This window comes from Sturnira hondurensis, unplaced genomic scaffold (genome assembly GCF_014824575.4).
Source record: "Sturnira hondurensis isolate 20B ecotype Veracruz unplaced genomic scaffold, ASM1482457v3 Scaffold0004474, whole genome shotgun sequence".
Classification (NCBI taxonomy): domain Eukaryota; kingdom Metazoa; phylum Chordata; class Mammalia; order Chiroptera; family Phyllostomidae; genus Sturnira; species Sturnira hondurensis.
In genome coordinates this window covers 6,788,828-6,910,723 of record NW_028077105.1, presented here as the reverse complement: position 1 = coordinate 6,910,723, position 121,896 = coordinate 6,788,828, and the positions used below count along the sequence as shown (strand labels likewise).

Here is a 121,896-nt window from a genome sequence, read left to right as displayed (position 1 = left end):
GCTTTGAAGGAATTCTTGTTCGTTTCTACGCGGGAGAAATAGCAGGTCGCAGCCCAAGCTCGGCCCTACAGTGTGTTTGCCGCGCATCCAGAAACCCGCGCCGTCCCGGCTCCGCTCTTCCACCTTGCAGCCAGCCGCTGCACCCTTCTGCTCCCGCTCTATTTCGGGGCCCCATGAGCTCATGCCCTCTGCAGACCACACTGCAATTCCAGTCCAGTCCAGCCGCGAGGCCACGCAGGGCGATTCCTGCAATGTTCGAAAGGTGGCCGGGGCGCGGGGAGGGGAAGGCATTGGAGGAAGTTGAAGACACGCCCACGTGAAGGACCCAAAATAACCGACACGCTGTGTGCCCGAAATCAGACAGGAAGCCAAATAATCAAGGGCGTTGAGTTGCTTTCCCCTCACTCCGAGCGCAGGGCGAAGGGCGAGGAGCCAAGGCTCCGGGGCGAGGGGCGGTCGCCCGGCGGGCGGGGCGGGGCGGGGCCGCTGCGGAGCCTATTAAAGGAGCGGCCGGGTGGCGGGGCCGGAGCGCCCGGGCCACGATGGAGCGCGATGGCTGTGCGGGGGGCGGGAGCCGCGGCGAGGGAGGCCACGGCCGCCGGGAGGGTCCGGCGGGCAACGGCCGCGACCAGAGCCGCGGCCCGGGTGCCCAGGCGCCCGGGGACCCGCAGACGGCCGAGTCTTTGCTGGCCCCCATGGACTTGGGGGAGGAGCCGCCGGAAAAAGCGGCGCGCGCCCGCCCCGCCAAGGACCCCAACACCTATAAAGTGCTCTCGCTGGTAGGTGCGCGGCCCGGGGTCCCGGGCGGGGAGGGCGGGGCCCGGGTCTCGCGCTGCGATCGCGATCTGCACCCGGTGCCCGGACAGAGGCGCTCTGCTTGCCGCCAGTCTCTTTCAGGCTCCGCCGGCGGCGATACTTGTTCATCATTCCTGTGCCTGCACTTTACCCCGGGGGAATAACAGTTCATGCTCACTGGCAGTACCTGATGCTTAAAAAAGCGCCTGTTGATAAAAGCAGGCTGTTAGAAAAATTGTGATCTTTAGAAATGCCACCTGTAACCCTCAGAGAGTACAAGGTTCTTAGAGGAAAAAATGACCAACCAGAAAGCTATTGGTCTTGGGAACCGCCGATAATGTGTCACCCCAGCTGGGTAGCGTTTGGGTGGCTCTGGGGGCAGTGTCGCGGACTTCCCTGATCCCATTAGCTGATTCCACTTGGAAAGATTTAGCGGAACTCAAATTTTATCAGAACTTTAGAAAACACATTTCCCTTTGGTTCTCTTTCAGTAAATTTCCTTGCAGCTGTTCAAAATGTGTGTGTAAAATGTTTATGGTTCTACGTCCACGTCCACTCTTTTCACCATAAGCTATGTGGTTTTTGTTGCTAACAAAAGTCTTCATTATTCCTCTACTGTTTTGTTATGACAGTTGCAGGATCCACAGTCAAGTTTATGAAATGGGGGGGGGGTGCAGTTGTTTTTCATTCTCGGTCCGTGGTGAGGAGAGCTGGACTGAGTGAGGGTCAGAAGCAGGTGTTCTTGGTTTCGTGCCGGAAATTGCTGAGGCCTCGGACAATCTGTCCTTGAACCCCCTTGCATGTTGTTAAATGAAGGCAACATGTGTTAAAATGAGGACATCAACCCCCTTGCATGTTGCATAGGATTATTGTGAGGATCACATGGAACAATGTATGTAGGGAAGTCAATTGCAATCTGTGTGGAGATGCAATTATTCTTACTGTGTTATTTGGAAAGAACAGATTTCTATGTGCAGGGTACCCTAAAATATATCCTCAGTTACATATTATGATTGAACAATACTGTATAGAGAAAATCTTTTCTGATTTTGAAAATCTTTTGAGTTTGAAATCTTTTTTTCTTTCATAAGAATTTCTATTTTCACCATATTTTGGGTATCATGGAGATGTTAGAGTGCTTTGAGGAACCAATCACGTTTTTACCTGAAGATATTTGTTGCATTATATGTCACTATTGATGGGAACTTAGTTTTGTCTAGAGTCACATTTTTTGTTTTTGTTATGATGGGAGACCTTAGCTTTTATATCCTGATCACTTAAATTATTTAGTATCAGTACTTCCATGTATTTAGCACATTACAAGGTATTCAGTAAGTATACATTGAGTCTGTACGTGAACTCCAGTGTGAAATCCTGTCTACCGTATTTTTCAGACTATAAGATGCAGTTTCCCCCCCAAATTTGGGAGGAAAGGGGGTGTGTGTCATATAATCAGAATGTAGCTTACCTGGCTCTCTAGGGATGGGGTGGGGGGGACAGTAGCCTATGTTATTTATGTTATTAAATATTTTACCACATATTTTGCTTCAAAAATCTTTTTCCTATTTCCCTCCTCTAAAACCTAGTTGCATCTTATGGTCTATTGTGCCTTAGAGTCCAAAAAGTTTGGTAAATATTCATAGTCTTGAATAGTTGTGAGATTTCTAACTGCTAAATTTAGTGTTTGAATCTTTCCTGCTCATTTACTTAGAGACCCACAATCAGTGTCAGTTAAACACTGACCCTGTTCTACCTGTGGAACGTATATTCCGATCTATGACCTTTGCAATCCGCTGGCGGGACAGCATTCTGTTCTGCTCTGATGACAACTCTGGGCATCTGACCCAGAAGATCCTATGACTTACTTCCACAAGTAGGAGGATGCTGAATATTTTTTTTTATCTCATTAGATGGGGTCTTCTGCTCTTACATGAATTGAATTGGAAAGAACCTTTGCCTCATGTCTTTTGATGAAATTCTGTGGAACATTACTATACACCAAAACCTATTGCTGTATTTTTAAAACTCTTTAATATGTCCAGTTTTCTTTTTGTTCCATATGTCAATACCCTTCTTCCCCCAGACCTTTTCCAAATGATGCACATCCAAAGGGCAAAGTTTCCAAAAGAAATGTGACAGTTGTCATCAAAGAGCCCTGAGTCATGTCTTCTAGAAATGGGCTGCAAATATGTAATTCCTTTTTCAGTTTAAATATGAACATACTTTTCATAAAACTAAAGAAATGGATTGACTCAGTGCATCTGGGGTTGAGGTTATGAGAGGCTAGCCACATCGGAGGTCCATGTGCACACAGTTTATATCTAGTAGGATAAATATAAGAGGTGCCCTGCAGGAGAGAATCAGTGGCAACCTGACTGTTGCATTTTTATGAAGATATTTCAGATAAACTTAAATGGTGTAGGTATGTGAGTGGCTGCAGGGGTGGAGGGGTGGGGGGAGATTGTGCCCTACCCGTGTTTCTCCCTAGTGTGGTATTTGATCCCAAGGGAAGACCATCTGGCTCTACTCTGCAGAAAACTCTCAAGAGTTTTCTGCTTGTGTAGAAAGTAGTATTCTCTTTATGTTCATGGGCTTGTTAAATGCTAGACACCTATCCTTGGTTCCAGATTAACTTTTGAACTGAAATGTCCATTTCCACTGCAGTTGGACTTGAAGATTTATCTGAAATGTCCTTGTCCCCTGGTGCAATTTTTGAAAGATCAGGTAACTTTCAACCACATGGCAGTACATTTCTTCCATTCTCCAGTGAGCTGGTCTACAGCATTATTTTTTTCTGTGTGTGACCTTCTGCTGTACTTACGAATACATAGACCTCTGTATGTGTAAAGGGCCTGTGTGTCGGTGGTGGTGAGTGAAGACTACTTTCACCTTTTAATGAAAGAGTTCTTTCTAAGTGGCAGAAGTAGCCTTGTTTATCAGAAATTCAGACATGAATGTTATGAATTCTGTTAGCTTCTCTCTTCTTCCTCTTGCAACACATTATGTTATTTCTAGAGTTCAGCATGTAGAATATTTGAGGTAGTTCTCTGCTCCTAATCTGAATTGGAATTGACATTGCTCTTTGGTTTATAGAATTTAACATCTGTCCAGCCATAGTTTCACATTTTATTTCAAATGACCAGAGCATCTTAAAGACCAGAGGCCTCCTGTTTGCCCCTTATGGTATTTGTTTCACATGTTCTAATAAAATGTGCCAAATGTTTCTTGGAATCCAACAAGAATGCTGTGTTTGCTGCCAGGCCTAGCATACGGCCTCGCTCTCCACGTCAGCTTTTGGTTGAATGAGCGAATGAATGCACTGCATTTTCACTTACAACTAGTGACACTTTGACTTGGAAAAGGGCTAGGTGGAAAGACAAAATATGCCACCACTTACTCCTATGGCCAGTTGAAGGTCAGGAACCCAAATGTAGGTATACTAAGAGAAATGAAACTTGGGTATAAATTTAGGGAGATCAAACATTTCATTAGCATATAATGATAACTAGCACTATCATATATAATTGTATATAATTATTGCTATAGAATGGAGATGGAAAAGGCAATGAATGAACTATAAACAAAAGTTACAACAAAGGCCAGTGTACTTCAGAAGCCAAATGGGGCCTCTGTGATAATTTGCATTCACACCTGGGATCTGGCCACTGGGCATTCGGTCAGGTACAAACAACCCAAGTGTGACCATGTGGCAGGCACAAGGAAGGCCATCCTACAGATGCAAAAGTGAGGCTCCTTCACTTATACCAATGTCTCTTCTGTTTTGGCGACTTTGCTGTCTCACCCCAAATTCAGTCTTTGTGGCTATTGTAGGGAACTGTGTTCTCCACACTTGTTTTCTCTTCCTGTCTTGTGCTTTGAGTAAAATTCTAGTCTTTTTCTGTCTCAGCCGTTTCTACTTCACGCAGCCTCTCTCATGGATACACAGCCACCCTTTCAATATCTTTTTTCTTCCTTTCTATTCTACAGCACTTTTTCAGTTAACTCTGGACACTCAGTTTTGCTGTCTCCTGCCTTATCATGTCTTAATTTTGTTTTTGATGAGTCCATTGCTAAATATTTGTGACTTCTAAGATATGGCAAGTATATTTTTATCGATAACATGGCTTGTTGGACAATAAGCCAGAGAACTTAATTGTGATTCATAATTTTTTTTTTTTGTCCTGGGGAAGAGCATTTCAAGTTCCAAACAATTTAGGAACAAATAAGCTTTTGGGGTACAACTTGTAATTAGAGATCTGCATGTCTTTGTTTAAAATAAACATGCCTCTGTCAACTATGAAATGTCCTCCAAACAACAAGAAACAAACAAAGATGCGTCTGGCAGAACAGGGATGACTCTGTTAAGCCTAAATCCTGTGCAGCCACGACTGATGATTAGACCGCTGACCCAACATGAAAAGCCTTTGGCATCAGATAAGAGCTAAATTATGCATTTATCAATAAAAGAAAATTTAATAATACATTTAAGAGAGAATTTAAAAAAAATGTCCTGAAAGTTTAGCTAAATATTAACTGGATAGAGCATCCTATTTCCTGAGTGCTTTAGTTATCTGAGATTGAATTACAAGAATTAGGATAGCATCTGTAGTATTTTTCATTTTCTCTTTCATTCACTTTTAGTTTTAGAATGAGATTTGGCAATATAGTAGTGAGAACTTAGATGATTGTGATTATTCACATAGCACTTGGCAGTTTTAGAAAGCATTTCCATATATTCTTTTTTTAAAAAGATTTTATTTATTAAAAAGTTTTAAAAGACTTTATTAATTCATTTTTAGACAGAGGGGACGAGAAGGAGAAGGAGAGGGAGAGAAATATCAATGTGTAGTTGCCCCTCATGTGCCCCGTACCGGGGACCTGGCCCGCCACCCCAGCATGTGCCCTGACCAGGAATCAGACTGGCAACCCCTTAGCTCACAGGCCCGCACTCAACCCACTGAGCCATGCTAGCCAGGGCAGATTTTATTTATTTTTAGAGAGAGGGGAAGAGGGGGAGAGAAAGAAACATTGGTGTTCGNAGCATTTCCATATATTCTTTTTTTAAAAAGATTTTATTTATTAAAAAGTTTTAAAAGACTTTATTAATTCATTTTTAGACAGAGGGGACGAGAAGGAGAAGGAGAGGGAGAGAAATATCAATTTGTAGTTGCCCCTCATGTGCCCCGTACCGGGGACCTGGCCCGCCACCCTGGCATGTGCCCTGACCAGGAATCAGACTGGCAACCCCTTAGCTCACAGGCCCACACTCAACCCACTGAGCCATGCTAGCCAGGGCAGATTTTATTTATTTTTAGAGAGAGGGGAAGAGGGGGAGAGAAAGAAACATTGGTGTTCGAGGGAAACACTGGTCAGTTTCCTCTTGCGTACCCCCAGCTGGGGATCTGGGCAGCAACCAAGGCTTGTACCCTGACCTGGAATTGAACCGATGACATTTTGATGTCAAGCCACTGAGCGACACCAGTCAGGGTCCATATATTCTTACTTGATCCTCAACACCTCAACACCTTTGAAATAGGAAAGTGTGACAATCCCACCTTACCAATATGGAAACTTACCTGGCCCACAATAATACAGTGGGAATTTTCAATTTGTATAGAAACTACTTGGGAACTTAAACAGGTGGATTCCTGGGCTTCAATCCCAGAGACTGTGATTTGGGATATTTGAAATTGTAATGGACTAAATGTATGTTTACCCCCCCCCCCCCCATTCATGTGTTGAAGCCCTACTCCCAATGCCATAGTATTTGGTGGTAGGTCCTTTGGGAGGTATAATTACGTCTACAGGAGATCGCAAGAGTGGGACTCTCCTGGTGGGATTAGTGGCTTTATAAGAAGAGGAAGAGGAGAGAAAGATCTTCCCCTTTCTCTCCACGTACTCACTGAGGAAGGCCATGTTAGGACACAAGAAGGTGGCCGTCTGTAAGCCGGGAAAGAGAGCTCTCACCAGGAAGTGGATTGGTCAGCATCTTCATCTTGGACTCCCCAATCTCCAGAACTGGGAGAAAATAAGTTCTATTGTTTAAGCCACCCAGTCTGTGGTATTTTGTTATAGCAGCTGAGGAGACTAAGGCAGGCATGGACCCAAGGAATCTGCGTTTTTAAACAAGTGCCCAAGTGATTTAGATGTAGGTGGTTCATTTACTCTACTGTAGAAACAGAGTTAAATTTATAGAAAGGACTCACACTATTAGTAAGTAGGAGACTATGAAAAATGAAAGGACTCAACTCAAATTCTGGACTAAAGGCTATTACCATCTCGTCCATTTGCTGTTTGCATTGTGTGAAGTCAATAATCCTGTGTTACTGTGAGTTCCCAGTGTGTACAGACTTGGGAACGTGGCTTTCTTTTTATTTTGAGTTTTCTTTTTAACATATTGAGAAATCTACCAGAACAGGAAAGTAGTTATAATAGAAAGTCATTTTGGAGGGAGTTTTCCAAGCATATCTATCTCATTTGTGGACTGATCACTTTCTCATCATATCTTTTGGCTTTATACACGTTTAGATGGCAAACGTGTTATCACAGGTGTGATTTGGGGCCCTTAAAGGTCATTTTATCTTGGTTTCCAGGAGCATAATCCTGAGAGTATCACTTGTTCTAAAGCTGGTGCTTTCTGTTGAAGAGCTTTTTGACAATAGCAAGCATCTGGAACTTGTATTCTCTTGTGGAGAGAGAGAACTGAAAAGAAACTCAAGTGGTTCTTTTTAAGATTTTATTTATTTATTTTTAGAGAGGTGAGAGAGGGAGGAGGCAAAGAAGAGAAACATTGATGTGTGGTTGCCTCTTGAGTACCTCCTACTGGGCACGTGGGTGGCAACCCAAGCAGGGCCCTAGACTGGGAATCAAACCAGCAACCCTTTGGTTTTCAGGCCAACACTCAATCCACTGAGCCACACCAGCGAGGACTCAAGTGGTGCTATTATGCAGCAAAATAGATACAACTGCTGTGAGACTTTTCTCAAACAGAGCCTCATATTCTCCGGAATACCTTTATATGATTTTGGATAAATGTGTTTGTAAATAAGATAACTCAGATAGAGAACTTTAGCCAAAATACAGGGTCCGGCAGAAGTAACTCCAGCTTGAGTGTGGTTGGTAGGGTAAGAGTTTATAGTTTTACTTGGATCATTTCTCCTAAAATGTCATACGGTGTTCCTGGCTGTGATCGTTGTTACAGAATTACATGCTTGTGATTTTGTAATAAAAGATTTCGTAATAAAAGTGGGGCTTTATTTGTGCCGCACCCTGTATTTCAGCTGAGTGTGGTCTGTGGATCCCAGTGGGCAGGGGCGTGGTCTTTCAGGGGAACCGTGACGTCCACAGTATTTTACAGCAACAGTAGATGTTCTTTGCTCTCTTCCCACGTTGACGTTTGCACTTACGGTATCAAACACTTTGGTGCCAGTGCGCCTGCTGGGCCCTCAGTGGAAATCAAGGCCGTGGCACCCTAGTACCAGCAGTCACGCACTTGCAGACAAAGCGTTTTACCGATCCATGCTTCTATCTCGCATCAGTGTTTCTCTCTTCCTCGTTCTAAAAGTAGTGAAAAAAATGTCCTTAAGTAAAGGTAAAATTTTTAAAAATGTTTTGCTTAAAAGAATGTACTAGGCAAAGCAGTAAAATGTTCCCGACGGAGCCGATTTTATTAAATTTCAACCCTAAAGTATCTGTCTTTACTGTTACGTGGGGAAAAACTGGAAGGATGCATATAGCCCCCTGCTGCGAACCGAGGTGCAATCCCATTGTTTTCTGGAGGAAAAGAGGCTGTCCGATTGTTTGAGTTTTAGCTGAACTAGCTGCTTCTTTTTGTGGGTCATCACTTTTGGTAGAAAGAAGAACTGACAAACCGTGGTTATTCAGACTTGGGTATTTGGAACATGTATTCTCAAAAATGACTAGTGTTAGTGTGTCACTTCAAGGAAAACGTATGAAAGTACGTTGCCTCTGATAAAATTTGAGCTTTCAAGCAAAATTTAGAATTCTGAGAAAGTTGTATCTGCCATTGTCAGCTTCCCCCGCCCTTAAAGGCTTTTCTGATGAAATTGGTGGAGATAGGAATGTGGTTTTTTAAAAATGGGATAATGACATCTGTCAGCATTTGGAAGAACTTCGTGACTCAGTGAACCGATATTTTGCAAAGGACCAATGGATGATTTACAAAACTATGCATGGGTTTAAGGGCCATTCAAAGTGTGAAATAGACTAATGGATTTTAATGTTACAGTATGGAAAGTCCATTAATATAGTTCCAGCTTTCATGTTGCGTTTTGCCTTTAAAAAATTACCACTCGTAGAATTTGATATACTCTCAAAGAAGAATGTCCCCAATTATCTCAAAAGGCTCTTTAACATCCTCAGTAATTTTTAAGAATATACAGAAATTCTGAGAGCAAAAGTTTAGAGAATATCTGCTTTAAGAAGAGGTGTACATTCATTACTGTTTAAGAACTAGGAAGGGGGGGAAAGGAGATTAGGAGGTAAAAGGAGTCAGCAAGTTACAACTGTATCTTTGAGTTAGGTCCTTTACCGATTTCAAAATAATCCTACATTTAGTACCTCCTTTGGCCCCACCCACAGGTCCGCCATTATTCCCATGCTAGAGATGAAAAAATGATGGCTCAGAGGAATTTGGGGGGCTTTCCAAAATCATAGAACTAATAAACTTCTTAATCTCATCGCTGTAGCTTAATGATGAATGTTGTTGAAGTCAGACAGCTGGGTTTAAATCCTGGTACTGTTCTTAACTTTCAGCTTAGGCAACCATGAAAGAGAGACGATAAAACCATGTTGCGTCTTGTTAGGAGAATTAAATACATATCATATATAAAGTGGCACCTAGTGTGGCCCTACTAAATGGTTGTTTTTCTTGTTTTTATTGCTAAAATTCAGTGTGACTGGATTTTTCATTTTTTCCTTACTCAGAAGCAACTTTATATCCTTGCTACCCAAAAGTGTGGCCTGCAGCCTAGCATGTCGGTATCAGCTCCTTGGAACTTACAAGAAATGCAGAGTCTTGGGCCTCATCCCAGACCTACTGAAACCAGAATCTCCGTTTCCACAGATTCCTAGGGATTTGCTTGCACATTAAAGTGTGAGGAGCAGCATGTTAGAGGCTGTGAGGGGTACACAAGGCACAGCAACTAGAATTCCTTCCGCTGTGGTTGCTAATGGACCCTGTTCAGCCATGGACTTCATACATGATGCTACAATAAAAAAGTTAAAACGTTATTCACTGTTCCTACACGACCTCAACCATGTTGGCATTGTGGGTTGAAATGCCTCTGCTGCTTCTGATTGCATTTTGCCCCTTTCCCTCCGTGGACCTCAGAGATGCACTGAGAAAAGTTGGCCTTTGGATGCACTGGATGCGCAGTCTGCCACTCCCTACTCTGTGCCGTCTCCCTCTCCCGGGAGCCTGCCCATGCTCTCATTAGTTTTCACGTAGTGTAGCTGACTTTTCCTTACTCTGTCCTGGCTTGTCCTTTAATTGCTCTGTATTGCTTTTACCTCTGCCAGTCTTCTGCCAGTGTTGTGATTCGATAACATTCAGAGGTTTTTTCCAGTTCCACCATCCACCTATCAGGATATCAGGTAGATTTCACTTTGTGTCTTACCACCAATAGGGTTCTTCAAAGTTTCCATGGCAGTACCTTCTCCTTAATCAACAATATACTTGACTCAAAATCAAAACAAGGAAATATTTTACCAGGGCTTTTTCAGGTGGAATTGATCAGGTTAAATGTCCTTGGCACAAAGATTGTTCCATAATACTTGGCCAAACACGCTGGCTTTCTATAAAGTGCCACCCAGCATCATTTAGATTAGAACCTTCTGGAGAGTAGGAAACAGGTGAATGAAGTCTATTCAAGTGGAAAGGGTGTGGATCAGGAGCGTTATGAATAGACTGTGTTGGGCTTTTCTGTTTTGGGATTAACCAGAGAAATAAGTACAAAAACACCTCTATAGCTATACACTATTAATTTAAGTATCTTACTGATAGCTCAAAGGGAGTAAATGTGAAGTATGTTGGCATGTAAAAACGGTTTACATTTGTCATCTCTTGGAAGCTTCAAAGAAAAAAAGAATATTGATGTGTCAGGGATGATTCAGACAAAAGCTTTGAGAGACAGGGGTGGGGTAAAGACTCCTAAACTTGAGGTCACAATCATTATTTCCCATGTGACCTTTGAACAATTGCTTCCTTCTCTGACTCTCAGTTTCCATAACTGTAGTGAGAGGGTTTAGATTATGTGGGTTCCTTCTAGGTGTAAAATCTTTGTATAGAGAGCTTACAGTATTTTCCCTTTGTTATAAAAACATTACATATTGCAGAAAGTGTAGAAAATGCAGAAAAAGTATACAGAAGAATATAAAAATCACTCTTATTATATGCTATTTATATTTTGATTTATTCCCAGAGGGTCTTTTTTGTGTGTATGGGTCACTTTTTTTTATCTTTACAAAAGTGGCATCATACTGCATATACTGTACATTTTCTTTCCCCCCTTATGTTCAGTTGTGGACTTATCATTGCTACAAAGCTTCTCATTGTGTCCTTCAGGAATAGGATTTGAGACTTTTATGTTATTAGCCTTAGTTCATGGTGTAATTTTTGGAGTTATCCCTGCCAGTAACTCAGAGGTAATCAGTCCCCAAGAATTCATTTTTAGTACACATTTTTAAAATTCACTTCTCAACTTTATGGCCATTGCGCTGTCTCTTTTTTGGGTTTGATTATTAGTTTTCCCAATGGTTTCCGTGCATTATGATTTTGCTCACAGTTTCCTGGAGACTGCCACAACATATGTGGGGGAATGTGTACTCCTAAACTCAGTGATCCTTTTAGCCTTATCACTTGAGCAGCGCTTGGGTGCTCAGCGTGAGCAGTTTCATATGTTCTCGACACCCCTAAAGGGCTGGGACACATGTGTAGTCACTTATTAGTCAATATTTGTCTAGCTCTTAAAGCAGGCCCTTGTACAGTGTTTCGTAGGTGTTTGTTGAGTTTATAAGTACCTTCATGGAGTTCCCTCTTTGTCAGACCCTATGTTAAGTTAAGCACTTGATCTCTTTTAATTGACACAAATGTGTGAGGGAGGAGCAAACCTGTCGGCCGGTGAGTGAGTCTGGTCTGGGACACACACATCAGTGAAACTCTGTGTCCTTCGTCGTAAATGGGACATGTGTATTATGTGCATAACTTGGAATTAGGAGTTGAAATGGCTGTTTTTCAGCCAACTTTACCATTTTTGCACTTTGTTGGTTTAGAGAGGCAGGGGCTCGAGGTGTGCGTCTCAGGTGCTCCAATTCTGCTAACACACACCTTTCATTCCCATCAGCTCAGACTTGTGCTCTTCCCCAAACATGCTTGTGTAGGTTATTTCTGTCTCTACCCCAGGAGTGACCTTTTCACGTCCCTTTATTATGCAACACACTGGGATCCAACTCAATTTATCCTCCCACAGAAAGCATTCCTTAGCTGCTCTTTGGTCAGCTCTCCTGTGCCTGAACTAATCAGTTGTCACTTAAGCGTATCGAGGCCACAGAGTTGAGTCGTTAAGGGCCAGACACTGGACTCAGACTGCTGGAGTGTGACTCCCATCTCTGCCAATAACTGCTGTCTGTCTTTGTTTGGGCAAGTCCCTTAGCTTCTCTGTGCCTAGTTTCCTCACCTGTAAAATGGCCATAATAATAGGAGCTACCTCACAAATTTATGTTGAGGGTTAAATGAATAATTGCATGTAAAGTAATTAATAAAAGTGCCTGAGAGATAGTAGATGCTAGATTAGGGTTTATTGTTATGGTTAGTGACTAATTCAACAGATGTTTATGGTCACTGCTGTGTGAGCAGCTTTGTGGAAGAGGTTGGGGCTAAATGGTGACAGGGGAGGGGGAAGACTTACACCCTGGTCCTGTGGTCCATCCCACAGGCCCAGACGTTTATGTGTTTGTTTGTTTATTTATATTAAAGTATATTTGATATACAACATCATATCAGTTTCAGGTGTACAACATAGTGATTCAATATTTGGATCCTTCAGGATGTGATCACGACAATAAGTCTAGCAACATGTCACGGTACAAAGTTACTACAATATTATTGGATGTATTTCTAGGATCAGATATTTATCAAAGAATCCCAAAAGCTTTCTCATGCTGCAGCTGTGGTATGTGCTGCCTAGAAGCTGGACAGAGGGCTTAGTCATAGAGGTCTGAGGAAGTGACAGGTGAGCAGAAGAGGATGCTGGGAGTAGGCAGCAGCATGTGCAAAGGCCCTGGGGTAGCAGGGAGCCTGGGCCTTCCCAGAAAGGGAGGAGGCGAGGGGGGCCAGTGTACAGAGAGGTGTGTGGTGGGTGACGAGACCTGAAAGGTGGTCAGGGGCCAGGTCCAGGCAGGCCTTGCAGGCCAGTTTAGGGATTTTGGTTTTTGTTTTAAGGCCGATTGGAAATTACTAAAGTGTTTTTCTGTTTGTTTTCATTTTCAGCTCTAGTCATTCATTATGCTCCAAAAATTATTTCATAATAAAAAGAAAGAAATCACAGAAACTGAGTGTAGTGTCTTTTCTTCTACTCTTTGTGTTTCAACTCTGACCTACTATCAAGAGTTTCTGCTTCTACAAGAAACCTGCCTAAACAAGAAGAACAAGGTCTTGTATATAGAATCCAGGGTGCTCATACTTTTAGTCTCTTTTATCTTCTGCCTGAGGGTAGGAAGGGCTGTCCTTTGTCATAAATAAACCAGTTTCCCTTCTTTTTTATCTCATAAGCTTAACTAGACTTAAACCATTTTTTTCTAAATCGGTTAATACTACTTTTATTTAATGAGTCATCTTTCTAGATCATTGCTTTAAAGAAACAAACTGTTTTTAGGATTATCTTGGTCATGCTGTTTTTCTTTTTCCTTCCTTGAAATTCTACCAGAGCAAGATGTGGTTAAAATAATTTTTGCGTTTAAGAGATTGAGAATTAAAAACAAATGAACTCTCAAAATGGAAAGTTTTTTTGTGCCCATATTAAATTTAGCTTAGAGTATGCCCTGGGGTGTGTGTGTGTGTGTGTGTGTGTGTGTCTATCACATCCTAAGAAGTGATAACTTCTTCAGGAGAACTTAACGTAAGAGACAGTTACAAAGGTGCTCAGAGAGCTAAAGCTGGACAAAAGGTAGTGCGGAGATGAGGCAGCCCCTAGTCATTTCCTTTCCTCCGATGAAATGATAAAGAACCAGGTGGTGACCTCTGAGTCAGGCTGGACCGCTGTGCACTTCCAGCAGAGTCAGTCCTTAGATTCCTTCACTGATCACTTCACTTGGGAATGATTTAGGCACAGAACTGTGAGAAGGAGAGAAGCAAGCCCGTGCTCTCTTGTGGTCAGAGAGCCATGTTGGTTAGGTCTACCAAGTCGATAAGTTCATCTCTCTTCAGCACCTGGCCACCCGCTCTCTAACTCCTGAACCTCTCACAGTTTTTGATTGGTTAGGAGTTCAGGGAAGGCATGGCTGGGCCCATGCAGTTGGGACGCCTGCCATTGTAGTCAGACAGATGGAGGCCGGGCTGGGCATATAAGCAGCAGGGGATGGAACATGTAGGAGCTGGCCAGATGTCACTCTCCCACTTTCTGTAGTTTTTGAACTTGCCCAGTGGTCTCTAGTTTGGGGATAGGTTGGGCTTATTTACAGCACGATAGCCTCAGGGTAGACTTCCAGACGGGGTGGCTGAAGGTTTTAAGAGCAAGTATTCCAAAGTAATTCCAGTGATCTACATAATTGGAACGAATCAATTTTATATTGTTTGGGTTACCATATGTATTAGATTTACTCAATTTTTATTAACAGAAATTTAGGTTTTTTTGTACGTTTTTGCTATCCTAAATACACTACAATAAATAAATGTCTCTGCATATTTTTGTGTGTTCATGTGAGAATTTGTATCAGATGGTGGAATAGAGTTGGGAATGGAGGATATGCACATGTTAAATTTAGGTCGTGTCATCTAAATGACCTTTTAGAAAGGAGCTTGTACTTCTCTGAAGACAGCGAAAATGTCTGTTTCACCTCACATTCTTGTCAGCATTGCAATAGTAATTTCTAAAACATTTTTCAATTTTATTGGGTAAAAAGGAAACTCTTTGATTTATAGTTCTTTGGATTTTAGTGAAGGAAAAAATACCTTGTATTTTTTTTTCATCTCCAGTTTCTTTAAACATCTGGGTTACTCTGTTTGGTATTACAAAGCTGTGGGCTACCTTTTCCTTCTTGATTTTTGTGCACTTTTAATCTATCACGGGCATAACCTTTGTCCTATGTTGAACATATTTTATCCTAGTTCCCTCCACTCCAATTTTGACTGCAAATGTTTTTTTTTTAAGGTTTACAGAAATTTCTATGGATTTTTATGGATGCAAATCTGTCCAATTTTCCATTATAGTTTCTGAATTCTGCACAATGTTGGTAAAGGTACTTACCATCCTAAAAGTATAAAAAATAATTGCCCTTTTTTTCTCTTCATGATTCCCTGGTAAACCTTTAAATATTAACTCCATCTGTCATTTTATTTTGTTATAAGGTATGAGATAGAAATGCATATTACTATACACTTGCCTCACGATCTTTACTTTCTGAACAGTTTTCCTTAAGAAGCTTAAGGAAATTGGAAGATTATATAAAGTTCACAAAAAAGTATTTGCTATGCTAACAGCCCTACTGAAGACAGAAAACAATTATGGAACCAGCAGGCCCAAACCAGAGCGCTGGTATTTAATAATCCTGCCGTTCCCTGTGGCCCATTGGTGGAAGTGAAGAGGAGCTCGTGGCACAGGCTGTGTGTGAGGAGCTTTCCCAGCCTTCCTCTGTGGTTCGCTTTGTCCCGGGGTGTTTTTTGTTATTGACCTTGTTGACTGGGCGCTCTCACCTCAAGATTTAGGAGGGTCCACAAGTGATGGGCTGGATGAGTTTCTACTGCAACCATTAATTACTGTCAACGATGTTTTATTCTTTGACCTTTAACTTCGCAGAGGAATGATTTTTGCAAGTACCCGGTGAGATCTGGGAGAAGGGATTTATTTGCTCACGCAGGCAGACGTTCCAAGTGCTGATATTCTTCCCTTTGAAAATGCTTGGTACTTTTTGAAACCAAAACACATCAACATGATGGGAAAGAAGAATCCCTGCCGTAGAGAAATGAATTCTCTGGAGCTTAGCAGGGCCTCAGGAAGAAGTTCTAATGTGAAGGTTTATGTAGGATGTCGGTCAGGAGTGACCCACAGAAAGGGCTGGTCAGTTGCCAGGGAGAAGTAGAGTCACAGATATCTTAGATTTACTGGGGACCAGGGCGACTGTCCGGGCCAGTCCACTGAAGGGGCTGCAGGTGACGCCACTCTCTCGGTATCGCAGAGCTCCAAATGTAACGCACATCTTAATTTGGACATAAGGGCATGAGAATTCTTGGTCTCTTTGTGATTAGGGCCACAATTTTGCTATAGTTATATTTTTAATTTAAAAAATTGCTAGAATTTTAGCCCTGGCTGGTATGGCTCTGTGGCTTGAACACTGGCCTGTAGACAGAAATGTTGCTGGTTCCGTTTCTGGTCAAAGCACATGACTGGGTTGCCAGCCAGGCCCCTGTTTGGGGACCTGCGAGAGGCAACAATCGGTATTTCTTTCCTTCTCATTCTCCCTCCTTTCTCCTCTGTCTAAAAAATAAATAAATAGGGTCTTTTAAAAATTGCTAGAATTTTAACAATGTCCTTACAGTTTATGGTAAAGTACTAGCATTGTTAGTTTTCTTAAGCCAGCCTTTTAATTAGATACTTAATTTTAACCTATTCTCCTAAAAAATATTTTTCAATGATCGTTACCAGCTTCCATGGACTACTGATATACGCTTTCTTTGAGACTTCTCTTCAAATGCTTATTTACCAGGATAATTCATTAAAAATCAGGAGAATGATGAAATGGCTATTTGCTTAAATATCAAAAGTGCCAAAATACCTCGATTATTAATTTTAGTTTAGAGGAGAATGTCGTAGTTTTATGTTCCCAAGAAACTAGTTCAACCAAATGTGCACTGCCTGTGTTTATTCAAAACAGTTGTTTTCAACTGTACTTTCTTTTATCAGCAACTCCTGACAGATTTATATTAGATTGGGGACGTTGTCTTCTCTGTCTTTCATGTACATAGTGCCACACCTGAATTTTAAAAAGCATGGACCAGCTATTATCTTTCCCTCTCACTTAGGAAAGGGTTATGGGCCCAGAGCCCCTGAATGACACATGGGAGCATTTAAGAGGATCAGTATTTAAAATAGTAATAATTTAAAGATTTGTTTGGTGCCTTACAGAATTGCTGTACCTGCTTCCAACTTTACTTTTCTTATGTTCTTTTTTTTAAGGTATGAGAAAAAGAACATAATGATACCAAAGAAAAGTGTGTGTTAAACAAAATTTTTTTATTGATTTAGAGAGAGGGAAAGGGAAGGAGAGAGAGGGAGAGAAACATCCATGTGAGAGAGAAATGTTGATGGGTTGCTTCTTGCACATGCCCCAACTGGGGACCAAACCCATAACCCAGGCATGTGCCCTGACTGGGAACAAGCAACCTTTTGGTTTGCAGGACAGCACCCAACCAACTGAGCCACACTGGCAAGGGTGAACATGTGTTTTTCTTAATGTGAATATAGTTCTCTTGACTCATAACTAGAATCCATTTGGTAAAGTCTTTTAAACTCAGCCTGTTGCTGATTTTCCCACTTACTAAATATGAGAAGTATTTGCCATTTGAAAAAAGGCACCAGATTCATGGCACTATTTCTGACATAAATTAGAAGCAAGTACTGTTTGAAATGATGGCACACATCCAGCGATTCTGTTGATCATTCCTGTAAAAAAAAGTGTTGATGGTGGTGGATTCTTGGAAAGACAAACAATTTCTGTGATAGGTCTGTGAAGCTTCTTCTTGTGGATTTCCTGTCTCTCACTCTTCCCCTTTCATGTTTGTGGAAATCGTGCTGGTATCCATAGAGCAGAGATTCTTTCTATCCACAGAAATAGGAGTCTCTCTGAGAGAAGGTTGTATGGCTTGCGGTCTTAGCATTTTTGTAATACAAGGTCCTGGAAGTGCTTTGGCAACTGGGTTTCATCATGTAGTGACAGTTTCTACCCACATGTCTGAATCTGTGCAAAGCCAAAGCAACCACCACAGAGTTACCCTCTGTTATGTTGTCCTTAGCCTGCTGGTCGGCTCTTCAGTTATTCTCACAAGCAGTGGTTCGGTAATAAACGGCCTTGTCCGCCAAGACCCTGATGTTTTGGGAGTGTGTTGTCATTGTGTGTGTGCATGTGTGGTGTGTGCAGCTTAATGAATTGCTACTTGTTGATTATAATTTTATAAAATGACTCATATTACTTTTAGTGCCTTTTCTTCCTTCTGTCATTGTAGTCTCCAGCCTATGTTATCCATAAGTTGATAGATACTGCTATAATAATGATTTCTATTGATTTTTAATTGAGACTTGTAATGAGGTAATAAACAATATCACTATTGCCTCCTTTGTCAAAGCTGACATAATTGTGAGGATAAAGGACATTCTGCTTAAGAAAGTTATCATATTAGATGTTTCCCCTGGCACAGTACAAGTAGGCATTAATATTTATTTTTTTAATTATATTGTATTGACTATGCTTTTATAGTTGTCCTGACTTTTCTGCCTTTGTCACCCCTCCACCCAGCACCCTTCTTTCCCTCAAGTAATTCCCCCCACCATTGTTCAGGTCCATAGGGGTTATGCATACAGGTTCTTTGGCTACTCCATTGCCATACTTACTTTACATCCCCATGGCTATTCTGTAGCTACTTGTTTGTACTTCTTAATCCCCTTACCTCTTCCCCCATGTCCCCCTTCCAACTGGCAACCATCAAAATACTTTCTGCATTCAGATTTTTTAATCTCTGTTCTTCTTGTTTGCTTAGTTTGTTTTTTTTAGATTCAATTGTTGATAGATTTATTTTTTTGCCATTTTATTTTTCATAGTTTAGATTTTTCTTTTTCTTAAATAAGTCCCTTTAACATTTCATATAATAATGTTTTTGTAATGATGAACTTCTTTAGTTTTTTCTTGTCTGGGAAATTCTTTATCTGCCCTTCAATTCTAAATGATAGTTTTGCTGGGTAGAGCCATCTTGGCTGTAGGTCCCTGCTTTTCATGACTTTGAATATTTCTTGCCAAATGTTTTCTAGCCTGCAAAATTTCTTTTTGAGAAATTGGCTGACCGTCTTCTAGGAACTCCCCTGTAGGTAACTAACTTATTTCCTCTTGCTGCTTTTTAGATTCTCTTTTTATCTTTACCTTTAGCATTTTAAAAAAACCAATTTTATTTATTTATTTATTTGTATAGAGAGGGGAAGGGAAGGAGAACGAGAGGGAGAGAAACATCAATGTGTGCTTGTCTCTCTCACACCGCCTACTGGGGACTGGCCCAAAACCCAGGCATGTGCCCTGACTGGGAATCGAACCAGCGACCCTTTGGTTTGCATGCTGGTGCTCAATCCACTGAGCTACACCAGCCAGGGCTACCTTTGGCATTGTAATTATGATGTGTCTTAGAGTGGACCTCTTTTGCATCCGTCATAATTGGGACTCCGCACTTCTTGGACTTGCATGTGTATTTCCTTTACCAAATTAGGAAAATTTTCTTTCATTACTTTTTCAAATAGATTTCCAATTTCTTCTCTCTCTGGCACCCCAAAATGTGAACATTGGACCTCTTGAAATTGTCCCAGAGGCTGCTTACACTACTCTCAATTTTTTTATTCTTTTTCCTTCTTGTTGTTCTGATTTTTTTTTTGCTTCCTTATATTCCACATCATTGATTTGATTCTTGGCTTCCCTCTACTATTATTTCCCTGTAAATTGTTCTTGATTTCAATTAGTGTATCCTTCATTTCTGACTAGATCTTTTTTATGCTGCTGAGGTCCTCACTAAGTTCCTTGAACATCCTTATAACCAGTGTTTTGTATTCTGCACCTGATAGAGTGCTTATCTCCATTTTGTTTAGCTGTTTTTGTGGAGTTTGGGTCATGTTTCTTTGTCCCCTTGTTTTGGCTGCCACCCTGTGTTTGATTCTATTAGGTAGGGCTGCTTTGACTCCCTCTCTTGGTAATGTGGCCTAATGTAGTAGGTATCTGGTAGGGTCCAGTGGCACAGCCTCCCCTGGCACCCAAGTTGTGTACTTGAGGTGTGCCCTTCGTGTGAGTTGAATACACCCTCCTCTTGTAGTTGAGCCTGGCTTGCTGTTGGCAAAGGAATGGGAGGAACTTACCCAGGCCAGTCAGCTGCAAGAACTGGCTGTGACCATTGACCACCAACATCCACCCTTCATGGAGGATCAGCTATGCAGGGGCAGGGTGGTGGGTCTCCAGCATGGACTGTAGCTGTCCACTGGGTGAGCTGGTCCTGGGGTTTGCGGGGTGGAGCAGACAAGGTCAGCTCCCACCTGTGTTTTGCCCCAGGCCACCCTGTATGAGCTGTAAAGCCATCTGAGATGGCTGCTAATTGTCCTGGACTTGGAGGTTCTCAGGCCAAGTCAAGCTGTGAATCTAGGCTGGCTGCTGCCAGTGCCAGTCCTGTGGCTCACTGAGGCCAGCTCTTGCTTGTTCGATAGGATTTAGGAATTTGTGAAGCATGAGCCCACTCCAGCCGTTCCTATGAAAAAGCAGCTTGGATGGGCCCATGAGTTGGGTGGGTCAGAGTCTCTGGGGATGTCCACAATGGGTCAAACGGTATTAGCCAGGTTGATGGAGTCTCAGATATGGCACCAGCTTGCTGGCTGTATAGTTCTGTTGGGGGGAGGGTTTAGAAAAGGTACAATGACCTCTGCTCGCCTTGATGCCAGGCAATTCAGGTCCTTCCTTTATGCCACTGGTGCCTCTCAAGCTACTAACCCAGTGCTGGAACTCAAAGGGAGTGAGTCTGAGTAGGTGAGTCTGTGTGTGGGTTCTTTAAGAGGAACTGCTTGTCCAATTGTTTCTTCCACTGACTCAATCCTTACTGGTTTTGGCAGCCAGAAGTTGTGGGGACTTATCTTCCTGGCACTGGAACCCTAGACTGAGGGAGCCTGGTGTGGGGCTGGGACTCCTTGCTTCTGAGATAGCCCTCCCAAATTTTTATCCATGTGGGTAAGGGACTAGCCTGTTCCATGTCTGGCCCCTCTTACCAGTCTGGATGGATATGGTTTCTTTAATTCTGTAGTTGTCAGAATTCCATTCAACTTGATGTCGGATGGTTTTGAATGATGGTTGTTTTATATTTTAGTTGCAATTTTTGGTTCGCAGGCCAGCACTCAACCCACTGAGCCACACCAGCCAGGGCATTTTAGTTGCAATTTTGATGTGGTTGTTTGAAGAGGTGAACATGTCTGCCTATATCGCCATCCTGACTAGAAGTCCAGGCATTAATATTTCTTAATTTAATTTAAAGAGGTTGAACATGGGTTGGAAATACAGAGATATAAAGTATATATTTTGAAGGCTATCATAAATTAGAAATGGAGATAGTTTTGAAGTTATACTTTTATTCTATAAAGAAATTGTGCTATTATGTTGTAGAATTAAACTAATTTAAGAAGAAAATTCAAATGGACTTAGATTTTGCAGCTCTCAAAATTGTTGATGAGAAATTTCCTACTGGAAACTATTCAGATTGGGTGTTGTATAGTGTAGTAGTAGGTAATCTAAATTTCATCTTTTATGGGTGGGAATATAGGTGAGAAATGATTGCTTCTGTTGTTGTATTTCTATTTCAAGTACATGCTATACATTATCTTATAAAAGGTATGTCTAAGGAATATTTAGCAAAGAGGTGACTCAAAAAATCAGTGTATGTCTTCTGTAGCTTAACACGAGGGTAAAGGTCTATATATACCATATATGTTTTAAGCCAGTGGTTAAAAAATAAAAGTGATAATGCTGGAAGTGAGTTACAAATGGGATGTAGATGAGGGCATGGAAGAAATAGCTAACTGCGGAATGTTAACACTGCCACTGTTTACTAGACTCTGGATATGCAGCCAGAGGAACTCACTGATGGAGAATTTACTGACATAAAGAAGGAGTGTGGTCATGATGAAAAAGATGAAGACGTCTCAGAGGAAGTGATGCTGACCCCAAAATTCATGTTAAAGGAACTCTTGAAGATATTTCTTAATATTGAAAGGGCAAAGTTTAAAGCATTGGAAACTAAGAATGTGACAATTCTCAAAGACATAGAAAAGATTCTCACTCTGTATTATAAGTTATGCGATGAGAAGATAAGCATTGTTTAAGCTATTCTTGAAGAGTTTATTACAATGAAGTTAAACTTTAATTTTCTGTGTTTTAAATTATAGTCTATTAAATACAGGTTAGTTTTACTGTTTTCTTCGTTTCTCTATAGATCTGACAGTAAGAGAGTTTTTAATATTTTTGATGGGTACCTTTAAATTATGCATCCATGTGGTTGTGACAGTTTATACTACCATCAAAGGGTTAGGAGAATCCAATAGTAATCTCTTCTGATGCCTTGTTCTGCCTCTGCAGGTTTTAGCTATTTCTTCAACCTCTTCTTCTGATGGTTCCTATTTTAATGGACATAAATACACTTATGTTTTTAATTTCCTAAAAAAGGGGAGGGGGCCTTGCCTAGACACTCTAGTGCTTTAGACCCACGACACTCTTGTTCTCCTTTCCTTCACCCCCATTTTTTGAAAATAAGTTACACCTGCTGCTTCAGTTTACTTGTCACTCACCTCCCCTTTAGCTTTTGCACTCAGCTAAGGCTAGGCACCTTGAGGACAGAGGTCATGCCTGTTTTGTTACTGAGTAGCCACTGCTGAGTCTAGAGTCTGGCATCAATACTCAATGCTTCATTTGAAGAAATGTGTTCATAAAAGCCACCACCCACCATTCATCCTGCCCAATTCACCCGTTCCTCCTGTCTCTACTATCTTTTCATCTTGGCCTTTGGGAAATGTGACTCTACCTTTCCATGCCTCCACCCTGGGTCCCTGTCCATCCTCCTCTGCAGTTTCTTTGTCCCAGCCAAAAGAGACTGCTGATTGTTCATGTGCCACCTCCCACAGGCCTTCCTTTCTCTAAGCTTTTCCTTATGCTGGTCTTCCTCGGAGATCCAAAGATTTGCTCTGCTGTGTCCTCCCTTTGCTCCCCTCCACTCTGCCTCCAGTACCAGTCCCTCATTGACCCCCAAAGGCTTTATCTATCATGCACTTTCTACACTCTCTATCCCCAACCACCTCAAATTTTCTCCTTTAAACAATCATAGAACCCTGCAATTGCTTTGCAGAGGTTTATGCTGTTATATTTGCCCCCTTTCACAAAAACAGAAGCTCCCTGAGGTACCTCTTACTCTTTCCTTCAATGCATAACGTAGTTCTTACACATAGTTGGTATTCAATGAATATTTGGTTGAATTGTCCTGCAAAGTGACCTTCCAGAGAGCTGTCAAGGAAACTCCTTCTCACTAAAAATATTACAGATTGTTTTATGGATTCTTCTTTTCTTTCTGACTCACAAATAAAAGTTTTGCCATTATTGTTCTTCAGAGTTGAATGGTGTATCCACTTATTTTAAAATGTCAAAGGCCAGAAGAGTAGCAAATGAGAAAGAACCAAGATGTTAGAACCGGAAATATTTTTAGGGATCCATGTAGTTCAACCCTTTAATTTTACAGGTGAATAAACTGCTATTTAGAATCCTTAAGTGACTTGTCCCAAATCATACAGCCAACTTGTGGTGACATTTGGACCAGAGACGTACTCACCTAACCTTGTCCAGTGCTCATTCCCACAGGCTGCCACAGTGCCTGTGAGGATACTGTGTAGGTTTGTGTAGTCCAACTGTTAAAGGAAGCATCTGATACTCGCATCGCCTTTTATGAATTAACAAATAGGGAATTGAGTCTCTAATTGGACTTTCCTTTTTTCCCTCTTAATAATCACAAGTTCTCTAATTGGATTAATTTATACCAAATGGAAAATTTCTGATATTAGCCTTGGATGCATAGATTTGTTGCTAACATATAAGTAGACTTTTTGTTGAAGTTTAACGTACATACAGAAAAGTCCATAAAATATGTGTGCAGTTTGAATTTTTGCAAAGTGAGCCTAATTGTGTGACCAGCACCCCAATCAGGAAATATGGTAACACCAGCAAATTTAGAAACATTTGAAGAAACAAAAGTGTCTTGAGGTTATATAAATTCCCTTTTTTCTCCCTACAGGTATTGTCAGTCTGTGTGTTAACAACAATCCTCGGATGTATATTTGGGTTGAAACCAAGCTGTGCCAAAGAAGGTAATTAGTACCGTGTTCGTGCGTGCGTGCGTGCGTGTGTTGACAATCGGCCTTCAGAGTGTGATGAGTTAATCCTATGGCTACTCCATAAATATTGCATATTTGATGCTGGTTCGAGCCATTTTAAAACTCTTTTATTTTAGCCATATAATATTTTATTTACTTGCAAAACTTATCCCAAAACAACAGAGAAGGCGCTATGATCAACAAACCAACCAAAGAAACAGAAAACCCTGAAAAAAACAAACAAACAGAAAACAAATTAAGAACAGAGAAACAGACCACCAGACATAGCCGACGGATTCTGGTGTCACGCTCCCGGAGGTTCCCTGGCTTCCTCCAGGCACTCCTGGGGTACTCTTTCTCCCCACGGAGTTAGTTGGGAAGCAGCCCTAGAGGTTACTAGGTGACCAGTCAGCATCCCTAGGCAACCAGAAATTGATCTTTCCCTGCTCTTAAGGCTTTTAAAATTGTGGACAGTGGTGGTTTCAAAGCAATCATGGTATTTTTAAGCTTCTACGTGTGTTTCTCTTTAACAGTGAGTGTAGAAATTATCCAGCATTGATAAGATTATTATAAATAATAAAACTGAATCACAGGATGTTGTAGTAGTCATTTTGCCTTTGAGGTACGTTTTCTTCCCCCTTGTAAAAATTATTGGTGGTCTCTCCTTAGAGAATTCAACTTTGAACATGCTTTTCCTACTCAACTACTCTGTAATTGTGATATTAGTCATTTAATTTTTTTCAGTGATTCTCAAGCTATCATTTCTTGTTGAAATGAATGAGATGTGGTAATTTCATGCATTGAGCCACCAGTCTGCAGCACACCTCAGAGACAGGGTGGGTTCCAGACCACTGCACTAGAGTCATTGTAGCAGTAAGGCAAGTTGCGATCCTTTTGCTGATTGAGGGTCTTGCCTTCAATTGGTGAAAAACTGCAGCATCTGTGAAGCACAGTAAAGTGAGGGGTGCCTATATTCAGAGCAAAAGTTAAGATGCTATAAACTTTAGTGTTTACCTGTACAGTTTTTTGATATGGAGTAATTTATTTACCTTGAGTTCAGGTTGACACAGAAAATTAGCAATTTTAATCTAAACCCAACATAGTATGCATGGCATTTTAAAAAATTGCTTGGTACATATTAATGAGCTTAAAATAATAGCTATTATTCTAATAACTTCCCTCCGATCCTGAGTCAGGAAAATAAGTACTTCTGACTCCAAAAATGATCATGTCCATTTCAAGTCTTTAAAATTGCCTAGCTTTCCAGTGTCATGAGAGTTAAATTCTGTGGCAGTGCCTCGTTGGTTCAGAAGACTATTAAAGTCAAGATTGAGGATTATTCCTTCTTCTTGTTAGACTTCCACTGTTTTCCTCATCGACCCGATTTGTTAGAAATCTAATAAAGTCCTAGGTTTTTGTAGATATCTAGTAAAGAGTTAGTGTAAAAGTATTGTTTTTATTGAAAAGTCTTTTCTTCCATATCTGTCATTTATCCATCTAATGGAAACTTAACCCATACCAATTTCTAGTCAAGCCTCTTGTGGGTATAAGGGATACGTTTGTACTGAGCAGAAATCAGGTGTGACCTTTGTTTTCAGGAAGTTTGATTCCAGTCTGAGGCTGGGATCCTAATCAAATACTGTAGTTACAAATGGAATTCAGTGACTGAGAGGAAGGAGAAGATTTTGTAAAAGCTTCAGAAAGGAAAGAGAACCTAGACTGGGGGGTTTGGGAAAGCTCCTGGGAGGGAGCCCGGCTGGGCCTGCTGGCAAAAGGGGTGTTTCCGTGACAGTGGGAGGGGCGGTTCCGCAGAACGTGTCCTGCACAATTTGCGTCACTTCTGCACCCTAAGACTGGGAGTAAGGCATGTCAGGTATTCTTTCTCTTTCTCAAAGATTCACAGATAATCACCATAAAAATCTTTTCACACATGTTGAAATTTTAGAAAAGTCCATGGCTCTTTAAGCCAACCTTCAGAAAGAGCCCCTATCCTGACTCTTTACGGTACCATAAAAGGTTTTAAGTCTTATCGGACCCAGTAGCGTTCATGATACATGAAAGAAAAAAGTTCTCTTCCCAACTGTACTTGGTCAACAATTAAAAAAAAACAAACTTCTCTTTTTTTCTATGGCAAGAGAGAGAATCATAAACCATGTACATAATGTTACCCTCTCTTTGTATCCGTTTCCATGTGTGTTTGTGGAAGATTCTTAGGTAACTTTGTTTTTCCATCTGTGTTTTCTGAAGTAGTATTTGCATTTGATCTGTACCCCCAACTTAGGTGTGTTAGTTGATGTTTGTGATTCTATAATGATTGGAAACATTTAACTCATTGTTCAATATTTTCAGTTAAAAGTTGCAAAGGTCGCTGTTTCGAAAGAACATTCGGGAACTGTCGCTGTGATGTTGCTTGCGTCGAACTGGGGAACTGCTGTCTAGACTACCAGGAGACATGTATAGAACCAGGTAAAAGTGTGCAGGGAAAAGGTGTCGTCGTGGGCATTTGTGCAAGAGCACAGGATGGCTCTGTGCCTTTAGTTTTGTGATTCACCTGACTCATCTGAGATTTAAAAAAATTTGGCTTTCATATTCCCTTAGAGACAAAATGCCACCTATTTTGCCATGAAATATTGTATGGACAGCAAAACTGTGCCTGTTTTCAATATTTGCTGAAACCTGCACAGTCTCTAATGTGCATTTGAACCAAGTTCACGTGAAAATATGTGAATATTTTCCTTATGGCTTATTAAAGCAAGAGTTCTTAGATGTCCGCTTAAACTTTAACATCAAACCTTCAGAACGTGGAAATTTTTCTCAGTCTGATGTGGAACATGGAATAATATTTCAATGGGGTTGAGCCAGATTTAAAGTTTGAGAACCCAGAAAATGGCTGGCCAAAAAAGCCCAGATCTTCATATGAATTGTGTGATGAGAATTGTTTGACCCATTTTAAAATGATGAGATTCTGGGGTTTTAGTGAAGTAATCACGATTGCTGCCTGCCTGTTTTCTATCTGTTGGTTGTAGTTGACCTTTGTGATGGCAAAGTCTGTGAGTGACTAAGAGGTAGGGACTAGCTTGTTGTCTTTTATGGGCCTTGCTCCAGAAGACCACAGCTCTGAGTTTACTCTGGATGTGTTACCTTTGGACCGTAACATTTTTGTTGATACTTCTAGAGCGCATATGGACTTGCAGCAAATTCAGGTGTGGTGAGAAAAGGTTGCCCAGAAGCCTCTGCGCCTGTTCAGACGACTGCAGGGACCACGGTGACTGCTGCATCAACTACAGCCCCGTGTGTCGAGGTCAGTCTCCCTCCACGTGCTAACCAGGCTCGACAGCAGCCTGACCTCTTCCTCGGTCTTAGCTGGGTTTTGCATAGGTTTTATTTTTTTATATTAGGAATCATATTTATTGGCCAACTATATTAGCTGAAAAAAATTTAAACATTTTGTTAAAAAACATTTCCAGCGTATATAAGTAAACAGAGAGCATGTAATGAACAGTGTACCCATTCCCAGCTTAATAATTATTATCTGCACATGGCCAACCTTGTTTTGTCTATAGTCAGTCATTCACCTGCTGCCACCCCCTCATGTTATTTTGGCATTAGCTATATATTTAATGCTGTGTTGTAGAAAGGTCATCCTAGCTGACTCCTGTGTTCCAGGATCTCCCATAAAAAATGAGGATAAAGTCTGCCATACCACCCCCACGAATCAATTAAAAAATAGTAACAGCTTAGGTGCTGAGTTTATGACATGAGTAATAGGAGGAGCTTAAATTATAGGTTCACTTTGGGGCACGCTATAGCCTGACATAGCTCAGTAAATGTGAGCGTGGTCACAAGATTCTGGACATCTGTGAGAGCGCTGACTTGTGGGTTTCAGGGACTGTGCTCCAAGGATGAGCAATATCTCTCTACGCCTCACTGAATAAAAGTAAATTTGTCCTTTATGATGGCCTCTGCCTCTCTTAGGAGTCAGGGGACTCATTTCAAATGAACATGGGACTTTTCCACAGGGTCCTGCCTCCTTATTTCCTAAAAGTGTAGGCAGGTAGCTACTGCAGATTGTTGGGGATCCCAGCACAGAGCCGGGTCAGAGGGTCACAGGAGGGGAAGTCACCACTTCCTCAAATTAAAAAATAGAGTTCAGCAAGAATACAGCATTGTATCAAATGGGTCATCATGCCTGGGGAAAAAGTGACCACACATTGACTAAAGTCTTTTCAAAAATCCTCACCTGAGGTTACGTTCATTGATTTTAGAGAGACAAGAAGGGAGAGAGAGAGAAAGAAAGGGAGAGAAACATCAGTGTGAGAGGAGAAACTTTGATTGGTTGCCTTCCGTAGATGCCCCAACCACGGATCAAAGATGCAACTAGGGGAGGCGCCCTGACCGGGTACCAAACCCGCAACCCTTTTCATGTACGAGACAACACTCCACCCAACCAAGACCCTGGCCAGGCCCATTCCCTAAATTCTTGCCAGAAATAATTTAGGCATTTAGGGTGACCTGTTTATTTTGTGAAATGTACAGTTGGAAAGTATTGAAAACTCAACTTCCTAAGGCATATTATTAAGGCTACATTTTCTTTTTTAAAAAAATTAGCTTCTTAGACTTCAGTAGGTGGTATTTTAGAGAGTTAAGAGGAAGCTTATGTTAAAACACAGAGGGAGGGGCATCCATCCTGTCTCCTTCGTTTCTGACCTGTTATCTCACATATTGCCTGTGGGACTCATTTCAAACTTAATTGCACATTCTCTCTTGTCAGTTATTGTAGTCTCTTGTGTTTACTTTCTCTTCATAGTTAGGTTATGAGTTCTTAGCCAATAGATACCATCTCACACTTTTATATTAAAAAAATGTCTGCCATGCATTGAGAGAGTGGATGTGAAATTACTGCAAAAGATTATAGGGTAGTACATGCCCTTGTGTTATTAGGATGCCTTGCCTAGAAGTTTTCGTTGGGTGGAGAGAAGGAGGGTTGTAAATTTTGGCTGAAAATATGAATAATTTGGAAAGGGTAAAGTTGTCAATTACATGCTGATGGAATGAATATGATTGGACTGTGGGTGGTAGGCACACAGTGCAATATACATCACGTGTCATAGGAATGTGCACCTGAACCCTATGAACCACTGTCACCTCGATGAGTTCACTAAAAAATCAAAATGGAAAAGATGCCTTCAGGGTCTCAAAGGTAACGTTATGTTTAGTCCTGTGATCACACATTTGCTTTTTTCTTTTTGTTATCAACTATCTCTTTGGAAACAGATTTTTATTTTGAAACAGATTACCTCCCTATTTTTCTTATTTCCCTAAAATCGTATCCCATATTATTTATATAAATGTTAACACATTTTGTTTTGGGAATCTGTCCTAATGTGTCTCACAAGCATCACAATTGTTGCTATTATCAAGTGTGTTCATGTGTTTTTTTTCTTTAAAATACTTAGGTGAGAAAAGTTGGGTAGAAGACTCCTGTGAGAGCATTAATGAGCCACAGTGCCCAGCGGGGTAAGATGATATTCTGAGATACTAATGTTTTCTTTTTTAGAAATACTGTTTTCTTTCCTAATTGAAAAGATAAAAATAATTATTATTCATTGGTTCATTAAACACGGTTTGTAGTTAGGCTTCATATTTCGCACTGGTGATGTGTGATCCCCTAATCTGGAAGGTAGTGGAAAAAAAAGAGGTGATGAGTGTGTAGTCTTTAGTATTCATAAGTACTGGGTGGAAATATTTAAATCTTCCTTCTTAGGAAGGAAGGCCCTTTTCTTTCCTTTGGAGTTTTGAGAGTTGAACTTGTCGGAGATGATAGCGTCTCTGTATTTTTTGCATTTTGGTACATGTATAAATACTGAGGAGAAGCAACGCATCTGGGAGAGGATGTTACATAATTTTTACAAATGATATTTTTCTTTTTGCCCTTAAACTATTTTGCACAGGATTTTATGTATCAAAAAGGGGTACCAAAAAAGCTTTTGTGGAATTCAAATGGTAGCAATTTTATAAAAGGTGTTAGGTACATTCGCCTTTGCTCCACTTGAGATCTACCTCATAGAATTTGAATGACTCATCTTAAGAAATATATTTTTACTTACTAAAAATGATTTTTGAAACTTAAAAATTTTATATCTGTATATTTTAGCTTATTTATGTATATAATTTATTTTTGTATAAAATATATCATTTTTTTTCTTTTGGATGGGAGAATATATTTTAGTTGTTTAAAATAATAGTAATAGAAATAGAAAAAAACTGAACTGGAATGAAAACATTCCAAAACAAGAGGCTTTTTTTCAAAGGTCACTTCTCATGTATCCCAAACTGCCTTTGAAGTACAAGGTATATCGGAAATTTTAAACTTCGTGAATTTGAACTTTTATTTTCCTTCCAAACATTGATTGTTATTTTGCAGTTTTAATGTTGACTTTTTAGAGGAAAATGTAACCTCTTTCTTTACCAGAAGATTATAATTTAAAATACATTTTATTATACTGGAACTTACTATGCCAGTATATTTACCTGGTGGTCTAGTAAACGGTTTTTCTGTTTTCTGTTGATTGAATATAGATAACTTAACACAGATATGGCCCACTGAGGCCAAATGCAGCTGGTTCTGCAGAGTCGCCCAACAGAGCTCTGCTACAAACACGAATCAGTATAAGTTACATAAGTTCTATACATGTTTTCTCCTTTTTCTGTTTGTGTTTGTATTTGAGAGTAAGCTGGGGAGGAGATAGAGTTGAAACGAGCAAGGCGAGGTAAGCATTGGCTCTCAGACTTTGAATTACTGAGCGAATTTTCACTGGAAGGTTCTCGTGGTTGTTCAGTGGTATACAACTCTCCTGCCATCTACGATACCATCGGAAGACTCACTCTTACCATGCCTGTTTGGGGGAGGCCATGGACAGTTGCCTGTAGTTATTCTCTTTGGCTGGGCATATCACTGCATGGATTTTTTTCTTTTTTGCCTCCCTGTTTAGATTTCCACACCACACACATTAACTGTGTGTTCACTCATGTGTGCACGCTGTCATTGTTCATTCATAGCAGTGGATCATTTATTGTTTATATATTTAAATGCAGTAAATACTTCTTACACTTCTCTGTTAAATATATTAAACTTAAAAAGTTAATATTGTATATAATTTATGTGACATCTAGTAATTCAAGTAGAGACAGTATCAAAAAGTGATTGTTCAGGAAAAAAATTAATAGAAGCAAAAATGTAATTTAGAAAATACTGTGTGTTAGCATTTCTCCTCCTTTGTATTGGGAAAATATTATTTTTCAGTACCGTTTGGCCAGCTTGTGGAATAGAAGAAACCATGAATGATATTCTCTGTGTGGTAACTCAGTGGTATGAGGGCTTAATAAATACTATCTGATGATATATAGAGGTATAATAAAACAATAAAAGCACCTTGTATATGGAAATGAATACTTATACAATATCCTTTATGAGGGTGCTTGCTGAGCTCGTCAGTTTAGTCTAGATCACATACCAGCCTCAGTGGAAAATCCTCACGGGACCTGTACCGAGGAGGCAGCACCTCCTCACTGGATGTGTATCTTCTTTCTTTAAACATGTTTTTTTTGTTCTTCTTTCCCTTATTGCCCAGGTTTGAAACGCCTCCTACCCTCTTATTTTCTTTGGATGGTTTCAGGGCAGAATATTTACACACTTGGGGTGGACTTCTTCCTGTTATTAGCAGACTGAGTGAGTAACTTCAGAGTTTACTGTTGGAGCATCATAATTTCAGTGCGATAGACTAGGGATGCAGTAATCTGTCTTGGAAAAGTACTGGCTGAACTTGACTATTTTAAAACTCTAATACAGAGTGGTTGACCTGATGATAAGGAACTAGTCTTTAATATTGTATTTACTCTAAAGCTGCCTTTTAAATACTTCTAAGATAATAGAGTTACCTTAGGGTTTTTTATCTCTTGGCTAATATCTGTGTGCATATTTACATATATATATATGTATGTATAAATTTTTTTCTTAGAATTTTCCATTTTTTATGGGAAAACCATTTCTTTATTTAATAAGCATTACACCCTAAAATAGAATTTCAAACAGAAGGTATTTCTGGTATGATACTAGTAGTGTAGCCGTAGAATATTTGCCTGCTAGTTATCTTGTAGTATTTTGTAGCATCCTTCCAATTTCTTTGTCTCAGTCAAGGCCTGAATTGAATGATGATTCTGTAAGTTACTAATGCAATAGAATGATCTTTCCTCAGTATTAATGCCAATGTTTTAAATCACTTTATCCACCAGCAGTATGGGTATCACTTGTATTATCATTGTTATTGAAAAAGAAATAAAATTTGTGTATGGGGATATATACTGTAGAACTCTGCTCATTTGTCGGTGATTGGTATTTAAATAGCTACACTATAATACTGGATTGAACTAGAAGTAAGTAAATACAACCAATTTAGTGTTCTGGGATTCTAAAATATTATTTGCTGGACTTGAGTATCTGAAATTGGTTTAAATATTAATATTACTCTCAGTAAATTCACATGTACATTTATTGTACTTCTCTTGTTGATGAGCCAAGATAATTTTGGAAAATTTCTAAAAATTTGAGTTTTTAATATCTACCTGGAAGAAAATGGCTTTTATAAATGATCATTTGACACAAAAACTCTTTAGTAAAGAGCTTATGTAAGCAGCGAAGGCTGCGTCCTCGTTAGCCAGGCCCATGGGCTTTGAAGGTTGAATCAGGCACATTGTTACCATTAGGAGGAGAGTTTGTCTTAATGGCAGCTGATGCGGCAGCCTGAGTTCAGGATTAAGTAGCTGTACGTGTCCCTATGTGAAGTGTAAGGGAAGCCAATACACAATGAGATTAAATCCTAGCTTTGGGTAATTGGGGAATGTGATCTGTGGTTATGAACTGTTAGGAAGGCAGTGAGAGGGACACATGCCAGCCGAAGGAACCTCATCAGGCCACGGGGTATTAAAATCCTTAAATCGTCAGTTCCATGCTCTGTCCCCAGCAGCAGGCGTAGGAGACCAGGAGCATGCCACCAGGGCTGAATCAGGAACAGTCTGACTTCTGCGCTGTCTCCGACCTAAGCCAGACCGTGCCTCTTTCCACAGCGTTGAGCCTGTCTGGTCAGCTAGTTCGGAATCTGTGGGTTGGGACCCGCACCTCAGCCACCATCTCACCCTAGTTTTAATTTTACAGATTTAGCTGTTAGTTCAGTTTTTTTGTTGTTACTGTTGCTTTGTTTTGCGCTTTGTAGTATGTGACCACTAAATGGGAACAAAGATCTAGCAAGCATCATTATTACAACTGGTTTATCAGGAACTAAGTGTTATTGTTTAGTATGGTATAATTACTTCATTGACTTAATTATTTTGTTTAATGTTTTTGACAAAGAGAAAAATAACTCTAATATTAACATTGAATTTGAATTGAAAATTTTGCTTTATAATCCCCCTGAATTTATATGTGATTACAAACTCCTGCATTATTTTTCAAATGATTTAAACTGCTGTGTCAGCAAAGCTAAATGAGGTTAACAGATAGTTGTATTTAATAACAATCTTTAATATTTTTCCTTTGTAGAAAACTGTGGAGCATATGCTAAAAACATGAGACCAGTATACCCAACGAAAACTTTCCCCAATCACTACAGCATCATCACAGTAAGCTCTGCATTTCAACCTTTACATGTTCACAGAAGTCAGATGTAAATGTAGGATTGTTTGAGAGATTAATCATATATCAGATCAGGAAAAAAAGTAACTTCTTTCCCAGTGTGTGGGTAAGCCAAAAAACCTAGATTCTGGGGTCTGCCATGCTTCTAACTAGCTCTGGCCTTGGAAGGTCACTTGACCTTCTGAGTCTCAATATCCTCATCTGTGCAAGAGGTGACTAATGACCTCAATACATGTTTTCTTGGTTTCCTTTTAGTTTTAAGATCTATGAGTTTTATATTCTGTCTTTTCTTACTAGTTTTGTAGGCTACGTTATTTGAGCCCCAAATGATCACACCCCTGTGTTCCCAGCTTGTCTTTCCAGTCATGTCGATGTGTGAGTCCGAGCAAGTCACTCTGCCTCACTCCAGATAGGATTACAGCCCTGTTTTGCTGCAAAGTTTCCAGATTTAATTTGAATCCAGAAAAATAAAAGTGGCATTCATTTGGCCTTAAAGCCAGAAAATTAATAATTTAGCTTGTATTGATTGATACAAGCTATTCTTGGACCCAACCAAAAAAAGTTTGTTCTACAGAAATGCTTCCCTCGGGAATGCAGAAAGAGTCGTTTTCTTGAAACTTGGGAGGCTGCCTCCTTACATGGACCTTCACCCCCAGCATTGCTGTCTTATTATCTCCTACATAACTTGAAACACAAATACTACATAAAATTTTGAGTGGTTCATTGTGTTTTTTGACAATACCCATTGTTTTGTTTTTCCCTCCCTAAACTGTGCTAAGTTCCTTGTAGTTTCAGTAACATGTTTCTCCTTGATGAAATTGTTGTGATTTTGACATTAAAACAAAACTTGCATAAAACTTGTATTTTATATTTTTAGGGTCTTTATCCAGAATCCCATGGCATAATTGACAATAAAATGTACGATCCGAAAATGAATGCTTCCTTTGCCCTTAAAAGTAAAGAGAAATTTAATCCCGAGTGGTACAAAGGAGAACCAGTAAGTTGTCCGTTTGTTTTAGCTACTAAAAGAGTTTCTTTTATTATTCTCATCTATTTCAATCACAGTAAAATACCAGATTTCCTGGCACTCTTATTAACCTGCTTCATTTGCTGTGTTTGTGGCCATCCTTTTGTAAATGGAGATGAATGCTGATAATCCTAAAGTCAGTTTGTGTTGTATAACGAGAGTAGTCATTTATTTCAGAACTGGCCTGGGGTTATTCTGAACTGTTTTTCTCTCAGCTGGACTCTGCCTTCTCCCACTAGTAGCATATGGCAGTAGGTGAATGGGAGGTACTATTTTCATCTACACAAAGGTAATTGTTTCTGAAGGAGACAAACTTTGACTTCTTTTGCATATGCTAATTTAGAAGATTCTGTGACTTAGATGTATCCTTTTTATTTTTAAAATTCTAACCATAATTCTCTAGGATCTGTTTGGATAGTGTTAATGCTTTTAGAAGAAAAAAGAGCATGATGTTGAATTTACAGGTTATAAATTAAAACTTTAGCTCAGACATTTAAAGCTCTGTGACATTGTGCAAACTTTTTCTGTGCCTTAGTTTTGTCGTGTCTCTTTTGTGGGTAATAGTGTTTGTACCTCACAGGCTTGTTTGAGGATTACTTAAATCCATCCTGTAGGGTACTCATAGGATTACTATTTAGAGCTGTAATTTCAATAAAAATGATTAATAAATGTTAGTTATTTAAGTTTAAATATCAATAAATTGGACACGTATGTTTGTGGATTTTTCTTTTTTCATGGAGAACCTATTAAGTAGGTGGATAGCTCTAAAAGATGCAGTAGTTGCCAACTGACTTATGTCCATATTTTTTAGGTTAAAATAATCTCTAATCGTTTGCTTTCTTTTTGCTGCTGTTCAGTCATAGTATATGATGATTATTTAATATTGCTGCTGGATCTTATTAACCTTAAGAACTTCCTAGCACTTGAGAAGAATGCATTGGTGTTGCATGAACATATCCTTTCCTAAGAGCCGAACATTTGCATAGTTTTCTAACTTTCCTTTGTTATCTTTTGCAGATTTGGCTCACAGCTAGATACCAAGGCCTGAAGACTGGCACATATTTTTGGCCAGGTTCAGATGTGGAAATTAAAGGAATTCTCCCAGACACCTATAAAATATATAATGGGTATGTGTAGATATACTTTTTCCAGCACCCATAGAACAGATTCATCTCAGCACCTCCTTTTTTTTTTCCAGTCCAAAATATATTGAGTGTATGTTGGCTGCAAAGTGAGAACTATCAAAGTAAAGACTCTATTTCAAAGAGTTTTAGGTGAATGGTACAGTAAAGCAAGTTATTTTTCTAGAGCTTTTCTAGAAAGCAATGGTATCCTGTTGGGCTTGCAGCCGGACGTTTGGGCAGGAGTGGGAAGTGAAGTCAGGGTGACAGGAGCCAGAGTGGAGACCCAGCCCCCTTGCCCCCCAGGGGGCAGAGCTGGGAGCGGGAGGTGAAAGTGTTAAAGAGGACACAGGTAGGAATGACTCTGGTGTCTGGAAATAGTAACTAAAAGAAGACACTGATGGCATCTCTGGATTAGTATTTCCAAATTACTTCAATAAATATGCCATCGAATGTGAGGACCTAATTAGAATGACCTCCCTGGGGTATTCAAATTCCTGATGTACTGAGAGAAAAACAACAGACTTTGTTGGGGGGAAGACTCCCTTTGGGTGATTTTAGTGAGACTACAAAAACAATTTTAAAAAAATGTTACATTTAGGAAATTTCTGTCACAGAATCAATACAATAGAAAATAAGTTCTAGACAAGAAATGCATAGTGGTTTTTTTGGTGATCATATGCTACTGCTAATTCCTTATGGTTCACTCTAGCACAGTGCGGTGCCTCTCCCCACCCTATTAATTGCCTTTATTTTCATTTGATGGATTGTAATTGAGATTAATTGCCATGCTTTATAGTAGGCGTGGTGGAGGATCCAAAGATCAGTGCTGTATATTCTCTGGCTTCTCACAGTCTAACAGAGAACACAACTAATTGTACTTGGGGTCGGGCAAGCACACACTCTGGCGGAGTTTCGTGAACAAAATCCTGTGCCTAGAGGGAGGTGTAATAAATTCTGCTGAGGAAATGTTGCCCACTTCCCACTTTTTCTAAGTCTTTAATAAGCAGGTTCTTCATGAGGTGCCCTTTGAAGAGTGTGTTGACACATGGGTTTTTCTCATGGTAGCAATTGCTCCCTCAGGTACAGGAAAAACATCCTCAGATGGAGTGCAGGAAGCAAACTTTGAAGGCCAAGGACAGCTTTCACACGTGCAAAACCTAACTTCTGTTCCTTCGTTGGGAAAACGAACATAAGTTTCCAAATAAAACTCTTATGTGGCTTCAGACACATAATTGATGCATTAGATTATTTTAGTGTTTCTTAATGTAATGTTTTAAAGAAAAATATTATATTTTATACCTAAAATTGTCACAGAGTTGTTTCATTTTGTTTCTTCTGAACTTTAGTTCAGTACCATTTGAAGAAAGAATTTTAGCTGTTCTTAAATGGCTCCAGCTTCCGAAGGATGAGAGGTATGTGTTGTGAATTCTTCTTTGTTTTATAGAAGTTACACAATATTTTAAAGTAGCCTACAAGAAAATTTTGGTATTGGCTGTGAGGTTTTGTGTCCAAACAAACTCCTTAGCGAGCTATTACAGTCACATTTTGAAGAATTTAAAACTTGTAAGTTATTTCTTCAGCAAATTTAGACATGTTGCCCCTGTGTTGTATAATTTTTGTTCACTATGGTTTGTTGAATGATTCTTTCCGTTCTGTTTTATAATGTGTTCATAAAATATTACATTTTGATACTGTTTGATTTAGACCACACTTTTACACTCTGTATTTAGAAGAACCAGATTCTTCAGGTCATGCCTATGGACCAGTCAGCAGTGAAGTAAGTACATTTTATCAGTGGGTACCTCATTAAACCTGTAACAGCTACTGAACCTTGATTTGAAGCAGGTTTCTAGACAGTTTTGTAAAATTGTATGGTTTCTGGAAAGAGTGAGTATGAAGTCCAAGAGTCAAGAGTGAGTTTTACTAAACCAAAGAATGCACTTTAATCAAAGTAAGAGTTGGGAGAATGTTTTGTTATATTTTTACAGTGCTGAATTGAACTGATGATGACTTAAATCCAGTATTTTCAATTCAAAAGCCTTTATCCACTCCATATCCCCCTACATTGCCCTAAAAACTAAGTGCTGTTTGAAAATTTTGTAATTGGATGAGACTCCGGTTTTCTGGGAAGACATGAGATAGTGTGTCAGACAGCAGAAGAAGCCTCCCGTGAGCTCTCCACCTCAGGAAATGCATCTCCTACCATCCGGGCCCTTGCTTACAACCTGGCTCGGGCATCAAAGGATAGGCAATTTTATTGAAAGTATAGAGAACGTCAAAGAATCAATGTTTTACTGAGTGGTTACAAGGAAATGAGGGATAGGGAAACTGCTCGTGGTCTAAGGCCCTCGGTGTAACATCCTGTGTGACCTGACTATGTTTGTAAGTGCTCTAAAACCTCAAATGCTGCCTTCCATTTCCATGTGGCGACGTCATTTTGTACCACGGAGCACAGGAAACATTTGAACAGCAAATGATATGAACTCCTTTCCTTATGCCTCTAAGTTGGCTTTCCTTATGATTTACATTCTATCTGTGACTTACAATATGAAAAGAAACAATACGTAATGACTTGTAAATATTGTTGGTCATGTTGGAAGAGAAATATATTGCCAGGATCCCTAATCTCAGGATGTTGTCTGATTATCCTTCCCCTCTATGATTCTAAGAAATAAGCACACACGTTCTTAATAACTAGAGTTTCACTCCCAGATTCTTATCAGCTCTGCCCAGGTAGCCCAGACTGGAGAGTTTGTCTGCCTCAAGGACCCTTTAGCACAGGGTTCCTAAGGCTGGGCCTGTCTTGTCTGTTGTGGGCCCTGGGTTTGAGGGTGCTATGTGCTCTAAATGCTTACCCTAGCGACAGCAGAAGGAAGAGAGAAACAACATGCTCATTTGTCTCACTTGAACATAAAGCAGCTGCCTAAACATCTTCCCCTGGGTCTACCCTAGATTTCCCCTTTTAGAGAGTAGCTTCCTGTTGGGGTACCTTCTCATCAGATAAAAGAAAGCTAGGAGACAGGGAAGGTGACCCTCATTGGGTCCTCTTTACCCTTTGTATTTTTCCACCAAAATGCATCTCTAGCAGCTCCAGTGCTGTTAGTAACCTCATCTGCTCTTGCTGTGATCCTGTTCTTGAACTATTTTTAGTGGAGGGATAAAGAAGATGTGTGGGCAACAACGTGGCCATATCATAACTGGTCAAAGGGAACAGTTTCTTGTAGCTGTTGTTCTGGTTTGAATGCTTGACCAGATGCTAGTGTAATTTTCACTAGTTAACTGACACCTAAGACCTGTGTCTAGGTTAGTTTGGCTATGAGGAAGTCTAAGGATTGTTTCGTAATTGCAGATCACACGTTTTCAAATCAGTGCTGCCTTTTCCAATTCACTGAAGATTTTGCAAGTTACCTGCTTTTCTAATTCACCTTTATTCAAGGTTGAGCCCACTGTTTTTGAATTATCTTTATCAACTTGTAAACTCTCTTTAACTCAACTATTACTGCCACATAAAAACACGTTTTAGCTTAATACTTGAAAATTCCAATTCACTTTGCTTAGATAACTTTGAGTGAATGAAAGAGTGTATTGAAAGAGCTTGTTTCAAAAAACAGTAAAATACATTGACTATAAAAGATTAGACTGATTTCAAACATAGAACATACATACAAAACTGCATGAAAGTTTTACTCAGGTGGTTTTGTAAAAAGAGAGGAAAGGAGAAATGCTAAAAACAGTTTGCCAAAACCATTGGCCTGTTCTTGTGATATTCATATGCAAAATACATGTAGTTTATAAGGAAATAATGTGTTGTGTTCCTAGGAGTTCTTATTTTAAAAATTAAGTACAAAGAAGCACTTCATGAATAATTTTAACATTTTTGAAAATGATGAAACATTGCATTTATGCAGTAAATATTTAAATAATCAGAAAGAAAAAGGAGAAATTGATTGTAGAAAATCAAGTAATAATTAAGATACATTTGTTTTTGGCCAAAACTATGCATTTGGGTTAGTATCACTTTGACCTAGATTGAGTCTGGTCTAAGGAGTAACATTCTGAACTTGAGGGGAGAGCTGATCAGTTTAGGTAATGCCATTTCCAAGACTTATGATTAAGCACGTATGGAATTTGGACCCTTCCACTGTTAATGGTCAGCAGTTATTTTGTGCCTTTTCTGTTACCTGACTTGTCGTAGGCTAATGTGAATTAGTTCATCATAGTATTTGCATCCACTGAACCCCTTCCCTTCCCTTCCCTTCCCTTCCCTTCCCTTCCCTTCCCTTCCCTTCCCTTCCCTTCCCTTCCCTTCCCTTCTTTTCTTTCTTACCCCCTCTTCTTCTCTTTCTCTCTTTCTTTCCCTTCCTTCCTTCCTTCCTTCCTTCCTTCCTTCCTTCCTTCCTTCCTTCTTTTCGCTCTCCCTCTCTCTCTCCCTTTCTCTCTCTCTTTCTTTCTCTCTCTCTCTCTCCCTCCCTCTCTCTCTCTCATTCTCTCTTCCTTCCCTCATTCCTTCCTTCTTTCCACGAAGATAGCTTTATAAAGGAATAGCCATTTCTATGGAATCGTGTAAGATGGGTTCTCTTTCTTAGGTCATCAAAGCATTGCAGAGGGTTGACGACATGGTTGGCATGCTGATGGATGGTCTAAAAGAGCTGAATTTGCATCGATGTCTGAACCTCATTCTCATTTCAGATCACGGTAATCTGAATTTGCATCTTTTACCTGTCAAGTTAAATGGTGCCCCATCCTGCCCAAACTTACTTGATCAATTAATTATTGCTTCCATATTTCCGCTGATTCTTATACTTGATTTTTTAAAACATAGTTTCTTGTAGAAAGTCTTCAGGAAAATATATTAAATACAAAGTACAAATGAAACAATTTATAGAAATCTAAGAGCCTGTCGATCAAAATGCACCTATCTCCTGATTTGGGGAAGGTTTTCACCAGGAATCTGAATAGTTAAAAACTTCTTTTCATTATTAAATTTTGGTAAATTTGACAATTTACCAAATTTTCTGCTCTAACAATTTTAGATTTAATTTGAACAGATTATTGTGTACCTTTTCTATATTTTTTAGCATGATAAGTCTGACTTAGGCAGTATATATTAATTTTGGCAATATTTTAATTTCACTTTTGCTGTGATCTTTATAACATGTGCTTCTTTATAGCCTTGAGATTATAGATGTGGTGTGTACACAAGAAAATAGAAAACAAGTTCTTTTTATTGTTTGTTTTTTTCTTGTTATTGTTTATAGTTTCAGAAATAATTACTGAAAATTATTTCTAGAAACAGTCCTAAAAGTCATATCCTACAGAAACTGTAGTCCTAGAATGAGAATAAGAATTTTAGGCTCCCAGTTAATATCCTAGGTGACTTTGGGAAAATCACTAGGCTTTCATATTTAGTCCAGAAAGGTGGTATTGCTCCTCACTTGCATAAAGATATTATAATATGTAAATAAGAAGAAACGGTAAACTAATTTTGGAAAGGAGAAAAAGAAAATATATTTTTTTAAAAAGTGAAGTGGTAGATACAGCTGAAATTCTGTGTCTTACCTGTTGGATATTTAACTAGCATAAGCACTGAGCACATTTATTGAATTGAATTCTGGAAGTAAAAGAAATTTGGTTCTACATGTTATATATTTTATTAAAGTTGCAACACGTTTGGGATTTTTCTAAACCTAGGCATGGAACAAGGCAGCTGTAAGAAATATGTATACCTGAATAAATATCTGGGGGATGTTAAAAATATTAAAGTCGTATATGGACCTGCAGCTCGACTGAGACCAATTGATGTCCCAGATAAATACTATTCATGTAAGTATAGCTCCTTGCTAACTTTGCATATGATTCTATTCAGAATATATTCCTCTAAATTACTGTATGTCTAAACTAAAGGGAAGCAATGAAAGTTCATTTCCTTTTCAAGATTAAACATCTCCAGGGCAGATGTTCTGCACCCGAAGGGACTGGGTGTTAGGACATGTCTAACCCTTTATCTATATGGTGTTCATGACTAAGAATATTGTTCAATGAGCTAGTACAGCTTTTTGTTGTATTGCGTGTTTTTCTTATATTAGGTTTTACTTGTACAAAAAAACTTTAAAGTTTAGCTACATTTATTCAACTGTAGTTAATAATATTCCATTAAAATAACTTACCAAGGTTATAGAATAATATTCTGTTGTGAGGAGGAATACTGGTAGAGATGATTAATTCCATAAGCAACTGATTTCTGTCCTCAAAAATGGGTTTCTTAAGCCATTTCAAAAAGCAATAAGAATGTATTTTGTAAACAGAGAAAAAGAAATTTTATATTCTCTTGACCACCAGGACTGCCAGAACTTTATTTGCAAGTCAAGCCTATTTCATAATTGTTTGCTGCACCTATGTTGTACCCTCTTTTTTTTAAAATATTTTATTTATTTATTTTTAGAGAGAGGGGACGGGAAGGAGATAGAGAGGGAGAGAAACATCAATGTATGGTTGCCTCTCATGTGTCCCCCACTGGGGACCTGGCCTGCAACCCAGGCATGTGCCCTGACTGGGAATCGAACCAGGAACCCTTTGCTTCACAGGCCCATGCTCAATCCACTGAGCTACACCAGCCAGGGCTGTACCCTCTTTTTTGTTTGTTTGTAAAAGTCACAAAATCTTACAATTTTAGATAGGAAAAATTTTATCAATTTTTCGAAAATTAGAAGATAATCTTTAAGACTTTGTATGTATACCCCTCTTTTTGATTACCATTCTTGGTAACTTCCAGATACTTAGGGCAGTTTTGTTCATCTTTTTGTTACAAATTAACTTTTAAAATAGAAGGAGACAAAGCTTTTCCGACAGTTACCAAAATTGTGTTAGGTTTGGGCACCGCAGTGCTATGTGTTTCTGTTGAATAGAAGATACTGTTGAATGTTCTTAAAGAAAAAGTAGACTTTGCTGCAGGAAAATGGTTATGCAAATATATTAACATAGTAACTCAAACTCTGTGTGCATGACAACTTTTAATTAGTACCATATTTCTCTGTGTATAATGCACTCATGTAGATAATGCATACCCACATTTTTGGCCTGAACTTTCAGGAAAAGAATATTTTGTTTTAATTAAATTATTTATTTACTTATATTTAGATACTTGTTTTTGTATTATTGTGTTTTGCATACAGATATTATTATTTCTTTCTAGATTTATACCTTTAACACATAGTGAAAGAATTAAAATCATTTATATAGACATAGAATTAGTACTACCCATGTATAAAGCTCATCCTTATTTTCCTCTCAAAAATTTGGGCAAAAAAGTGTGCATTATATATTGCAAAATACGGTATTTTTTAAAAACATGAAAGTTAATACATAATACTTATCAAACCTCTTATTACAACTATAGAGGCAATGGCAGGGCCCAGAAGTATTTAGGGGATAGCTGGGCTCTGCCACACCCTTAGCTCAGTTAGGCCCCCAAGTTTCCCAGATTAAAGCAAAATCTATATCTGTATTACTTATCTACATGCATACATAAAAATATATGTGCAGTACATATTCTTTTATCCGGATAATTTTCTCCAACGTCTGTGAAGCCTGACACAAGGCACACTGAGAAGGTAACCGTGAGCTGGCTGTGCAAATGCAGCTCCCAAACCACTCTGCTTGTCCTCTCTTCTCAGTACCCCTGTATCCCTCTTATCTTGAAATTTGGAAATTGTCGGCGAATCTGAAAGTATTATAAAGTACAAAGGAGCAGGTGCCCACCCTAAACGCCCCTAATTCGCAACTCAGTTTCTCTCTTTAGAAATGAGCACTGTTAAGTTTGGAATGTGTCTCCTGAGATGTTTTTTATGTGTAAATAAAACATGTTCATTTTTATTTTTACACAATGAAATCATACTAGATCTAGATACATGGCTGTATGAGTATTTGGGCAGATGGGTAGACAAATGAAAGGGTTGATAGATGGATATACAGGTAGTTGGATATATGGTCAGATGGATGGACAGACAGGTAGGCGGATGTTCTGTAATTTGCCTTTTCATTTAACAATAGGACATTATTTCAAAGACTTTGGGTGAGAGTTCCTACACATCTGTCTTATTCCTGTCAGTGGTTAATATATAAAGATTCAAGTGATTTATGGTTTGAGGTTTAAATATATGGTTTGAGCCTGACGGTTTATATTTTTGTCTTATTTTTATATTTAATTCAGCATACCATCAACTATTATTTTTTATCTTTACCCCCTTCAGTTAATTATGAAGGCATTGCCAGAAATCTTTCTGTGAGTATCTTTGATTTTCTGTTATCTAATTACTGCCTGTTTTGTATAATATACTTGCGCATTTAGGAAAGTTTCAGTGTTTGTTCTTGGCATTATAGGATTAGAATTTTTGAGTATCTGGGCCAACATTTAAATATTCTAGAGTTTTTAAAGAACTTTAAGGACCTGCCCCAATGATCTGGGTGTGAAAGTTTTTAAGAATTTGTTATTGACATTGTTAAATGTATGTGGCAGTATGAGAAATTATTGAAAGCAGAAGGAAAACACCCTATAGCTATTCCACCCTAAACACTGTTAGCACCACGATATATTTTTATCCGTCTTTTTTAATGCCTGTTTTTTTAAAATAAGCTTTTGTCCTGGTGCTGAGCTATCTGTATTATATATTTTTTTACTTGATAGAACATTTTAACTTTTGGAGAAAATTCTTCTAATTGTAGTTGTGCAAGTGTTTGAAAATAACATCACCAGTAGCACCTCAAATATAATCTCATGACACACTTGAAGCATCCTGGGATAGCTGTGCAGTGATTGTGATGCAGTGATTGTGTGCAGTGATTCTTCATGTAAAAATAAGAATATTCAATGGCTGGGAGTATTCTCCTTGCACATTATGTTAGTACTAAGAACTCGGGTGTTTTTCCATATGTGATTTGTTGGGCATGTTGGTAAAGTGTTTGTAAGAAAAAAAATTCGTATGGAGTTACATTGTACTTTCAAAAGAAGTTTGCACTTAAGAAACCACGCAAGTAATGTTTTTCCTTTGCCTCCTGTAATTTCAGTGCCGGGAGCCAAACCAGCACTTCAAACCTTACCTAAAACAGTTCTTACCCAAACGATTGCATTTTGCTAAAAGTGATAGGATTGAGCCCTTGACATTCTATTTGGACCCTCAGTGGCAACTTGCATTGTAAGTTCTGACAACCTCCCAGGTAAACGTAACCTGACCTATTAGTAATTCAAGATAACCTTTGAGTCCTTTGCAACAATGTTGTTATATGAAAACTGCACAAATATGATTCCCTACAGTCTATCCTGGGTCTTCTCAACCTTGGCATCTCCACATTTTGTGGTAGATAATTCTTCATCGTGGGGACCTGTCTTGTGTATTGTGGAATGTTTGACAGTGTTCCTGGCTTCTATTCACAAGATGAAAAAGTGCTGTTTCTGTAGTGGTAACAACCCTAAGCAGTGAACCAGAATTTAGTCAACAGCTTCGCACCGCCTCTACTTTATTAGAGAGCTGGGTTTTTGGTGCTGGGAAATATGAGAGGATTGCTCTTACCTGCACGAGAAAACTAATGTTTAGTGAACATCTACTATGTTTCAAGCATGTCTTGAGGTTAAACCATGTAAATTTTGCGAATAACCCAACATGACAAAATTGAAACCAAGAAAAGAGAATTAAATTTCTAAAGTCAAAGCTAATTACTATCACGATCAGGGTTCAAGACCAGTTCTGTCTCAGTGACAGTGTTTTGGTTTTCTTCCCTCTACACCATGTTATAGTTGGTTCGTCTACAAAATGGAAAAGAAAGGTGGCTTCTTAACACTTTTGAAAGCCAGGTGATTTTATTCGCCTTTTTCTTGGTCTGTTTAACAACAATCACGTGTTCTTTATTAGTGACAAGAATGCATGGTTGCCCGAGTTGCTTTATGAATGGACTTTTCATTAATTTATATTATGTAAAAATTAGGAATCCCTCAGAAAGGAAATACTGTGGAAGTGGATTTCACGGCTCTGACAACATATTTGCAAGTATGCAAGTGAGTAAACCTATTATAGTTTTTAAAAATAATGCCTGTATCTGAAGAACTTTTACATGGAAAAAAAGCCATTATGTGTCTTGAATAAGAAGTAATAAAGCATATACTTTCATATAGCTGTTTCCTTTTGGGTGTTGATTAAAATAATACAATTGTGTTAAAATTTGTATTCATATTTCATGAATATGTGACATGTACCTCTAACTAAATTTTCAATAATTATTTTGTGCATACTATACTCCATTAAGAATATATATTACTCCACAGTACATGAAAGACAATTGTTAATATTTAAAAAGATGTTATACTTAGTTCTAAATGAAGATAATACTTTAAATTTACCTTGCTTTTAAAACTTAAAAAAATATATTTATTTCTTTTTGGAGCGAGGGAAAGGGAAGCCGAAAGGGAGATAAACAGCAAATGGTTGCCTCTCACATGCCCCCAGCCGGAGACCTGGCCTGTAACCCAGGCATGTGCTTGACTGGGAATTGAACCCATGACCTTTTGGTTTTCAAACTGAGCCACACCAGCTGGGGCTAAAAAAATTTAAATACACTCACAATAATTATCTAATTTGATCCCTGCACCACTATGGGAGGTGGGCATGGTGAGGTTTACATTCCTGTTCATAGATGAACATAGGTATCATTGTAATTCTGGGCTGAATGTCAAGTCAGGAGTCATGGTAAAGCTAAGAGAAATATCCCAGGTGTCCTCAGATTGTTTGTGCAATAGGGTTAAAAAATTCCACAAAGTTTGTTGGGCATAGTCTTTTTCCTCTTAACATAACCAGTTTATACATGTGCAATGTAGAAGATAAGATAATTTTAAAAATTTTATTTTTTTAAAATTACAGTCTACATTCAATATTAGTTTTGAGTGTACAGCATAGCCGTTAGACATTTACATAACTTATGAAGTGATTGCCCTAGAAGTCTACTTATCGGCACCTGGCACCGTACATAGTTGTTACAATACTATTGACTGTATTCCCTATGCTGTGCTTAATATTTGGCCAACTACATCCATAACAGGGATTTATAAACTGCTACTTTTCTGGTCATCCTAGGCCCTCTTTATTGGCTATGGACCTGGATTCAAGCATGGCATTGAAGTTGATTCCTTTGAAAATATCGAAGTCTATAACTTAATGTGTGGTAAGTGTGAGTAGGGAGCTTTTATCCCTTCTGAAACAGAGCTGGAATAGGATGATCAAAAATAGGTCACTTGATGGGTACCTTGTGGAAATGATGAGGCAAGACAGACGCTTACATGTTCACCTTTTTTCTTCCTGAACCAGAGTCATTGAAAAAATGGGCCGAACATTCCATCTGATTACTTATCTGATTCTTCCACTAGGCTGCACACTGGTAAAATACAACACCCAGAGTGAAGAGGTGTGTACCTCCCCAATGCCTAGTACTTTGACAGGCCCCAGGGCTTAATTCTATGACCATTGAATCCGATCAGTGGTGGAAGCCAGAGAAAAGAGTCTGGGGGCTCTGAAAGGGAGACAAAACAAGTGGAACTTCTGGTAGCCTTAATAGATGGCAATGTCAAGTTTGTAAAAATGAAGGCGACCCATTCTTGGTTTACTACTCTGTACCTTCTTAATTAGTACTTTATGGGTGTAGGGCATTATATCCTCAATATCACTTCCTTTTTCTGATAATGATACTGGGCATTTGCAAATCTTAAATGTGTCCTAAGGATAATTATTTTAGTGGGAGCTGATGTACATAAATGAGTTCATAGACCCTAAAGCACTTAAACCAGAGCATGGCATGGAGTAAATGCTTTACTATATGTGTTTGCTATTATTATTATTATTATTATTAAAAGCATGAATCTTCAATGTGGACAAAGCTAGTTTGGAATATTAGGTTTATTACGCTAGTAGGGTTTGGACCCTTGAGCAAAGCACTGTGATTACTCATCTACCAAATATTGGCAATAACCTATTAAATTGTTTGAAGAATTAAATAAGAAAAACATATGAGCACAATGACAGTTATTTAGTAAGCATTCAACGCTAACTATAGTTATGCACATTAAAATTCAGACATTTTTATAAAGAATAAAGCATATATGTCAGTATTTCCATTAGGAATAGCATTGATATAAATATTGTAAAACCCAAAAGAGTTAATGATTCATATGGATTTGGTTTTGAAAAATAAGGATCATACTGCGAGTCTACTATTTAGTTGATTTTGAAACTTTTGAGTAAATCTTGACTATTCTTGGAATCATGCAGATTTACTGAATTTGACACCTGCTCCTAATAACGGAACTCATGGAAGTCTTAACCACCTTCTAAAGAATCCCATTTACACCCCAAAGCACCCCAAAGAAGCCCGGCCTCTGGTACAGTGCCCCGTCACAAGGACCCCCAGAGAGAACCTCGGCTGCTCCTGTGATCCCTCGGTGAGTGCCACTGAGAAGTTGAGCCTCGGGGGGTGTTTTCATGGCACTTGCTGCCATGTGGGAATACTTGAGGATCAAATTCAAGTTTATGAGCAAGAGTAACAATAATATTTATTTTTAATTCTAGTGACAAACACAGGCCTTTCATTATTTCTTTTTCCTCTATGTTGTTTTTGCATTTTTGCCTCTCTTTTTATCCTTGGGTCCTGCGACTTGACTTGCAGGTTGGGAGCAGTTGAGCTGAGTCCTGTTCTCCCAGCAGTGAGGTCTTGATTATAAACCAGGAACAATATCCCTTCTCCAAAGTACAGCCCCATCCATTTTCAGTTTAGGGGGGAAATACCCCTTTTCAGTACAGAATGGATTTGTGGCACTGTTCCATTTTTCTCCAACCTTAATATATACAGTAGTTGTCATGAAAGGATGGGAATATGTGACAGGTCATGAACAAAATTGATGGGGTCCCTAAAGATAAAAACTTGGGGAGAAGTTGAGTTTATGTTCTTGGCTTTGTTTTAGACTTTTAGAAAGGCTGAAGACTAGAGATCAGAATTTTAAAGTGGCAATCATATTCTTATTTTTCATTAGTCGTGTGTTTAGGCTAACAATTTTGTATTTTATAACTGTCATCCCTACCCTTTGATTCTTTTTATCAAAAAATAATTATACTTGTACAGAATGGTCTCAAATGTTATCTTTGTCTACAGTGGAATAATTTAGCTATAAAAGTTGTTTGTTACAAAAATAAAACATGTCTGCGATTCCTTAAAAATAATATTATTAATTGTTTAGATTTTTCAAGTCATGGATTTTCAGACACAATTGAATCTGACTGTGACAGAAGGTAAGGCATGTTTATTCTTGAACTTGGACTATGGAAGTAGGCTTTTTCTCAACAGTGTGAATCACAGAGAATTGGTTTGGAGGCATTTTTGAGAATAGTCCGTAAAATAAAGGTAGTAGTGGAGGACCACCCGATGAAGCCTAGAGACCTCTTTGCTTGGCAGTCCATACTGTTATTCCTAAGGAAAGGAGGAATATTTACAGTGGAAATAGCATGCAATGTATTTAATGGAGGCTGTTTGGAGATTTTGAAGATTTTTGTTAGGTTTATAAGGTTTATAATAAATCTTCTGATTTCCATTTTTTAAAAACAGATTTTATTTATTTATTTTAGACAGATGGAAAGGGAGGGAGAAAGTGAGGCATGGACACATCATTGTGCGAGAGGTACATTGACTGGTTGCCTCTGGCACACCCCCAATTGGGAGCCTAGCCTACCACCCAGGCAAGTGCCCTGACTGGGAATCAAACCTGTGATGTTTGGGTTTGCAGGCAGGCACTCAGTGAGCCATACCAGCCAGGGCTGATTTCCATTTAGGATACCTGTTAAATATCTCACTGGGTTCTTAGTTAATTACAAGAGAGTATAAGTTGATTTATTTATCAAAAATTATTCCTTCATAACTTTTGAATGAAAATTAAGAATATGCCCTGTAACACACAGCTCAGTAAATAACTGAGACTTTGAGAAAATACCTGTTTGAAACTTGTGTTGTAAAATGTGGGAGAGTGAAGTGATCAGGAAATATTGAGTGTAGAATTTTGTGCAAAATTAAACCTTTTAAATATAGCAATGCTTGCAGAGAGTTAAACAATAAAATCTGCTGCTAATGAGAAAAATAACAAGAAATGTAAGACACCTGATGAAACTGGCCAATTGTGACTTGGAGCATTTAGTGACTCTTCCATAGAGTCTCTGATGGACTTGGACAGAGTCTTCGGTAGATTAAATTGTCTCACAGTTTTTTCCTGCCAGAATAAAAAGGTGAATTCTGCAGTATTCTTTACTTGAACTTGTCTGTATAAAATTCTGTAAATGTTCAGGTTGGAGAAATCTTTGATGATCGAAGGTGTTAAAGCCTCATGGTAAAGAATAACACTTGCAGAATTGGGTAGATCTAAATCTGGAGATGAGTTTAGCAATTATGTATTCACAGAAAAAGTATTTGCTTCCCATAAACTACTGTTTTCTCATCTGTAAAATGGACATATAACCTTAATTCATAGGACTATTTAAAAATTAAATTAGATGATGTCTACAAAGAATCCTACAAGGCACCTGACACTTGGAAAAGGGCAATAAACACTATATAATATTATTGACTTATTCAGTGTAATACCATAATTTCAGTTCTGTACTTTTGCTTTCCAAGTACATATATCATCCAGAAAATATTCTCTCTGGAAAGACCTCCTGAAGACTAAGTAATTGAAATAATGTCAAAGAATTTTAGTAATGTAATTTAAATCCTAATCGCTGGGATTTCAAGCAGTTTCACGTATATTGTGATATCTTCGTGTTACATGACTCTTTCATGATCCGCACAGGCAAAAAGTACAGTGAATCCCTTTTGTGTCCTTAATTGCTTATGGTTCTGCTCTTTGTAGTTAGTTTTTGTTCGAGTTAAAGATAATTTTTCAGTAGGGTCTACGTGCACTTAAACGGTGGTTTTGTTTTCCTCCTGTGACCCAAGAGAAGGTTGTTAAGCGCAGCACTTTACCCTATGGAAGACCCAGAGTTCTCCAGAAGAACAACACTGTCTGCCTCCTCTACCAGCACTGGTTCGTGAGTGGTTACCGCCCCGACATCCAAATGCCCCTCTGGACCTCCTACACTGTGGACAGAAATGCAAGTATTTGTCACCCTGTTGTCAAATTATCACTAGGCAAAAATCATTGAGAGCATTGTTTCTCATGGCTAATCCCACATGAGGTTACTGAACTGGGAGTCGGAGAAAATAGGGTCCGGTTCTGCTACTCCCAAGCTTGTGGCTGTGCGACTCAGAGCCTACTACTTGTCCTACGAAAGGAAGGATGTGTAGGAAAGACGTCTCCCTTGCCTTTGATTTAAATATCATAAGATTTTAACGTATAATTTCATGAAATAATTTTTACAGTCAGTCACAGTTATTCATCTTTAAATACATAGTATGTGAGCCCAAGGATTTCCTTCAACTCTCCGCAGATTCTCACTGATGGCGAAGGCTCAGTGGTCTCATGGCATGTGCCATTCACCCATGGGAAGACCCCCAGACCCAGCCAGGGAGGGGCTGGGGAATTCTCTTCACCCTCCACACCAGGGGATTTAGGCCTTGAAAAGAGTGAGGGAAAATATCCCAGCATAAGACCACCATTTCTCCTCACTCCTGGGTGCTGTGCTATGAGGGGCAAGATACAAGATCGGCCTTGAAAGAGAGAATGAAAGGATTCGACATGATTTAGATCTTACTTGGAAAGGCACTTGTAAACTAGACTGACCAAATTTTCAGAAACTGAAACAATCTGGCAAGCTGCATGTGACCTTAAAAGATAGAAAGGGGATTTGAGAGAGCCTAGATGAGTAGGATTTAAAAATAAAATCTTAATATCACTGAGATTGCTAAATAAAAAGATAAGGACATGTGTGTGTATATATGTATGTGTATATAATATATATATATGTAATTTCTTTGTGTAAAAACATGTATAATGCACACACATTCAGATATTTACATAAAATTTCTACCTTAAACTTGAATTTCTACCTTAAACTTGAATTTTAAAAAAAGTGTATATTCACAATTTTTACTTGAGTTTGTACTCTATAGCATTCTACACAGTTTTGTAAGTCCCATTTGATTTGTTGTTTAATACCTCAAATATGATGTTTTCATTGTTTAAATTTTCAGTTTTCCTATGTAACTAAAGCTGCAAAAATTCAGAGTCATCACTACTCCTAAGGTTTTCATACCACATTGCTATTCAGTAGCTTTTTTACATTTGCCCTCTCTACCCCAAACATTTGGTTGTTCAGTTGAGTAAGTCTCAGATCTCTAAAAATCGGCAATTCCCTATATAAAAGTTTGAAATCAAGTAAAAAAAATTATAAACAAAATTAGCACAATGTAGCAGGAAAATATTTGCATATATATGACAAATGATTACTATCCTTAATATTGTAAAGAGTTGTGTATTTCAGATACAAAAAAGATGAACACAATAGTAGAAAACGGAAAAATGGTGAAGGACATGAACAGACCGCCGGAGGCCCATCATATAATGATGTAGTTCACCTTTAACCACGCACAGACTGGTCTCCTTTCCTTCTAAACGCCTGAACCTGACGGTGCTTTTTGTTTTGTCTTTCAGGATAGTTTCTCCAGAGAAGACTTTCTCAACTGCCTTTATGAGGATCCGCGAGTTTCCTTTAGTCCTGTCCATAAGTGTTCATTTTATAAAAATAACGCAAAAATAAGTTATGGGTTCCTCGCCCCACCACGTAAGTTTCTTCCGCCCTACTTTTCCCCTTCCCTTATTTCCTTTTATTTATTCTCTTTCTGTTCCTTTTCTTTCTTATGGGGCAATGCCAATCATCTTATTTATTTGCTGATGAAAATTATGAGTGAGAAATATACTATTAGAGGAAATTTTATTGTTTTTTAGTTTTTTTAAATTTATTTTTCTAAGTCTCTTCTATTGATTATGCTGTTACAGTTGTGCCAATTTTTCCCCTTTGCCCCCTATTGCCTGGTACCCCCCCCCCACTTCCCTCCAGCAGTCCTCCACATCCCCTTAGTTCATGTCCATGGGTCATGTGTATAAGTGCTTTGGCTTCTCTCTTTCCTAGACTATTCTTAAACGCCCCCTGTCTATTTGGTTCCTACCAATTATGCTTCTTGATCCCTGCACCTTTCCCCCAATCCTTCTCCATCCCCCTCCCTGCCAGTAACCCTCCATGGGATCCCCATACCTATGATTGTTTGATTGTCTAGTTGTTTGCTTAGTTTTTTTGTTTTTGCTTTTATTTTTTAGATTCAGTTGTTGATAGCCGTGAATTTGTTGTCATTTTGATATTCATACTTTGATTTTCTTCTTTTTCTTAAGTAAGTCATGATTAGGGGAAACTTAAAAACGTGGTCTAAAACTTGAGATTTAGAAAACGTTTCCTTTTGTCTGAAGGGTAGCTGATTTAGTGCAGATACTGTAGACAAGACATGCTTCACTTTTCTGCATGTCTTTTAACCAGAATTTAAGAAAACCCAGTGAGGTCAGAAAAATGAATCTGGGTTCTTCAGAAGGAAATGCTATTTGGTTATTTAAAACAAAAATGTAATTTGTCAAAGAACTAACCAAAGGTAGAACCTAAGTATGCTTGCTCTCACCAATTCACGGCCACTAGAGAATAGCTTCTTTTAAGTTAAAGGTTCTATTTTTTTTTACGTGGCAAATTTGTATGCTAATGAGAACACTTTTTGAGGTCACCCTAAAGAGGCAAAAATCAGAAGGTTCCCAGTGCTCAAATACCCTCAGTGTCCAGTCCGGTCCCTGGAAAAAGTGTCTGAAGTTAGAACCTGGCTATTGCATTATAAAAATAGACCAGGCCCAAGCTGAAAATCTGTACAAAGAAGCCTTGTACAGCATTTCCAGGCAGACATCCTGAGATGTTTTTTCTGGGTGGAAGGTGTTCTTCTGAAGCCAGATACTGGTTTTTTCTTTTCACTGTGAAAGAGTTTAAGGACAGAAGATTGTCAACACAATATGCTTTAGGTGAAATAAGACAAATCAGGTCAAATTTGAAAGTGTTTAATTCGGGGCCTTTCTTATTACAATTTTTGGCTTTTAGTGAATTCATTTTGAAGAAGAAAATATCTAAATATTTTTATTTTGTTAAAGGACTTGAACAAACACATTGCATTTCTCCCTTGAACCAGTATCTGGGAAAGTTTTATGGGTTTAGGGTAATACTCAGCTTATTTTTTAAAATGCACCCCATGAGAATGTATTATTTCTGTCTATGGCTATACCACTGTGAACATGCCTGATCTCGTCTGGTCTCAGAAGCTAAGCAGGGTTGGGCCTGGTTAGTACTTGGGTGGGAGAAAGTGTAATTTCTAATGTTATTTGTGAAGGATGAAGTAGTTGTCCTTTTCATTTCTTTGTAGAACTAACTAAAGGTTCCAGTAAAATGTATTCTGAAGCATTGCTCACTTCTAATATAGTGCCAATGTACCAGAGTTTTCAAGGTAAAAAAATTTAACCCTCTGTCTCATAATTTTAATGAATTTCTGTGTATATGTGTATTTTATAGCTATCATTTATATGTAATAAGACCTGTTTTAAATGAAATGGCTAAATATCAAATACATTCTTACTGGTTTGTTTGACTTTAAGAATTCCAGTACACAAAAAACTCTACAAGTATTAAAATTATGGTATATACCAATACATACCTGTTATTCTGCTCTCTCCTTAAATGTTTATCAACATTTTGGGTGAAAAAAGTATGTAATGTTGTGTTTAAGTCACCAAGCTAACATAGTCTCCTACCACTAACATTCAGTCTGTTCCCTGTTCAGCTCTTTGGAACAGATAAGTTCCTGATAATGTTTTTAATCTTACAATGAACAGATTGTTTATTATTATTAATTATTGCAGCATTTGGCTTTCACAAGAATAAACGTACTTTTTATACTTCAGTGACATAGGGAATTCTAAAATACAGAGCATGCAAGGGAATTTTTATTCTAATTTACATCTAGAATCCTTGTGCCTATTTCAAAGGGAGTATTCAGACATTAACAATAAATGTGCATAACCTGCTTTGTTTCTGTTCTTGATTTTTAAAAAAAATTAACAATAATAGGTGACCAAAGTTCATGGTGATGCACAGGTTCTGGGAATGGCTGAAATAGAGTTGAATTCAACATTTGCCGAATACTTAGTTTTGAATCATGGTGTGTTGGTTTATTTCACATGACAACATGGCTCCTTCTGTTTGGAAACTGCACCGTCTTCCTTCTTGTTTCAGCGATATGGCACTTCTTTCATGCCACCCTGCTGCCGAGGTACACCGAGGAGAGAAGTGGCATCAATGTTGTCAGCGGTCCTGTGTTCGATTCTGACTACGATGGACGTTATGATGCCTGGGAGACTCTGAAGCAGTAAGAACATACTTCGCTTACTCTTAACAACAGCTCTCAAGTGGATCACCATTCAGATGAATCAGTAGAACCTTTTCTATCCCATACTCTTAAGATTTATAGATGTGACATTTCTGATTACTCTGGAAGCCCCTTGAAATACCTGATTCATTTTAATGTTTTACTCAGTATGTGGTAAAATATTTTTAGATGAAAGAAGTAGTGTTCCTCCACCCCTTAGCTCAGATGAGTAACTGGAGCTCAGATTAAATACTGAATGCTGTCATTGTTAAAAGGTAACATCAGTGTTTAAAATCTCTATGGGTGGCTAAGGTTCTATCTTAATTAACATACTACTAATTAGAAGATGAAGAACCACATGGTGTAGCTAGAAGCATCTTAATCAATAGGCTTATAGAGCCTTGTAAGCCTGGGGCGAATGTCTCAGCTTTTCCCCAACTCTAGCTGGAAGGTAACTATCCAGTGACTGTCTTGAGAAAACCTGTTTTTATAAAGGCGAGGTGAGTACATTTTGGAAACAAGTTGATCTTTATTAAAGTGATACTTGGTAGATTTTTGGAGCAATTTTTCTAGTAAGGTTATGAGAAAAAGGGACTAAAATCTCTGCTGAGATTTAACTTTTTTCTGACAACGCCTCTCACAGGCTGATTTAGGGATTAATGTTTACACAAATATATCTGTAATCACATTAGTTTATAAAATTAAAAATTTTTACCAATATCCCTTGAGGTATAAGGGTCTCCTGTAACTGCCTCATAAGCCATAGCAATAAAACGGGTAGAGAAAACAACTTCATAGCTTTCCCATTCACTGCCTCACCCGGCGCTCTCTGTTTTAATCTGTTTTAATTATAATGGTTCTACGTAAGATTATATTTGAAAACAAGGATGCCACTGCTTTACTTTTTGAAAGATGCTAGGAAATAAAAAACTAGCTTTGAGATGAAATAAATAGAATTAAGATGAGGCAAAGGTGTTACTGGGGTATCTTTGAGAATATGCTTCAGTTAAAAAGCATAAAGTTATTCATATAGGAAAGAAAATTCAATTAAAACAATTTCACAGTAAGGTGGCCTCTTTGAAGCAGCGGGAATAAAGAAATTCAAACCAGTTCTCTCTCTGTCCACTACATGTCCATATTACATAGAATTTAAATGACTCATCAATAGGTATTTAAAAATAGTGTGTCTCAATTCCAGTGTGGTAAGGTAGAGTCCTAAAAATTCCAAGTTCAACAAATTTCTAATAAAAGTTATTTAGATTGAGTTTGTCTGTCTTTTAATTCTTATTCTCTCAGCCTGGCAGAATACATTGAGTTGTTATAATTGCTGAGTTTTTGTAATACACTTAATTATTTGACTGAATGTTCTTTTTAGCTGTAGTATTTGAAAAAACATTTTACTGAAATATTCATTAAAAGGAAGATAGTTCTTTCTTAAAGTGAACATTGTCATATTTTACAGAAACAGCAGACTCATCCGTAGTCAAGAACTTCTGATCCCAACCCACTTCTTCATTGTGCTAACAAGTTGTAAAAATACATCCCAGACCCCAACACAGTGTGACAGTTTAGATGCCTTAGCCTTCATTTTGCCTCACAGGACTGATTACAGTGAGAGCTGTGTGGTAAGTCACTTTGCTAATGTACCTTACACATCGAAAATATAAGTATATTTGTGTGTGTGTGTGTGTCTTGCATTTAACAGTGCCGTGGGAGAAAACATAACTTGAGTGTATGCATACGTATACTTTGAAATCACAGGATGGTTTTTAAATTCGATTCTCTGTGATGGCACATCTTCAGTGAGACCTTGCTTCTCTATTAAAAACACTAAACATCAGATCAAAACCTAAAACCTAAAACCTTAGTGACTTTGTGTGGCTTAGCCACTAAATTGTAGGCTTACTTGAAGTATGAGCTTATTTTTGTTTCAGAAGTGGATTTGTAATTCCCAGAGTGTCAGCACTCTTATAAGTTAGTCTTAAAGCTGTTGTTAGACAACATTTCAAATTAATTTTCTATATATCATTTTATTATAACAATCATGTTTGTGCCTAATTATTTTTAACTTTGTTGTCGTTCTAATGTTTGGAAATAATGGTTTTATGTTATCTTATTTACTCGGAATTTAAAAAAATTTAAGCTCTAGACTTTGAGGGTCAAGACTGCATTAAAATTTTAGCAGTTTTTTTGCTTTTCCTTATAGTGAGTCAAAATGTTTTTTTTCAGAGTACTTCCCAGAGATCCTAGTTGGTGTTTTCTTTTCTTTTTCTTCTTAGAAGAAAAAAGTTGTACAGAGTTTGTCTGAAGTTATACAGAGTTTGTCTTGATCTAAACTGGCAAATATATTTGGCTTTCCTACCAGTCTCCGTGGCTCAGGGGCCTGGTGGGAGAGACTTGGAGTCCTGTGGGCGAAGGGTCCCGAGGCCCAGTCTGAGCTTGGCTGGAGAGAGTGCTATGATCACACATTCATCTGTCCCTTCGCTTATTCTTCTGTGCCTCCTTTGGTCCAGTGATTTTGCCCTTTAATAAATGTTTGTTGCCGGATGCTCCAGGTTCTAAGGACATGGCAGTGAGCGAAACGGACAGTGGTGTTGGTGGTGGGCCCAGGAGTGGAGTGCAGAGATCACTTTGCCATCCTTGATCTGGTGGTCTTTCTGTGTATTGGTCATTAAACATTAATGAGGTTCTATCTCCCTTTAATTGTTTCTCTGATAAACTTTTAGAATTAGTTGACCAGTCCTCAGAGAACCCATTTCTCATGAAGTTATTTTTCCTTCTTATTCAGAATTAAGTGCAAAATAGCAGGGTTTTAACTGTTTGGAGGCTTGTTGGGCCCCTAACTCTGCCAACCAGCCAATGTTGTGGCCGCCGTCGGGCACACACCAGATATGTCCCCCTTCATGGCTCCCTCTTTCGTGAGAGATTAAGTTGTCATTAAAAGTGTCAGTTAGTGCTGTGCTCTGCAGCACATCACAGAGACAGTGACAGGAACAAATCAGAGGTGCCTCTTGTAGCAGGAAGTCCAGAGCAGACAGTCTTAGGACAGTGCACTGGGTTGCAGCACCATTAGGGACCCAGAACTGTCCTGCCTTTCTGCATCACTGTACCTAGCATGTGGCCCATGTGGGCTAAACATGGCTTGTCCTCATACTGTGTCAGAATTCTGGGCCCTACCCCCCCCAAAAGAAGTGAGCAACAGACTTATGCTTATGTCTCATTGACCAAAGTGATGTTAAATGCCGAGAGTTAGGCGTTAAGTTCTTTTTCTATCTCTCCCACTCCAAGAGCTCTTATATAGATATCTGAAATACAGACATTTTAATCAAATTTTATGATGACAGTGTACCTAGAGGACACCAAATATTGGACTTGAACCTGGGAGAGAATTATCTGAAGGTGTAACATTCATATTACTGATTCTTTCTGTATCTTCTCTGAAGTAGTAAGGGTTAGCTGGACATTAGCCAATATCCGGCTAATAATGGTCTGAGAGAACAGATGCCTTATGTGTAGTTTTTATCTATTGCTGTACACGTTGGGGCAGATGGCAGATACCTACTGGCCTTGAGAGCTGGAATCCAGACAGTTGCAGACAAGCCTACCGAGTGGAGCGGCAGTATTAAGAAGAGAATGACGGAAGGCTAGTGGGAAAATTCAAAGTATTGGCCTGCTCCCCTTTTATCTGAAAAGTCTGTATTTATCATTTTTGATAGCAATGCCCCAAGGGTTGAACTTTTATTGAAGGATGTGTTTGAAGTGCGATTGTAGCCCCCCACCCAGTGAATACTTTCTTCATCCGACCTTCCCCAGTAGCTATTTTCAGAAAAATTCACACTGAACTGTGGGCATGTGATATTTACCCACCTCTGTGACCTGCTTCAGCTGCCACCTCTGCTTCCACGTGACAGAGTACATGCCTTTAGTTCTTTACTGATCCCCTATTAGCTAAGACTTCACTACCTCCCCAGAAGTCCAGCTGTGTTTTACCACTTTCCTCAACCCTTTTTTCACTGCAACTATGTGTTTAATGGATTCTGGTAAGTCCTAGTGCTTGCATTCTGCATTTAAAACACATCATTACGTTGGATCCTCAAAACAGCCCTGTGTGGAGGGTACAGTAAGAGAATCAGGATTCAGATGTTTACCTGGTAGGGTAATGGTAGAACCATGATTTAAATCCAGGTTTCTTTATGCTAACTACCATATTCTTTTTACCGTCTCATGGTGCTTCTGTTTTCCAACATTTTTTAACCCCATCCCATTGTAGTTTCTTGTTTCCATGCAATAAATGAGCATGTGATCCAAGTATACTTTCCTTTCCCCAAATTTGATGCCTCTAATTAAACAAACACGCATAGAATATATTACACAGGGAGTTAGTTAAGAGCAGGGATCATGCCTAATAAATCTTGAGGCGTCTGCCATTTGGGAGCCAAAGGGTCAAAGGTGATTAAAATGGGGGACATGGGGAGCTTGTTGGAAAAGTGAACTATTTTTCAGTGACTTTTCTGCTTCACTTCCCACCCACCCTCACAGCACGAGAAGCAGGAGTCATCGTGGGTTGAAGAGCTGGTGAAATTACACACAGCTCGGATCACAGATGTGGAGCACATCACTGGACTCAGCTTCTATCAAGAAAGAAAAGAGCCAGTTTCAGACATTTTAAAGTTGAAAACACATTTGCCAACGTTTAACCAAGAAGACTGATTTTTTTTTAATTCCAAAAGCTCACCACAAATCTTGTTGAAAGAACCTTGTATTTCGTACAGTCCTCCTTCACATTCTCACATTGTTTGGAACTGCCGACCAGAGCTTGAACTGGGATACGACCGCCTCCGGGAAGCGGCGGCCTCAGCTTGGCGGTCGGGAAGTGTTCCCACCAAGTCTCGCACACGTCTGGACGTGTAAGAGTTGTTCACATTTGGGAATAAAGACAGACCAAGCCTAAAACTGCTCTTCTACTTCTGTTGAAGGCAGAAGTAGCTTGTGAACATTGTCTGGACTCCAGATATTTGAACCTTATTACCATTAATAAACTTCTGTGGAGTTGGCAATGCCAGACGGATGAATAGGATTGGAATAATCCAGGTTACATTAATATCTTCACAAGAATTTCAAGGCGATCCTTGATTCTTTTAAAAGTGATTTTGAAATTTCATTTATTGTAGTTTTAATTTTTAAAAAATTAATGTAAAATATTTCTGAGGTTCTCAAAAACCAAAATACATTATCTTGTGGGTTTTTAAAAAAACTATGATTGGGTTTCTTCAGATTTAATGGCTTTAACAAGTTAAAATTTGAGGGGAGATCTGTGCATTGAATATATTGTTGTGTTATAAAATTTTACTCCACATAAGAAAAATATCCCTATTCTGTTCACTGATAATTAACGAGGGTTGAAAGTAGCTCTAAAAGTTGTTCTTTTACACTGTTAAAAATGTCTTCTTTTGATGACACTTCAGAGACCTTGTCAACACCTGCAAGTTGGCATTTTTCATTGAGATGGTAGGGATGTTTTCCTCTGTGCACAAAAATGAGCCCACCAGCAGCAGAGCTGGATTGTGCTGAGCTGTTCATTTTGAAGTTCCGTAGATTTGAAGAGAACGTGTTCCCACCACTGTGTATCTACTTAATGGTCATGATGAATGAACTTGATTTCTCCGTGGCACAGACTCTATCCTTTAGTGCCAACCTGTGAACCTTCAAAGGCTACATTCACTTTAGACTACCTGGGTCTAATTTAGGTGTTCTGTTAGTGCGCCAAGATCTGTATTTGTCCTTCAGACGATACTTATTCTTGAAGAGCGTTGGGGCCACAGAGACCTTTAGATACTATAATTTGCATTTAGCATTATTTGATAATTTAGAAAATTTCATTGGTTCTTGTTTTAATACCACAGATCTCTAAAGCTCTATACATTATTATTGCTTTAATGTTTACTTTTTCTGTATTGTTCAAACTGGGTAATTTCTGTTGTTCTATCTTCAAGTTCACTGGTTCTTTTCTCTGTCTAGTGCATTATACTCTTGAGCTCATCCATTGTTTCTTTTTAATATTTCAGTTATGGTTGCATTATTTCTAAAATTTCCACTTGATTTTTCTTTCCATCTTTTTCTTTGCTGAAAATGTTTATCTCTTTGCTGAGACTTCCTGTTTTTTCATTTGGTTTAGGAATGTGTGCAATTGGTCACTGAAGCATTTTCATCATGGCTGCTATGAAATCCTTGTCAGGTAATCCTGACATCTATGTCATCTTTATGTTGGCATCTGTTGTCTTCTTTCATTCAAAAAGATTGTTTGTTTTTCAATGTGATGAGTGATCTTCAACTGAAACCTGGGTATTTTAGGTCTTATGTTATATGACTATGGGTCTTACTCAACTCTTCCATTTTAGCTGAGTGTCTCTAATTCCCTAGCAGGGGAATTGAGGGGCACTGCCTCATTATTGGTGGGTGTGTTTCCTACTCAGCCTCCATTGATGCTGGGGTGAGAGGGGGCCCTTGTTGCTATTGGAAGTGGGGGGAATTGAGCTCCCAACTTTACCTCCACTGATGCCTCCCTGGCTGGGATGGGCAGGGCGCCCTGCACTGCCCCACATGTTCTCCTCTGACACTGTGGACAGGGGAAGCTTTATTGTCAGCAGGTTGGAATGAAATGACCAGTTTCCTACTCAGCCTTCTCTAACTCCACCCTGGCAGGAGACTTCAGGAACCTGTTCACAGGCTGACAAAGGTGGAAATCTAGGCTTCCCACGCTGTCTTTGCTGGAATGGGTGGCGTCATGGTCTCTGTTCTGTAGTGTTTGGCTGAAGTGGAGTAGTTAGTGTTTTTTTTTTTTTCCTTGCTGCTCTTCTGTTCCTTCAGCTAGGGAGAATGAGAGAGAGAGAGAGAGAAAGAGAGAGAGAGCGCAGGCCTTTTTATAGGGCTTCTTTTTGTATGCACTCAGCACTTCCAGGTTGCTGACTTTGTCACTTCCAAGTCTAGGATATATAATCTAACAAGAAAACTTGGGAACTCATCATAGTATTTTTTTACTTGGGTCCTAAGTACTCTAGCCTGTCTGTCTTCCCTCCACCTTTCAGAATTTTCCTGTCTGTTTTATATATAATAACCAAGCTTTTTAGCTGTGCTTGAAGAAAGATATCTATTTCTTCATAGGAGTGTCTCACTGATTTTTATCTATTCTTCAAAACACATGCAGGGGAATTGGGGGACACCCACGATTGCCTCTACATGAAGCTTCTTAGAAGATCTCAGTTACATGGATAGATGCCTCTGACCCTTGCTGGACACCAGGAATGCAAAGCAAAACAAGTTAGCATTCTTACAGCCTTGAAGAGAGAAAAGAGGCAGCAGAAGGGTAAACGATCCCTAAAAGGTGGTCAATGTATAATGCAGCCATGGGTGAGAGCAGGGAGCCCAAAGGAGGCACTGGGCGCTGCTCGGCAGTCTTGCGGTGGCTTCTCGGAGTGGACACATGGGGGCAGGGACTTGGAGTTCTCTAGGTGAATGGGTGAGGGAAGAGCATTGCAGCCTACCTTGGATGGATGTAGTTTGGACATTTTGCCATTTACTGCTACTTCTGATATTTTCTACAATTATCACTGTGACCAGTTTATACTATACAACTATTTTATTTTTCTTGCTGTGTTACAATAATCCCCCATTCTTAAAGGAAATGTCAGACTATAAATTCTGTGCTGACTCTTTAAAGGAAACGACACCCATATCTGTTTCTACTTAGCCTTTTTTTTTCCAGTTTCTCTTACACGGTATTTCTGTTTTTCTTTTCCTGTCTTGAAAGAGATCCCTTCTTTCACTGTTTCATCCGTTTGAAGCATGTGAGCAGTCACCACTTCCTCAGAGTGGATGATGTGTTCACATATCCACATATGGAAACTCCTCATAGCTTCTGAAATAAAGGCTATTCTTTGCTTCTCAAATGCTGAGCAAAACCTTTATTTGGCCCTGCTTTTACTGCCATGCCTCTGGTCAGTATTTCTTAATGACACAGTAGTCAGTGTACACATGGCAGGCGAACACCCAGGTGGAACTTAAAAATACTTTCAAATAGCAGAGAAGAGGGCAGACCTTTGGGGGAAGAGGGCAAACATGCAGGTTCCAGCGGGGTAAGTAGACATGCAGAGGATTGTTAGGCCAGTTGGCCTGGTCCTGTTGAAGGAGATGAGACAGCTGAGCCACCTCTTCCTACAGGAGAGGCTGTGACCCCTTGATGTTTTTTTGTCCTTAGCTGCGATAACTGTCCTGCCCTGTTCTGTGAGTACATGCTTATCTGTAACAGCAAATGGCATGTGAACTTTGAAACCAAATATGAAGATTACACTTCCTGCTGAAGCCTATCACTGGACTTTGGGGTATGGGTGCTTTCATGAGCATTAAGTAAAATTTTAGCATGGCTACAGTCCAAGGGTATTCTCCCTGGATTTTGGCCTGAGTATTGTAAGGTAGGAAAAAATCTACAGAATATAAGAGCCTCTAAGCTAAGAGAAAGCAGATGCACCAATATGAGTTGTACATGCAGAAGCTTGGCTACTTTCCCGTGTGTGTGTGTGTGTGTGTGTGAAAGGGGGAGGGCAGGGGAAGTAGTCGTGGTTCTCCAGGGACTGATTCTGAGTGAGACTGTTGTGGACAATTAACTGCAGCTATATTGTTCGAAGGAGAAAAAAAGAGCCCAAGTTCATTTTAGGTTCACAGAGTAAACATCCACTTCTGATCTGTGACCTATATTCTTGTTGGATATTTTAATTACATTGAATCATACTTCCAGGTAAAAACAAGCAACAGACATCTATAAATAGCCTTCCAGTATTTAGAATGGTCTGAAACCAGAGGAAAAGTCTCCAACGTGTAACTTCCATAGATTTTTTTTTCCAACGTGAAATTTTTGCATCTATTCTCTCCATTGTACATAAATAGCGATTAAAGACAAGGTAATGTTTACTAGAAATTATATCCACACCAGAAACCGTAGATGCATAAAGCGTGTTTTAGCCTACTAGAAATAAAAGAATTGCTGGAACAGGTCGTGTATCTATGGGATGCTAAAAGGGGGAAACAACATTTTAAAAAAAGCCCCTTTCATCCCACCAGAGGCTGTTGATTTAAATTTAACTTCATCCTGGCCCCCTGGAGAGGAAAACGTGTACGTTTAAATTCAGTGACGGAAAGCAACATCCCAGGATGATCTGGTCATAAATTTGCAACTGGACAGGTCCTGGTGGGCAGTCATACTCGGGCCTATAATTTGTGTAGTAAATGTTTTTTAAGCCAGCCCTGTCCATTGTCCTGGTGCATAAGGCTTTATACTCCTTTTAAATGCTGGAAATCCCCCTTTCCAGATCCCTTGAAGGTGTAACCACCCTCACTAGGAGCACCTAACCTTGTTTACTTCTTTAGTGAAAGATTTTACACCAGCCTGTCCCTTGTTCTAATGCACCTAAATGAACACATCTCTGAAATACCAGAAGTAATACCCCTCAAAGGGAGTATTAACTTTCAAGAGAGCACATACTCTTAAGTATCCTGTAATCCGATCCCCACATCGCTTCCTCCCACCTTCATGGAATCTGCTCCCTCCTTAATTTTAAATGCATAAAAGAAGCTGCAAACCTACTGTTCTCCGGAGCATTTGACATCTGGCTCCTCAGCTTATGGCATCAGTTTGGCTCAAAAAACTTCATAAAATTCTCTCCAGGGTTGGACATTTCTCATGCCAACAGTGCCCAGACACCTGATGCAAGATCCCAATACAGCGGTTGCTAATGGCCGTCTGACACCGTAGAAGGAAAAAAAATAATCTCAGCATGTTGGGTTATTGGTTCCACGTGGGATTTCCAGGGGCCTGGCAAGATTGTATCCTAAAGAGAACACAGTACCACACACCTCACAAGGAAACGGAGGAATTCCAAGAAGCTGCCCTGTCTTAAACATTCACCAGCCTGTGTTCTGTTAAACTTGCTAAGATTGTATCCTTTAAAACTTTATTTCCCAAAACTGTAATTGATGGGATGTCAAGACAGCTGTTTGACAAGGATTACAATTCAATATTGTGGGATTTTCCCCCTTAGGGATTGTAACTCTCATTTGGCATTTAGCATATGTTTCTTAAACCAATACATTCCTTTCCTATTGCGTTGTCTCCTAAGTCACCTGCCATTGATAACAGAAACACAGTGTCAGGTACATAGTACTTGTTCGATTAAAAAAATAAAGTTCAGATAAATAAAAATCAATGAGATGATCTTACCAAAATATTCATTTAAAATAACTAAGTGATCACAGGTCACAGAAACACAACTAAAGCGATCACACAGAAATGAATTGTTTCTCACATTCTTAGTTTTTAAGTGCAAGGCAGTATTTTCAATGGAATGTATTTTTAAAAATTTTATTTATTTATCTTTAGAGGGGAAGGGAAGGAGAGAGAGAGAGAAATATCAATGTATGGTCGCCTCTCATACGTCCCCTGCTGGGAACTGGCCTGCAACCCAGGCATGTGCCCTGACTGGGAATCGAACCGCAATCATGTGGTTCTCAGGCCCGCGCTCAATCCACTGAGCTACACCAGCCAGGGCAGGAATATTTTTTTTTTTAACGGAGTTCACTTATAGATATTTTCCTAGTGCCCAGGCAGAATTTTAAAAAATCAGTAAATAGAGATCAAGTAATGCCGATCAAGGGCCATTCACAGTTGTTACATTGACTGCATCCTGTGGAAAGTATGATGCCTAATGAACTGAACAGGAAAATGAACTGAGCTATTCAGAGCGTTGACACCTCAGATGAAACCTCCCTACAAAGCACATAGTGTTTCTCCAGCAACAAGCCCCTGCCGCTGCTGTGAACACCCACTGGCAGCGCGGGAGGCGCTCGGGAGCATCTATCTCAGTTCTCACCTTCACCAACCCCAGGTGACACTTTCAGCTGTGAGGACAAGCAATCCGCCTCGAAGGGAAATAAGCAGGTGGTATAACAACCATACCGGAGCATCCAAAACAAACAGATTTCGGGCAACTTTGCTTTACCAAAGAGGAGAGAAATTTCCCCCACCCCCTTTCTTCTCTTCGAAATTCAAGGCAATGGAGTCTAGCATTGGTGGAGATGTTTTGAACAAAGAAGTGTTTGAGGTGAGGGAAATCTTTCCATCCATGAGGTGTCTGATAAATAAACTCAAATTTTCATGTACATTATGAGTCAGTAATGTTATTGTGGTAACAAAGATCTCTGAAACTAAACCAAATGTGATAATAATTATGATAATAGCTAATCTTTACTGGCATTTTATTTTGTCCTAGCCATAATGTTAAATGATTTGTGCACGGTCTATGTTTTCTCAACAATTCCGTAATGTGAATGTACTGATCCATAACTCTGATTAATGGGTTATCCCTTATAGGGATTTGAACCCAGGGCTTGGTAAAACTGGAAACAGTATATCATGTTGCCTCCTTAAAAACACACTAAAAATGTTTAAGTTCATCTAGTTCTACTCCATCAGTAGTTGAATTCTAAACCAGCACTTGACACACATGTATTAATAGTGTATTAAAAGCATGAATTATCATTAATAAAAAAGAGCATAAAACATGCCCTGGCTGGTGTAGCTCAGTTGATTGGAGCATCATTATCCATAAACAAAAAGGTCTGGGTTTCAATTTCGGGTCAGGGCACATGCCTGGGTTGTGAGTTCAAACCCCAATAGGGACAGCTTAGAGGAAGCAACCAATCAATGTTTCTCACATCGTTGTTTTTCTCTGTCTCTGTCTCTTTTTCTCTCTCCCCTTGTCTTTCTCTTTGGAATTGATGAATATATTCTTGAATAAAGATTAAAAAAATAAAAAGAGTACAAAACACAAAACTGAAAAATGTTAACTCAGTTGAAAAGTGGACAAAAGTTTGGATTAAGACATTCATAGGAAAGAAATGCAAAGAGCAGACAAGTATATAAAATGTTTTAGCTCATTAACTAAATCACAAGCATGCTGATGACATTTTGTTTTGTTCCTCACCGTATGGGAAATGATCAAACGAGGCAGATTGCAGATCTCCAGTGTCACGAAGTTGATAGGCAGTCGTGCCTTGAGGCTGGGGGCACAAAGCCAATTTGATCATTGTGTTCTATGGGTCTCAATGTTCATAAACCATGACTCACATTTCAGTTCTTCAGATTTATTCTGAAGAAGCCACTTTACAAAGTAGGAAGATACACAGTGATGCTCCATCTAAGTGGTTGGTGCTTATTGGAGAAATGAACAATAGCATGTGCATATGATAGAACACTCCCTTAAAATGGGATGTTCCACTAAATTGACTGGAGTGGACAACTTCACCATACAGGAATTGAAAATGATGGTTTCTAAAGTAGCTCACGATCACTTGGTGAAGATGAAAATCAAACCCCTTTTCCTCCTCTTTTCCCTCCTTTTCCTCTGTACTTCTCCACACTCTCTTCTTTCCAGAAGTTAATTCACTAAAATATTAACATTGATTTTACCTGCATGGTGGGATTTGGGGTGATCCTCACTTTTATGTTTCTCTATAATGGATTAATTTTATAATGTGGGGAGAATGAATTCAGAAAATTCCTGTAGGTAATTTTTGGAAAAAGCCGTGAAGTGTCAGTTTGGGCACGGATGACCACATGTACCAACATTTGTATGTGTGGCAGTCAGTGTGCAAACAGCAGAAAGGAGTGAATAAGAGCTCTCCCCTCAATTGCACTGCTGTTCACTACAGCGATGTTACCACAATTCCAAAGGCCCATGCTGAGTTGTGTTCTGCCCCACTGCACACGACATTTGTCTTACATCATCTTCCTTTCCACTTTCAAGTGTTTCTACGTTTGCACCTGCCCACCTTCCTTCCTTCCAGTCCTTCACAGAGTGAGTGTGTTTCCCCCCACCCAGACCTGGCTCCTTCATCCAGGGCTTTGTTTCCTTCATTATTAACCCTTTCCCCCTCTCTCATACACACATTGGTGATCCCTACCTCTGTACTTGTCCTTCCACTTTCCTACAGCCCTCACCCAGTGGCTCCTGTCCCCTGGCTCTCTCACAGTCACTCTCCTTTCACCGGGGGACAGGACAGATCAGGGCTGGTTTTCATTTTCTGACCTTATTTCCTCATCAACCTGTCCCCCTTTCTGGGACTCCAGTAAGATGGCTTCTGACCACCTTCCCAAACCTCCTTACCTTCCATAAACTCTCCTTTAAAGACTGACAATGTTTTCTTAATCAACAGATTAGGATGTTATTTTATTTTGAAAATTTAAAAAATATATTGTAAAGTAAAAGGAGGAAAATAACAATTATCCCAGGCACCCTCTTACTGTTAACACCCCATTTACTATATTACCTCCTTAATTATGTCATCTGTCACTTTCTTTTACACTTTCCATCACTGTGATTATCTCAGGCATCCTTATACACCTGATTCCACTGTTCAGCAAGGTTTTCCTTCTTTGTTATTTGTAATTTATTCCTGTATTCTTTGGGCCTGCTACCCTGGAGGGGGCTCCTCCCACAGGGACCCCTGGCTGCCACGGATGAGAATAAATCTACCAAGACATGATCTGCTTGGGGAGGAAAGGTGGCTGATCTCTCAAAGGAGAAGTGCCAGGGGCCTTTCACTCAATGGGCTTTTATTGGGTTCAGTTTGCACAGGAATACAGGTGAAGCTCATCAAATCATTGTCAGTCAGTAAGGATCAAACAATAGATAACATACAAAGAACTATGAGGGCCTATTCTGAGTCAGGGTCTGTTAGCTAAAGGGCTAAAAAACATTGGGAAACAAACTATTTGCCTGCTCAGACCCTTATCATTTAATTGAGAGCATTCTTAGCAAATCAGGTTTCCCAGGATTTTTTGTATACTTTCTTAGGCCTGATTGCCCCCGGGAACCTGCCCTTTCCAGCACAGGACTGCATCGCCCTCTGTCATTGTTTCAGGCTTAAGTCAGGCAGGGGAAGTAAGGCAGCCAAGAGATTAGGAGACTTCTCACAGACAGAATGAGGACTCAGGCTATGTCAAAGCTGAGGGGTGAGGGCCCATCACCCCCTTTTGCTATAGCTCCCCAAGTTCTTCCCTGGGGGCTCCCTATGATCATGCCTGTCTTAGGTCATTCCCCCCTTGGGGAATCCTATCTTTCAAGCATTGGGGACCAGTTATGGATGAAGTAAAAGAGCAGAAACAGAGCCCCTGCCAGGGAGATAAGCTTTATCTCCTTAGTGGCTCATGGTCCAAAGGTCACTCACTCAGCCTTAGCCATGGGGGTGGTTATAGCTCCTGAAACCAGGCAGGGCGGCTCCCAACACTACCCCCTTTTTGAAGCTCATTTTGTACTTTATCATCTCTTTGTTCTGTTTTTCTTCACTTACTGGATTCACTAGTTTTCTGTTCTGTAATGGGAAGCTTTTCTTTGGTATTTCTTCTCATTCTTTGACTTATGATTCCTTTTAGGTGGAAGAGACCAACCCATCCCTCCTTTCTTCTTCCCTCCCTCCCTTGCTTCTCTTTCATCCTGCAGTGTAATTGCTGAGTTTAAGGACATTGTAAAAACTCTTACTCATGATTAGCATTCAATTTGACTCTAAGATGGAGTGGATGGCCATCTTCCAATGTTGTCTGAGAGTCATTTGTTTCTTTCCCTTTAAACTGCAGTGTCAGAGAGGAATATTTTGTGTTCTATCCACTCTTTTGAAACCCAAGGGTACATAGGGAGGGGAGAAAAGATGGATTGAGTTTGCCTTAGAGCTTCTATGATATTTTAGCTCTTCCCCTCTTCAAATATTATGGCTCATAAAAAGTTCACTTCATCTGAGGTGTAAACAATTTCTGTGTTGGATCCTCCTGGCCTTTGGCTCAGCTCCTCAATGTAGTGCCTAACCCAGGAGATCACACATCTCTGTCAACCCTGCTTTCTCTTTCCCTGTTTCATGGTCCCCCATCAAAGTAGTTCCCACCATGTCTCCCCTTTCACCACTGCCATAGAATGTTTGCTCTTTCCATCCTGCAGGCCCCCGTGCAGTGTGACTTTGCTGCTCCATGCCTGTAACATGGGCTCCCCTTGTGACTTGCTTTGACCAGATAGAATATGGCAAAAGTGACTTTTCCATTGAGGCGGTAACCTCGCAGCCTATGCTTTCAGCTCTGTAAATGTAAGGAAGCCCAGGCTACACTACTGAATGAGGGGAGACTGTGGAGAAGAGAGGCTCAACTCGGACCCTGTACCAAGGCCCCATGAGAGGGGGTAAGGCTCTCCAACCCTAATGGGGCTGCCTGATGACTGCAGCCGATGAGTGGTCCCAGGTGAGACCATCAGAAGAACCACCCAGCTGAGCACAGCCACAGAATCATGAGAAATATTTGGCCATTCTTTGAAGCTATTATGTCTCAGAGAGAGTGTTTTTATTGTGCAAAAACATATAATTGGCACCTGAGAGACGTGGTAATATAAGGACAACTTAAAACGTGTGGCATTAGCTTTGGGATCAGACAGTGGGCAGAGACTGGAAAGTGGTGAAGAGACTCTTGGAGGCAGAAAAGAGCACTTCTTACTATGGTTGTGTAAAGTTACAATTTTTCAAAATCTATTTTCATTTGTTTGCAAAGCACTCTGATGGTGAAGAGGCTAAGCTTAAAATTAAGACATGAGTCGTTTGTGAGTGCATACCGATTTCATATTTGAAAGGACGTGTTGATGCATTCCTGTATTCACTGCAGCATATTCACAAGAACCAAAAGGGGAAAGCCACTAAAATGTCCACGGATGGCTGTATGGGCAAACAAAACGTGGCATATGCATACAATAAAATATTATTCAGCCTTAAAAAGTAAGAAAAATCTGCCACCTCCTATAATATGGATGAGTCTTGAGGACACCATGCTAAAGGAAATAAGTCAGACACAAAAGGACAACATTGTCCTTTCCACTAACATGAGGTATCTCTAAGGTGTCAAATGAATAGAAATAGAAAGTAGAATGCTGTTAATGGGGGGCTGGAGGAGCACAATGGGGGGGTTGTTGTTTAATGGATATGAAGTTTGTGTTTTTTGAGATGGAAACGTTCTGAGATCTATCGCATAAACATGTGAATATACTCACCACTACTAATCTCCACACTTGAAAATGGCTAAGATGGTAAATTTCATTATGTGGTGTGTGTGTGTGTTTGTCTTACCACAATTTAAAACATAATTGAGGAAGGATGAGGACGTGTTGACTGGGTAGGTGGTAAGTCCTGATTGTAGGCGGGGAAGTTGCAAGTTTATAACTATGCTTCACAGCAACAATAAATATAACAGCAGTAAAAATAACAAAAACAATCGTCACTCTGGAGACATTGTTGGTTCTATAAATGTAAGCGTCGGATAAAATTAAACATAGGAAACTCCTGTAGTCACAGATAGTACGTTAGATTCCAACTATAAACTAAGGAGTAGTTCTCCCCCTGCTGGTCATCATGAAATTGTTTGGCTTTAGGAAATGAGGGCCACATGGCCCTGTAAGATTAGATGCTTTCATTCTCTAAACTATTTCCTGTAGAGACACTAAACTCCTATAGCCATTTCTTAAAATGAACATACAGGCAGTTTGTTTATGGCTCACCCATTCACTAACTTTTATTTAACCTCTATAGGGGTGTCAAACTCATCTTTACAGGGTGCGGGAGGCACATCAGCCTCAAGGTTGCCTTCAAAGGGCTGAACGTAATTTTAAGACTGTGTAAACCTAACTACTCCTTAACTAGGGTCAAGGAGCTCGGCGCTGCTGCCGGTTAGAAACAAGGTGCTGGCCAGATAAAACAAAGTGGAGGACTGGGTTTGGCCTGTGGGCCTTGTGTTTGCCACCTGTTCCCTAATAAGTGCCAGGTGCTAAGCTAACATACAGGTTTCAAAAGTGTCATTGGTGTGGACCTGTGTTTGACATCTAATAGAATGACTTAGACATGTGAACCATTAAACCGAATGCAGTAAAAAGTTACCAGTGCGACAGAACTCACCCAGGTGTAGCATACCAGGACTGAGGCTGACAGGGGCCAGTAAAGAGGCTCAGCGGCTGCTGACCAGTAAACTGGGTTCCTGCCCTTAGAGTTCACTAAGCAGAGCCGAGTTGATTACACACAGGCACACACATGTATTGTCAAAGAGCTTTCTTTTTGTCTAGTGGGATTTTTTAAAACAGCTCTCTATTTTGAAATAATTACAGAGTCACAGGAAGGTGCAGAGATGGGGCAGATGGTCCTAGGTAGTCTTCACCCCATGTTCCTAGGGATTGTATCTTCAGATTGGGACATTGACAATGGTGTTTTAAAAGGTTTGTCATCACCACAAAGACCTCCCAGTGCTACTGCTGGGTAGTCAGACCCACCTCCTCTCTGCACCACCCCCAACCCCTGACAGCTGTTCATCTGTTGAAAGAGGACATTGGCCTCTGGAGAGGACAGATAACAGAGAGATATAGATGGGAAAATCTTGTAAGTCAACTGCAGGAATCACGCTTAGGTATACCGTCATTTCAAGGATGTTATATAGATGAAATCACACAGTATGTGAGTTGTTGATCATTGACTTTTTAGTAGTGCAGTACCCTTGAGATCCTTCCCAATCATTGCATATATCACTAGTGTTTTTTTAGAATGGCTGAGCAGTATTCTTGTTATAAATGTGCATGGTTTTTGTTTAAACATTTCACCTATTGTTGGAAATTTTTGTTAATTTTCAGTTTTTACCTCTTACATATAAAACTGCTATAAACGATCATGTGCAGGTTTTGGTGTGGACAGAAGTTTACATTTCTCTGGGATAAGTGCCCAGGAGTATGATTGCTGGGTTGTATAGTGTGTGTATGTTTAGTTAGTTTGTTTTTTGAGAGACTGCCAAACTATTTTTCAGAGTGGCTGTGTCATTTTACATCATGATCTATGATGTAGAAAAGATACAGTTATTCTTCACTTTTGCCAGCCTTCTGGGGTGTCATTGCACATCATTTCTGTTGTTTTGATAGGTATGTGATACCTCAAAAGGTCTCACTGCATTTCCCGGCACGACAGTGGTGTTCAATGTGTTTGCAGGGACTTACGTACCATTTACATCCTCTTTGGTGAAACATCTTTTTGTGTCTTTTGCCTATTTTTGAATTGGACAGTTTTTTTTAACAATTACATTTTGAGAATTTTTTATACATTGTAGGTACGAGTTCTTTATCAGATACATCATTTACAAATATTATGTCACAGTCTGTAGCTTGTGGTTACATTCTCAATGGGGTTTCATATAGAACAAATGTTTTAATTTGATGAAGTCTAATGTATTCATTTCTTCCTTTTACAATTTATACTTTTGGTATCAGGTTTGAGAACTGCTCACCAAGCCTTAGGTCCTGAATATTTTCTTCCATAATTTCTTCTAAAAGTTTAATAGTTAAAAAACTTTTATTTAAATTTATGATCCACAAATTTGAATTAGTTTTTGCATAAAATGTGAGGTTTTAGGGCAGGGTTCATATCTCTGTCTATGAATATCTAGTTGCTACGATACCACATGTTGAAAAGGCTCTCCTTCCCTAGTCTTCCTCTACTGCGTCACTATTAGCCCTGTGACAAAAATTAGTTGGGTATATTTTCACAGCTTTGCTTTAATAACTGCAGTAACAGCAGAAGACGAAGAGCCCAGCTGCTTAGAGTTGGATTAGAAATCCAACTGGTTCTTGGTAGTTTGTCCTCGAATGCTGCATCTCCTCACCAGCAGATGGCAGTAAAAGATTGTGGGAGATACCGTAGCAGACGTCAGTGCAAAAGGCCTTGGAGTTTACTTAGGGCTGTTTGGAAAAGGTAGTTCCAAGAGCATATTGCTCATCGTGCTAATCTGAAGTTAGGTTTTAATTTGAATACCACCTGAAATACTCTTCTTTTATTTGGTGCCTTTAAGCTGGTAAAGTGGTACCTACTGTTTAAGCCTCAAAGAGATTTATAGCAGAACTGCTTTGTTGTGTAGGGGCTTGGAGTTTAACCTTGCAGTACCATTCTGCCCAGATAAAGCAGACTTTCGGGGCTTCGAAAACCTCTGCTTTGTCTTGGCTTGTGATGGGAACAACCCACCCAGAAGTCACTAGGTGACTTCTAGTCACCTAGATGTCTGACAGTCATGTCAAATTCAACATGTTCAGATCAGGCAGTGATGTGCTGGTTAAGAGCCAACGGATAATTTGCCAGCGATTTTGCAAGCTGGTTGACTTTGCATTGGTAGTGTGAACTTGGCTATCATAGGAGCATTTACAGCAGAAATCTTCTACAAACCAGGACATCCCATCAACTCCTGCTGGTTGTTAAATATCCACAGATATTCCACTGATCCAAATATACTTGACCTGGCCTACAATAGCACCTCTTTTCCTGCTCACACATCCCTTCCATCCTCAAACCTCAGGTGATCGCACTCTCCAAAGCCCAGTTCAAATTCACCTCTTCCCATGGTTAACCAATATTTGGCAAGGGAGTTAAGAAGATCCAATAGAGAAAAGAGACTCTTCAATAAATGGTGCTGGGGAAGTTGAGTATTCACGCACAAAAGAATGAAACTGGACTCCTATCTTACGTCACTCAAAAAATTAACTCAGAGTAGATTAAAGACTTACCTGTAAGACATTGAGTCATAAAACTCTTAGAAGAAAACATGGGGATAAAACTTCTTAACATTGGCCTCGACAATGATTTTTTTGGCTATGATACCTAAAGCCCAAAACAACAAAAGCAAAAATAAGCAAGTGGAACTGGATCAAACTAAAAAGCTTCTGTGCAACAAGACAGATGACCAACAACATGAAAAAGCAACCCACAGGTTGGGAGACATGACTTGCTAATGTATCTGATAGAGCATTGATATCTAAAATATATAAGGAACTCATACAACTGAATAGCACAATAATAATGATAATCCAATTTAAAAATAGGCGAAGGACCTGAATGCAACATTTTCCCAAAGAAGATATCCAGACAACTAAGAGGTATGTGAAAAGGTGCTCCACATGACTCATCAGCAAGCAAAAAGTGCACGTCAAAACCGCAGTGAGATGTTGCCTCACACCTAGGACCCCAGCTATGGCTGCAAAGAGAAGCGGGAACAGGCATCGGTGAGGACGTGGAGAAGAGGGCCACATGTGCACCATTGGTGGGCATGGACACTGGTGCGGCCCCGGTGGGAAACAGTATGGACGTTTCTCAGAAAACTAAAAAAGGACTACTCGTGATCCACTGATTCCACTTCTGGGTATATACCCGACAGAAATGAAACCACCATGTCAGAAAGCGATCTGTGCCCCCGTGTTCACTGCGGTGTGATCTGCCATGGCCAAGGCATGGAAACAATCTGACTATGCACTAACAGACACATGGGTAAGGAAAACGTGCTATGTATACACTTAGTGAAATCTAACTTAGCCTAAGAAAAAGGAAAATTGCCATTTGCAACAATATGGATGAGGGTCCTTGAGAGTATTATGCTAAGTGAAATAAGTCAGAGAAAGACAAATACTGTCTGTTCTCACTTTTATGTGGAATCTAAAAAAAGGCGAAAGAGAGACAGGTGAGACAGGTGGCTAGGGAGACAGGTGGCTAGGAACTAGACTGTGAGTTCCTAGAGGGGACGCTGAGGCCTGTGTCGGAGACGACGTGGGAACCTCAGTGGCTATGGTGGAACCTGGCACTCAGCAGACACTCAGATGGCTGTGGTTTTGGTTACTGCCACAGAAGGACCTGGATTTCTTTTACATTCGCCATCTGACCCCAACCAACTTATTAACATCATTTTTTACTTCTCATCTTCTCATCATTCATCCTGTTATATTTATTACATTTTACTCAAGCCATGACTCTTGGCGGGCCCCATAAGCCCCTCCCATCTCCTTCTTCATCTTTGTGTGTGTTCTTTCCTGTCCCCCGGGAGTGTCCTTCCCCATTTCCCTCAAGGTCTTGTTCAAATGCCATTTCTTTTTTTCTCTCTATCCTTCCGATTCTGCTGTACTCCAAGTAATCGGATCCCTCAACAGCAGGATTCTTTAAATTTGTCCACTAACTCCTAGAATTCCGTTAAAAGGGGAAACTGAAATAATCCACTGTGGTTGACTAGACCGCAAAGCAGAATGCTGGAGTTCATGAAGAATATTCTGAGAACCTTGCCAAAGTCACTCCCTTGTCCAGACCAAACAGGAGCGTGAATGATGGATAGAGATTTCGGATGTGGGGTGTAGCGAAGGGGCGGAGGGCCCGAGTTCTGTCTGTTTAAAGTGGTTGCCTGTTTGGCAGCACTCCCTGGAGGTGAGAGGGCTGTTTATCCTCTCATCCGTATCAAAGGGCCCACCCGGAACACCGTCCAGGTCTGCTAACCTTCCCCATAGCACCGTGTTTGGAGAGACATCTCTGGGGAGGGAATTTTGGTTTGAAACTGGAAGAAAGAAAGCCTGAAACTTAATTGAGAAGTAAAAGATATATGAGGAGGAAAAGGGCAATGATTTTGAAGTGGGAAACATCTTGTGAAGAGTAAAAATAGTGGTTTTTAGGGGGCAGAGGAGGCGGTTCTGCTGCCAACCCTTTCATTACTTCACTGCCTGTGCCCCACTGGGACTGTCTCCTGGGGGCTGATCGCTGTCTTTGATGCTTCTAACCAGCTGGGGTCACTACGAAGGCCATGGGTTCTAGGATTGCAGGACAACACACCACTTAGCAAAGAGTTCAAGAAGTGTTGTTTCAGAAAAGCTGACCTGTCGATCACTTATCAAAAATTTCTTGGGCACCTGTCGCATGCCAAGAACAGTGACAGATTCTGGTGGGTGTCATATTTTCTTTTCTTTTTGTGTGTGTGTGCTTTGGATGAAGTGAATGGTTTTCTTTTATCTGAGAAGACAACATTCAGGATGAAGTGCTTGCTTATGTTGAAAATGATGCTGTCTTCTGGCTTACCTCCCCTCGCTGACTCCTCAGTTAGGTGGTGCACATTTTTACTAAGTCCATGCTATGTGCTGAGTGCTTCCATGAGCCCTAGGGCCTGTTCACACACTTGAACAAAACATCACTCTTCTTTCCTCCAAGGAGCTCCGTTCCTGGTGCTGGAGGCAGATTTCTAAACCTCTAGTCTTAGTCCCTGAGAAGTTACAGTAATAAAGAGCTGTACCAAGTACAATGGGAATGTATAAAATGAGTAGGTTGGGGATGACATTATAGATGACTTCACATTTCACTGCTACTTCTTTCTTTTATTCACAGACTTTTAATCACCAACTATCTGATAGCTCCTGGTATGCCTGATCCAAAGAGAGAGAATCAACAAACTAAATACACACTATACAGGACACTTGGGCTTTTCCAGTGAGCCTGGACATTGCCTCAGGTCCTCTGGGCATGGAGCTGGGTGGGGGCCCAGGCTGGGGCATGGTGCCCGCCATCCACCACAGGTGGCTAAGTGCCTGGAGCAGAGAACTATTTGTCACCCCCACCGCCGTCCCTTGCTGATGTCTACTCCTTCTTTCTGTTAATTTGGGAAGGTCTAAGATTCTTATTTTTTGTGCCCCTACATTCCCTTCTGAAAGATTATTTTAATATTTGTTTTATAATTTTGAGTTATGAACTCATCTTTATCTATGAAAATCTTCCACAGTCTGACTTGGGAATAAGCCTTCCAACAATGTTTCCACCTTGCTTCGGTCTGGCACCCTGGAGAGATCAGCAGCATGGGACTAACTTTTTACACTAATTTCCTAGTTTGGGGAGTTCCCAGACTATACAAATAGTGCTATTTCAAACCTCAAACTGCCTGTGGAAGAGCCCATGGGTGTATGTCAGAGGAGTTTTCTGTCAAAGGACAGAAACTGTCCACACAGATCGAACTGTTTCTCTGGGGGTTTGGTACACAAGTGCTGTAGCTTTATTGGGGTGGGGGTTTGGGGTGCTGGTCTCACATTCGTGTCTACCTCCCGGTGTCAGGGCTTCGTATTCTGTGCTCCTGTGGGTTTTAAGACCCCAGGCTGTTGGTTACTGAGACTGGAAACCCTCTCCCCTCCCACACAGCCTCAGTGTTATTTGCATTCATACTTGAAGGCCCCATGGAACTGCTTTTTTCCCTTGAGTTCAACAGTGCAGTTTAAAGAATATGGGCTATATTTATCCAGAGTTTCCATGTTTTTGCTGGGAGAAAGTTATCTACTGCCCAGAAACAGAAATCCATGCAGAGTGTTCTTAATGCCTGATGCCATTCAATCGGTCCCGAGCACCCACAGATACATGCAGCAGGTGGCCCTGTGACAGCTTCTCCTGACCTGCTTATCTGTGTCTCTGTGTGTGCAGGTGTGGGAGACTGAGGCCTGGGTCATTCTCCCCACCTGACCCAAATCACCCATTTCAGTGTACAAATATGGGTCATTTTTCTTTATTTTTATGTGTAACTCCTTTAAATCTAACTGCTTTTATTAAGAGTCTGGATTCCCTCTTTGGAGGCCTCACTCTCTCCAACAAATTATTCAGCAACCCCTAGGGACATTAATACAAAGAGAATGTGACCCCTTCGAAGCCCCAGAGAGAACCCATCTGTCCCTCAGCACAGATGCTGTCAGTGCTTGTCACATGGTGTCACTGTTGAGCATGCGTCCTGCACAGTCCAGGGGCCAGATGTTTATGGGTACAGTCTGCAGGAACCCTAATTTGCACAGCCGGGTAGCAGCTCTTTCAGTTTGCTCCCAGATCATCAGCAGCTGTTTTCTGAAGCTACGACGGAGTAGAGGCTCCTGAAGACCTTTAGCCTCAGCCGAGGATGGTGCCAAACCCGCGTCTCTCCCGGATCGCCCCGCCCTCTTTGCCTTAGTGTTTAGACTGCATATATTTCTTCCAAGGACGTTAAGCTCCCCATTTCTTTCACTTCTCACTCAATCAAAATACTAACTTTCATTGACAGAGTGCCTTACCATCTCGTAATTCATTGATACTCAAAACCTATCCCATGCTGGCAGCGCTGAAGCCCAGAGAGGGGAAGCGGCTTTCCCAAGAGAATTCTACAAATTAACGGAAGACTGGAACTCCACTGTTCTCTGCATCCACACCATGTCTTTCACACAGGAATTCTCACCACACAGCAAGCGGTTTGAGGTAAAAACCAAATATCTTCTGTGTATTTACATGCACCCTGACTTATTTATGTGCAGTTCCCCTCGCTAATAGCGTGTTTTTGATCCTCTGGATTCCTGAAGTTGCAAACACATCTGTGGTTCTCAAAGTGTGGTCCCTGGACCCAGGGGATGGGAGTCACCAGAGACTTGTTAGAAATGCAAGTCCTCAGATCGCACCCCAGACCTACTGAGTCAGACTCCGGGGTGGGGAGCAGCAGTCTTTGTTTTAACCAGCCTTGCGGGATTCTGAGGATCCCTCCTAATGTTTGAGAATATTTTTATCTGTTGAGTAATCTAGATAGCATGCCTGCCCAGGGGTATGATTTTCAAAGCCTACAAAGATGGTGTGTAATTTGAAAAACAAAGTTTTATCTCCAAGTCATAAAGAGAGAGGACCAAACTGTGGATCAAAATGAAGGGTTCATTAACTATCTACAAGAAAAAACAATGCCATTTAGTCAACTAATCTCAACTCTTACAATTGTCCACCTAATATGTTTAACTGGGAATGTGGATGTATTTGAATGTTTCGTATGATGTGGATTAGAGCCTCCAAAATAAGTACATATACTTCTGTTGTACTTTATTATTTAATTCTGGAATGTAGGGACTCGGTTCTTCGACAGTAACTCTGCAGACGGAGGCTAAAAATGTGGGAATAATAATTGTCAATTTCCAGTTATGTCCAGATGACCACCAATGTCGGTGTAATTAAAGGAGAGAGTAAATGATACACTGCAGTGAACTCCCTCTAACATGTCTTTTAAAAATAAATTATTACAGGCAAGAGAAACGAGAAAAAAAGCCCAACTATATATAGTTTTATTAGCCTGTTTGGGAGGGTGTTGTGCTTCATTTCTATTTTCTTCTTATCTTTGCTTGTTTACCTCTATATTCTCTTTTTTTTTTCAATTTTTTTATTTAATTATTTTTCAAGTACAGTTTTCTGTCTATTACTCCCATCCCATCCCACCCCCCATCCTCCCCCCTCCCTCCCATTTCCACCCTTCTCAGTTGTTGTCCATGTATCCTTTATATAGGTTCCTCTAAATCCCTCCCTTATTTCCCCTGAAATTCCCTCCCCTCTCCCCTCTGGTCACTGTCAGCCTGTTCTCTATTTCAGTGTCTTTGGTTATATTTTGCTTGCTTGTTTGCTTTGTTGTTTAGCCTCCTGTTAGAGGTGAGTACCTCCATATTCTCTAAAGGACCCAGGTTAGATGTTTAAGTAACATAATGTGGGAAGGAGGAAAAAAAATATTTACTGATGGTTTATTATATATTAGCAAGTATGGGCTAGCACATAATAAATGCTTAAAAGGACCCACTGAATGCAACGCTTAATTAGATATTTGCATGGACACACAAAGCATTTACTATTTCTTCATTTCACAGATGGGAAAACTGAGGTTTAGGAAGGTAAAATTATATTCTAAGGTCACACAAGTAAAGTGAATCCAGAATTTAAATGTCAGTCTTCAAAGCACCTGAGAAGGGATTCTACAGTGTGATAATCCCTCTCTGAGAAGTAGAATTAATTGTGACTATTGTCTTTGGACAATTTTAACTGTGCAAGGAATATTGATGCCATTAACTACTGCTTTGGGATCTGGAAATTTGTGGAGTAATTTAGCCTTTATATGCCAGTATATGTAGGCATAGGTACAAAATAATGATCTCTTATGTATGAGAAGTCCAGGTTTGTTATACTTGAGTTGAACTTCAAAAGTTGACATTTAAGGAAAAAATTTCTTATAAAAAATCTATTTTGAGTCTTCATTACTCTCTGTTCCCTTATAAGACTTTAAGTGCAGCAAGTCCATCAATTCCTTTTGTATTGGTTGCGTAGAGGCACTCTGCGGCTCCTGCCTGGCTCATCAACAATACAGTCATCCCCTAAAAATAGTGCTATTGCTTGATCATAAACCTATATAATGGAATAGCCCCTGGGTACTATCGACGGGCAATACAGTCTGTTGTGGTTACTGCAACTAAGGCAAATGCCATATGAAAGGTTAAGCTCGTAAACACGCCTTTTAGCCAGGTTCACATTCCTGGAAACACACTGAGTGGTCCAGGTCTCACCAGTGCCAGCTTTCTGCCATTGGTGTTTTGGGAGGAAGTTTAATTAAGGAATAGAGATTCAACTTACATAATTGGCTCAGTAAGAAGCTTATCTGAGCAAACAGGGATCTCTCATTCATTTTAATTCTTAGGAAACTGTATGAGTATTCATGTAGTATCTCGACATGTTGAGAAGTAAAAAATGGTTATTAAATCATTTGTACAATATTTGACCAATAAAATTATAGTATTAAACAATCTAGAGGGTATATAAATATGTAATACAGAAGCACTGTTTAATAAAAATATAAGTCACATATATAATTTTAAATTTTCTAGAAGTCCCATTTAAGATAAAAAGAAACAGGTAAAATGAATTGCAACGATATATTAACATATTTATTTTAATTTACATAATATATATTTATATAAAATATATGAATGTTTAACATTTATATTTAAACATATTAAATCATTTTATTAATATATTTTAAAATATATTAATGTACATAATAAAATATATTGATACATTTTATTTAACCCAATACAAATTGCTTATATCAACATGAATCGATATAAAATTGTTGATATATTCTACATTTTTTCATACTTAGTGTTTGAAATCAGTGTGTCTTTTTCACTTACAGTCCATCTCAATTTGCACACTAATTTTTGTGAGAAATATTTGATGTGTTTAGATTTCATAAAATTTATAGCTGAAAAATACATTTATATACCTAATTTATTCCAATCATACATGAAGCTTTCTAATAACTGAATTGAGTATTATTAATTTAAAAGTTAAATTAATTGCAACTAAATAAAGTTTCAAAATCAGTTTCTCAGTGACACTAGTAGACACACTGCGTGCGCTCAGTAATGACACGTGGCCAGTGGCCACAGGCTGGACAGCTTAATGGCCAGGTTACTTCTGGGAAGTCTCAAACCGCCCCTCATCTGGTCCTCAGAGGATGGCTATTCTGGTTCTGAAACCCAGGACAGCTGGGCTCTGTCCTCTGCTCGCTTGGCCTGATCTGAACTCCATTTCTCTGTTATCAGGATCAGTGGCCCTGTCAGACCCGCAGTGGACAATCACACAGATGGCCAACTGTGCAATTCCAGGGGACATCACTCACATGGCCACCAGAGGTCATGTGATATTGTCAGGTCAGATGGCCCCTTACCTAATGCCCGGCCTGGTGGGTCAGGTCTTTCAGAACATCCTTAGCTCCAGGTCTTCCCACCATGATGATGTGCTCTCTTGCATCTCATGCATCTCCCTCCAAATCTGTCTGGGATCGGGACAGGCAGCTATGTCTCCTCTGATGGTACTTCTCTCCCAAAGAACTTGTTAACAGAAATAGACATCTCCACGATAGCTCCATGGTTAGAGATCGCTTGAGAATATATCCTCACATTTCATGATAAATAAGGGATGAGATCAGGTGGGGGTCAGACTCATAATGTTGCTCTTCATCAAGGCATCATTACTAAATTTAAAATATTTTTTTATAAAAAATGAAACAGAACTTAGAGTCTAAATTTTTTTTTTTGGCTGAGGTTAGGTGAAGAGACAACTGATTTTATCATAAAAGAGAAGCTATGGAAACAATTTTATAATGGTATATCAATTGTCTCTGTTTCCAAGTCAAATGGAAACCTAGTGGTCTTCTTCAGACTGGAAATATGAATTCCATGGGAAATGGAAAAGGTCAGAGGGCTGAGATTCTCCTTTGCAGTCAAACAAATCCTTTTAATCATTGAGGTCACATGACTCTACGAGTTACAAAGTGGAGTAAGTATAAGAAAGTGAGAGCAGGACATGGAAGTCACATTGGACCTTGGGGGCAGAAGTACAGTTCATCTCCAGAAGGAATATACCTCAACAACTAAACAATTTCCATTAGACAAGTCAAATCGAGAGAGAAATGCATCAGGAAGAATATGGCTTTCCTGGGACCTGAGTCAGCAAGACTTCGTCGAAAGCACAGGACAGCCAAATGTCCAAGGGAAGAACCCTGGGGGCACTTTGGGGAAAATGCATCCCCTGGGAAGAGTATGGAAGGGGATCTACAGGGATCTCCCTGGAAACTGGAGGGGGCAAGAATGCTGTCATTCAGGAGTTCTGGAGTCTAGTGGATTAGTCATTTGGAGCCAGAAAGGGAAAGGCACTTTTTCCCCCCAAGATCAACCATAAAAGAATGTGCTCTACTTAAAGGCTATCTTTTTAGCAGCTCCGACCTCCACAGTGGCCACAGATCCCAGCGCCTGTGGGATCTTGCTGCTGGAGCTCCCTTTCCCACCCATTCTTCCCATGCACTCTTATTATCAGGTTTAATCTCAAGTGCCTCACTGGTCTCAGGGTCTCACAAACAGATCCTACTCTTTAACTTTTGGACAGTTCCTGACTTTATTTTAGTTTCTTCTCAAGGCTCTGTCTCTAGACTCCATGCTTTGAGGATGTGTTTTTCCTCACCCAGAATAGATAATTCCTGGACAAAGCATCTTCAGGGCTATGTAATTCATTGGGCAGCGTAGGCACAAATCTGGAGCTACTGAGCTTTTTGTAGGCCCACAAAAATGGTTGAGTCCTGAAAATAATGTGTACGGGCTCTAAATATTATAAGAAAACTGGAATATTGAAAGTAATAAATGTTTAATTAAAATCTACAAGTATAACATTGTTGTCAACTATATTCTTTGTCAAACTTAGTGTTTATACAAATTTCATTGCATTTGAATATAATTTGGGAAGTTGGAATTTCTTACTTTGAAATACATCCTGAGTACACATGGTAATAGCTGACAAATAATAGCCAATCATAAATCATAAATCATAGCCACTCATAAATCAAATGCTACCTAGAATCAAATAATTTCAAAAGTAAAGTTATAAGCATTCTTTCAAAAAACACACAACCCAAAATTATATTTGGTATGATATCAAGGTTTGTTTTGATACGTTTTATGTGATGCAGAGCAGAACCTCCATAATAAAAGAACTCAGTGCCTACCAACATCTTAAAATGACCCTGAAGACCCTTCTCCACCCAGTGCATACTTGACCTTTCCCATTCCTGGATGAGGCATGTCCACGTAGTAGGTAGCAAGGGGTGTCAGAAAGTCCATGGAATTCACATCTTGGACATATTAATTTCTAGCATAAGAAGCTGGCAACTTCATTAGCCTCTCAGACCTTCCATTTGAATATGCAGAGATTCCTGGGAGAATTACCTATGATGACAAAAAGATGTGATACCTGGTTGGTTGGTCATATGGTCTAGATAAAAGGGAAGACGTGTTAAACCCTTGTGCCTCATAGGAGAACAGACTTGAACAAAGGAACAGAATTGAACTCAAGATCAAGGACTTAATTTAGGAGTTCAAAAACTGCAGGAGGCATCAGAACCTCAAATCTTATAAAATTCATTATAGTCTCTTGCAAGGAAAGGATAAGCTTGAGATGATTGTGCTAATTGGGTCTCGTGGTAGGTTGCATTCTTGTTCCCACTGACTCATTCCCTTCCTTGTAGAATAACTATGCATTCCCACCCATTGCCATGTGACTTGTAGAGCCACCCTCTGGGCAAAATATACTTCTTGCAACCACATCAGCTTGGCCATATGACTTGCTTCAGCCAATGGGGCCTCCCCTTGGAGGCTCCAATGGGAAGGGCTAATGCCACACCCAGGCAACAGATTTAAGGACAGTTGTGTGATTTGGCTCTACCTCTTACCCTTCCCCCAGTAATGATGTTGTGTCCCAAATGCGGCTGCCCTTTTAGTCTGATTCCTGGCATGAGAAGGGACATGGAACTAAGCCACAGCAGTAAGGTACAGCTGCCAACATGGCATTGTGCAAGAAATAAACGTTTGTTGTTATACTGAGATTTGGTACTGGTTTACCACCACAGGAAGGTTGATTAATACAGGTTTTCAGGAGGAAAGATTCTTCCAAGTGAGAAGGTTTTTCTCATTGTTTTTTTACTGATCTAATTTTAAAAAGAGGATTTTTGCATTGATCGTTGTGTTACACTCTCCTCAGAATAGTGTTGTGCATACTTTACAGTAATTGGCACTGTAACAGAATTAGAAAGTTAACATTGAAGTTAATCCCTGTACCACCCATTCTGCACACCATGAGGCTCCATGTCAGAATGCTAGGAGTGAAGTCATGGAGATATTTGAATGGCTAATAAAGTTACTTATTCGTCCCTAGTGACATCTTCTAGGATTTACTGATGTAGGCAGTTTGCATTTTTCAATTACAAGTGTGAAAATATTCTTTGTTGCCAATTTTGCTAGCATTAGGGATTCTTTGCAAGGTTCTTTCTGCACTTCATAGAAAATCAACATTAATTAAATCAACTCATTTCCCCTATGGCCTAATTTAGCACACCACTTATTTCTTCCTGGCGTGAATCTGTTTTTTTCTTCTTCCTCTTCTCTGAGCGCTAGAAAAATGAAGTTCCTTGACTCAGAATAACCTAACCTTTCATGAGTTATAGCAAAATAGCAACTACTAAGATTGTTGCTGTTGTTGTTTCTGGTTTGTTTTTATTTATTGAATGAAAGCTACTTTAACATTTTCTTAGTGAAGCCATCTGGTGAGGCAGTGAAAACTTAACAGAGAGATTGTCTTTCCTGCAGAACCTTGAAATTATTGCAGTAATCTGAACATCTGAACATTGTCTGCAAACTTGCACCATTTGTCTTTCCATATTCGCCTCATTCCTTCGACAAACATTTATTGACTCCATGTCAAGTATTGTTGTACACCCTACAGTTAAAGTGGAGAAGAAGAGGGACGAGACCCGATTCTCTTAGTATTAACCCTCTTAAAAATTCTTGGGAAAAGATCTGAATAGATAGAGGAAATAGAAAGTTCAAAAGCCATGAGGCAGGGCCAAGTTTATAGCTCACAAGGAGAGGACAGGAGGAAATGATGATGAAATAAAGTCAAGAAGAAGAGAGTGTTTCCCCACTTTACGTGTGACCACATAGTTCACGGGGGCTAGACTTCACTGCTTCTTTTGCCCCACAGAAGGTAAGCTCTGATGAAATCCCCATAAGTTAGATTCTGGTAAAATAATTTTTGCCGAGGGCTGGCCTTGTTAAGAAGAACATATTTTAAAATGGTTCCTTTTCAAGTGAGTACTAGAATTATTGGGGAAGATCATTTTGTAAGCTATATAAGTGGCTAATCACTATGCTGTATACCTGAAACTAATATCAAATGTCAACTGTAAGTGAAAATTAAAATAAAAATAATAAATAAACAAAAGAACTGCAAGTGGAAAAATGATAAATAAATAAAACAATTACTTTTCTGTCCCTTCTGCATGAAGCAAGAGGGGGTTTTCCTCCATTATTTATGAGCTCCTGGAGGTAAAACTCACAAAAACATGCCTTGCACCCCCAAAACTGGGGCAGGGGCTACTTTTTCTGTAAGTGAATTTCTAAACTGAAGTTGCAATATTTGAATGTTGATGAAAGAAGTGGAGCGTTTCCATCCAGGCAACAAGTAGAGTGTTGTTACTAGAAACTCAGGATCATAAGGAGAAGCTGGTTTTGAGGGAAATTACAATGTTCCTTTAGTGTAGAGCATAATAAGACCAACAGTATTTCTCTTGTTCTCTAACATCAAGGATAATCCACCGAAGCATGTTTACACAAAGTGAACAACCTCCTCCTCCCCAATACTCTTCAGCAGATGATCCAGACCGAGCTCTCTGAGATACAACCAGGGATGCTTCCAGTCGACATCTCCTAGTAGGGTCTCTTGGCTACCAAAAAGCTGTCGGCAATAACAGCTTCCATAGGCCATTGCTTCCAACGATGTCAGCATGAGTTTCCGTGGCAGCAGCTTCCAGTGGCCACTCACACGGTCACAGATCCTAACCAGCAGCAACACTTTCCAGCAGATCCTGCTCCAAGTGATTGCCAGCAGTTCCAGTTTTCTATGTCAGTGAAATTCCTTTAAATTCTAAAAGGCCCAATTTTAAAGGACCTCAATCCCCAAATCTTCCCCCCAAAGCTTCTGGTTTCCTTCAGTGACCAGTGAGAACTTTAGACATTTGGCATTCCTCCTCTAGGCCAGCTCTCATTGGCCTCCCTCTGAAGCCCTTGGGGGGTTACAGTGCCACACTATCTTTCAAGGTCCTTTATGATCTCCATTGGCTACGCTATGTACCTCTGGACGAAAACTCCCATAGACAGAGGTGCTGAGCTTCTGGGTTGAAAGACTGATGAGTGTTTTCTTATTGAGGCATCCTCTATGTACTCCATTAGCTGAGCAATCTGTGTGTGGGGGAGGTCACTAAACAACCACGTTTGAAACAGTGTGACAGAAAGACTAAAATGATGGAGGCAGAAAATTCACAAAGACTCACACCAAAAAGATGGAAAGCCACCAACTCTTGTATGACTGAACTAAGAACGTCGTATGTCATGTTACTCAGGACTCCATTCCTGGTGCCTTCCCCCCTTTTTTCTTTTGCTGTTTACAGAGACTGAACACACAAACTGACTTTCCTAGAACCCCAGCACAGCTGCTGCCTTTCTTAGAAGCGATCTCCCAAAGGTCACACTATAAGGTCCTTAACTCCTCCCCCAAATCTAGGGAACTGCAGTGTTTGGCTCATACCCCACACGTGTCCCTTCTCTTACTGTGCTCCTATATCGGGGCATCTATGCAAACCAGAGTCCTGGGAATTGCTCCAGACCTCTCAGAGCTCTTTGCATAAATATGCAAACTTGCCTAATAACCCCGGGTTTAAATCTATGAATGACAGGAAATTGTCTTTGCACTGCGATTTATCAGCTCAAATTATGGGTGAAACAAATAAGTACAATTTTTAAAAAGCTGCCATGTAGAAAATATTTCCTAAACTCTTAGATTTAATGCCATTTTCAATACTTCATAACAACACACTAGAGGAGATATAACAAATACTGAACACAGATCAGAAAAAATAGAGAGGAATTCAGTCTGGGGAGAAAAATAAGGAGTTAGGTTCATTCTCATTTTTAAAAAATTCCTCTGGAATGATATAAAAGAACATTTGAAAAAGATTAAAAGAATAATAGTTTATCTTTTTTTAATGTTAAGGGTTTCAATTTCAAAAGACTTTCATCCCAAACATAGAATAAATCAGTACGAACTGGACTGAGCAATGGAGACTAGTCAACATTTTTAGCAGTGAATGAAGATGTATAAAGTAAAAAATTTTTATCACAATTTCCCACTTTAAATCACTCTACTGAATCTTGAATTACCTATGGTTTGTGATAAATCTGTCTATATTGCCTAAAATCTAACTTCTTTTTATAACACCCATCACATCAGCAGTTAGATTGGGGTGCTTTATGGGTTTTATATTGTTTTTATAAAAATGATGCTAGACTAAAGGTCACTTGAAAATACAAGATAATAAGTACAAGATGTCCCTCATCTATTTAGATTCATGGACCGTATTATTACTGCCTTTGTCGGTATGACATCTTGAACTGAAAGTGTAATCACTACAGTGTTGATAGCTGAGTCTTCTTAGGGAAAGGACCGGATGCCATAAGTGACATTCATGAATCATGGTTTCTTGTATAAAAGTGAGTGTATGCAGAGTAGTTATTATCATTTTTTAAAATCAGTCAGCTGGGTTTGGTTTAAAATTTTTATTTATTCACATGTGAGTAAAATTTATTGAAAGTATCACTTCCTCCTCCCTTCTCCTGGCTCCTTCTGCCCTGCCCCACGATGCTTCATTAACTGGGGTCTTTAGTCTTTTAGGTTAGTTTAGTTTGTTTTAATTAGGTAAACACAGAATGGATCAGAGCAGTTTTTGTTTTTTATAAAAGCAGTTATTTTTAAAAACAACTTGCCTGCCTATATCCTGTAGAAATGCACATAAACATAATGTAATGTGTTGGTAACGCTGATTGCAGAGATGGAACTTCACACGGTGAGCCGTTATTTTCCACACGGGACTCCAGACACCTTCAGACCTTGTTGGGACCTCTCATTACATATGTTTATTGAGTCCCATTAAATGTACATCAAATACATAGTTTATGGCTTCTCTTCATTACTTTCACTTTGGAAGTATGTTTTAGTGAATGTGCCTTCTGATAAGCTAATAAAACATGAATGTTGGAAGACGTCAACCTGTCTTCTGAGATTTAAATAAAAATTGGTGTGATTAAAAGGGAAGGCCAGTACCCCTCTAAGATACCTATGCATTTTGGGAGACTTTCTATTTATAGGTACTTCTAGCTTTGAGTTTTGGATTTATAATAAGAGATATGTATCTGGCCTTCATTTCTGTTTCTAGCTTAGAGCTCCAAAACATGGTTGTGGGAACCTGTGATTTATAGCCAGTCAGTCAGAAGTACAGGTAATTACCTGGGCTTTTTTCATTCAGCACAATGCCAGTAGTTCTTTTTATTGATGTATATTTTTCCACTGCACAAATATTTTATATTCTACTGCTTTGAGTTGTTTCCCGTGTTGGGGTGGATAAAACTAGTTTGAGAATTTTGTATATGTATTTTGTTCATTTTTCTTGTATCTGTACCTTTGTTATACCTCAGATAGCTATAGATTTAGCTTTAGTAAATACTGTCATGCAGTTTTCTAGTTATATTTCTTTAAATTACACATGTTAACTGTGTTAACAAAAATAGTGTTAGAATTTGTTGACCTAAGCAATTCTGAATATGTTTTGTATTCTTAAGATATAAGTTCTAATTAATCCATGATACTCTACATTTCTTACTAACTCAACTTTGACTAACTTTTTAACATCTAACATAGGAGATGGTCTCCATGTTTATTGCTTTGGATCCTATATTTAGAACTGGAATCTGACCTAGTATTTTAAGGATGTATTTTATATTGTTTACTTTGTTCATAGTCTTAGCAACAGTCTATATATAATCAGTATGATTCATGAGGTAAAGAATAGTTATTATAAACTTATGTAGGAAAATCTCTCATGATTTTCTTTAGAGCACAGGAAAATGAGGTAAGAGAATATACTGAGTATACACGAATATAGAAATTCTCCAGAAGTTACACGTGTGTTGCACGCACATCCAGGTACATGGCTAGTTCAAAAATAGGGCTTAAATAGCTAAGCCATTTATTGATTTATGTATTGTGAACTGTTTATCTTAATCTGAAACCATGAAAAATAACATTTTTCAGGCATATTTTTTGCTTTGTTTTAAATGAGGAGATAAAAGATTTATTTCAAATATTTTTTCTGATTATAAAATAGTACATGGAACATTTAGAAAAACACAGAAAATTATTAAAAAGAATATAAAATTACTTTAAACTAACCATCATGAGATGAATGCTATTGACTAAGAGACTTATTTATTTTTAATGTCATCTCTACCTTATGACAAGAGCAGGTGGAGATTGGGCCGATCTGTTCTGAAGCGCTGTGAGATGCGCAGGATACCGAAGATATGATACTGAAGTCTTCATAGAAAGATTATATTTTGAGTATAATGAATAGGTTTCTTAATAATCTCATATGACCAATTAGGTTTTCTCTTTAACTCTCATTATGAACTAATGAATTTAAGGATAGACGACACGCAGTGCACACCATTTTTATTCTTATCCTTACTGAAGCTCAAATTGCCTCATCCTTAATGGGGGGTATCTTCAAATTGTCTCCTGAGTCCTTTTGATATGATCTTAATGGTCCTCGTTAACTTCATTACTATACAATATGAAAAGATGTTCTAAGCATAAATGTATTTATCTTACACATTTTTTTTGCAAACCTGTAATCAACCATTCTCTAAGAAGCTCAAGTTTCTTTTACGTGAAAGTAATGTTTCAAGAGCCCAGTCTGGGTTTAGGGATGCTCATTGCTCTTGAATTGACATTGTATTTAAGCCTCTTCAGTGAGTGGGTGCAGGAAAAAAATAGATGTATCTGTTTGTGTTTGTTTGTTTTAAAGATAAAATGCATCATAAGTTTATGCTAATATTTAATTCAAGTTCAAGACTATAGAATTTTGCTTAACCACTTTCATATCACATCTCCATTTCCTCATTAATCCCAGTTTTCACTAACCCTAGGGATAGAATTAGAATATCCAAAATGGCTCATTCACTTTATTGCACATTCATACCTGCCAGTCTCAGAATAGCAGTGTTAATAACACTATAACCACTAAGATAAACAGCTAAATATTTGGAGGGGGAGTCATCTGCTACCTCCATTCTTCCCTCATGTTTTATGGTGTCAGTCTACATTGTCACAGCATATAATCACTATGGACTGTACTTTCTCCTCATTGATCTTTACTTGGTTGTAATGCTAAAGATAAATTACGTGACATGTTTACCGCCAGTCCTTATGTTAATATGTCTCAAACATTTTGTTGTTTGAGCTTCTTTTTCTAGTAGGTTCCTCAGGAATGGCTGGACAGAGCAAGATGCTCCCAGTTCTTGTGTGTTTATTTATGATTTGTCTATCACAATTTGAAATATTTTTATCCTTTCTTTATAAATTTTGTCCTTCTCACCATCTATTCTTCTTAGGGAATTATCTGGTGTGTTTATTCACTCTTGTGTTTTTTCTAGTTTTATATAATTCTTTTATTTCTAATTCCTTCTTGAGTTTTATCACCATATTTCTGTTTTATTAATTTTGATTTATATTGCCATTTTATGTTATTTGTTTCTTTTTATCATTGATGTCTAATGCCATTTTTAAATATTCTGAAATTTTTGAAATTGCAGGTTGTCGTTTCAACATGTTTTCTGGCTCTATATTTCTGATATGCTTTTATTATCTGTAGGGGTGTTATTCTGTCCTTTATTTTTTTCATGTGATAACTTTGTATAGGATTTGACTATGATAATTTTGTCTTCCTATTTTTTTATGTAAAATTAGTTTTCTCAAATTTTGTTCAGAAAGCAGGCTTGGTTTAGATAATTTTCTAACTTCACAAACTCCCTCTTTTGTTGTTTTTATGCGGTATTAAATATATGAAAAGCCATGAAAAACAGGAACCTACAAACAAGATTGCTATGCCCAGAAAAGCTATCATTTAGAATTGAAGGGCAGATAGAGCTTCCCAGACAAGAAAAAAACCAAAGGAGTTCATCATTACAAAAACATTAATATATGAAATCTTAAAAAAGGACTTACTTAAGAAAAAGATCAAAACTATGAACAATAAAATGGCAACAAATACCTATCTATCAACAATGGAATCTAAAAAACAAACTAAGCCAACAAGAAGAACAGACACAGAATCATGGATATGCAGAACACTTCGATGGTTGCCAGACAGGAGAGGGGTGTGGGGAAGTGAGTGAAGAGGTGAGGGGATTAAGAATTACAAACAGGTAGTTACAGAATAGGCATGGGAATGGATGTAAAGTACAGTATAGGAAATGAAGGAGCCAAAGAACTTATACGCAGGACCCATGGGCATAAACAATGGTGGGAGATTGCCTGAGGGAGTGGGAGTTGCTGGCTGGAGGGGGGAAAGGGGAGAAAATTGGGACAACTGTAATAGCATAATCAATAAAATATAATTAAAAAAAATGACAGTTTTCTTCCTGAGATTTTAATCCTGTCTCTCTCCTCAATTTTGTCTGGATCTTCTCCCTCAATATCTTCCTTATCTCTGACCTACTCAATTTTGACTCTGCTCCCAAGTATGGCTGGAGTCCTTTCTTGTGAAAGAAACTTGGTCTGCATGTTTTGTTGAAGAGGGCAAAAGTCCCACCAGTTTCAGTAGCTGATGTGAAGTCGGTGTCCTCTATTTTACTGTTGGCTATTTTTGAGGGTTCCTGTTCTCAGGAGCATCAGATACCCTCCAGCAACCCTTTGCATTTTTCCTACACAGGTGCTGACATAGTGCAGGTCTTGGGGGTAGGGGTTGATTTTAAGGAACGCCTTGCCACCTAATTTTAAAATAAATATTGCTTATGAAGTTTGGTTTTGCAATCTAGTTACTGTCTTCTGATGTGGAAATTCTAAAATCTATGCTTCTGTTTTACTCTTATCTTGCCAGAATTCTCAAATTCCTTTGAAAACAGTCAGGCTCCTTTACCGTGGCCCTTTGTCTTTGCAGCTAGAAATCAACTGACAGAAAGAAAAATCAAACTAAACACAATGTACTGTGTGTGTTGCATGCACACACACGCAGGTGTGTATTCACTTGGGGAAGAGACGTAGCAGCTGCTGACATTGCTATATACATTCACGGGTGCGTCTTAAAACTCCCGTGTTTTGACCATTTTGAACACGGGAAGTTTTTCTTCTGGTTTGTGGCATGAGCACTGTTTGTTGAACTAGCCTTTATTTCCAGATGTATTTTTGTCTCTCAAAACGACACTAGAACTACAACATTGCCAATTACCCTGTGACGGTTCATTTTGTCAGTGCCTGTTTTTTTCTTTCCCTTAGGGTCTACAGCTATTCTGATCTGGAAAGAAATGGGCTTCTAGTTGTGCTTGGAGTGTTCCTTTTTTTGCCATTTACTTTAGTTCACTTTTCATTGGAGGCTTGGGGAGGCCCCACATTATTTCCAAACCATGCTTCTAGAACGATTTCATTTTGTCACTTACAAACCATTCTCTTGGTGAGCTGTGGATCTTGAGATCTGAAAAAGCCAAAAATTTAGGGAAATGGAGTTGCTTTAAATTTAAGACAAATTTCTCTTAATGTTAATGAATTAAAGATTTGCGTATCTGCCCTTTTCTATTTCTGCCACCATCTATTTGTGATTGGTTATCATGGCAACTGGAAACAGAATCATATGGAATGAGATTCATTAAACTGCTCCGCTTTAATGCAGTTTTCACTTTACGCTTTTTTGGATTTAACAGTAAGATATTAAAGTTCAGAAATAGATCTACAGTAGAGCATACAAATTCGAAGAATGATTGAACATTTTCTATACACAAGGCATAGATGGTTTATCGTGTGAAGGGTTGGAAATTAAATGCCTACAATAGCCCAAGGCATTAAATGTGAACAGGGCCAAGAGCAATACAATAGGGATGGAGAATAAAGAATCTAGACACAATTGAATGTGTTTATAAAGTACTGTGAAGCTAAAAAAGAAAGCCTGTGTGCTTAATATAGTGTATATTCCTGCAACTTTATGACACCTGATTCATTGTGAAATACATTACTGTAAAAATTATATTGATGTGATTAACCAATTTACTATTACATATGTAGAAATTTATAGGTGAATAATTTTAAGGAACAAAAGCTTCCCATTTATATGCGAGAGAACTCAGAAATGTTTACAGAACAAATGAATAACCAAGCTCTTTATAGAAAAAATATATACTTTATTTTCGACTAGAAAGGTGCAAACATGTAACTTTTGGTCACACTCTCAACAAATAAACTGTCCCAAAACAGTCATAGTCAAAGTAGAAACAAATGCTCCCATGTGGAAAAACTGATCAACTATATAGAGCCACTCATTTCAATAAAAGCCATTTGTTCAACAAAAGTGAGGTTATCCCATTTCCAACCTACAAATCAGACTTCCAAGGGCATCGCTGGCTCACCTTCAGACAAAATGATCTGTTTTGATGGACTGTCACTCTGACTGAGCAGAATGTCCATTTAAATATCCATGTCATGCTTTGAATGATCAGACAAGCTTTATGTCTTACCTATGGTGTTCGGAATTGAGGCTAACATTTGAAATATCAAAGCATTAAAACATAAACAAAAAGGCACAAACAACTTTAAATTAACTTAGATACCTGTACAAATATATATATATACACACACAATATTTACAATACCAATAAAAAATCTGGCTTGTTACAGGCAAATTAGCTTGCCACAAGCTGTCCAGTCTAATAGACAAGAGTTCTGATTCCTGAACATTGCCATTCGAATCAGAATGTCAGGGCTGAGTCTGCTGTTCTCAGCCTCACGATGGCAGAACACATCCTAGCTGTCAGCTACAGGCAGGTCAGTGAGCGTGCTGACGTCTCCCCTCTCAATGGCCCCCTGCACATAGCAGGCATGACACTACTGTAAGATTCCGAGCCCTCCCACTGCTCCTAAAGCCACACCTCGGTATACATTCTGGTGCTATGTGCTAATGTAGTCCCACTGTCAAGTCTTACTTTCTTCAAACCAGTGTCTGGGGTTGATAGACTATTTGAATGTCACACGGCACAACATTTTGAATTTGGAGGGAATTTTTCTTTTCCCCAGTTAGAAAAACTGATTTAAATAACTTGTGCTACTGAAATCATGTTTACAGAAAAATGAGATGTGGATCAGTTCAAGTTACAGCCCAATGAGTTAATGCCTCTCACTCTCTCTGGCTTTGTGCATGTCTCCATGCATCTTCCTGTAGTAGGGTGACTCAAAGATGTCATTGTCTCCAGGACAGTTGTAATGGCAGGCACAGGTCTTGATGAACATCATGCTCCTCTTCATGACCTCACCATCGGAACACTTGAACTCCACGGGAAGGGTGGTGGTTCTGTGGGGGGTGCAGCATCGGCCATCTGTGCATACTCCGCAGAACTTAGGCCTGTATGCCTTCACGCTTGTGCAGCCAGAAAGCTCGAACTTGACAGGCTTGGAGATTTTGGGGGTACGGATGCACTTTTTGCCCTTCTAAGGAAGACAAGGGAGGAGAGAAAAATCAATGACTCGACAAAGGAAGTAGCTTTCTCTAGCTTGTGTGTGTTCTAGGCTTATATTGTCTGACTTTGTTTATATTCCGAGGAGAGGAAGTTTGAGTCTCCTTTGCCAGTTTTCCAAAAATAGGCATAGCCTCTTTTGGGATGTCTTGAATTAACTAACACTGTGGTGGATTTCGTAGTGGAAAGCTGGTGGCTCTTATTACATAACATCTCATTCCAGCAAAACAGCACAATGGTTAGTTATTTTTGGAGATAATAGGCCTATGATGACAAGGGTGGCTGGAGACCTAACTCTGGTCCTATCTACTATCATTCCATGAAAATCAGTTAAAAGGAGCAGAACATGTACCTTAATGTTCTCTTCCAGGTCAGCTTCGCAAGGCCTGACCATGCAGAGCCGGCTCTGCTTCTCCAGCCTGCAGAAGGCGTTGTCATTGGTAACCCGGGTGGAGATGCCCATCCCACAGGTCTTGGAACAGGCGCTCCACTCTGTGGTCTGGACCAGGCAGTTGGCTCGAATCATAGTTGGGTCTGGGCCCAACGTGTCTTCCAGTCGGTAAGCTGGGAGAGCAGAGCACACAAACACAAGGTAAGATGCCAGGATAAGGCATTTTCCCCTTCCCTTGGCAAAGTTAGCACTCAGTCCCTGGGGGAGAATTGCAACACTGACTTAGAGGAAGATTCAACTAACCGGCAAGGGCTGGGCCAACCATGGTTTGGTCCTTGGGCTCATCGCACACCCACTCCTCACAGCATTTCCCAGGCAGCTTGACCCTCCGCGGGAAGGGGCAGTCAGGGCTGGGCAGGCGAACATCCATGCTGCACAGGGGCACGCAGCCCACAGCCCCATCCAGGCAAGTGCACTGGTACTTGCAGCTGCTCTGGAAAGACTCTCCACTCCGGTATACTGTTCCTCCGAAGATGCAGGGGGCACCATCTTTGGCTGAAGGAGTGGACGGGAAAAACAGGGGGTGCGGAGGTCAGGCATCGGTCTCTGATACTTTTAACAGTAGGCGCACTGGGGATGCGAATTGGGTTCAGGGTTCCAGGGGGCGGGCTGGAAACAGCCGGAGTAAGGGACTCAACTGGTGAGGCTTATTGGCTTATTTTCTCGTGGGAAGGTGGGCGTGAGGGAGAAAGTAGTAGGTCACTAATTGTCCCCAGCACCTTGGCTGGCGGTGGCGGTAGCGAGGGGCAAGGGGCCTTGGCGGGGCTGCAGGTCTTACCCGTGCACACGCCAATCTTGCGGTTGGCGGGGGAGCCAAAGTCGCAGAAGAGATCTCTGTGCGGGTCGCAGGGGTCGCGCTCGGTGCACAGCTCGCCCAGCTGCTTGGCGCACACCCGGCAGCAGCCGCAGCCGTCCAGCACCAGGCTGACGCCCACGGGGCAGCGCGGCGCCGGGGCCGCGCACTGGCACTGGCCGCTGCAGTCCAGGCCCGAGGCGGGCTGCAGGGAGGAGAGAGCGGTAAGCCCGGCTCACGCCCCTCGCGCCGCCGGGCCCTCCCCTTCCCCGCCGAGTCCCTCCCCACCGGCGCCGGCGGCCTCGGGGGTCTCCAAGCGCTTACCTGGCTGCAGAGGGCAAGCAGGATCCCGAAGACGAAAGAGACGCGACCCAGTTCGGCGTACATGGTCGGAGTATGCAGCAGGGTGGGCGCGGCGCGGTCAGCGGGAGGCTGGATCGTGGGCTCGGGTTGGAGGTGGGTGCCTGGACGCGCCGGGCTGTCGTTTCTGGAGCTGTCGGCCGGGGCGGCTGCCGTCGGGCTGGAGGCGGTCGGTCGCCTGTGGTTGGAGTTGCACTGGCTGCCTCCTCTCGGCGGGGAAGAGTTGTTGTGTGAGGTTGGGGCGGGCGGCCGAGGCTTTTATACGCTTAGGGCGGCCCCGGCTCGCCAATGATCTGAATGGCGTCCCACACAAACAGGGACATTCCTCGCATTCCTCCCCACCTTCCTGCCTCATCAACTCACACCGGATTGATCCTGACCCCTTGACACTCAGCATTCCTCCCGTCTGAAAAAGCTGGCAAACTCTAGCTCACTTAAAAAAAAAGAAAGAAAGAAACAAAAAGAAAAAAAAAAGGCTCAGTATTTCCAGCACCAAATAGGATTTTCCCCCTTGCTTGTTCGCACCACTCCTGACTTATATCATTTAAAAACACATCGGCAATTATTACTTTTTATGCCACTCACTTCTGTTTCTCAGAGCTGTGCCTGTTCTACCCACTGACAAATCCCTCTTAGGATATAGGTAGCTAAAGAAGCCAACAACAGGGATTCCTAGAACAATTCTAACGGTTTCCTATTTATTACTTTCGTCGTGATTTTAATTTTAGAGGCTGTCTGCCTTTGAAACTCTTCAGAGAGCAGAAGAGGAATTAGTTGCTTCTAAGCTGAAATCCGCAGGAAGCCTGCCTACCTGCAAAACCTTGAATTCCATGATGGAGATGTCGGAATCTGATCTGTAGTGCCTTGGGATAACGGTTTGCATGCCCATTGAAGGAACCGAAAGAGAACAAAGCCTCTGCCTGAGTGTGTATGCACTTTTCTGCGGGAGATTTCCAGCACCCTTGCTTTGTTTCCTCCTAACACATGTAGCAGTTTTATTGCTGGGGTGTAGGGAGGGAAAGGATGAGTGGGCATCAGTCTTTCCAGAAAAATGGTCTTATTGTTATGGCAGAGCAGATGGTTATGTGTTGGGTAGGTAGAGGCTCTGAATATTGGGGTGAGAACACAGGAGTAGGAAGTGAGGGGAATCAGACAAGAGGGGGCCAGCAAGAAGACTGGGGTTCTTGGGGTTCTTGAAAACACCACTGTGGGTCTTTGAGAAATGCGTGATTTTTCTTACACTCAAACCTGTTAACTTCAAGTATGGATTGTACCTGGTTTGTCTTGCAGTAAAAAAATCTGTTTATATAACAAGAGCAGTGTTATCCATTATATCCGATTATGAATTAAGAGTGTCATAATGTAAAGTGTCATGAATTAAGAGTAATATACTTTAGTGATGCTCCACATGTCTGTGAATAGTGACTGAGACTTCTTATTGCCCAAGTGGTCTACAGCCCAATGGGATGAGATCCGGACAAGGAGAGAACAGGTGTTATTCGCTCTGCTTGTGTACAGGTGTCAAATATGGCCAATAACGTCGAAGCCTGTCTCCATTTCTTACTATTGTTCGATAGCTTCACTAAGGACTTAGTTAATGAACTGTGCTTTCATTTAGAATCTATAGTTCAGTCGTGTTTTTGTTAATAGCTCCAATTACCATTTCATGTAAAGAGAGTGATTCCAGGACCATGCCGGGTTTTTTTCTATTGTGATGCCACACCGTTTGACAGTGGCGTTACCAGTGAGTTGTGGATGCTTCCTTTTCCTGGGTGAAGATAACCATATCTGTTTCTGATGTGAAGACAAGCTCTCAGAAACAACACTGTAGATGTACAAGTTGCAAACAGTCTGTTAAAGCTGGGCATATGTTTTTAAAGTTTCAATTCATTCTGTTGAAAAATAGCCAAGAAAGAAAATAGCCATTCCAGCTTCCGCACAGGCCACATCACCTGTACATGATCACCTTGCTGAGCGATCCGCATGTTGTACAGTGTGGTTGTGTGTCAGCAGTGTGAATGGTCAGCAAAGGGGGCCTCTGAAGCTCAGGAATAATTTTCATCATTGTTAGTTAATGTTCTTTCCAAACATTCCTCAAAGAGAGGAGGCCTGCAAGTTCCTATTTAAAGAAGGAACATTCCAAGTTATGTTAATAGCCACATGTGTATTAAAGGCAACTTGGCCCCCAACTGTTTCTTCCCTTGTGGATGATTTTAAAAGTCCAAAATATGTGGGAAGCCACAGTGAAATCTTTCAAGACCTAAACCTCCAATTACATCCATCACTAATAGTTGGAAAGGTGTGGTAAATGGGGAAGGGGAGGGGTGTGAAGTCCTAACCTCACCTAAGGTGGGATGTGAGCTCAGTGGGGGGCCGTCTCAGCTCGAAGGGTGAGGTAGGCGGGAGGCAGGTTGGCGATTTTTGAGTCCTCTGGAGAGTCTGAGAGCCACCATCAACAGGTTCCTGTGAGACAGAGTGAAGACTTCCATTCACGGAGAGGATAAACTGCTGGGTTGGGTTACGGTTGGGTGAGCTGGGTTGTGTTCTTGGACCTGCCATTCACAAATCTCAAGGAAGTCACAGTAGGAGCCATCTTCGCAAGTTTCCACTTAAATGAGGATAATAATGAGTATTTTTTATTTTCTAGCATGTAATGATGGTTAATTAGATTAAAATTCTCAGGAAATTGGTACTTTAATTTTTTCAGACTTTCTCGATTTGCTCGTTCTCCATGAACATAATATAAAATATTACCATTCTGCCTTGGTGGTAAAAATACCATGACATTGTATATGATTGTACTGTAAAATTCACATGGTCCCTTGAAGTGTTAAAAGTCCATTTTTAGCAGCTCCAAATGGGTGGTTCAAATACTGGCTAAGAGACAATAAGCATATGAAATATAAAGAATATGGGATGTCAGAGTAGAAAAATAACCTGTGCCTTATAATGTATATGATCAAAACTCTTTTGAAGGGTTTACAGTAAAAGTTTAGTAGAGAGAGAGAGAGAGAGAGGAGAGAGAGAGAGAAATAACACCCAAGACATTCACAGACTCAAAAGTATGTTTATACTGTGATACGGACCATCCAGTGCCAGGAAATTCAAAAGGAAGGGAAGGGCTGACACTCTGTCCCTAACTCATGCCACGGGGATCTGAATTATTGCACTATTATAAATGACTCAGCAAATGTTTGTGTGTGCCTGGGCGGTAAAGTGGAAATAGTGGCTTCTTATAACTACGTCCAACTCTGACTTATCCCAACCCTTTTGATTGACAGCAGGTCCAGCACTGGGAGAAAAAGGTCTTTGAATTTGTGTGCAAAATGGTTAAGATGCACTAATTTTGTCTTGTAAGCAAGTGTTTATCTACCAAAAGCTTTTTAGAGAGCATTTTTTTCTCCCTTAGTAAAATGAGGAATTCACTAAGCTGGCCACTGAGCCCTGTTTACGGAGCTATATGCGGTGTCTGTGTGTCTCTGTGGGGCTCATTTGTGCAGGTCGTTTGGTTAAGTCTTGTAAGATGTTCAGCTGTGGATGTACTACATTCCTTCTCGTATGTTTCTTGTTGTTTTTCCCCCCTAAAAAAGGTTACTTGATCAGGTATCAGACAGGGAGAAAACCTGGCAGGACTACAGGAAAGTGGCCAGACTTGGAGTGTTTGTGTACTTAAAGAAGGAATTTTGCACATTTTCAACTTTGAATCCTGGACATTTTCTTATAAGAGCAAGTAGGAGTCTGTGCCAGCCCTCAAAGCGGAAATCAAAGCTCCCAGGGAAACATACTGGAGGAATGTGACTCAGAGCCAAGACATACGCAATGCATACACTGAACTGTCAGATTTATAGGAAGCCTGGCCATATAAGGGCATCTGGACAGTGAGCGATTTGTTGTGACTGAGGCTTGGGAGTGGGCTTCTGATGTTTCTAGCATGCCTCAAATTCAGTCATGTAAATGAATGTGCCAGAGGGCTTTTTGCAAATTCCAATAAATATTATCCTAAAGACTTCAGGGTCCCTGGCTTGGTTTACATTGCCTTATGTTTGCTTAAGATGAAGGTCAAGGAGAGGCTGTACTTGCTGGGAGTTCAGAGGTGGGAGCTAAGCACGGATGTTTGCTATCTAAATTACATTCAGTTCCTTCTTAATAATTAGTTCTCTGGCCTTCATAGGGTATTTTCTGATGCAAAGGTATTTGTCAGAAGGCAGTAGAGGTTTTCATGTGGTCTGTGTTTTATTTACTTACTTGTAGTTGGAGTAGAAGTTTGGAGGAGAGAAAAAGGAAAGGATTTGAAAAAGATATGATATGTCCTTCAGTTCACTACTTGTCTCACTTATTTTCTAATTTTATTTTTCCATTACAGTTTGCATTCAATATTATTTTGTATCAGTTTCAGGTGTACAGCATAGTGGTTAGCTAATCATATAGTTTACAAAGTGTTTTCCCCCCAATACTTCTAGCACCCACTTGGCACCGTATACAGTTATTACAGTATTGTTGACTGTACTTCCTATGCTGTACTTCACATGCCCATGACAGTTCTGTACCCACCAAGCTGTACTTCTCAATCCCTTCACCGTTTTCACCCATTCTTCCATGTCCTCTATCTTCTGACAACCGTCAGTCTGTTCTCTGTATCTATGAGTCTCTTCTGTTTTGTTTATTCATGGATTTTGTTCTTTCGCATCCACATAAAGGTGAAACATATGGTATTTGCCTTTCTTTGCTGACTTATTTTACTTAGTGTAATACCTTCTAGGTCAATCAATGCTGTTGCTAATGATAACATTTCATTCTTTTTTATGGCTGAGTGTATCTACATATTTGTCTTTTTATTCACTTGTCCGTTGATGGGCACTTGGGTTGCTTCCACATCCGGGCAATTGTTGACAACACTGCAATGAACATAGGGGTACATATGTTCTTTTGAATTAGTTTTTGGATTTCTTCGGGTATGTACCCAGAAGTGGAATCACTAGGCCATAAGGCAGTTCCATTTTTAATTTTTTGAGGAAACTCCATACTATTTTCCACAGTGGCTATACCAGTCTGCATTCCCACCAACAGTGCACTAGGGTTCCCTTTTCTCCACAACCTCGCCAACACTTGTTAGTTGATTTATTGATAATAACCATTCTAACCGGGATGAGGTGATGTCTCATTGTGGTTTTAATTTGCATTTCTCTGTTGATTAGTGACATTGAGCATCTTTTCATACATCTATTCAGGTCCTCTGCCCATTTTGAAGTTGAATTGTTTGTGGGGATTTTTTTGGTGTTCAGTTGTATGAGTTCTTTATAAATTTTGGATATTAACTCCTCATTGGATGTATAGTGGGTGAATATGTTCTCCCATTTTGTGGGCTTGTCTTTTTGTTTTGTTGATAATTTCCTTTGCTTTGCAAAACATTTTAGTGTGATGTAATCCCCTTTGTTTCTTTTTTCTTCTTTCCCCTGCCTGAGGAGATATATAAGAAAAAAATAAGAGAAATGTCAGGGATTTCACTGCCTATATTTTCTCCCCCTTAGGAGTGTTCCATTTAAGTCTTTAGTCCGTTTAGAGTTTATTCCTGTACATGGTATAAGACAGTGGTATAGTTTCGCTTACTTTCTTAGTGAGAATCCTGCGTGGCCTCTAGTGTGCTTTCATTAACCAGAGCTGGTGCTGCAGAACATGGGTGCTAATCTCGACGGAGAGAGGTCTCTAACACTTTTCCTGACGGATTAGCAACTCAATTTTTTTTTTACAGTTTAGCAACCAGGAGTCTTTACAGACCATGGTTTTTACCAGCCTAAGTGAGAAGAATCTTCTTGGTCACACTTAAGGGATAGTGAGTAGGAATGCAAAAGAGTGCAGATAACCATTCTCTTAAATGTGTAATTTGGTGAAACCAAATCAACAGGTTTAAGAGGAAGAGAGAATTGAATCAGATAACTTATTTCAAAGAATGAGAGTAAGTTAAAGGATAAATATTTTGAAAGGACTAGTGTAAAATGTACATGAGTGTGTCCCTAGAAATTCTACTGGAGGGTAGGGAAGTGGGGAGAAGCTAAGCCAGGTCCCATTATTTCATCCTTTGAGATGCGCTTTACCTCCTGCCAAGAAGCCTGAGTCCCTTCTCACAACTTCAGGGCTCCTGGGGACAGTTTTTAGAAACCGTTAGAGAGATCCCAGAGCACTGGCTGGAAGCCTAGAGGTGTGAGTTCCACACCTGGCACTTACCTGTCACGTGGGCTCGGGGAAGTCACTAATCCTCGCTGAGCAACAATTATCCATCTTTCTAGCCCAAGGAGACCATATTTATGAAAGTACTTTCACATGATGTATTAGAATTTGAAATGTACCTGTTTCTTCTGTTCTTTAGTGACTGTTCTTGACCTTAAGACTAAACCCAACTCAGCCTTGCCTGTGAAAGTCCTTCACAGTTGACTTTACAACCCCATTCATCTTCGTAGGGATTTCAGTGTTCAAACTGCGAGAGCTGAGAGAAACTCAAACCCTGTTTGTTCACTTTTTAAATTAGATGTTTAGAGTTGATAGAAATATTTAACAAAGGAGACTACTTTTGTCTCACACCTCTGATGTCCCTTACATGCCATCTGTATAAAAGAAATGTAACAGGATATTTCTCTTTTAATCATAGTTTTCAGGACACGTAAAAAGACACCTATGCCCAACTTTGGTCATGTGATAGCGTCTGTTCTCTTCATTTCCATTTTATAGTTTTCAGTCCAATTTTGGGGGGGGTGTATGGGTTTTCCAAATAGTCCTTTTTTCTTCAATGAAATCATGTCACTCACTAATCCTCAGATAAGAAATGGTGTGTCAATATTAAAGAAAAAAACTAAAAAAATTTTATTGTCTGTATTAATGTTTTCTTTAGATTTTTTCTCAGAAACCAAGATGATGTTCCTTTATTTCACGTAATGCCACAGGTCTTTTGCACTCTCTATATATTTGTTGTAACACTTTTCTTACATTTTGCTTTATAATGTGAACTGTGGTACCATAATAATGGCAAGCACATTTTCAAATGAAGTGGAAACTGGTTGCCAGCACATTCTAGAATGCTGAAAACCAAGTTGTTCGAATTGTTCAAAGAGTTTCTAAAATATTTCCCTACCTGTGAACTTTTAAGTAAATGTGCCTATGGGAATCACACATTAGAATCAGAACACATGGATAAGGCTTTTGAGAAGATGTCTTACCTTCTGGGAGCTCACAGCATTTATGAAGAAGAAAAGCACACTCTACTGAAATAAACTCTTGACACCATCAGATTTAAAGTAGAGGTGAACTAATACATGGTTTGCTTTGACATTAGAAGGCACAAAGCCAATTTTGTGTGATCAATTTAACAAGAAAGTCTCTAAAGCCCTGTCCGGATACCTGAAAGGAATATCCTCCGTGGCTATTATCACTTCTGTTTATGTAGAAACTTTAATTTCAAAGCTCTTTCAAAAACACAATCCACTTTAGCTTCAGAACAACCTGGTGGGTAGCTCCCCACGTGCAGATGAGAAAATGGAGGCCCAAGAAGGCTAAGTAATAACACAGGCTTGATTAGAAGTGGAGCAGGGGCATGTGTGTTTGAATTCAGTATTTCTAAAGGGAATCCCCTTGCCTCTCTTCCAAACTCCACTGCTTCTTGTCTTCATACATAGTGATCTCTGTTCTTCTGATAGTTATCTGAGATCTTCTTAAGCTTCTTACCGAAGACACCCTGGAAGGTATGTAAAACACTGTGGGCTGATTGGCAGAGTCAGTATTATGCTGCAGTCTGAGATATATAAGCATGAAGTGGAAAGATAATATTTATTGATCTGTATTAGGAGAGAACCTTGAACTTAGAAAAATAGACTCATATTTTTACAGTTAAGATTTTTTATGATTTTGTTCTGTTGACAGATGTGTGACTTCTTTTCCACTAATGAACTGGTGTAGCTAAAAAAGGAAAAATGAATCAAGATGATGGCTGTGCTTTGGGAAGCTTAATATCAGGGTGTGTACTAACTACCGTGACATCAGCTTCAGCCCACACTGGGAACGGTCAGTCTCTAGCCCCGGGTGATCTTGTTTAGGCTGGGACTCAGACCAACCACAGGCATCATAAAAGTCTTCTGGACTACTTGCATCGTTCACTGATATGCTACTCTTAGGAATAAAAATGACAAGAGTTGCAGACAGTTCATCTGCATGGAAGTGATATCTACTGTAAACAGATCTTTTTTTCACAAGTATCCCTTAATAGCCATGTCCCCACATGTTGACGTAGAGCTTATTTTCTGAACTTCCATCTTCAGTGAAAATGCACTTTCCTCAGACTAAATATAGTTTGTATTTCAAGCTTACAATTTTCCCTTCCCTCCTTTTGCCTTGGAATGATTGCTTGGAATCACAACTGGTTTCATTTTGTTAATGGAATGAGGTCCATGTCGTAACTACATGTGACAGAGAATAAGAGCGTTGTCCAGGAATGGCAGGTTTATAATGCGGGACTTTTCTTATTGCTGCATGCATGTGTGAAAGTTACCAATTTTAGAATAAAATTTCATATAACCATAGCCTTGCTAATCTCTGACAATATTTACCAGATAGATGGTGAAAGATGATTTTCTCCAAATGAATCTTTTGTAGTGTTTCCATCCTTCTGGCTGCTCTCTCTATTGATTCTTCTTACTCACGTATTTTGCCCCGCTGTATCCATATATGGTTGTTTCATGAGACTCTGACTGCTTGCTTTCAGCTCTCTAGGTAAGAAAGCAAACTTCCAGTCCAGCTGCAAATAGACTTTGAATCAATTTTTCTTTGCAGTGTGGCCCGGCACCGCCACAGCCAGATGGATTCTCTGTTGGCTTTGCCAGCTTCTCAGGTACCCCTCTCTCACCAGTGATGCAGATTTTTCCTTGCCAGCTTCTGCAGAAACTGACTGAGGGGGCCCCATAGCATGGTGGTACCACTTATGCCTCTCTGATGCTCTCTTCTTACGCACTGGAACCCGGTCTTAATTTTGAGAGGGCTCAGAGACTCCAAACTCCTATAGTTTTCACACATCACATCCAAATTTCCAAGAAAGAAAAATGACCTTACAGTGAGGATAAATTGCAATCCAGAAAACCATTTGGTCTATAATAAGTGCCAAGGATGAGGGAACGTCTTCGACTCTGTGTACGTGAGGGTAGGTGACCAAATGCATTGACAGGAACATCTCCTGGTATCTTTCAGAGAAGCGCTGCTGACAGTCCCTTTGCTTGGGGTTCCTTATTGTCCCAGCAGCAGTGGTAGTAGAGAAATACTACCCTTTTACTGTTTCAGATGGGTCAACATTCAATCAAGCTAGGCCTAGAAAAGCAAAGGGAAAAAAAAGATACCAATAGATCATTACAAAAGCATTTTGGTGTTTACGTTTATTTTTAAGATCTCAAAAATAAAGTCTTGCAACATGAACTAGATTCATATTTAATTAAACAATTTTCAGCAATTCTAGTTCAGTACCCTAGTATGAAATTTTGTTACTTTAAAATAGATTAATTCTGCAGTTTAAAGTATTTCATAAAATAAGCCACCACTTTGGATTTTGTTGGGCCAACTTTCTGTTACCTTGATTTTTAAATGTCCCATTAATAGACATAATATAAAATTGATTTGAATATATTATTTGTTGGACTTTGTATTGCTCTTTCTATTTCAGGAGAGTTCTTTTCTTCTCCCTTATTTTATTATTTAGCCATTTTATTAAATGCCCAACATTGAGCAAACTACTACACTTGATCTTTCTAAGCCTCAGTTGGCTCCTCTTAGCACCCACCCATCACAGAAGATTGTGGTGGGTGCTATTGTGACAATTTGTGAGGATTAAATATGCCAGATTGACCATGATACCTGTAACAGAGTAAGTACACAATGTGTGTTCATTAAAGTAAAAAAAATCTTTCCTTTTAGTTCATCTTTAAATATTTTAGATACTAAATTTCTGCCTTAGCACATTGCCAAATATTAGCCTTTAGCCCAGTAGGTGTCTGGGTCATATATTGTGCAGATTTCATGGAAAGAAAAGAATGTTGTGACAATTTCTGTTGACAGCCTTTTCCTAGAATGACACATACTATTTATGTCACTTGTGAGTGAGTTCTGAATTGTGATTCTGTTCTTAAGGATCCCCCCCTTTTTTTGCTATCAAATTGCCATAGGGAGGAGTATAAATTTTTGAACAATGGAAAGATAAGGTTAAGGAATTTAATACCAATTATATTAGGAATCCCTTATCTAAAACATCTATATAGATTATATCAATGCCCATGAGTAAGTAGAAATTTTGATGATAAAATAATAAATCAGACTGCTGTTCAATCTTCGATTTAATCATTTTGTGATAGCTGCAAAAACTGCCTGGAAAATGTCTCTGTGTGAAACGGAGAAGTGTGTATGTGTGTGTGTGTGTGTGTGTGTGTGTGTGTACACATGGGCAAAATTAATGCTGCAGGAGAAAGAAAAAAACTTCAGTTTCTAATTTTGCCATTAAAATCATAAGGGAGAGAGAGGAAGTGAGTAAGTGCTGATACCTATAGAGAGAGGAGGAGAAAGGCTTGGGCACAGGAATGTGCCACAGCCTCAGGACGTGTGCATGTGGGGACATTTAGCCCGATGGAATTCAATAGCTAGATAAGACAACTCCAAAATATAGAGTTGTGAAGTATGGAAAGTGAAGTATCATTTTGAATAATACAATTGTATTTAATAGGTGTAAAAATCATGGCCTAATTTTATTATACTGATAGCCCCAAATGTGACGATTTTCTCTGTCTCATTGGAGAGAGTGAGGTACAGCAGGAGTCCCAGGTAAGCCAGATAGAGTCAAATAAAAGGTCCCTGTCATTAGCTGGTCTTCTGACCTACGCTGTTTGCCCTTTCCAATTCATCCCCTTTTCTGCTGCCTGAAGGGTTTCTCAGCGCAGAGCGCTTACTCACCGGCTTAATGTCTCAGTAGGGTTTCCATTGCCTCCAAGATAAGGCCCCTAGTCTGTTCTGTCTTGTCTAGTCTTACCTCTCACTTCTCACCATTCCTGCTCTACTCCTTGTTTTCATCTCCTATTTTGCTCCAATCAGTTTCAATAACTTCTAATTTTATCATGCTATTTCCTATCTTTAGCGCTTGCTGATTTTGCTCATTCAGCACTTGGAAGAACTGTAAGGTGTGTTTACACTAGATAGACTTTGGCTGTAGTAGGAACTTGTTTCATACTTGGTCCAGTACATGTACACTCACACACACACACACACACACACACACACACACACACAAACACACACACACTGAAATGACTATTTTAGAGAAATAATGTTTGTTGTTATTGTGTGTGATTATTACATTTCATTAAAAAAACCATTGATCTTGACCTCCAAGCTTATTTTACTGTCTAATTAACCTACACACACATACATGTATGGCTTTGGAACCCTAGTGGACCAGGACCTGCTACTTTCCAAAAAGCAGTGGAGGGAGGAGGGAGGTTGTGTGAAGATGTGAGGTTTAGGAGTGCTGTGGACATTCTGGGACCAGCAAGGGAGCGTCTGCAGCCACAAGGGAGTGGCTGGGAGACCAACATGTAGGGTCCAAGTGAAATACAGAGCTGAGACACAGAGAAAACCTGGGTTTTTGGTGCTAACCCAAGCTTATCAGTTGAGTTGATGTGTTCTCCTCCCCCTTTTTAATGGTTTCTGGATACTGTTCTATGAAATATTCTAGGTGATACAGACTTCGCCACTGTAAGAGCCTTTTTTTAAACATAAAGGAATACATAGAAAACGTCAAAAATTCTTGACTGGGGTTATGGTCTTATTGATTTTAGAGAGAGAGAAAGGGGGTGTGGGATAGAGAGAAAAAAGGAAGGAGAGAGAAACATTAAGCATCTTTGATTACATTCCATATGCACCCCAAACAGGGATTAAACCTGCAAGCTTTTTGGTGAACAGGACATCACTCCAACCAAATAAGCCACCTGGCCAGGGAGAAAATGGTAACATATTTATGGCATCTAAGGACAAAGACTTTCTAAGAGTTCTGAAATTTTGGAATGATAATAGTATAGAAATCTGTTTGGTGTAAAGATATCAAAGATCATAAAGGAACTTAGCAGAAAATTGCTTTTTAAAAAGATTTTATTTATTTATGTTTAGAGGGGAAGGGAAGGAGAGAGGAAAAGAATATCAATGTATGGTTGCCTCTCATGGGTCCCCTGCTGGGAACTGGCCTGCAACCCAGGCATGTGCTCTGACTGGGAATCGAACTGTGATCCTCTGGTTCACAGGCCCACGCTCAATCCACTGAGCTACACCAGCCAGGGCCAGAAAATTGCTTTAAAAAAAAAATGCTTCTAAGTAACTTAAGGTGTTTTTTGGAAGCTGAGTATTTGTGAATAACCTCTCACTGCATCAGGTACAAGCAAATCTACCGTTGAAGAATTTTTTATGTAAAGTTTGGGAACTAGCTTGAACTTTAAAATATTCTATAAATATTCTATATTTAGCTAAAATTGCATAATTACGAAAAATCTTAGAAACTATGATGATTTATATCATAGCATATTTATATCAATTCATAAGTAACCATTTTGTATTTATTGATTATGTAAATTATATAAATATAATTTCTGAGGCTCGCATGTTCATACTAGGTAGGTTTGAATTTCTCAGAATACTACAGAATATAGTGTGTATATAATTTAAGACAATAATTTATTAAAATAAATTAATCTCTAGAAAATTGAATAGGGACATAAGTATATATTTAGGAAAAGCTGCTCATTGACTAACTGTCTGATGTAATTAAAAATAATGCAATTGTCAAAGTTACTTAAACTTAAACAGAAGACCTTAGTGTGAAACTCTTTCAGACTAATGAATCTATTCAGATGCTTCAAATCAAAAGTCAGTCAGTCCTTTGTTAATGTTTCCCTCTCAATGAAATAAATATTTCACAAATATTTTGAGCATTTTCTGTATTTCTAACATCATGTTAAAAGCAGTGGGATAATAAAAACTACCTAGTCCAAGCTGGTCCCACTACCTACTTACAAGCTGGTTGTGATCTATCTGCAGAAGAATGTCATATATGGACTAAAACAAATCACCTACATAGTTGGGAAACTCAGGACATCGAAACGCTGGGGAATGGGTGTGATGTAACATTTCATGACACTGAAAATAGAACTTGTGAGGAAATTTGAAGCACAGATTATGCTAGAGCCACGCGCTATATGAGGCTCAAGAGCTCTTAGCTGTAAATGGGTTGGCAGCAAGTCATTAAGTAGTCATGGAAGGAGATAGCGCTAAGTGTTTCATGAGAAAGAGGAGGAAGAAATGACCAATATGAAGAAACCTGGTGTGACTTTTTTATGGACATGTGCAGGTTTAAAGGAGGAAGAGGAGAGGAGCTGTCAGGGCATTCTAGGCCTTACAATTGCTTTGAACAGCCTTGACTTTGCAAATGCTAAGTCATTCCATGGAACAGAACAGATGGGCTGTTTGATTCAAACCAACATGGGGATGAATTGGAAAGTTTGGAGAAGGAAATGCAGTGTAGGAACCAGAATCCTAATTTTTTTCTTTTTACTGTAAGGTTGAATATATCACTTATATTTTTAGTTCTCTTGTTATTTCAGAGACATTGGTAGATTTATTGGGTAAAATTCAGACAGCCTCAAAACTAAGAATTAGAATACTGAAATAATCGTGATGCTTCTGTACTCCCTGTGCTTTAATAAGCAGCCTCTGGTGCTTTTTCTCTGCCAATTGCAAACTGCCAGGCATATGGAAAAAACAGAAAGCACAATAAATATTTGTTGAAGTAATGCATCTTTCTTGAGGACAGAGATTATGTGTTTTTTCTATTTATGCTCCTCCACTACTCCTAGCAGGACATATGACACACGGTGGACATTCGATAACTACAAAGTATAAAAGTGTTTATATTATCGAGGATCAAACATGGCTAAAGTGAATATTACTTTGCCAACCTGTCTGACAGATTACTCTATTCATTGACCCAGTAATGGGCGCATTCACTGAACACTGCGCTAATGTGAGGGGTATTAGTCTAATGGTGATGTTAGCATGAGCTTCATGTCTTTATGCCTTTATACAGGCTGTCCAGTTCTTCCTCTTTCTTCAGCTCAGCTCACAGGTCACTTTCCTTTTGGCATTCCAGACTGGGTTGGGTGCATCTCCTTTGTCCAACTCTATGGTGGTTTGCCCCTTACCAGACAGGGCTTCACAAGAGCAGCATTGAGTCATTCACCTTTATGTCCCTAGTACCAAGCCCACTACTTTGTTTACAGATGTCACTCGAGGGTTTGTTGAGTAAGCGTTTGTGGAACAAATATACTCTTTAATGATGGTGTTGTCAGATATCTGGCTTTGAACTGTCAGTTTGGCTTTTAAGTGTGGTGTTCAGAAAACTAACTGAAAAAAAAAAAACCCTCCCAGAATTATGAGTTTGGAGATAAATGATGACTGAACACAAAATAAAAATGGAAAAGTCATAAAAGGCAATATAAATATAAGATGAAATGTATATTACCATTAATAAACCTTTTGTATTATGAGGGTCTATACATTTTTTATTGCTGCACACCTTTTACTGTGCATCTCGTGTTTCTGCTGAAGCTTTACAGGCAGCCCTTTCAGTATGCCCTGAATGTGGGAGCAGGGCAGCTGGGACCTTAGAGGTCATTCAGTTCCAGTGCTGGTTTATTGAAGAAATAAAGCCTTTCGTCCTCAGAGAGGACAAAGACAGGCACGTTTCAGTGATACAGTCTTGTCTGTGCCACAGTAGCGAAGGGAGCCTGTTTTTCCACAACACCACCCAACCAGTCCAGTAAACAGCTCGGGGCAGGGAGCCAGTGGATGGTGGGTGGTCTGCTTCTTCACACACATTGCCCCCTGTGGCCACCCATGTGCTCTGGAGGAAGAGGGGAGTTGCCCCATGCGTGTCTCTGTACCATCTAGAAGGGAGACCCTCACATACGTTACTGACAACAATCGTGGGCTACCATTTATTGAGGACCTGTGCTAGACTGATTGATTATGTAGGTTAATGCAGATCCTCACACGACCCTGCCAGTTTATGAAATTCACTCTATTTTTATAGATAAGGGTGGTTAGGGGGGGTGGGGAAAATACGTGTCATGTCCATGTCAGAGCCAATAAGTAAGTGGCAAAACGAGGATTCCCACCAGGACTGTCTAACTCTCCAGATTCCATAGGTTTTTCCAGATACAACATTACCTTTTATGAAGAAAAGAGGGTATGGTTACCTATTAATACATGTAGGATAATATGGTATATTAAGAACAAAGGATAATGCTTTCTGTAGAATTTAAATGCTTACCTATTGTTAGCAAAGTGACTACATGAATGTGTATGTGATTCTTACAAAGAAAGCCACTCACCCTTTTAGATTTGTGATCATTACAGTAAGTTAGAATTACATGTAAATATGAAGGTGAACATCTAAATTCAGAAACTTTTTTATTTTACTTTTTTAGTAACCATTGCATCAGTATAGCATACATTTTTGATTGATTGTATAATACAAAAAACTAACAATTTTCCTAGTAAAGTGTACTTGGAAGAAATTTTGAAAGTTGTTTTATGTATACAGTATTTTTCTTGAAACCAACATGAATGCCTGTCACCTCATTATTTTCAGATTGAACTTTTTTAGTAAATTTAAAAACACTAATTAAGATCATTATTAATTAACGCATGATGTTTATTCAAACTTTGTGTTAATAAAAACTGTCTTTTTAAAAACGCCACATAAATAACACCTTAAGTCATTTTCACTGAGAGCCAAGTAGTGACTTCTACAAGTGTCTGAGTGTGTGAAAGTGGGTAATTGTTACTGTCAGTCAAGAGAACCAACAATTAGCTTAAAAGATGGATGGATAAAACATTATAAAGTCACTCTTTTATGGATGTTTATATATATACATATATATATGTATATTATATTTACACATATGAACAGTAAATCAAAAGTAAACCAAACTGAAAATTCACTAAAATTGGTGGCTCTTTTTCTCTTAACTTTATACTCACTTGATTTGTGCAGTAATTCTTGATGCATATGTTTACCCCCAAATTAAAAAACAAAGGCAAAGTGAGGGCAAATTTCTATCTTTGTTTCCCTTCTCTGAAGAAAAAAGTCAGACATATTTAATGCACACATTTCACTGAGTTGACTTATTGAAGCTGAGCTGACCTAAATGGTTATGAAAGCTCTGCATATATAGATGTTAGCAGGTATTATAAGGGCAAATCTTGAATGGAAGGGAAATGTGATGTCCACTTTGAATGCACAGGTAGCAAACTTAGGAATAGGAGTTCCTTTTTAGCTTGTCCTAAAAATAACACCGTGTTCTTTGCTTTCAGGTAGCAGGATGAAGAAGCTACCTGAAAGCAAAGAAACTCGGATGGAGCTTGACTTCCTGTTATGAAAAAGGTGAGGATGAACGAAAGGAGGAATACCTGTGAAAATTCCAACATATGATCACATATTGTTCAAATCTTACTATTTAGTACTTCCATTTGTAAACTAGACTTTATTTGGCATAAATATCGCAAAAATATGTGCTTTAATTTTAGAGGGTTTTTTTTACATAAAAACAAAAAGCAAGGCATTTGTCCTAGAAGATGAATATACTTAAAGCAATATCTGCTGATTATCTTATCTTCTAAATGTGGCCTCTCTAGACTTTATTTAATGTGGTTCATCTTCAGAAAGTTGCAGAGGCGTACAGGAAATGTCGACAATTTTATCTACAGGAAAAGTCCTGTGAAACAAAGGAAACCATTCTTAGAATATTTTTTAAGCTCAGTTTAGGAGAGTATAATAGACATTAAAGCATGACTATAATTTGCTGGTATTCCTTTAATAATAATTATTACCACAGCTTTGGGCATTAAGAATACCATTGCTATGGCTTCCTTATGATTTTTTTTATGTAGGTGAAATTAGAATTTTTTCCCCTTCAGATTTGAGATAAATATTTAAGACTAGTCCAAAGCCATGTAGCCAGTTAATGGCAGAAGTGGTAAGTGCAAGTTTCCTGACTTTCATTCTGTCTCCGGTGCTTTTTTTTCTCATTATGTTATTTTACTTTATTTAATTTGTTATGGGGAAATGTATTTTGAGGAAAATAAACATAAATGGAAAAGAGTAAAATGAATTCTAACTTACGATGGCTGTTTTTAGTAATTTTCAGCATCCTGGTTTATTTCCTCCCCATGATGTTGATGTCCCTGGACGCTGATGTGCGGCCCTGTGGCCCTGTGGTTCCAGACCTGAGCTCCTGGGTCAGACTGCGTGGGTGAAGCTGGTCCTGCCCTTCACTAGGAGTGATGGAGTGAGAGTTGATGTCTCAGCTGCCCCTTAGGAAAGTGGGGCTGTTGTGAGAATTCAATGAAGTATAGTTTATTTGAAGTATTTAGAATGATGTTTATATATATAGTAAGTACCCCCAAATGTTAGATAATTATTATATTCACTTTAAGAATTACTATTATCAAGGAAGATGAAAGATTTACTACCCCAATTTAAAACACTAAAAATTTGGGGACTATGTGAAAGTTCCCTTTCTCAGTGCTCCTGTGATCTCTCTTAAAAACATTGTTAGCTCACGATAAGGACCATTATGTGAGAAAGAGAAGGACAGTGTTTTCAATTAGTAAAAACTTCATAAACCAGGTTAGTTAGCAGCTTAGTTACTAAATCATTTTTCTTTGAAACTCAGGCTTTATTCTAAAAAATATTTGTTAGATATACTAAAAAGTCCATTTAGAGGTGGACTTCATTCTCAGAAAATAAGCATTGTGATGAATTTGGGGTAAATACACTTAAGACATGGATTAAATATTCATTACTTATGTGAGTTTAAAGATGATCAAACTCTTGGGAATTTGTTTTAGAGAGTCTGCCAAAAACTAAGCACCGTGCAAGTGGTTTCATTTTTGGTTCTGATTATAAAAGTTGATAGCTTCCTCCCCTTATCTAGTAAAACATATTCATAGAATTAAGGACACATGGAATTGGAAAACATCTTTGGGATTATATGGTCTTATACTTCTCAAACTTCTGACCACAGCCCCAGTTGCACAAATGTAATCCTCTACAGAAGCAGAGAGGAGCTTCATTGGTTGTTGCAAGGGAGGGGACTAGAACTGGGCCTAATTTCTCCCCCACCCCTGCAGAACCCAGCTCTGCAGAGTGAATGCACACACCTCTGCTCGTATAGGCGAGGACACTGACTTTGTAGGCAATGTGTGTCTTGCTCAAAGACACCCTCACAAACAGTGGCTGGGCCAGTTCTTGAATAAATATTCTTTCTTCTGTGGCTCTTTTGATTGCACCCCATAACTGTCATAGGAAAGAATCTATTATTTAGAACCCTTAACAATCCAGATTTTTTTACCTTCTCCACTTTTATTATAGAGTCATATTTGATCAGAAAGTCCATTTATCTTGATATCGGTATGATAGGCATACTCTTAGATCAGTGCAATTCCATCCCAAAGCTGTTTAATTAATCCATTCATTATTTACCTACGGATCATCTACTGTGTGTTGGGCATCATGCTAAGTCCTGGGAATATCACATTGATAGATACTCCATCTTTTCCTCATAAGTGTAAGAGGAATATAGAGATTGATATCAATTTATACGGTGTCTCTTTCAGCTGCTTGCCTGGAAAGCAAAAATTTATGTTATATATGTTGATTCTTTACGCAGTAAATTTTAATCATTATATAATACTCTTCTCATGGTAAATGTAATTTATGTACTAGAATGGCAAGGTGATTGATTAATTTTTAAATTTTATTGTGATTTTTTTGGAGGCAAAAAACTATTTCTTTGTAAATAATTTTGATTAAGTAGGCAATTTACTTACTGCTGTGAGTCACAAATCTGGTGGCAGTCCCTGGCCTCTCTTGGACGTCTAGGCCACTGGTGAGGGATCCATGGAGGGACCCAGCCCCTGCAGTCTAATTCAGCAGAACCTGAAGGGGTGGGGGAGTGGTGGTGGGTGGTAGATGTCCTGATAGAAATGTGTCTCCTTCTGTAATTACTGGTGGTGAAGGTCACTGTTTACTCTAGTCAAAATTGCTTTCGGCCCTAAGAGTATTTCCTCTTAGTGTTTGGGTTTGATTGATTAGCCGTCTGGACAAAATAAAAGACTTCTTTTGCCAGGGAAAGTTAACCAGAGCACCAGAGACCCATGCAGCTGTGCTAGGCCTCATTTCAGGATTCTTTTCAGTCTTGAATCCTTGTTCATATTAGAGTTTGGGGTCTTGAGGATCACCTAGCTTCACTTGTACGAATATATACCTAATTGTCTGCCACCTTGGTGATAAATTGTGCCTATCCTTGTTTGTGACAGTAAATCTGGCTGTTTCTATCTTGGCGGGCTGCCCACTGTACAGTGAACACTGACTTGCTTTATTCTACTATGTCAACCCATGTTTACTTCTCTGCAAACTTTAAGAAGGGCATCTGATGCCCATGTCATGATCCATGTGTCTGTGCGTGCTTCCGTCTGAAAGCTCACTTTATTCTCTAAGTATTCTGTATAATAAAATTTGTACTGAAGGCTTCATTTTCCATAAGGGAGTCACTTGTATTGGACAAATCCTTCTGCAGTAAATGACTATAAAGCTCAACAGAATATCTAAGACATTACATTGATGGCATTGGAAAGCAACCAACAGAGTTAAGACCTAAGAGGGGTTATGGCCCTTGAGAAAAGAGAAGCATATAAGCTGAACTTAAATTCTCCTTGACTTTTCCAATGAGGAGAGCATTTTCTAAATCATAGCACAGGTGAATGCTGTGTAAGAAGAATGCCATTGTTATTGGAATAAAGAGAAAGAGAGAGAATTTGGGGCAAGGTAGCTAGGACAAGAGGGACAAATTTCTGGAGAGGAAGAAACCACAGAAAAGTAGTACAAATACGTGCGTAGAAATTCTGCTTAAGTACTAATCTGCACATAGGCAGGACAAAGACCCTAAGAAACCTAGCACAAAAGAACATCTGGATGGCCAGATAACTGACCTGGGGTATTTGTAGCCACATAGTGCTAGGGAGAAAGAGAGGAATTCAAATGCTGCCAAGGTGGAGGGGCATTGGTAAATGTGCTCAAGGGTTCAGTTAGACCACGTGTGTCCTTGACCTAGGAAAACTGCAACAGACCAGCCCTGACAGAGCTTGGAATCGGGCCCAGATAGGATCAGGTCATCTACCGGAATCTTTTTATTACGAATGCTAGAAAAAATTTAATTCTCTTTGAAGGAATATATCTTTCAGAGACTTCCTAATATTCACCATTCAATAAAAAATGATAAGACAAGCTATAAAACAAGAAGAAATAACCAAAATCGAAGAGAAAAAAGACAATAAACCCATAGGTGATTTAGGCATTGCAGTGATCGGATAGAGACTTTAAAAAACTGATTAATAAGATTAAAAATGGAGAAAATAGTGTACAAAGAAGATGAAAAGATGGATAACTTCGACAGAGAATTGGAATCTGTTTAAATTAATCAAATGTATAGTCTTGAACTGAAAAATATAATATTTAACATTAAAAAATTTAGATGTTTTGAACAGACAGAGGAACACTGGGTTTCAACCAGAAAACAGGTCGAAATAGGCTAGGATACAAGAGAAAACAGAGTAGAGCATAAATGAGATGTGGTAAAAAAACTGTCTTTGGAAGTCCCCGTTTTCTAGAAAGAGACTTCGTACTTAGAAGCTCTATGAATCGTTTCTTTCTAGAGTATTGGATGCTATTAGAAACGTACTTAGACACATCTAATTCCATTGTTGATGCAGTCATTTGAGATTTCAAGGGGACTTAAGGAATTGGGAGATAGTTTTGTTAACTTTAATTTTAAAGGAAAATCTGCTTTCTGTGAAGGGTATTGTTGAAAACTTGAAAGTTGAAAACTTCTGAAAAGAGAGCAGAGTACGAGATTCTGAGGAGTGGGTATAATATGGATCCAGTTTTCTTCCTGTAAGAAAAAAATATAATGTCATAAGAATAAATTAATATTCCCATCTTTTAGTTCTTTCTTATTCTGGTTTTCATTTCAAAATGATTTGGCTCCTTAGCAGATTCCTGCCCCCTCTGCTTTCTCCTGTTCTCTGTGCTTCTCACTTCTGATCTGTTCAGTGCTTATGCTCCTGGCCTTTTTACTGTAGGAAAAGTCTATAAGGTTTTCCATTTCTGGAAAGTTAGGCAGAGAGCAGAAGTTTTGATCCAAATCTTTGTCATTTGCGGCACGAGAACTCTTTCACTAGCTGCCATGCATCTTTTATGGGTTTTGAACTGTTTTTCTTGAGAATTTTGGGCATTGCCTGCAAACCCACCCTGACACCATTGGGGAAAAATAATATCCTGTGACAGTAGTCTTATTGGTGCCTTAGAAAAGGATAAAAATAGGGAAGATGGATTTATGAAGATGGTAATGAAAAATGGATCACGTATTTTATCTCTCCCCTACTCACTGATTTTCAACTAAAATTAACCCAAAGCCAATGTTTCATAAAACCTTGGCTATTTTATGTTATCTGGAAATGGCCTTAGACCTAGAAATAAAATTGTGTTTGCTCCCTCTACCCTTTTCATACTCAATCTCCTCCCAAACTTTGATGATAAAGAGGTTTCCTCTGGACACCCAGTAACATATGAATCCAAATGCAAATAACTGATTACTTCACAACTCTGCTGATGCACTCTGGAGGGTATGATTATTTCTTGATTATAAGTTGCTTTCACAGATGTTATATATATCATGTGAATTTAAAAAAAATAGTGTGAATTTGGAAGAGTATTATTATTCTTATCTCACAGTGAGGAAACTAAGGTACAGGAAGATGTAACTCACCCAAGGCAACAGATAGTAAGCACTAAAGCAAGGACTCATGCCTTTGTTGCTATTCAATATTGACACCCTTACTTAGAAGGTTTGGGTGGACTGGTAGTGGATGAAGGAAGCATTATTATTAAAATGCTTTTATTGTATAAAGGGAGACCATGACAAGCTCAAACCCAATACTAAGTATAGGCTATACTTTTGAAAACTCTTCTAGTGATAGTGGAAGAGAGGTGTTCTATGTTGCAGAAGCCTTTTACAGTGTGAATTGAATCCCCAAATCCTTCTGGGAAATGGTATAAAACAAAAGTTTTAGAAATTTGTACTGATCTTAAAAAAGAAGAAATGAGTGCTATGTGTGGTTTGCAAGCTCAGGAGAATGTTCTTAGGAACATGCAATAGTGGTTTGTGCAAATTAGATGACATCCTAAACCAGAAAGGGCCTTGTAGAGCTAGTTATTTAAGCAATCCACCGATAGGATGTCAGCCACTTAAGCATGTTCTATGTGAGGGCTTTATGTCAAAATCATAGTGAGAGACCTCAGAATGGGTCTCATTTCTGTATGTCTTATTAGCAAGGGCAGTAACTAACCTTATTCCATTCCATTATTTAAAAAAATATTTGTAGCCCTGGCTGGTGTAGCTCAGTGGATTGAGCTGGCCTGTGAAGCAAAGAGTCGCTGGTTCCATTCCCAATCAGGGCACATGCCTGGGTTGCAGGCCAGGTCCCCAGTAGGGGACACATGAGAGACAACCACACATTGATGTTTCTCTCCCACTCTTTCTCCTTCCTGTCCCCTCTCTCTAAAAATAAATAAATAAAATATTTAAAAAAATGTTTGTAGAGTGAACAGCCTTGGAAGATGCAGATAGTGTATCCCTCCAAAGAAAAGGGGAGGCATGCTTACTGTTCAGTATAAAAGATTCAGATTCCCCAAACTCAGGGTCCCTCTCTTATAATGTATATACAGGAGTCTCCTGACCCTTTTTGTGTTGCCCCACGTGAACTGGTACTTCAGGAGCTGGTACAAGGAAATCCTGGCTACCTCCTCTACCGCCGAGAGCGATACGGTCACTTGTCTCTAATCCAGATGTGGGATGCCTTCCTGCAACATCCATAAAAGTATGACAGTGTTATAACTTAAATGTTAGCTTGCAAATTAGCCTTTGTGGTCCTGACAAGTCACAAGGTGCCTCCCCCTTGCACAGTCTCTGGCCTAGTGCAAAAAAAAAATCAACAACACAACAGCAAAACCACAGGACATTTTTCAGTTCATGCCTATGCAGTTTCCTGTATCTTATGTATTTCTGGTAGAATGATTCTGGCATTTCACAATGGACCATTTTCTATGGACACCAGATATGTAGTTGGTAGAAAGCAATCAGCAAATAATGACATTTCAGAGAATTTGGAGACTTTCAAATAATTCACTGCTGATCTTCCACCCCTGACTTTGGTCCCTGTAAGACCAGCCTTGAGCAGGTCTTACAGGGACCAGGACATAGGTCTTTAGTCTGAGGAGCTGCTTTTACTTCCTCATTTTATTGCTCAATACATTTGGGAATGGTCCTCACTGTTCCCCACTAGACTTGATTTTCATCCTTAGTTCAGTACTAGGCTTCCATTTCTTTTTTTAAATTTAATTCTTGTTCAAGTACAGTTTTCTATTTTATATTCCCTGCCCTGCCCCACCAAGTGCTCCCCACCTTCCTCCCATTTCTGCCTCCCACTTTAATTATTGTCCATGTGTCCTTTATACTTATTCATGTGAGTCCCTCCCCTTTTCCCCGACGATTCTCTCCCCTCTCCCCTCTGGACCCTGTCAGCCTGTTCCATATTTCAGTGTCTTTGGTCATATTTGCTTGCTTGTTTGTTTTGTTGTTTAGATTCCTGTTAAAGGTGAGATCATATGGTATTTGTCTTTCACTGCCTGGCTTATTTCACTCAGCATAATGCTCTCCAGTTCCATTCATGATGTTGCAAAAGGTAGG

General features: G+C 39.5%; 2 protein-coding genes and 1 long non-coding RNA gene across 3 annotated transcripts in view; 2 read left to right on the top strand and 1 right to left on the bottom strand.

Annotated features, from left to right (window-relative positions):
• The first annotated feature begins 540 nt into the window (after window positions 1-540).
• On the top strand, window positions 541-63,410 carry ENPP1 (ectonucleotide pyrophosphatase/phosphodiesterase 1). The gene is made up of 25 exons (XM_037045727.1): window positions 541-779; window positions 24,086-24,158; window positions 26,514-26,630; window positions 27,340-27,465; window positions 29,621-29,681; window positions 31,796-31,893; window positions 33,760-33,839; window positions 34,730-34,849; window positions 35,897-36,006; window positions 37,350-37,415; window positions 37,708-37,780; window positions 40,590-40,698; window positions 41,695-41,826; window positions 44,253-44,284; window positions 45,067-45,194; window positions 45,982-46,051; window positions 47,124-47,211; window positions 48,312-48,481; window positions 49,274-49,325; window positions 51,019-51,173; window positions 52,673-52,802; window positions 54,466-54,546; window positions 55,332-55,464; window positions 56,927-57,089; window positions 60,004-63,410. The coding sequence occupies exons 1-25, from the start codon at window positions 543-545 to the stop codon at window positions 60,172-60,174; spliced, it is 2,775 nt and encodes a 924-aa protein (XP_036901622.1). The 5' UTR covers window positions 541-542; the 3' UTR covers window positions 60,175-63,410.
• A 31,608-nt stretch (window positions 63,411-95,018) lies between these two features.
• CCN2 (cellular communication network factor 2) lies at window positions 95,019-98,209 on the bottom strand. The gene is made up of 5 exons (XM_037045726.1): window positions 97,934-98,209; window positions 97,595-97,814; window positions 97,060-97,311; window positions 96,718-96,929; window positions 95,019-96,339 (listed from the first exon to the last, which is right to left on the bottom strand). Exons 1-5 carry the CDS (start codon window positions 97,994-97,996, stop codon window positions 96,019-96,021), a joined length of 1,068 nt encoding a protein of 355 aa, XP_036901621.1. The 5' UTR covers window positions 97,997-98,209; the 3' UTR covers window positions 95,019-96,018.
• A 16,795-nt stretch (window positions 98,210-115,004) lies between these two features.
• LOC118986697 (uncharacterized) overlaps window positions 115,005-121,896 on the top strand; it is a 20,583-nt gene continuing 13,691 nt past the window's right edge. The window contains exon 1 of the long non-coding RNA XR_005066435.1: window positions 115,005-115,065. This is a non-coding gene — a long non-coding RNA (uncharacterized LOC118986697). The remainder of the gene's footprint in view (window positions 115,066-121,896) is intronic.

Excerpts from the sequence above, each read along its gene's own strand:
- ENPP1 (XM_037045727.1), top strand. The coding sequence starts at position 543 with ATGGAGCGCGATGGCTGTGCGGGGGGCGGGAGCCGCGGCGAGGGAGGC. Across the intron at positions 29,682-31,795 it reads GAGCCACAGTGCCCAGCGGG|GTTTGAAACGCCTCCTACCC; the intron begins GTAAGATGATAT and ends CTTATTGCCCAG. Across the intron at positions 51,174-52,672 it reads CCTACACTGTGGACAGAAAT|GATAGTTTCTCCAGAGAAGA; the intron begins GCAAGTATTTGT and ends TTTGTCTTTCAG.
- CCN2 (XM_037045726.1), bottom strand. The coding sequence starts at position 97,996 with ATGTACGCCGAACTGGGTCGCGTCTCTTTCGTCTTCGGGATCCTGCTT. Across the intron at positions 96,930-97,059 it reads GGTTGGCCCAGCCCTTGCCG|CTTACCGACTGGAAGACACG; the intron begins GTTAGTTGAATC and ends CTGCTCTCCCAG. Across the intron at positions 96,340-96,717 it reads ACCTGGAAGAGAACATTAAG|AAGGGCAAAAAGTGCATCCG; the intron begins GTACATGTTCTG and ends TGTCTTCCTTAG.